Here is a 144,179-nt window from a genome sequence, read left to right as displayed (position 1 = left end):
GGAAATTGGGCTATGAATGTTGGTACCATAACTTTCACCCCTCTTCCCTTTACTGGGCAAGTTGTGGCCTATAAGACTACAATGTCAGGAACTGGGTCCAACTTGAATGGCTTCTTAATCCATTCTTTGGTCAACTGGATGATATGCCTCACCTTGTGATTAATATCTGCATTTTCTTCTCTATCAATATTTGCATTCATAACTAGTCAATCATATATCTTATCTTGATTATACATGGGATCTAAGACATCTACAATGTCTTGTTGAACAACCTTCAATTGGACCTTTATTTTCAATGCACATCCTTCCAAATAAAGAGTCATCCTACAATAATCCCTCATCTAAATATTATAATCATCTACTGCATTCATCCAATGATCCTCTATGGCATCCTCATGTTTAAATTGTTTTGTCAAAACATGGATCAAGGGAGTTATAATCCTCCAAGGGATTCTAATCCCATCCAGACTCAAAAGTCATGATATCCTGCTTCCACTTGACACCAAACAGACCTATGGTGATGGGCCATACCTAGGTCTTCTTTTGTTGTTTCCTTACTCTGACATATGAAGATGAGAGTTGTCATGCAATCTCTAGTAAAATAAGTATATCACATGGATACCTTAGGAGATTCTCAGGATTTATAGTTGTACTTGCTACCCTTAGGTAGGTGAATGTTTTGAATTGGATGTAATAGGTGCCTATTTCTACAATTCTTGGTGCTACCTCTACTAACATCCTTTTTGCATAATCACCTTTAATGAATTGGATGATTGCAAAAATGAAAGCATCATTCACTATCATGCATTCTTTACTTTGATTTGATAACTTCTTCTTTATTAGCTGGGGGTATACCGCATAAGGCCATGCTTTAGCATCTTGCATGCTTCCCCTCTTGAATAATCTTGGGTAGTCCATAGCCCTTGCTGGTAACAGATATACCAAATATGAAGTCAAATAGAATCTAGGGTCAATTTTAACCACCACCAGCTATTCATCTAGATTTTCACTAAGAATTATGGCTTAATCAATTGGCGTTTTAGCCATTTTGATTGTCTTGAGGAAATGTACCATCCAAATGTTCAAGTGTCCTGCTATTGCTAGACCCATAATCCTACTCAAAAGCACAATGGAATATCTGATATTATCCTTCATATACCCTCTAGTCATGTCAAATTTTCCATCTTTTCTTCCCACATGTGTCCTATCAATCAAATATGATGATTTAATAATCTCTGCAGCTTCTTGTTCATTATCCCTATACTACCTTTCTACTTGATGATAAGTCAAGCTGGTGTATTGATCTTCCCTTGGAAGACAGAATACTTTCTCAATGTTATTTAGCTTTAGATCTAGGATGATCTCCCCTATTATGCTCTTCAACACTCTCTCCTCCAAAACATAATTCTTCGCTAAGGCCATAACCAGCTTTGAATATTGCACTGATAAAGGGTGTGAAGCCATGTTTACCAATCTTGATCTACTAAGTGCATAAATCATTGGGGATCTCTCATTTGGTAAGTTGCAGAGTACTAGGAATGCTATAAGAATTTTCCTAAGGGAAAAATTTACCCAGGAACTAAGAACTCAAACACAAGCACAACTGTAGACCAAAAATGGAGAGAGTATGATCAGAATAACAATGTATTCAATAACTTGGTTCTAAGAGTACACTAGGAGTGCCTGAATATAAAAGCCTTAGTAGAGCTTCTAGAATGCATAGAAGTTAGCACCATGAAGTTTCATACAAAAAAGCACATGTCCACCAGATATAGATTATCCTCCATTAAGCACAGAAGTAAGTGTGGTGATGTGAGGATAAGTCTACAAGGGTGGGACACACAAAATAGTGTTGTAGACACCCTATGCTCAAATAGAGTTGCGTACTCCTCTGTTGTCTACATGAAAACTCAAAAGGTGTGCAAACTCCTAAGTGTCTCATAAATAAAAAATAATAATGCATTAACCTAATTAAACTTAAGTAAGTGTAAATGTAAAGTACGTATTTACACCAACAACCCCCCTTAAGTGCAAGTTAGGGAAAAGCCCTTAAGCTTACGAACTAGGATGAAGATGCATAATGGGTCCCGGCTACTAGGCCATGTAAGGTACCCATGTACATAATGAAATGCAATCTCCCATAAAGCGGGGAAAGAGGGAAAACCTCATGGGAAAAACCCTCCCCCAAAAAGAGAGATAAGTAAGGATGCATCGATGGATGGAGTAATCAAGACCCCCCCATTACGACATACATCCAATATATACATAAGAGAATAAGAGAAGGAAGAGAGACAGAATAGGCTCCCCCCCCAAAATAAGAATGCCAACAAGTGAAAGCTGCTCCGATGAAGACGTTGGTCCAAGAATGCAGAATAGTGTTCCTCCCCTTAGGAAGAAACAATGCCCAAGGTACAATCCTGAAGATGTATGCTGGCCCTGAAACTTGCTCAAGTATCCTTGTACTGATGTTGAAGTTCAACCCTTCCAACTGTGCTGAAAAGAATGAATGCAGATCTATCAAAGATGTCTATTGAACCTGTTCCATAGAACCATTTGTCTCCTCTACTGACAAAGAGACATCCACTAATTGATGTTCATAAGGATCCACAATCACACCAACTTGTAAAGATTGATCATGTAGAGAATGGACATGAGGGTCAGAGTGAGCCCTCACAACAACTGTAGAAGAATCATCATCAATGAGAAGATGTATGTCCTCAAGTCTATCTCCCAAGTCAACTGAAGTTGGAGCTAGAAGACGAGATGTACCATGCTATGTTGGACCTTTCATTGTGGCAATATAAGCACGTGGACTGGACCGATGTGACCTCTCACTACAATTGTCGATAGAACCCCACGTGTCTGAAGCTATTGAATTACTATCGCTAGTGTCACTATCAATTTCCACTGTGTATGAAGTGTGGAGAGGAGTAGAGGATAAGCTCGAAGAACTTTCCTCAAAGTGAACATCCTTCTCCACAAAAATCTCATGAGTCTCAGGATCCATAAGTCTATAAGCCTTTGCATTGTCTTCATAACCAATAAAGGTACAAGGCCTAGGTGTCGGTGCCTTACAACTCCTGGAAGATAGGTTTGCCCATGCTAGACAACTGAAGACTCTAAGGTGACTCACAATGGGTTTTTTGCCATACCATGCCTCAAAAGGAGTCTTGCCATCTAAGGCTGGATGAGGAGATCTGTTAAGTATGTGAGTAGCACTACTAATGGCTTCAACTTCTAATGTAGGATCAAGAGACTTGGCCTTAATCATGCAACTTTCCATGGTCTTGAGAGTCCTAATCCTCATAGCTACAACATCTGTCTTGTGCGGACTGAATGCTGGTGAGTTTCGAAGATCAATCCCCTTAATTTTGCAAAAGTTCTTAAGTCTCCTGTCAACATATCTATTCTCATTGTCCACCCTTAATACTTTGATGGTTTTCCTTGACTTGTTTTCAACATGAGTCTTGAAGTCTTGAAGCTTATGAACTACTTCATTCTTCTTATGAAGGAAGAAGACCCAAGTGAATCTTGAAAAGTCATCAACAAATATGAGTATGTAGCGGCCTTGGTTGACTGAAGTCACTGCAAATGGACCTACTAATACCATGTGAACTAGCTAAAGAACAACTAGAGCTCAAGAAGACTTCCCTTTATCATACTTCTCCTTGAGATTCATAACCACTGAACAAGATGAACATTCTCCCTTAGAAAATTTGATATTAGGTAGACCTTTGACCATGCATTTTGAGCAAAGTTGCTGAAGAGAGCGGAAGTCAAGGTGACCAAACCGCTCATGCCATAAGTTGTTTGAATTAGAGTGAGTTAACAAGGTTTGAGAAGGACTCTTAGACACAAAATGGGAGAAGGAATAAAGTCTCCTATCATCATTGACTTTTCCAACTGCTACCAATGAATCATCTTTGAGACTTCGCACCATCACTGAATCGGGAAGGAACTCAACCTTATGACCATCTCCAAGGTGAGTGATTTGGTAAACTGATAGGAGATTGGAGCTTAGATTTGGAACATAGAGAACATCTTTGAATTCCCCATCTTCCATTTCTACATGTCCTTTCCCTTCAAATTCTATCTTAGCATCATCTCCCACGAAGATGTGTGGTACCTTTGATTGCTTTAATGAAGAAAAATCTTGCTTTGAAGAACCCATGTGGTACGAGGCACCTGAGTCAAGTATCTATTCCGAAGAAGAACTTGTGTTAGCCATAAATGCTTGACCTTTACCCTTTGAAGAGTTAGGAGTAGAATCCTTGGAAGTACCTAGCACTTGAATCTTGTTCTTCTTGAGTAGATTTTCTAACTCATCGATTCTTTTTGTCTTGCAATGATGCTCATCATGATTTGGATTTTTACAGTATGCATAAAGGAGTTTGTCCTTCTTATCATTAGTTCCTTTCTTGTTCGAAGAAGAACCACCTTGTTGAGAGGAGTCATGTTGAGTCTCAGATTATGTTTTCTGCTTCCACTGCTTTTTCTTGTTGGTGCTTTTTCCCCCTTGACTAGATTTCTGATCATTACGAGCTACTAAGACTTTGCTCTTAGATGACCTGAGAAGGCAAAAATCCACCAAGTGAGATTGTTCAACAATCAAAATGTCTGCAAATCCATCAAAGGAGGGCTTCTGGTAAGCAGATCCCATGGTTAACTTGTATTATAGAAACTCGAAACAAAGTTGGCGTACTTAGAAGGTAGCTTCTTCAGGATGTGATGAATCAACCTGTCATCCTTCATGGGATTTCCACAATCTTTTAGAAGTGCCCTATACTCATTGACTTTAATGATATAATCCTGAACTGTGTCATAATTCTTAGGATCCAAGAGAAGTAGATCATCCTCAATCTGAAATCCCTTTTCTTCATCCACTTTACCATACAATTGTTCAAGTTTATCCCAAGCTTCCTTAGATTCTAAACAATTTTTAATGTGGAAGAGAAGATCACTATGTACAGAACTTCTTATAATACCTAAAGCTTGTTGATCTAGATTTTTCCAATCAATGAGTTCTTTAGCATCAGTAGGTTTGGTAATTGTACCATCAACATACAAACTATATCCTTTTTCCATTAATCTAATCCATGCAATATCTTTCCATGTAGAATAGTTGCGTGAAGTTAGAGGAGGACATTTAAAACCCATGATGCAAAAATGAAAGAACACAATAGAGAGACGCAAAAAACATAGTACACACCCCCCCTTTTCACTCAATCAAAAGACCCCCCCAAAAAAGATGTTGTTGGCACTTTATAAGTAGTAATTTTATAGTGAGCCACTTGTCAAAATGAACAAAGTGGTCTTGCTGATTTTGCTTTTACAACTGCCTTATGAGGCTAAAACCTGTCACTTAAGCATTGTAGCTTAGTTTTACAACAATTTTTAAAAAGGACCAAAGCTGTACAATGCCAAAGAAAACCTAATTATGAAAGTGATAAATTTGTCCACACAACCCTAGAATCTGACTTCAGATCTCGAAAGTAGACAAAAAAAATGCATTTTTTAAAATAATGAAACTTGAAAAAGTGACTAGATGTGCCCGTACGAAGCTTCTGAAGTTGCAAAATGTAGGATTATGCAGGTACAATCACCAAAAAATGTAATTTTTGCAAAATTTGTGCATCAAAACTAGAAAACAACGCCACTACTGAAAAATTCAAGAAATTCTACTTGATTTAAGAAAAATTTGCACCTGAATCAGGGTTCGAATGTCTGAGATATCGGCTCTCAAAGTCAGGCTGCCAAACTGAAAAGCAATCTGGAGAGGGGTCCAGAGGAGAAACTGTGAAGTTAAATTTGACGGTCAAATAGTCATCAACGCAATGATAAATTGCCCTGGAATGACGTCCAAACGACCGTCAATTTTAACCCACTGAAATGATGATGTTAGCAAAGAATAAACATCATGGGCTGACGTGGCAGTTGAGTCATTTGTTGATTGAGATTTTTGTACTGTACATAACGTACGAAAAATATGACGTGTCAAAGGTTGGCTATCCATGAGTGAAGTGGCTATACCAGGCAAACGTGTCGCTAACGTGGCAAATGCATGGGGCAAAGGATGAGCTGGTAGATGTGGATTGGACCGCGTGGCAGCTGTGTCTCATTCGCTGGGCAGGAAAGACCTTGTCGAAAAGTCTGTAACGGGCAGTCGAAAGTCATTCGTCGGTGCCGAAAAAGCTCCACGCTACCGGAGGTTCAAACAACAGTCATCGAAAAGTTTTCAAATTGTTGACGATCGGATTTTACTGCAGGTGCTAAAAGTGTCAAGTCGATGTCGAGAATCACTGTGCAACACCGAGAAATCTGAGACTATGTGTGGCCAGAAAGACGACTCGTTGCCAGTGTTTGAACAATAAAAATCCCACATCCATGCTGCGGTGGTTTTATAAAGGGTTTAAAAACAAAACCATCCACAGTGATAATAAAAAGAACCTCCGCCGGATGTGTGGTGTCAGCGAGGTCACCGAATTTAACCGTTGACAAAGTGGTGCGATAGCTGGATTTAAATAAAGGTCACCACAATATTGTGCCAACCTGCAGGGTCGGGATCTGATTGCGCGGTGCCTGCAAAAAAAATTTCTCTGCGAGGTGTCCTGTAGCGAAATTTTTCAAAAATAATTTGACAAAAAATTGCAGAGAAATTAAGACCATACCAATGACACAAATCGTGGTCCTTCGGGATCTGGTTTGCAAAAAAAATTTGCCTCACGGTCGACTATAGCCTGAGATAGGCGTGTTTATAGCTGATTTTCACCGGTTCAGCATTTCAGACGCAATGGCGAGGTCAGATCTAGTGTTGGACGCTTCCAATTTCTGCAGCACTCCGGATTCAGGCTGAGGTGATGAAGCAAGCAAAAGGTCTCGAATGAATTGTGATGAGAAAGTCTCCTAGCTTTGATACCATGTAAGAATTTGCCTAAGGGCAAAATTCACCCAGGAACTAAGAACTCAAACACAAGCACAACTATAGACCAAAAATGGAGAGAGTATGATCAGAATAACAATGTATTCAATAACTTGGTTCTAAGAGTACACTAGGAGTGCCTGAATAGAAAGGCCTCAGTAGAGCTTCTAGAATGCATAGAAGTTAGCACCATGAAGTGTCATACAACCAAGCACATATCCACCAGATATGGATTATCCTCCATTAAGCACAGAAGTAAGTGCGGTGATGTGAGGATAAGTCTACAAGGTTGGGACACACAAAATAGTGTTGTAGACACCCTATGCTCAAATAGAGTTGCGTACTCCTCTGTTGTCTACATGACAACTCAAAAGGTGTGCAAACTCCTAAGTGTCTCATAAATAAATAATAATAATGCAATATAATTAAATAATGCATTAACCTAAGTAAACTTAAGTAAGTGTAAATAGTAAAGTACGTATTTTACTGCAGGCACCGAAAGTGTCAAGTCGATGCCGAGAATCACTGTGCAACGGCGAGAAGTCTAAGACTACGTGTGGCCGAAAAGATGACTCACTATCGATGTTTGAACAATAAAAATCCCACATCCACATTGCGGTGGTTTTATAAAGGGTTTAAAAACAAAACCATCTACAGTGATAATAAAAAGGAGCTCCGTCGGATGTGTGGTGTCAGTGGGGTCACCGAATTTAACCGTTGACAAAGCGGTGTGATAGCCAAATTTAAATAAAGGTCGCCACAATATTGTGCCAACCTGCAAGGTCGAGATCTGACTGCCCGGTGCCTACAAAAAAAAATTTCTCTGTGAGGTGTCCTGTAGCAAAAAATTTCAAAAATAATTTGACAAAAAATTGCAGAGAAATTAAGACCATACCAATGACACAAATCGCGGTCCTTCGGGATCCGATTTGCAAAAAAAAATTTGCCTCACAGTCGACTATAGCCTGAGATAAGCATGTTTATAGCCAATTTTCACCGGTTCAGCATTCCGGACGCAATGGCGAGGTCAAATCTGGTGTTGGACACTCCCAATTTTTGCAGCACTCTGAATTCAGGCTAAGGTGATGAAGCAAGCAAGAGGTCTTGAACGACTTGTGATGAGAAAGTCTCCAAGCTCTGATACCATGTAAGAATTTGCCTAAGGGCAAAGTTCACCCAGGAACTAAGAACTCAAACACAAGCATAACTGTAGACCAAAAATGGAGAAAGTATGATCAGAATAACAATGTATTCAATAACTTGGTTCTAAGAGTACACTGGGAGTGCCTAAATATAAAGGACTTGGTAGAGCTTCTATAATGCATAGAAGTTAGCACCATGAAGTGTCATAAAACCAAGCACATGTCCACCAGATATGGATTATCCTCTATTAAGCACGGAAGTAAGTGCGGTGATGTGAGGATAAGTCTACAAGGGTGGGACACACAAAATAGTGTTGTAGACACCATGTGCTCAAATAGAGTTGTGTACTCCTGTGTTGTCTACATGACAACTCAAAAGGTGTGCAAACTTCTAAGTGTCTCATAAATAAATAATAATAATGCAATATAATTAAATAATGCATTAACCTAAGTAAACTTAAGTAAGTGTAAATAGTAAAATACATATTTACACCAACAAATGCATTCCAATCAATATGACCTAACTTAGTGTCCTGAATCTTTGAATGCATACCTTGGAAGAATGATTTCAGTTGAACACCTTGAAATTTAAAGACCACTAGTTTTGGAGCAATCTTCACTGTGAGTGAGGACAAGGAGGAAGCCATTTTATCTACACAAAACCCAAGCACATTAGTCTAGAAGTTAAAATTTAAACCCTAAATACTATAAAAATAAGACCTAGAATGCAAAAACATCACAAAACAACTAAAATCCCATTAATGCCTCTAATAGACAATTTTTAGCACACCTTGTGCACCTTGAGGGTGCATTAGGTGCGCTTTTTCATCAAATAAAACCAAAAAACTAAGGGTGCGCACATGCCCACCTTGTGGGGAGCACATGTGCGCACCCTTTCCTTCTGCAAAGTGTTCCTTAGTATGTTTGATAGGGTGCACACATGTGCACCCTATACTGGCAAGACTTAGATTTTAAAAGAAAATGGTGTGCAATTGTGCACCTTAGGAAGGTGCACAATTGTACACCATTTTTGTTATGTTTCCTTAAGGTTTACTTTTTTTAGCTTTGTGAGTAAAGGTGTGCACCTTACGCACCTTGGATAGGTATGCAAGGTGCTCACCTTTAAACTTAAGTGTTTGGTGTGTGTGTGTGTGTGTGTGTGTGTGTGTGTGTGTGTGTGTGTGTAGGTAGGAAGATGGCGCACCTCTATAGGTGTGGAGGTGTGCTCACCAATAGCTGGAGAAGATAATAACTAAGGAAGACGGAGGGGTCCCAGGCTTTTATAGGCCTGGGATGAAGCACATCCTTTGGGGGTGCGCACCTTTGCATATGTGTAGGTGTGCACTTACAAAGGGAAGTGCTCCTGCACTAGCACATCTTGAAGGTTGCGCTAGGTGCGCTAGTGTGCCCCTTTACCTTTAAAAATGACATTTTTATCTAAAATTCTTAGTTTCTGGCTAGTGGTTCTCCAAACAGAGGTTAAAACAAGACCTAGACTCTAGGTGAAACCCTAAAAAGGACTCAAACCCCAAACTAGGGGTCTGGAAAAAAAACATTTAGCAAAAATTTAGTAGGGGGTCCCCATTTCTACTAAGAAATGGGGTGTTCATTATGAAACCACAACAAAACTTTTTGAATGAAAGAGGCATAAATATTCACTTTAGAGAAAGAGCTTAAGTACTTTCTTTGATGAATAGTCCCTTTCTATTAATAAACTAATATACTTGTTACATATTCACAAAAAAAGGGGTGAGGGGATAGAAGATCTCCCCATGAGAGTTCACATGGCAAAAGCTGGAAACAACAACCATTCACTAAAAAAATATATAAGCAAATCCCTCAAGCCCCAAGAGTAGTGTCAACCAAAGGGGAATCATTATGATCATTATGTAATGTCCCCTTTCTAGCATTCATAGCATGATGTTGTCGTTAGCCTATTCCCCATAGTCCCGTAGGCTAACTAGGACATTAAAGGGGCTTAGAGGCCATTTGGCCTAGACAGTTTCAGTTGCAGGTCTTTCTGAGGGGTTCTGAGGCAACTTTGGGTATACTTACTATTTATAGTAAGTCATCTTGGACATGACCGGACATTCAGTCACAGTGGTATGTCGATGGTAATTGTTTAAAATCAACAGGAAAAATTATTTATCATTGATAAGATTTTTTATGCATTGATAAAGCCATTTTATAAAGTTAAATTTAAATATTTAACTTTATTAATGCATAGACTATAGTTTGTGGGAAATATTTAAATTAAAAGAGTTCCCTTTATTTTTATAACACATTGGAGACATAAGGTACATAAAGGGAGTTATGTTTTATCCCACATTGAGAAAATGAAGGATTGAGCTCTTGTGAGAACACTATAAAAGAAATGGAAGAGCTTTTTTTTTTTGTATGCTTGGATGAAGATTAATGTTATGTTGCTGGATATCTGATTATCGGGCTTGGAGGACGGAATCCCTCTTTGCTAGCATTCTCTTCATTGTTGGAAGACACAGTCAGGAGGATCAAGGGTGTTTTCACTTCAGGAAACACACTGGGTTTCATTTGGGGTATTCGCATAAAGAAATTTACAAGGGTTTGAGGTGCAGATCTGAAGTTAGTTATTGCTATAGTGCCGCATGAACAGTATTTTGCTACAGTCGGCATGAACAGTATTTTGCTATAGTACGACGTGAACAGTGTTGGTATCAAGTTTACTTGTTTTTCTGGCTGATTAGAAGTTTGGAGGGCTGCCGACTACATCTGCAAAATACTATGGCAACTAATTCCAGGTTTCTTCTATCAAATTTTGATACTTTGCATAATAATTGTTGAATACAAGTCTGAATAGTTGTTGCAGCCTTTAAGGCAGCTGTAAGTGCACATCTACATTTAAAAATCACCCTTTATTCAGCAGATTGAAAGAGTTTCCAGATTTTTCATATACTATTGAATGTGTGCCAAGTGTTTGTGAAAATGTTATGATGTGTATTATGCATTTTAATGTCACTTCATAGTTGTTCGTAAATCTACTCATTGGAAAGCAATTTATTGAGGAAATCAGCTTTATGAGTTTGCATACAAAGTGTTTGACAATATTCCTTAAGTTAAATTTCTACAAGTCAAAGTTCAAATCAGGGGAGGATATTACACATTATAACCCCATGAATCCCTAGGATTGGTAGGTAGACTAGGAACAGTCCAGCCATCAACAACATCTTCATCAACACCTTTCTCTTTGTCTTTCTCCTCTACATGTGGAAGAGAAATATCCAAATCTAGGTGAGGGAAAGACCACTCAGAGCTAGCAGAGCCAAGAGAAGCAACAAGAGGGGGATCCATAGGAGCCAGGGACCAACCAAAACCATGATGAGGTGGAGAAGCTAAGTGGCGGTGCCAACTAGCATCACCACCACTAGGAGAGTGGTGATGGGGAGCTTGTGAGTGCGACATATGCGAACAACAAGCAGAAGAGCTACAACCTCGATGGCAACCTCAAGGCAGAGTGTAGTTAGCCAAAGAGTCAAGAGGAACTCTAGTGACTATGCAAAGCATGTTACCCCAAGGATTGAGTAGTTCCTAGAGGTGGGCCACTTCTAGTGCCACCTTGTTGGCTTGGACTTGGATCTGTAACATGACATTATTACAAATGTATGCTTTAGTGTACATAGCAACATTGATATCAAGAAAGCTATGAGTGAAAAGAACAACACTCCTATCTTTCCATAGGGTAAATAAGATCTCCATCCTGAAAGTATGCCAAATCTGGGTAAATTGATAAGGAATCCTCAGGGAATCACCCATAACAATCATAAACTAAGAAAAGGGTTCTAACTTAAAAGGCTTAAAAAAATCATGTATCTAGTGCCAATAATTCTGAGTATGCCTACAGAACTAGAAAATATGCAAAACAAACTCAGGATGGCCACAAAAATGACAAAAAGGATCAGGAACACCAAGATATTTGAGCTGCGGCCCAAGGGGAAGCCCTTGAAATAGCAGGCACTGGGCAAAATGGGAAATTTTAGGCTCAATGATAGCATCCCAAATAGTATCAAATTGAACCCTCTAATGATAAGGAGAAGACTAAAGATGTCATCACTAGTTGAGAGTATCAACCATAGGGAGATGGGGAGAAATCCATCGATACCCTAAGCTAGGCTTATAACTAGTGAAGGGCGTAGCAAGATAACACTTCCAGTCCTTCCACTAAGGTTGCACAAACTAGATTCCCAACTTGTGAAGCAAGTGACTACGAATGGCAAAGAGCAACAAATCAAAAGTTTGTTGATCTAGATAAGCAAGATGGAATTGGACTTGCATATCCTCCTAAGATCTGAGACTCATAGAGACCCTAGAAAAGAGGTCCTTAGGATTCTCGGTGCCACATTTGAAAAAATGTAGAGCACTGGTTCCTTGAGTCTTAGCTAGAGGAATACCCTATATGACAAACAACAGAGACCACCAAAGGTTCTACTAATTCAAAGAAAGCCCGTCACTAAACCCATCACCATCCCAGTGAAGCCATGGCTTCATATCTTCCCAATCTTTCCAAATGCACTTAATAACAAAAGAGCGTTAGATATGAACAGGTTCTCACATAATGAGAAGGGTTTGAAGATGAATCCCCTTCTACATAGACTTGTTGACAGGAAATCTAGAAGAGCTAGAGTGTTGAACCAACACTTTCCAAGCTTCATCACCAGTGAGAGCATGAATAATCCACTTAACACAAAGAGAAAGCCCTTAGTTATGAGTGGACAAAAGGCCAAGACCTCTAGACTCTTTAGGGAGACAACAAAAATCCCAGGCAACCCTATGAAAGTTGTGATGATCAAAGTGAGAAGCCTAAAGAAAGTCATGAAGCAAGAATTCCAACTTGAGGTAGGAGGCTTTGGAGGGAGCCCAACAAGATGAGTAGTACACATGTGTTGCAGTCAACACCTTTGAGAAAATCTAGAATTTCCCCACAAGAGAGAGGGGTTTGGTAAGCTAGTAGTCAAGCTTTTCTCAAATTTCATGAGCCTAACATTCCACAAATCCACCGAAGAAGCTTGAAAGGCAAAGGGGATGCCCAAAAAAGGATAAGATCTCCCTATGAGTGACCCATTTCCACTCAAATTGAGCAAGCCAAGGTAGAGGTAAAAGAAAGGATTGTCTGTAACAGAGGGTCTTGTGTCATTAAATAGCCAAACTAAAAGCATGATAAAAGGTATCCAAGCATTGCAAGACATTAGTGATATTCTCCTCGTCTTCCAGAAGAGTGAGAAAAGAGTTATCAACAAAGTGATCATTGACAAGTTGGGAAGAAGATTCAGGTAAGGAAATGTCATGCATCAAACCAAAAGAAATAAAGTGGGCAAGTAGGTAACCAAAACCTTCAACAATGAGCACATACAAAGTCAAAGCTAGAGAGAAACCTTGGAGGATAGATTGAAAAATCCCAAAAGGTTTAGATTGAGAGTTGTTGATGGTAATACAAGCATTAGCATTGCCAAAAATCATCTACATAGACTAGAGAAACTTAGGGTCAAAGCCCAAAGCTTGGAGCATACCCAAAATGAAGGGTTGTTCAATTCAATCATAAGCTTTGGCAAAATCAATTTTTAAAAATAGAGTCTACTAGTTAGACTTTCAAGCCCACTTCATGCTTCCTCAAGCATCAATGATGTTGTCAAGAATATATCTAGATTTGATAAAACCAGTTTGCTCAGGTCGCACAATTAAAGGAAGAAGATGTCAAATCTTGAGAGCTAAGGCCTTAGCAATGATCTTGTATGTCACATTAAGCAAGGTGATGGGTCGCCAATTGCAAATGTCCTTAGGTTTACCAGCTTTAAGTATGATTTTAATGTTTCCTTTGTTAATAATGACTCTAAGACTCTAAGCACAATATGCTTCAAGATTTTAAAAATTGCTAATTCTATTATGTGCTTGTAGAATTCACAGGGGAACCCGTCACACCCAAGGGACTTGTTATCTACCATAGAAAAGACAAGCTATTTGAGGTCCTTGATGGTGAGAAGCTACTCATAGAAAACTCGTTGCTCAACCACTAGGTGGTTTAGAGTAACAGAAATACAATTTCTGAGAGCCTCCTCCCAGGCAACTTAATTTCCCTATGAAGAAAAAACATTTTCATAATGGTGCACAAAAGCTTGTAGGATGTCAGGGAGATTGGAAAGAATAGTATTGACCTATTTAATCTTTTTAATCTCAATGTTGGTATGATAGGCCCTAAGAGCTTGGAAGAATTCTTTAGAAGCTTTGTTGCCAATCTGGAACTAGTGGAGACGATCCTTGATTTGGGCACCCCTAGCAACATAGTTATCAGCAATCTATTTCTCATGGTGAAGCTTGGCAAGATGGACTTGCAAATTTGAATCAAACGGGATAAAGGAAAGAGCTTCATAAGATCTCTTTCTAAATATAGTTAATTGTCGTCCATAGATGCAAAGAAATCTAGTGGTTCTGGTAATAGCATGTCATGTCCCCTAATTATATAGGTGAATTATTTTAAATAAATAAATATATTAAACTATTAGTGTAAATAACAATATATAAACATATTATAATTTCATGATGGATAAAAATAATTATAAAAATATAAAGATAATAATAAAATAATAAACTATTAACAATGTTAAAATTTTCATTGCATAATATATAATAAATATGAGAATTAAATATCATTATATAAAGTAATGTATTATGCAATATTATTAGTATAAATAATAATATATTAATAAGAAATATAATTTATATTATTAATATAATTTATTATGTTTTAGATTACGGTAAAAACAGGTTTTGAAGGGACCCTGAAACTCTTTTACATCCTCAAAAAAGGAAAAAACATGCTAACCAAGAGGAAAGAGTCCATAAACCTACTAAAAATTAGCATCAAAATCAGGTTTTACAGGGACCTGAAACCACTATTAAAGTCCAGCTAATAAACCCAGGTTTTACAAGGACCTGGAACCGATAGTATATATGAAAAACTAAAATCCAGAAACCAGGACCAAACACAGGTACCAGAAGAACCAGCCAACAAACAGGACCTGCACAGGAACCCGACCAGAAAAGAAGATATAATATAATATATAATTATTATAATCAAATTATTAATATAATACAATATTTATTTATGAAAAGATATGACTTTTAAAATATAGAGTATATATATAGAATAAAATAACGTTGAGAGGGATCATTCAGGTTTTGGGAAAAAGATGGATTGATGGAAAAGGATATGAATTAGGTAATCAAAAATTAAAGGAATTAGGTTTGACATTATAGAGTTGAGTAATATCTAAGAATTGGGTTTAGAAGAACTTAAAGGATGAATAGGGAATCAAATTAGTGAATGATAGACAAGTGCAGAAGAAAATATAGAAAATACATGCGGAATCGAGATTAATAATCTAATGTCCTAACCAAGATATGACTTTTAAAATATGGAGTATATATATAGAATAAAATAACGTTGAGAGGGATCATTCAGATTTTGGGAAAAAGATGGATTGATGGAAAAAGATATGAATTAGGTAATCGAAAATTAAAGGAATTAGGTTTGACATTATAGAGTTGAGTAATATCTAAGAATTGGGTTTAGAAGAACTTAAAGGATGAATAAGGAATCAAATTAGTGAATGATAGAGAAGTGCAGAAGAAAATATAGAAAATACATGCGGAATCAAGATTAATAATCTAATGTCCTAATCAAATCAGTGAATGATAGAGAAGTGCAGAAGAAAATATAGAAAATACATGCAGAATTAGGATTAATAATCTAATGTCCTAACCCAATTCATCCTTTAAGTTCTTATAAACCCAATTCTTAGATATTAATCAACTTTGTAATGTCAAACCTAATTCCTTTAATTTTATATTACCTAATTCATATCATTTTCCATCAATCCATCTTTTTCCCAAAATCTAAATGATCCCTCTCAACATTATTTTGTTCTATATATATACTCTATATTTAAAAAGTCATATCTTTTCATAAATAAATATTGTATTATATTAATAATTTGATTATATTAATTATATATTATATTACTAACATAATAAAGTATATTAATAATATAATTTATATTTCTTATTAATATATTATTATTTATACTAATAATATTCTATAATACATTACTTTATATAATAATATTTTATTCTCATATTTATTATATATTATGCAATGAAAATTTTAACATTGTTAATAGTTTATTATTTTATTGTATTTATTTATTATTTATATTATTTTATTATTAACTTTATATTTTTATAATTATTTTTATTCATCATGAAATTATAATATGTTTATATATTGTCATTTACTCTAATAATTTAATATATTTATTTATTTAAAATAATTCACCTATATAATTAGGGGACATGGTAGTGCACCCTTCCTCAAATTGCTTGTCCTCAAGCAATGAATGTTTACACTAAACCTTTCTTGTGAAGTCAATGTACAAGTTATACACTAGGATGAAAGAATACATAAAGTATGCATCTAGTTAATGTCGTAATGCATGAAGTAAATATATGAGTACTTGCAGACACGAAGCATACACGAAGAAGACACATTAATGCATGAAGACACACAATACACATGTTATGAAATTACTTGATTGTGAACCTGCAACCACAAAGTTATTAATACACATTCATATACATGTACCAAGGAATACAAGTTAGTGCATATAAGTATACTTTTAGAGAAGCTATTAGTTTTAATTAGGAAAAATAGCTCCATTATAATGTTCCTACTTGTAAGGGCTTATAATATTGTCTTGTTTTTCCAAGGAATCAATTATTGCATTATTTAATCAAAATAATTCTTCATATATATGTCTATATTCATATCCTATTGATTAGATTGTATGTATAGGCTAGGTCACCCGAGGATTGGACAAGCAAATCACATTAAAGGTTTGACAAGACCTTGGTCCTCACCTGTCAAATGGATACCTTCCATCCCTCACCATGCCTAGATGCTATACCATACCACAGTCCTTGAAACATCATGGTGGGGTCCCATAGCTCAATAAACCTAAACCCAAGAGTTGGTATATACCCCTCTTGCCTTAGGACTCAACCCTACCCTCTTACCCACCTAGTCTCTTACTGTTTAATATAATCTTGGGATTATTTTAGAATCATTACTTCTTAATGATTTCCTTACTAGAGTACTTGGGTATTGTAGTGGGGTCCCATAGCTCAATAAGCCTAAACCCAAGAGTGGAATACATCCCTCTCTTGCCTTAGGGATCAACCCTACCCTCTTACCTACCTAATCCTTTAGTCAATAACATATATTTCCAATTTATCTTGAATCAATGTATTTAAGGTAATCACGAATTAATATTAAATAGAAGGATAGATATTTAGTCTTAATATTTTACTTAATTATTTAATTATCTCACAATAATATTTACTCCATATTTCTCTTATTTTATTTAATAATTCATAGATATAACTATCCATCCTTCAATATTAATTATTCACCAAAATTAAAAAATAATGAAATTAAACTTACCTTTCTTATGTTGACACAAAGGCGGTGGCTTTATTCTCCTTATTTCTCTTCATTATTCTCTTCGATGGATGCCATAGCAAAAGTGTATGAACTATCAGCTAAACAACTTCGTAGAAGAAATTATAACTTCTATCAACATTTTGGTGGTCCACTATTTGAGTGGATAATATGAGGCTTTCATGGATTTCTTTCATTTGAGGCTTGCTTCTTCATTTTCCCCTCTATTCATTGATAATATGACATTTTTTGCTTCATCCTTTATATCTTTTATCTCACTATCTGTGTGATGTATGAAGCTATTTTTTACTATTTGTATGAAGCAACCAATGAAAAGGCTTTGGTTTGAAACCTACTTTCTTAAATGATTTTATCTTCTTTTCTAATATATTTTCTATAGTATTCCTTCCTTGTTGACATTAATCATTTTCCTCCCATTTGAATTGATTACTCCACCACATGTCTTCTACTTGATATTCTTGTAGGTATTGATTACAAGAAAACTTATCACGTTTGTAGTGTCATTGCTTGAGCATTATCAATTTGTCTTTATTTCTAATTTTCTTATATTTGTCATCTTTCATTATAATCTTGAGCAGCATGAAACCTCCTTGTAAATTTTAATAAAAAATGATTGATTTCTTATGCGGTTCTAATGAATCCTCAAATGAGAACTCTCCTTATTTCCTATTTAATCTGACAAAACCCTCTTATGTGTAATTGATGCACGATACACTTCAAATGGTTGTTTGACCATCTTGATTCATGAGGGGTGGTGTGGTCAATAGTAAATAGCCAACTTGGCTTGTGATTTGTGTGGATTTATTAGTTACTTATTCCTTTTCTTACTATCATTTGATGCGGTATGTCATTTATTAGGTGCAGTTCCCCATTACGCATGTCACTTGGTTAATAATGTTTCATGGGTTTGGCAAGAGACCCTATAGCCGATCGGTGATGCTACTCCCAGTTAGTCCACACAACTTAGCTTTATTTCTTGTTCCTTTAAACTTCTATTTATCACTCACTAACTGTTACGGTCAAAGTTTCTCCATTGAAAGATTTTCCTTTAATAGCATTGAGTCCTTATGACTTGTATCATTCTTATATGTGATTCTTGTGCAATATTTATACCCAGCTATAACTATCATTACCCTTCTGCTATTTCATATGTTAATATCTTCCAACGACTTTCTTATCTTTCACTATCTTTAGATTGCATAGAATAATATTTTATTAATATGCAAGATTCTTATATTTTCCTTTATATTGCACTTTTTCTTTATAGAATGTGATCTTTATATGGATATATGCTTTATCTCTATATAGATTGCAATTACTTTGCCAATTTTAGTTTCAATATTTTATTTTCTAGTTACTCTATCTATTAAGGTGAATAACCAATTGATAGCGTAGGATGTTGGCTCAATGATTGAGTGTATTAAATGTTCAATCTCGTCTCTAATTACATCTTGATAACTATCTTTTTGCCTTATATGAATTACATGTGTTGAGAATTAACAAACAACCTCTCTCATTCCCTATTTATTTCTGATCATAGTTATTCTCCTCTGTTACGCACTGCCTATGTCCTTCCCTCTATCTCTGAATTTCATATTCTCTTTCTTTGACTATATAACCTTAAATGGTGACATCAATTTTTTATCCATCTATATCAGTGTTGGATCATAGATGATCCCCTATGTTTATCTGCAATGACAATGTACTCAACTGTCTAACTTTTTAATCAAGTCTTACCATCCATTTCTGATTGACTTTTGTTGCTGATTTATATATCATTTTGTCTGGTCATGCTAAGATTATTGTTTTTTCTTGTCTCAAATTCTTCCTACATCATGGCAGGATCATGCTCCAATACCACTGTAATGTCCCTGGTTAGGACATTAGATTATTAATCCTGATTCTACATGTATTTTCTATATTTTCTTCCGCACTTCTCGATCATTCACTAATTTGATTCCCGATTCATCCTTTAAGTTCTTCTAAACCCAATTCTTAGATATTACTCAACTTTGTAATGTCAAACCTAATTCCTTTAATTTTCCATTACCTAATTCATATCCTTTTCCATCAATCCATCTTTTTCCCAAAATCTAAATGATCCCTCTCAACGTTATTTTATTCTATATATATATATATATATATATATACTTTACCTTTTCATAAATAAATATTGTATTATATTAACAATTTGATTATATTAATTATATATATTGTATTACTAACATAATAAATTATATTAATAATATAAATTATATTTCTTATTAATATATTATTATTTATACTAATAATATTGCATAATACATTACTTTATATAATAATATTTAATTCCCATATTTATTATATATTATGCAATGGAAATTTTAACATTGTTAATAGTTTATTTATTTATTTATTATTTATATTATTTTATTATTAACTTTATATTTTTATAATTATTTTTATTCATCATGAAATTATAATATGTTTATATATTGTCATTTACTCTAATAATTTAATTAATTAATTTATTTAAAATAATTCACCTATATAATTAGGGGACATGACATAGCATCATTCCACCATTGAATCCAACTTGATTGAGAGTGGGGTCTTGGCGCCAAGTTCCAAACACGTAGAATGTGAGAAATAGTAGAAGCATGTGTCAATATTGACGTGTTAAGGAAAAATTGTGTTCTAACATATCACTAGACAAAAGTTTGCCAAGAAATGGTAAAATAAATGGGATAGTGGTCTGACAACGTCACATTCAACAAGGGAATGACAGGTAGTTCTCAATCTTTAGAAAAGGGAAAAAAAGATTGTGCAATAATCATGGCACAATCAAGACGTTTTAATATATGGTCTGAGCTAGCTTTAAAGTTAAACCATGTGTGCCAGACCCCACTCTATCGGCAATGATTAGCATTGGGATAAAAAAGGCCCAATTTATTGTACATAAAGTACCACGCTTCCCTTTCCCTAGCTGTCCAACGAAAAGGCAAAATACCTACTTTGTCAGAAGCTAGCTCAACCATATTAAAATCATTGCATATAACCCAGGTAGCCAAGGGCACCAAAGTTCAAATAATTTGATAGCATCATTGGGAGCACAAACATTAATTATTCCAAGGCAATGATTATTGATATAAAGAAAAATCCAAATAATTATATGCATGGGGTCATAACCATGCGAAATAATAACACGATTAAGATGAGGTGAAAGGAGAGTAACTACACCACCTCTACCAACTTTGTGTTGAGAAGAAAATATAATATCATCTAGCCAAATGACGTGATAGGTAGAAGAAAGCATGAAACTAGATATTTTTACCTCTTGCATACAAAGGACATCTAGATTACCAAGTCTATGATGGGTATCCTGGACATAGTACTTTCTGGAGAGGTCTGTAAGACCTCATACATTCCATGATAAAGCATTCATGAAAACTCTTCCATATTTGTCTCTCTTCAAGTGAGGAGTAGCTATTTTGCAAGAAGGTTGTAACCAGGTTAAAACTAGAGGGAAACTGTGAGAATAATGTAAAGTTTGTGTCTCAATGGAGGACGCAATGAGTGGAGTTTGAACCACAACAAGAGTGGTAGCCATCGCAACCAACTTGATCCCCTAAGGAGGGTTTGAAACCTATGAAATAATAGGAACTAATTCATGTGAAACTATCATTGACCTTGTAATAACTAGGTTGTGTGCTCCATTTTGCATGGGGGGGTGGAGGTTGAAGCTACATTTCATTATTGGGAGCTAAGGAAGCCTTTCCCTTGCACCCAATAGTGGTCCATTCCTCTTTTTGTTTTCCTTCCACTAGCATGAGCATCCTTAGGTAGGGTTTTAACCCTAGGCACTACCAAAGGGAAATCTATGATCTTGTGTTTCACCAACTGACACCTATAACAAGTGTTTGATAGGTTCAAATAAAGCACCTTCTGAGAGAAGGTGTGGGAACCAACCTGAATCTCCACAAAATCCTTGAGATCCTTGGAGAGATCAACCTCAATGCAAACATATTTCTAAGGGAAAGCATTACAAAACTTATCATGTTCCTTAGTAACAACTTGACTAAGAATGTTGGAAATGGACTCAATAAATGACCAACAAGGTAGGGTAGACTAGGAAACTCAACTGAAATAGGAACCCTAAGCTTTTTGTCATCAGAGATTGTAAAGCCTTGAGACCACCTTTGAAACATGAGCAAGGAGGAATGAACCAACCAAGGGTCATTGCCAAAGATCGCATAAGCCTAGGACAAGTTAGCAAAGCGAAATAAAAAAATTGTTGGTAAGGTTTTGCACAACTTCAAGGTGGATTTCGTTAGGAGTCCAACTCTTGGTAACCCATTCTTTGAGCATGGCTTTAGGAGGAGTCCTACCCATAAACTACCCTATCAATGTATGATGTTCTAACCATTCCCATGCAACATCAAATTCTTACACAAGAAGGATAATATTAGGATTACCTCGTGGAAGACCTTCAGGATGAACTTATGAGGATGTTTGTTCAATGGAGGTGCCATGGCTATCCAAAGCAACAACATGAGCACCAGTATCAACTACTAGGTTGCAATTGGTCAGGGCTATTATAAACTAGCCCTAAAAACTCTCACACTAAATGCAATTTGACAGATGGTAAACTCAGAAGGAAAGCTCAAACAGAAAGCCATATGTAGGAGACATGTGAGCACTTTAATGAATGAGATGCCTTAGATATGAAAATAAAGCCTCCAATTCTTCTTATATATGATTTTTTGGGTAGGAAAATAATACAAGCCGACTGGATAATGGTACAACACTAATTAAACCCCTGAGACCTTTCAGGTCTTAAGTCCCGAAACCTTTAGGGACTAGGTCAACCTAGTCCAAAAAAGGTTAGCCTAAGTCAATTTGTTCCTAGAGGTCAGATCCAAGAAGCCACATGGATAAGGGACAAATACCAGAAGGAATAAGGTGGAAAGAGGTAGAAGAGAAGGGAAAAGAAGATCATGCACATGCATATCTATGGTCCAAAGAGGGCATTATGAAGATGGAGCTAAAAGGTCTTAAAAGACAAGTAAATCCATTTTAAGATGGTGCAGTCTTTAAATTGACTCAACTTATGATTTATGGATGGTTAAGTTCTATGACATTTGGATAGGAACATAGCAATGCCAGTGGTGACTTATTGAGGTAATTTTAGTTGTAGAGATTTCTTAATCCACTTTCCTTCAAATATATATAAATTTTGTACATTTTGTGATGTGTGAGGAACTAAATAGGCATTATTAGATAGGAGTTTGGTTAATATATGAAGTTTTCAAATGAATGATTGATAAGATGTTAAGCTATTAATCTCTTGTCTACACTAATTCAAGATAATATCTATTAAAATTTATAATTTTGTAGCTCTAAAACTACTAGTAGCATGAGATGTCCCACACTATTTGACCATTGTCAATCTCATTTTCTACATCCCCATCATCATATAAAAGTAATGTTTCCACTCTAGTAGAGAGAGAAATATAGAGGGGAAGAGGGAGAGAAATGGAGATAAATGGAGAGATGGTGAGGTAGAGGGAGAGAGGAAGATAGATAGATACAAAAATAGAAAGCTAAACTGAGAGAGAGAGAGAGAGAGATGTGGAAAAAATAACAAATACCAAATACTTAAATGACCTTTTGTACTTTTTTGGTGTACTCATTGCACATTAAGGTGTGATTGCTAATTAATCATATTGTTTGGGAGTCCTGAGATGCAGGGGCTTAATTTTGGTATAACCTTCCCTTCTCTCTATGAAGGAATAAATTATTCTTGGCTCTTTCCTTCCAATTAGCAACCCTTCGATTCGTCCAAGTAAAGAACTCTCCTATATTTTCATAATCAATGCATTACATGGCATTCTTTCACATTTATGGAAGGTTGTATTACTCCTCTTCCTATTCACTCGACTAAGAAACTCATTTCATTATTTGTGGTTGATCCCACACGTGATGACCTGTCCTTTTCAGGTTGACTTAGAATGACTACTAGTGTATCTCCAAGATTAAGTTAAGGTAGTTTCATTCATTTATTATTTTTACCTTTGGTCTGTATAATTAATACAACTTTTATTTCTATAATCCATATTTCAAGGACACTTGTAAATGAATAATTTTGATAGTATGAAAATGTATATATTATTCATCTTAGCTATTCCAAATATAATGAATGAATCATGTAGTAATCTTCCCCTAACTATTGATAGCTTTTATGATATGTTGATGTAAGAAAGAGTATTGGCCTTTGGTGTGGTGGTAAAATAGATTGCAAGTCTTATTTCTGTGATAGTGATGAAATATGTTTCTACCTATATGAGATTGAAAAAACATGCAATATCGCTTCCAGTAATATAGTGACAATTATTTCAGATTTGGCCTTAAATGTTTGTAAGGTATGGGTTGTTCCTAATTAGTAATGATCCAATTATGGATAAGCATAAAATGATTTGGTACTAGTGTCCTTGTTAGTTTGACATCTAATGAAGATATTTGTTTTAAATTTTATATTGATATATAGACTGGTAGAGAGAGGTGAATATGATTGAAAAATTCCTCTTTTTATTGATATATGAGTTATCCTTCCTTTTCTCTATTATATTTATTTTAGAAGTCTAAGCTAGTTTATCCTTTTCTATTCATCCATTTTCTTATGTGTCTTAATCCCTCCTATGTAGATATGAGTTCATTTTGTTTTGTATTTATATTGTAATGTTGGTTTGTTCTCCCCTGCTAGAAATTTGTGGTATTGCATGTGGTTGTGCAATGCTTGTTATTAATTTTAGCCACATAGGCAATTACACGGTTGAGAAGATTCAATTGAGAACGGAAAAGTTTTCAAGTTCAATCTTATTTGTGTGTTTGTTCTCCATTCAACAAAATTTTCTATGCTTTGATATTTTATCATTATCTATTTGGTTGTTATATATACAATCATTATTTTTCAATAAAAGGTACATTTTTTGTTATAAATTAATCTTCATTCATCTAGGTAGTGTCTTAAGTGTTGATCTCCTTCAAAAGAATTAGCTTGTATTCCTAAAAATATCATGAATCACTCTCTTCTCTTTGCATTTATTGTCATCCATTTTTACAACCTAGAACTATTCCTGCATGCATGGAATTAATTTTTTCCTTAGATTGCTCATGATTGTTGATTCTCCATCTAATTCCTCATGATTGTTGATTGATGATTGATGATTGATGATTCTCCTTAGATTGCTCATGGTTTCTCTTCTTCTCTTGTAAGTTTGTATGAATTTATACTCACAAGATGACAAGATTATGCTATGATACCATTTACAATATCCCCAAAGTCAATCTTTTGAATTTTGCATAATGATTAAAATATCCAAGACTATTAAAAATCTCTTCCTTTTTTCTCCCTCCTTTTATATATCTATTAATCCAATGGTCATACCCTTTGGAACTATTTTATTAATTATGTTATAACTATAATATATTTTTATTTTTCTTATTTAATATTCTATTATTTCATTAATTAAGTATTACTGCTTAGTATAAAGTTATTTATAATATTATTTGGTAACATGTTTATTGGTGTATTATTAAATTATTCTTTCTTTATATGATATTATTATTTATGAGTAATATGTTAGTAATATATTTTTATTAATACATGAACAAACACTTATAGCTATAATTTACTTGAAATATAATTATATTATTTATTTCTTTATATTATTTTAAGAATTTCTTACTATTAAATCTTAATACATTGAAGAAATTACAGACTATGGTATTATCGACAAACTACTCATGAGAACACACTAGATTCACATAGGAAGGCCTCAAACACATCAACCCATCCATCACTTTGGATGCAATAAAATTCCAGCCATGATGCTGAAAAGAATAGGAGAGATAGGGTCTCCTTGATGAAGGCCTCTGGAAGGTTTGAAAAATATGGAAGAAGAGCATTAAAAGAAGACAAAGGGAATTTTTTGTTTGCCTAGAGAATGGGTTGAGTTGACTTTATTGATAGGTCGCCCAAGATATAGGAGTTGATGCAGTGCAAGGCCTAGAGAATCCCCAAAGGAGATGTCCAAGCCCCTAGAAATAACCAAATAATGGAAACACAACACAAGATATAGACCTAATACCAAACTCAACTTCTTTATTCATAAAACAACTGATTGTGTGCAATGTGTTAGGTTCATGCAATGTGTTGGGTTATAAGGCCTTCCCAATTACAACCAAATACATCACATGCAATAGTTCTGCAAGACCTTGCAAGATCCAACCCAATCCCAACTATCCTAGATTTGTAACCACAACAATCTGGTAGAAAACCCAAGAGAGATCTGAACTTGTGGTTGCAAGCCAACAAGTTATCTCCTTGTTTCCCATGACCACACCTAGCTACTAGCTCTGATAAACTTTGTTCCTCTCATCTACTCCTCTTGAACTAATTTCCCACTAACTACTAAAATACAACCCAACCCATCCTATTATACTTGCATGACCACAAGTTAGTTTGTTACAAATAAAAACATCTACACCCCAAATAAACATAGCATGCCTTAGTTGACTTACAACAATTATTAAATGCACATAGGATAAAGAACCAAGACCCCAAATAGATCCTCACACATCCCATGATCGATCCACGCCACAATCACATGCTACACATATTAAATGCACCAAGTTGGTTGATCAAATCCTTCAAGAATATAATTCAGTGAGCCACACTACCAATTGTCAACAAAAACTACCAAGCATGCCAAGCATCACTTAGTACACCTAACAAGAACATCCATTGAGATCCCACAATAATCACCAAGCATGGGTTTCACTAAGAAGAAAATATCAATTGAGCACCATAAGCATCACTGAGCACCTTCAGTCATCGAGCTCCTTGGGAAAAACTATAGCCACTAATTCCCCAGCAGTGACTGAGCATCACCTCTTTTTAACCAAGTTCTACAACTCTAAGGTCAAAACCACTCCAACATACAAGATTGCCAACTACCCCAGGATTCTTGTGCATCATACATCCCATGTATCAAAACATGTTCTTGGTAGCTAGAAGGACATATTTCATGATTCAACACATAAGCCTTGAATTGGTTCTTCACATATATGTCTTCCAAGTATTCAACTTGTACACTCTTTCCTTTGTTCCACCTCTACAAATATTTTCCTCCAACATACAACTTATTATTTGCCTCTTTACATCATTCCCTAGTGTTCTACAAGTCTTTTTTCCACACTGATCTTTAACCCCTTGAAAATCCTTCAATTCAACTCACCTACCAAAACTCAAGTTCCTCCTACAAAGTTTTACATTTTGTAAAGGAATCAATGAACTTCATGCCACCCTTCTCAATAGTAAATACATTTGTAACAAAATCACACACTGTCTTGCAATTATACTATCAAGGTCTACCAAGTAATATGTGACAACTACTCATGTCCACAATAACACACAACACCTGATCAACATGCTTCCCAATATGAAAATTAACAAGACATTGCTTCCTCACTTTCAAAGCATGTTCATCTTGCAACCAACCAATCCTATAAGGAGAAGGATGCCTCGCTCTCTTCAAACCAAGTTTTTAAACAATCTCCTTAACAACTAAGTTATCTTTAGTACCACTATCTACAATTACACTCCAACATTTACCTCTAGACTTACATCAAGTCCTCAAAAATTTTCTCCTTTGACAAGGTTTCAACACCTTCTTACCAAGAAACACTTGCTGAATCAACAAGTTCTCCTCCTCCCACTTGCGCTCATTCACCAAATAGTTCTTTGATCGCTAACCTTCTAGGAATATTCAAAAAATCTATGTCCTTCTTCACAATGAAAAAAAGTACCTTTGAATGCTCCTCTACCTATCCTTCTCCTCTGCTCAATAGGTTTTGGTTCATCTTTAGTAGTCTGTTTATTCTTCACTGAGTTTTCCTACTTCTCCTTCCCTTAGGGACTACCTTGATGTCTTCTCTGATCAACTTATCTTCTACCTTTAGAGCACACTAATAAACATCTTCAACCAAATAAATTTTTGGGATGCTAATCTATCTTGAATATTGAATATTGAACCATTAATGTACCTAGCCACATTTTCTTTATAAAGTTCTCTATGTCTAAACCAAATAGTCAACTTATAAAACTCCTCGGTATAATCTTTGATAGACATGTCCTTTTGTTTCAAATTCTACAACCTCTTAAACAACTCAAGTTCATAATTAACATGAATGAACTTAGCCTTAAATTTTGTCATCATCAATCTATAGCAAGTGATTTTCATCTCACCTTCCTTTTCCTTATCTCTTTCCAATTCTTTCCACCATAAAGAAGCATGTCCTCTCAACTTAGTCTATGCCAACCTTACTCTAAGTGGATCACCAATATCGTCTAACTCAAAGTAGTCCTCCAATTCACCAATCTAATCAATCAAGTCTTCAAGATTCATAGTACTTGATAAATTAGAAACGTTGATGGATCATGTAGTATGATCCGAAACGTTGATGTAAAAAAAATAAATTATACACAATCAAATCCAAAAATTTGAGAGCACATTAGCATGGATTGTGGAAATCTAATAGATCTCAAATTAGAAACATCCATCTTATGCTTAAGCTTCTACCAAGCTTCATATTTATCCAACCAACTAGTTCTATCTTCTATAGTTCTCTCCATTCGATTCATACTATCTTCTCCATTAGATCCAACAACCTCAAAGTCTTTAACAGATTCATCATAACCATCTTCAGTACCCACGTTCCTTTGGTACACTATCAATAGCTCACATGATCTCAATGACCATACCATTCTTCATCAACTCCATATTAGATCTAAAATTTGATTGAACCTTTTTGGAAATCTTAGTCTTCACAGTATCACAAAGAACTGTAATTGCCCTAGGATCTAATCTTCTTAAAGGCATCTTCCAAGATTTTTGTAAACCCTTTATAACAAATCATCACTAGATCAACCTTCACTTTGATACCACTTGATGTAGTGCAAGGTCTAGAGAATCCCCAAAGGAGATGTCCAAGCCCCCAACAATAACCACGTAGTGAAATCATGACACAAGATACAATATCTGATACCATGCTCAACTTTTGTATTTATAAAACAACTAATTACATGCAACATAACAACTTGTAAGGCCTTCCCAGTTACGTTCAAATATAATGCAAGCAATAGTTTTGCAAGACCTCATAATATCCAACCCAATCCCAACTATCCATGATTTGTAAGCACAACAATCTGATAGAAAACCCAAGAAATATTTGAACTTGTGCTTACAAGCCAACAAAAAATCTCCTTGTTTACCAAGCCCACAATTAGCTACTATATTCTACTAAACTTCATTCCTCTCATCTACTCCTCTTGAACAAATTTCCCACTAGATCCTGAAATAGTACCCAAACCCTCCTTTTATACTTGCAAGACCACAAGTCAACCTGCTACAAAAAGAAACATCTAGAACCCAAATTAATATAACATGCCTTAGTTAGATTACAACAATTATTAAATACACATAGGATAAAGAACCAAGACCCCAAATAGGTCCTCATACATCCCACAATCGATCCACATCACAATCACATGCTACACACATTAAACGTACCAAGTTGGCTGATCGAATCCCTCAAGAACATCATTCGATGAGCTACACGAAAGAGCGTCAGTAAAAACTACTGAGCACACCTAGCAAGGACATCCATCAAGTTCCCACAAGCATCACCAAGCATGGGTTCCACCGAGTAGAATACAAACTGAGCACTACAAGCATCACCAAGCACCTTCAATCACTAAGCTCCTTGGGCAAAACTAAAGTCAAGGATTCCCCAATAGTGACCGAGCATCACCTCTTTTCAATTAAGTCCTCAAATTCCAAGGTCAAAACCACTCCAACATACAAGATTGCCAACTACCTTGGGATTCTCTTACATCAAGAGGAAATTTTATTGCAGCTACATTTTGTTTGACACTATTAATATAAATATATACTAGCACTCTAGGTTATCTTTAGGTCATTATGATTTTTAACCTTCAAAAAACATAATATTGTTATTTAAACTTTTATTTCATTTGGCCTTTCATGTATTTTTATTTTAGTGGTTATCATTGTTGATCAGTTTCATAACCACTTATCTGAATTATTAAATAACGTGTCATAAAAAAATAGATAGTGATTGGAGTTTGAAAATTGATCTAAAAGTCAATAGAATAATTAATACATTTTATATTACATTAGATTGTAGGAATAAATATTGTACTCTACTTACTAAGAAATCATAGATGAACTACTTAAGTTTTTATAATATTGACATTCTTGGTCTGGCATAATTGAAATAAGTATATTGAACTCCCTAATTGCTTCCTTTATGCTCACTAAGATTTTAACCACATCCTTTATATCTAGTATCGGTTTGGGATCTTCATGAATAGAAATAATTTCCACTCTAAGAACTCTCTCCATTTTTATCATATACATGTTTTTCATTATAAATATTTTTGATGCAATCCTTAGTAAGTTCCATCAAATTGTTCTCTGCTTCTATATGTTATCTGCCCACTCTAAAAGTGTCAATCCATTCTCAGATATTTTTGAGCTTGTTGACTTTACACCACTTATTATCTCCAACAACACAATTCTAAAACTTTAGACACCTTCTTTTGGAGAATATCTCATTTGATATATATTTTCTATAAAAAAAAAAAAAAGAATTGAATTACAATCACAAATCTCTTCAAATTTGATTTAAAAAAAATAAAAATTATAAATTAAAAGTTTTTAATTTATTAATATAGCATTAGCTTATTGAAATTCAAATACACATTTAGAACTCTCAAATAGTAAGCAAAATTGTCTTCATTGTATTTACACTCAACCAAAATTCTCTTCAAATTTATTCTTCAATAAAAAAATCATGGAGGAAGACAACTTAAATATATTTTAATTAATTCTTAATGCAAACACTCTTCAAAGAGAACCATTTCCTAAAGACATATACGTTAAATCTTGTTTGATTATATATTTACCCACAACTGAGTCCTTTTTAGATCTGGATAGAAGCACACTATTCCATTAAAAGCGAGTCAATTCAAGATAGCCTACTTTTTTATAACAAAAATTAATTAAAGCATAAATTATACATGTTCTAAAAATGGTATTAAAATACACAGAGATGTATATCCAATAGTAAAGCAAGAACCTAAAGAGCTTGGTGTAAGTTAAATATTGTTCATAATCTTGGCCATGCTAAAATCAACAATGTGGGGTTCCAAGTATTCATCAACAAGCATATTTTTAGGTTTCGTATCACAATGCACAATTGGATTCTTGCATTCATGATAAAGATAAGGGGTACCTCCAATGACTGTATTTAATCTTTGTTGGTTTTGCAAGAGAATATGAACGCTAAAATTAGGCATAAATTTGGAAACTATTATCATTTCTTTACCACTAAAGAAATAGCCAAATATTGTCATAAGATTTATGTGATGAAGTTAACCCAAAATTTCTAGTTATGCTAAATAATGTTTTAGGTGATGTTCTCTATCCTCACAAAATTCCATTCTTTGTAGGGTTATTGTTTTCTCGTTGCTGATGATTTATGTGTAAATACAAGAATACCCTTAAGGCCTAAAATTACGTAAATAGGGGAATGCCCCTATATCATATTTTTTGTAATTTGATAAGTGAACAAAGTCCTCGGGCAAGACTGAAGGTTTTCTTGTCTTCATTCTTTCCTACTAGTGCCCATTTTGAGTGGAGGAACATACAAATATTTTTAAATTAATAAAATGATTTTGGCTTATGCCTTTTACTAATAAAATAAGAAATATGCAACACACACACATTTAAAAATATGATAGAAATATAAAAATATATAATAAATTTGATAGAGATTGGCAATAGCCTACAACACAATGGTATATTGTGAGCCTCCTATGTCGGAGGTCTTGGGTTTGAGTCTACTCAAGCTTAATAAATAATAATAATAGTAATAATAATTAATTACAATGCATAATAACAATAATGAATTTAATCTTGGCTTCAACCTCTTCCCAATTTATAAAAAAAATTTGATAAAGATGTTAAAATATATAATTATTTGACTTGTATAAACATTACTAAGTATAAACTTAAAGTTCATCATTGTTTGAGAACCATCTCAAAATTTGACGAAATCCAACTACCATAGTGTGGAACATAATATATGGTATAAGCGTTACAAACATGAATTGAAAGTTCATCATTTTCTAAAAACCATTTTAAAATCTGATGAAATCCAACCACCACAATACGAACCATAATAAACCATAACATACTAGATACATCCATCTAGATGAGAAACATATATAAAAAACTATTGGTACAAAACTTGGCACCCAAATCCACACAACCATTATACAAAGAAGAGCCTTTACTTTGACCTATGAACAAACACTCTTCGTGACAATGAATAGTACAAAAAACAACTTGACAACTTTTTTAGAAACCTTGGTGAGGTAGATCATGTTAGAGGGGTGATGAACCACCCTTTTCACAAACACCACCATGATTAGACGATTCACCATTTAAATGCCTCCCACCGTGGAGCCCATCATGTGATGATAGAAGGGTAACCCACATCACCCCTAGGCTTTTCACCTCAAACAACCCTATTACCAAAAAACTCACCACAAGCATAGTCCCAACCTTTGTGTTTAACACAAGCACCCTTGTGACCTTTGCCATAAGTACTTTCGCCATGGCTACAACTATGAGATACACTAGGGTCTCCATGACCCCAATCCCATACATTTTATCTCCTAAACATTCTTTGTATATTTGTATCCTCCCAAGCCCCTGTTAGCTTCAATTTGAATAAGGAATGGTCCATCTAATTTCTAGGATCCCCAATTGCCAGGTTAAGTTCCCCATCACGAACAAGATCTATCATATTTGCCTTTGTCTTCCTCTTTGTACCCTTAATCTATAGAATGTCACCCTCTCTTTGTCCATACTTCTTTAAAATATCCAATGTACATCGAGGTGTGATTACTAGTTTCAATATAAAATTAAGTATGAATAACTTATGTTAATCAAAATATTTACTTGATATGACAATCAAATCCCTCTTTATATAATATGATTTATCTTCTTTATGATAATGAATAATCTCCCAACAAGATTTTATATCTATATGCTTCCAGATTATTCAATTTAAAATTAATATAATCTAAAACAAAGAATTGTGTAACTAGGAAAAAAATGCCTAGCTTAAGAATATAATCACTTAGAGGAAATTGAAATGAGTTGCTTTAGCTTATGGAACAAAAATGTCCAATTGATCATTTTAAAGAAACCCAAAAAGTGATAACTATAAGCCTACTAACAAATATACGTGTACCAATAGCTACCTTCTTGCAACTCAAGTAATGGATATATAACTACTAGGACATTTATGCATAAGTATTGACAAATTTCGAGGTGGTTACAGTGCATGATTATTGAGACATCTTTAAGTAGGCATTAGGTGACACTTTGAAATGACCATTTTTTGATCCTTACACAAATAATAGATTCGACAATATGCGTAGTTACTAACATTTGTCTCGATATGAACCCGAGTATACATCTTCTAGAAGTAGTCAAGTTATGTATGAAAACAACTAAAAACATTGTTGAAATCTAATCAATCATTTAAGATACGTAAGTATGTGAAATTAGTTATAATTGTTAGTGCTACACTTCACTCAATCATAATAGGAGAAAAAACCTAGTTACTAATATGGGGTTTGATAACTATTATGGTTTTTCTCATAAATACCCCAAGTTAATACTTTTAAAAGAGCCCAAAAAATGAAAACACATGTACTGTTAGCTGATCACACATGTACTAATAAGCGATCACTTTTTTAACTTTTTTGGTTGGTGCTTGGCCAATTTGTGCACCACTATTGGGACATTTCATAAAGACTACTAAGACATTTAGCCACAAGTAATGATATTTTTGATTGAGTGACTATTCGTCCATGGACATAGTAGGTATTAGGTGAATGTTTTGAAATGACACTTTTGGACCACTTTAAGCTTCATGATCCCTACAAAGAGATCAACGAATACCCAAAGACTAAAGCCCTAACTTTAAGCACTTCACTTAGCTATGAAGGTCAACCAAAAAACAACAACAAAATCCGACTTACTTTTTAAGAGTTCTAGGTATATGAAGTTAGCTGGAATGACTAGAGGAAACGACCCAGTAGCCACTTAAGCTAACTTCACACACCTACAGTTCCTAATCCATATGACAAAATTTGACATTTTTTTCGGTGAACCTTCGTACATGAGTAAAGAGCTTAAAGCTAATCTTTCAGCTTTCCCACATTTATAGAGCTCTCTATAGAACTTGTAGAGTGCAAGGTGGTCTAAAAGTGCTATTTTAAAACATTCACCCAGAACCTGTTATATTCACCCCCCAATAGTCGCTGACTAAATAACTAGTACTTTTTGTACAAATGAACCAATTAGAAACCAAGAAAGCAAAAAAATGATCAATTATTAGGGTCGTTTTGGTTGTTGGAATACTTAGGAATAAGAATTGAAAACTAGAATTTGTTTTGTATTCCCTGTTCGGTATGCCAAATAAAAAATGGGAATAGGAACACATATTCTCATTTTGCCTCCAAAATGAGCATATGTCCATTCCTCAAAAAAACCTGTTATTGGAATAACTATTCCTATTCTCATTTTGTTTTTGACTATTTAATCAAAATTCAAGTTCACTTAAGACCGCGAAACGTAATAGGAAGACAATTCAAACATATTTTCTTCTCTTCTGGTCGTTTACTGTGTGTGTCTTTGTTGAATCTTGGGTGGAAGTGTTGATTCCTTCCCACTTTCTTTTTCCAACAATACATCCCCAACATTTAATCCACTTACAATTTCGAACACAACTACTCCAAAGTTGTTTCAGTGCATCGTATTGGAATTTCAGATCTTGTAGGTTTTGCTCGGATGAAATGCTTATGCTAGTCTCCCTTTCATCCACGTTGGATCTTGCTAATCTGAATCCACTAATTCAGGGCTCATAACTTTCACCCACATAAATAACTTAAGTTGCAATGGATGATACAAGGAATGCATTTATGATGAAGTCATGACAACCCTCATGAATTTTCTATACAAATCCTAATTTTAGTGGGCCATCCAACTCATTATAGTCTCTTTGGAGTCAGTGGAAGCAACTGAGCAGAGTCCCTCCAACCATGTATTTGTAGACGAGCAACCTCTCTTGGTTGTTGGCAATGTAGTAATCGAAAAGCGAGACTAGATTGCGATGCCTAAGATGGCCCAACGTCTGCATCTCCCATTTGAACTCCTTTCCACTTTGCTCGCATGTCCTCAATCTCGTTACTGCCAATTTTAATTCCAATTTCAATTTGGTGTACCAAATAGATAGAGAATAACAAATTACAATTCTCATTCTCATTCCCATTTCCATTTTCAATTCTAAATTTCCAATTCCTATACTACAGCCAGCGCGAGGCTTTTCATGAGTAGCAATTGGAAGTATAGGTAACATAGTTCATAGCGGTAATACAAACACTCGTTACCCCTACTTGATGTTTTCCCTAGCGAATTTAAATCTCTTCAATTTAATAAGAAATATATCCCCTCCCTTGACTTGGGTGTAAAATTATATATGAGTTCTTTTGTAAATCAAAGATACTTGGTAGGACAACCTGTTCCCTTTCTCCGTACTAAGATTTGTCTACTTGTAAGAGTATAAATTTCCCATCAAAGTTTTATATGTATCCGTTAGCGCTTAAAATCATCACTCGATTTAAATTAAAAATAAATATAATCCAAAAGAAAGCATCAAATGTAACTGGATAGAAAGGAGTATTCTTAGGAATATATAATTCCGAAGAGGAAACTGATGTGACTTTTTGAGCGAGTGGAATCAAAAAACAAATAATAATAATAATAAAAAAGTAATAATGAATAAAACTCAGACAGGAGTTACTGTCAAACACAATACCCCACACGCCTTTAATTCTCAAAATATCAGGTTTCTGACCTGGTTTACTCTTAACAGAGCTCCGTTAGACGAAGTCTGGTCTACTGTCTATATTGGCGCTCTGACAACGCTGACAATAATAGAAGAAATTCCCGTTCTTTCGTTTTGAATTGAAAGTGTTTTACGCAGTGAAACCCCAGCGAGATCACATAGGATTTGCAAATAATGAAGAATCTGTACGTGGATGCAGTGCTGCCGGTGGATTTGAATAAGAATACATCGTGGTTTCAGTACCCCGGGGTGTGGACGACTTATATTCTCATCCTCTTCTTCTCATGGCTTATCGTTCTCTCGTTCTTCTCCTGCACCGCCGGAATGGCCTGGACATTCGTGCACCTCGCTCATTCTGCGGTAACCCGGATCAATTCTTTATATTTCTTTGCTTTGAGCAAAACCGCTCTTATAATTTAACCCTGAACTGGAAATTCACATCTATTAATGGGTTTGGACTTTTAGGCGGACCTTAGTTGCACGGAAATTGTTTTGTTTTCAATTTAGGTATTTATAAATTTTGGTTCACTGTTTTGAATACCCTGAGTTTTTCCTCTGTCTGTTTTTAATATAAAATTCTAGTATGTTCTTCGTGCTGGGAATCCTTTGGCTTCGCCGAGGATGTTTTCCACGATATTCATTCAGGCTTTGACCGGCGGGATATGTAGGATTCATAATTGGACATTGTAGGTAATGAAGTAGGCATCTAGCATGTCTTGGTCGTGGTATTTTATCCATGAAACATTTCATATTTGTTTAACTTGGAAAGACCTGATGAATTACCACTTGAGCTCATTCTATTTGACAAATAGGCCTAGTTAGTATCAGGGTTAAGTTTTTGTTTCTATCATGTTCAGTCTATACTGTACTGCAATGTTATTAGGTTTTATTTATTTATTTTAATGGAGGATTTTATACCATCTACAAGATCATTGTAGCTATAAGTTCATTTTAGCTATCTGATACGGGATCAGTAACCTTAGGCTGAAATGAATTTGGGTGAAAGCCAAGGACGAAGTGATAGGTCTTGCACTCAAGAAGACTTGATTCCTGATTGGCTGATTTGTAATCATTCAACTTCACCAGCATGGTCAGCTAAACTTCTGTAAAAGAGACCACTATCTGCATGCCTGTCAATCGATCTAAATTTCTGAAGAAGGGTTTTGAAGTTAAACCAAAATATTGGATGTTAAGGAGGATAATCTATCAGTTAGACCAAAACATTGGACCTTAAGAACAATAACCTATCAGTAGATCAGAACTCCCGAAGAGGGATCTAGAGGTTAGACCCTAGATTTTGGCAATTAAAGATTATAATAACAAAACACAGTTGGCTCATATTACAAAACTTGAAAATCACATAAGATAAATGGAAAGAATGTCAAGAAGGGGTCTGCTAGGTTAAATTGGTTATTGACTAGGTCACGATCCTATTCCAAGACATTTTTCTTCTAGCTTTGAGATTATAAGTTTGAGTTTGTATAGTAGTTGAGTCCTTATTGGCGTCTGCTTTGGCTATGACCTGAAAATAAAGTGTTTCCCCTACCTTTATAATTTCAAGTTTGATTGGTGGCCCAGACTTAGGGCGGCTAGATAATGTACCTAGAACAGTTTGAGTTATAGAATATTTAATAACATACATTTTTTTTTCATTAGAGTAAATGACCACTCATGGAGTTCTCGTGACAAATAATATTTAAAAAAATACATGGGTAAAATGCACAATCATTTTTTCAGAAAGAATCTCTAGCACTTAAGCACAAACTAGTGTAGAAAATAGATGCATAGAAGCAGCTGTCTTTCCTAATACTAGATTTGAGCTGAGGGACAGAGTCAGATTCTTTAATTACGATAAGACCCAAACTGAGTTTGCACAGAATCTTTTTGGGGTTTCTTGCATAATGAACACTTATAATGAAATGAACTGATAGTTTTTGTTGACGTCCATGTGAGATCCTTTAGGATCAATTGGATCATAAGATTGAAACTTTCATAAGAAGGTACAGATAATTTTTTGGATAGAAAAAACCATTATATACATTAATATATACAATTTTTTTCTTGAATTGACAAGCACTATTTTGATCTTAAGATAGTGAAACTGTTGCTTAATGCCTACCAAGGGAATGATTCTTGGATCATTCTTAAGAGAGAAAACCCTTTTTACTATTATACCACGTGAACATACTTAAGTGATATGTGTGGTTGATCCATAATGTGTGCAGGTTGACTACTTTTAACTTCAGTTTACATAATGAAAGAGTGGAAAAAATCATGTATCTTATAGGCCTATCTGATGTGTCGTAATTCAGCTTAGCAATTCAGAATCCAGATAACATTCATTGACAAAGGAAAGGATAAACAATTATGCTGAAAATAGTCTCATTACTTAAGTTTTGCTTTACTGCAAAGACACTGTTTTGGAATAAATTCGGTTTGGAAAGGAAAATGCTTAGAAGGCAAGAGAAGGTAAAGAGAATGTCCTTGATTTGAAGTTTGATAAATTTGAAGCTGAAGAAGAAGCTGTCCAGACTTGGCACCTAGAAATTAGAGTCTTACAGAGTTCAGGAGGCGAGGATGCGTCTGTGTTTGTTGTAGAGACTGAACATTTGAGGTCATATCCTTGTAAATGTCCCTAAAATTTCTTCAGAGAAGATACGCCTCAGCTTTCTGAAATCAACAGTAGATGTAGAACAGAAATCTGTGGTGCACGCAGAGCAGGAATCCAAACAGAGTAGAAAGAGGAACTGCAACTTGGACATGTTGCTGGACAAGAGAAAGGTTGGATCTGCTTGGGAGTCTGCTTCTCTCAGACTCCCATGTAACCCTATGTGTAGCTAGAGAGAAGAAAATAATGTGTGATAGTAACCTAATGTATTCTGTGCTAGGAATAATAATGCTAGGAATAATAAATCTATATTTGTAGAAAACAATGAAAATCTTGGAAGATATCTATTGTGTGCAGAGATATGTGTTTGGATTGGAAAAAGGGTATCAGAGGCAGCATAAAATTGAAATGCCAAGGCTACAAGTAAAGTTGCTGTATTAAATGTAAGGAGAAGCTATCATTTTGGCACCAATAGAAGAAGCTTCAAAAACATATAAAGAAGCTGAAGAGAATAAGAAATTATGTGGGGAGATTATAGAACATAAATAGGAAAGAAGGACTCTACAATAATTATGGTGAAGAAATATCCAATACTCAGAAGTCTAGGATGCTGTTTTAATATGGTGAAGAAGATGCTGCTTCAAGCTTCAAGAAAAGATGTCTGGGAGTGAAGTGGCAGCAGTATAGAATCTGTTAGAAAAATATGGCAGAAGAGCTAGAGCTGCAAGAGAGAACAAATGCAAAAAGACTGGATGAAAATTGATTACCATCAATGGGTAGAAGGGGAGAATTAACAGAAAAATATCTAATACGGTTAGGACTGGTGCATATGGAAGCCATTTGGAAAAGTAGAAAAGCTAGGGAAGTCAGCTGTTGTAATTGTACATGTTTTTTGAGTTTCAAAAAGGCAACCGCAAACAGCACCTAAGTTGAGGTGCTCCCACAAAATTACAAGTAATTGGTGAAGAACAGAAAAAGGGATTGCTTGGCATTTGTACTATGAGGAAAAAGTTTGAGTGAGGTTAAGATAACAGCTAAGCATGGTGTTTTGTGGTTATGACCGAGTGCAATATAGGGTGAAAATTGTAAGTACGGGATTTCTGACTCTACACCTAAAATTGTATCCCCAAGAGCTTGTACATATACGATGTACATGCTTAAAGCCTTTGATGTTGTACCGTAAGGAAAGGGAAGCAATTTAATTTTTGGAATTACCTTTTTTCCCCTAATGCACATTCAGAAGAAAGATGAATCAATAGGCTCAAGTTGGACTTAAAGCGCAAAATGAGTCAATGATCCTTTACAATAATGAATTGGGGGATGTTGGATTTCAGGGGAAATGATATGATGATGCAAGATAGGAGGAAAATTGTAAGTATGGGATTTCTGATGCTACACCTAAAATTGTATTCCCAAGAGCTTGTACATAGATGATGTACATGCTTAAAGCCTTTGATGTTGTACCGTAAGGAAAGCGAAGCAATGTAATGTTTGGAATTACCTTTTTTCCCCCTAATGCACATTCAGAAGAAAGATGAATCAATAGGCTCACGTTGGACATAAGTGCATAATGAGTCGATGATCCTTCACAATAATAAATTGGGGGAAGTTGGATTTGACGGGAAATGATATGATGAAGCAAGATAGGAGGTTAAAATAAGCAAATATAACCAGTGTCAAGAGATACAAACTAACATATAATTTGCACTAAGTTAAAATGGAAACCAAAAGATTGTACTAACCTGCGATCTAAATTTTAAGCTGATTTTGAGGGTATAGGATGCCTAGAGCGTTTTGTTCTCAGGAAGAGATAGTGATAGCTTTGCTACCTCTTCTCGCACACACTAAAATGGGGGAAATGTGGAAAGGAATTTGCATTGGTCAAACCCTTGTCTGGGAATCAACCTTTGAGATCTATTGAAATTGCACAAAGGAAAGTATGTAATTATCAAGGTAATTGTTAGATGTACCTTGTAAATGCATATACATATCTTCATAAATAGATATTGCACATAATTATGAAGATGTTTTATGTTGCTTGAGTTGTAGTTGTTGAACCTTGGAATGTAGGAATTCCTCAATGATACCTTTGCAAATGCATGGATCTATGAATGCCACTCTTAGATCTTTCATGTTGTTATGCTTGATGAACACTTGCTATGAAGGAAGAATGTGCATGGATGGACAAAGGATCTTCTTGCTTGATTGAAATTTCCTCTACAATAGAGAAAATTTATTTCAAAATGCCTTGGATGCTTGAAGAAATGTTTGATTTTGGATGCTTGTCTTTAAATCTCGAATTCATTTGATTGATTTATGGATGCATGATGTCAAAATGAGGAAATATGAGCTACTTATATACCTTTCACACATTTAAGGATTCATAATTAACCCAGGACAGACATGGGACCTAGTTTCTCACCAAAATACCACAACATGGTTGCAATTGGAATTTGAGCCCAATTGTGGGGAACGCAATGCCATGGGCATTATCTATTTAGGAGAAAATGGTAGGATTAAAATGAGGTACCAGGGAGATAGGGTAGATGTTGAAATAAGTGGAGATAGTTAGTTGGATCCAACATAACAAACATGAAATCTCAAAATTGCCAAAATGAGGACTAATAGAGCATCTAATCATAGGTGCTAACTTTTTAGGACAATACATTTTAGCCCCCACTTTAGCGGGAGTACGAGACAACCTCATGCTCATGATAAAGTAGAGCAATGCATTGGAATTTTTTTAGAGAGAGAGAGAGAGAGAGAGAGAGAGAGAGAGAGGTATTGCCTCGCAATGGATCATACAAAGAGAATGCATTGTTGCTAAAAAAGGAATTGATAGTCTATCAAGCTATGAGGTGCTAGACAACACATTAAAACAAAGAGGATCAATCCTCAAGGAAAGCTTGTCTCTCTATTAAGGGATCTAAAAAGGCACTCAACTTAAGGACCAAATGAAAGCGGTCAATTTAAGGATGAATGTAAGGAAATCATTATCTCCTTAGTGTTTTGCATAAAGATTACATTAAATCATTGTGTGTGCAAATTATGAAACAAGGAGCAAGTGTATGCCCCTTGTAAAGCAATTAGAAATGTCTTAATGGGAGCATACATCCAACAACAAGAGATGTTTCCACTCTAGGATGCCCCCAAACAGGGACAAACCAAGGGAAATAGAACACATGGAAAAGATAACACAAAAGGGTTGAGGTTAGGATGATCATATTAGTACGAAGTAATTGGTAAAATAAAGCGATGTTATTAGTAGAGACTGAGAGGTCTATATATGCAAAAGAATAAAGCGATGTTTTCTTAGGAAACGATCATAAAGAATAGAAATATTCTATTCTAGCTAAAAGACAGCTAAAAAAGCTAACATATAACTACAACTAACTAAATATTAGAAACATTCTAATATTCACAATAGATTACAAATAGTTTATCATTAACTAATAATAGACGTTAATCTATTATTGTAACAGCCTCCCTTAATGGTTAATCTATCCACAACACCAAGCTGTCCTCTAAATTTAACAAACTTATTAGGACCAAGAGGCTTGGTGAGAATGTCTACAGTTTGATCTGTGTTAGGAACATACTGCAAATCTATTGTCTTATCTTCAATCAATTGTCATATGTAGTGACAGTGAACATCCACATGCTTCGTTCGTTAATGGGAGACTGGATTTTCTGCTAACTTGATAACACCTTCGTTATCAACAAATGGAGTAGGTGGTCTTGCTAGTGACATTTGCGTATCCCCAAGCATTCGACGAAGCCAAACAATTTCACATCCTGCCTTAACAGTCCCTCTGTATTCAGCCTGTAGAGGAGAGAGAAATTGCCTGCTGCTTCTCACTAGTCCATGTGACTGCACCTGATCCTAAATTGAACACATCCATAAGTTGACTTTTTATTGTTAACAGAGCCTGCCCAATTTGAATCTGTGAACCCATTGAGTCTAGGATTAGAACTTTGAGAGTAAAAGAGTCCATACTTTGAAGTGCCCTTTCACATAGCGAAGTACACACTTTGCTGCCATCCAATGATCAGCCTTAGGAGCTGTCATAAAACGTGAGATGTGGCTGATTGCGAAGCTGATGTTAGGTTTAGTAGTAGAGAGGTAGATGAGGTTGCCTACTAGTTCCTTGTATGTAGTATCATCAATGGGAGGAGAATCGGACTTGGCTGACAACTTGAGACCTTTCTCCATGGGTGTAGATGAAGGCTTGCAATCTTGCATACGAAATTTGTCTAACAGAGCCCTGACATATTTGGACTGAGAGATGAATATACCAGAAGATTGTTGCTAAACCTGAACACCTAGGCAATAATGCATGAGCCCAAGGTCAGTCATATCAAAAAACTGGCATAAATTTTGTTTGATTTCGTGAATCAAAGATGTCGAACTACCAGTGATGATCAAATCATCCACATAAATAACAAGAAGGATGATGCCTTGTTAGTAGTCTTGATGTACAAATTTAAGTATGAAGAACTCCTTTTGAAGCCTTGATCATTGAGCTAGTTATCAATTTTTATGTATCATGCCCGAGGGATCTGCTTCAAGCCATAGAGAGCTTTTATTATTCTGAGAACCTGATGGTCTTTATGGCAACCTTGAAACTAGGAGGTTGCGTCATGTAGACCTCTTCATGGAGATCACCATTCAGGAAAGCACTCTTGACGTCTATCTGATCCACCTTCTAGCCAAATTGTGCTGCCATGGCTAGGACTAATTTGATTGTGCTCATCTTTGCAGTAGGAGCAAAGGTCTCCTCATAATCAATGGCCTGACGCTGAGAAAAGCCCTTCGCAACTAAACGAGCTTTGTACTTATCCAAAGTACTATTAGATTTGTATTTGATTTTCTAAACCCATTTGTAGCCAATGGGTTTCTTCCTTGGTGGAAGATCAGAAAGGACCTAGGTGTTATTCTTCAGCAAGCTCTGGTGTTTAGATCTCATGGCCTGTTCCCATTTTGGAATTCCTTTAGCCTCAAAATATGTTTGAGGTTCAAACACACTATGAATGTTGGCTCTGAGAGAAAAGTTAACAAACTCTATAGGTTTACTCTTTTTCTGAGCAATTCTCCCATCAATGAGCTCATCATCACGAAGATCAGCAAGTGTTTTAGGTCACCACTCAGGCCGTAGAGGAGAATGACCAACAGTAATATCAGGAGATGCTTGGTGATCAGGTTCCTCATCAGAAGAATTTGGATCAAATTCAGATGAAGCATCTACAAATTGAGGTGATCCTGCAGGAGAAGTTGGAGGTGTTCGTACAAGGATGAATGGTATAACTGGAGTTGTAGGAGCTACTAGAGCCCTCCGATCAGGTGGACCTAATGGAAGCCTAACTCCCAAATCATGAGCCTTCATAGGCTGGTCTGCTGGATCAGGAACAGGAGAAACAGGCATGAATGGTCCTCACTGCTCATCAAAGACTACATTGTGATTGTACAGGAGACGAGATGTCTCAGTGTCGATTAAGCGGTAGGCTTTGTGAAGATTATTGTATCCAGCAAGCATGAGTTTCTGACTCTTAGCATCCAACTTGGTGCACGATGCATTAGGGATCCGAACAAAAGCAAGGGAGCCAAAAACCTTCAAGTGACTGATTCTAGACTTGCGACCTGACTAGGCCTCTTCTGACTTTTTACCTTTGACCGCCACTATGGGTGACCAGTTCAAAAGATAAACTACAACGTTGACTACTTCTGTCCAAAACTTCTTTCGGAACATGTTTGTGTTCAAGCATGGGTCGAGCCATCTCAATGATTATTCTATTCCAACGTTCAACTACACTATTTTGTTGTGGTGTGTGGGGTGTGGTTAACTGGCGTTTGATGCCATGAGTATCCAAGAAGCTAGAGAAATCATTAGAACAAAATTCCCCTTAGATTTCCTAGACTCTTTTTTAACTAAAGGTTTAAACTTTTGAAATATAGGAAATGTGTCTAATTTCTTTTTAAGGAAATACACACATTTTTCTACTGAAATCATTAACAAACAACAAAAAATACTTGGAGCCAAGAACAAAAGGAGTGGCCATAGGACCACAGATATCGACATGAACAAGTTGAAGTACCTGAGAAGCTTGCCATGAATTGCCACTGGTGAAAGGTGTGCGATGTTGCTTCCTAGCTTGGCATGCATGACAAAGTCCAAGCTGCCGAATTTGAATCTTTGGCAATTCAAGGACAAGCTCTTCCTAAGCAAGTTGTGAGAGATAATGCACATATAAGTGCCCATATTGCTGATGCCAAAGTGTGCTAACAAAAAACCGCCGAGCAGCCATAGCTAAGTCTTAAGAATCACTAGAATCAGCAAGTCGGAAAAGACCATATCCTAAAGACCCACTGCAGCAATAGACTAAGTCGCCCTATCAGTGATAGTACGCTGATGTTAACCTGAAGGTGACATCCAACTGTGGAGAATGTTGTAGCAACTGACTGAGAGTAGATTTAGTTCCATCCCTGGAACGTAGTACACATCGAGGAAAATGAGATTCCTCCCAGCAGACTATATCTGTATGTTTCCTTTGCCGACAACAATGTACTCTTCTTCGCCGCTAAAAACAATAGAATCTGTGTAAGGTTGGTAGTCAGTGAACTAGTCTCTATAGTGGGTGAAGTGACGAGAGGCACCTGAATCAATGTACTAGGTAGACAACTTCACATGATCTGCAGGTCTTTTAGCCATGAAAGTGTAAAAGGTTCTTTGCCACCAAAAACAACAAAATCTGTGTAAGGTTGGTAGTTAGTGAACTAGTCTCTACGGTGGGTGAAGTGACGAGAGGCCCTTGAATCAATGTTCTAGGTAGACGACTTACATGATCTGCAAGTCTTTTAGCCATGAAAGTGTAAAAGGCAGATTCCGTCTGCTCAATGTGCTCTGCACTGTTCGCTTTGGGTTACGGACCTAATTGCTTAGATTGTGTAGCTAAGCGTTTCCAACATTGAAACTTCATGTGCCCAAACTTGTGGCAATAGTTGCATTGAATGTTCTTCTTGCGACAGCCGTTTGAAGTTGGAGCAGAAGACTTCTACTGAGACGACTATTGAAACTTGCCTTTATCTTTCGGAAAGGATTTAGCGGCAAAGGCTTGCTCTATGAGTGTGGAGGTGGAGCTGTTATCGAACTGTTGTTTCCACCGATCTTGCTAAAGCAGAAGTGCGCAGAGATCAGTGAACTTCATATCAACACCAGAAGACGTGATGTTGAGAGTCTCGATAAAATGCTCGTAGGACTTTGGTAAACTCACAAGAGTGATAACCACAATGTCCTCTTCCTCCATCTTGCGGCCGATGGCAAGCTACTGATCACAGAATTCCTAAATCCTATTCAAGTGAGCCAGGAGTGAGGTTTGCTCATCCATGATAATAGAAAAAAGAGTGTTCTTCAAGAAGAAAGCTATGCTTTTGTCAGAAGTCTCATGAAGACTTTTGAGATGTGCCCATATCTCGGCAATTGTCTTGCTAGAAAGAATCTGAGAGAGTTGATCATCAGCTATGGGTAATTTGAGAACATCACCGCCTCTTGATTATTCAGATCCCATTTATCTTGATTAGTACTAGGGGTAGTCGGATGCTATGTAACACCAAGAACAATTTGATTGGTATTTTGATATTCAAAAATTGCTATGATCTGCTACTTTCAAATGTCATAATTTCAACCATTGAATATTGAGTTGTTCTCGAGCAGAATGTTTGTCAAAAATGCCATGGTGAAAAGTTGTGAAGGCATGTTCTTTGAGGCAACAAAATGGAAGACCCAAAAAATTTGAGGATGACCTAAAAGAGAGCTCAAAAAATCCAAAAAGAATACGATGCGATTTTTGGATCTGCTGGCTCGAAAATCGAGGCACTAAAATTGAAGTACCTAGAAAAATGGACAACCCAGAGGAGCTCTCGAAAAACCCACCAAGAATTTGTATTTTTTTGAATGGTAGTTGTAGAAAAAACCTAGCTTGAACTTAGGGATTTTGAAGAATTTCTAAAAAAAAGAAGACCATAGACAGGCTTTAGAGAAAAAAATTTCAAATTTTTTTTTGAAAAATCTTAGCAATTAATTTCAAAAGAAATTATAATTTTTTCAAAAAATTTGAAATATTGGCTCTGATACCATATTAGGAAGTAATTGGTAAAATATTGGCTTGTTATTAACAGAAACCGAGAAGTCTATATATACAATAGAATAAAGTGACGTTTCCTTAGGACATGATCATAAATAATAGAAATATTCTATTCTAGCTAAAAGAAAGCTAAAAAAGCTAACAAATAACTATAACTAACTAAATATTAGAAACATTCTAATATTTACAATAGATTACAAATAGATTACCATTAACTAATAATAGACATTTATCTATTATCATAATACATATGATAACTCATGTATATCAAGAATTATATTGAAATGGAATATTATCGTTCCCCAAAGGTAGCAAGACTACGAGCATAATGGAAGAGCATATGAGAGATACAAAGAAAAGTCTTTTTGGGCCAGTATTACAAATACCAAAAAGAATGGTAGCTACTGCTTTGCGTCATCCGCAATTAGAAATACAAAGGCACATTTATGAACAATTGCACATGCATGACATAGATGAATACAACAAATAGAATAAATAAGAGACAAATAGAGGAATACCACAACATGTTGATTCCTTTATTAGCTTGTGCCAATGAAGCAACAAGGGTTGTTTAAAGAAATCTAAACAAAACATATAACAAGCAACACATCACGGGGTAAACATAACATGACAGGTAAACACATAAAAGAATCCACTGTCCAAGAGGAGCTAATCAAGCATATCGCTTGCCTCCCCATGGCAGTTTGTATTGTTTAGGGAAGGTGGGCAATACACAAAAGGAACAATGTTGAACACAGTAGACGAAGCTATCACAAATTCCAAACAAGGACTATTGTCTAAGGATGATTCACTTTGTCACTGAGAGTGAGAGATAATTGTTTTGCAAAGCTAGGAGGTAAATCATGATTAACATTAATACGCTTATATATATATTTGAAATCATCATTATGAACATTATTTACACTAGAAAAATTAAAATCATCATCATCAAGAGTATCTTCTACATCCAAATTAATCCCACAATAATCTCTAATACAAAAACAATCATCTTGTTTGTTCAGTTTCATCTTCAAGTTTAACTCCTCCATTGGGCTATGCATAGATTGGTCAAAGGGGATCAAAGCATTAGGTGTCTTAAGGGAGGAAAGGTATTGGGAAGCACACTCATGGGCTCTAGCATGATGTCTACTACGATGCTAACAAGCACAATGGTTACATTTGGTTTTTTTCCAAACTTGGGGTGGTTTAGTATTGATCAATATCATATCCTTTTCTTCTTTAGGAGGAAGAATGAAAGGCACCATACTAGGTTGAGAGATAACACGTGCATAGCTTTTATAAGATATAGGTGGTGGAATTGAAGCTTAAAGAGGAAGTATGAAAGGTGTAGGAAGGAGTCCAAGCTTAGGACAAGGAGATCAAACAACCTTAGGATTGGTAAGTTTACAAATCTTTTGGGCTTTGAATTCTCGATAGGATATGAAGTTGCCTTTGCGAGGTTGAATTGTCTAAGCCATAGATGGCCAAAAGAAATCAAGGTCAAAGTTTCCTCGAGTAGCTAAAGGCTAATAGAGATTTTGGCTAATTGTCATGATTTCTCCATCATGGGGAAATTTCAAGCACTTATAGATAAGAGAGATCATAAATTTCATGGAAGTGAGCTGTGAAAAGCCAAGTCTAATTTGAAACTAATTAGAAGTTAGGGTTATAACAGAGGTGACATCTTAGGTTTTGTTACCAACTTCTACGAGAAAAGTAATGGAACCGTGGGTAGGATAAGTGAAACCATTGAAAGTTTTGATTATCACATCGGATTTGTCATAAAAATCTTGTTGTAGGTGTTGTGTATAAAGATGTTCTTTAGTTATAACATTCACTGTGCAAGTAGTCCATGAGAGGGAAGACTATTAGTTTTTGCTACAATGTAAAAAGGACTATTAGGTTTCCTCACAGTCTCCTTAGGATCAAATGTAATGCAAAGATCAAATTTAGGTACATTTTGTACCATAGTTTACAATATTAAGAGTCAACAACATGGGTGGGAGAAGGTAAATAATGGACAAACTTATTGGTAGTGGTAGAATGGGAGGGTAAAGGGTTGGTATTTTATTTGCAAATTTTGGTTGGCAGGGCCAACGGATTGGTTTCCTTGATCAATACTGCTTATGACAAATATAACATTAGAATTGATAAGGTCTTGAATAGTGGATTTCAAATGAAAACACTTCTCATTGTTATGATCAAGTTGATGATGGTATTGTCAAAAAGCTTTAGGATCAAAGTTTTGATGAGTTGGTTTTGAAGGATCAATTGGTTTGATAGGAGGAATTGTTTAGACATTAGCATTATTCAACTTAAACATCTCATTATGTAAAGATTCAGAAAGAGATGTAACACTTGTACTTCAACGTTGTCTAATGAATTGTCGATCTTAATGAACTCCTTAGGTTTTTGAAACTTTTGTAAAGGCTGAGATGGGACATCACTCTTACCAATCGAAGCCATTGTAGTTGATCTCTCAAATTGACTCACTTGGAGCTAATAATTTTGATCATTGCACATAATTGAATATAGAAAGAGAATTCAAAAAGCAATATCTTGTCTCTAATGTCTCTTTATAAATTAGCAATGAAAATACATTGCATATCAATATTAGGCACATGATAGAAATCTGAGCATGCAAATGCTTAAATCTTCCGATGAAATCAATCACTTTTCTTTAACACCTTGTTTACAATTATATCAAATTAGTCGAAGAAATCTTAGGACCAATATTTTTTTTTGAAAATGTTGAATAAAAATATTAGCAAGTTTTGGATAAGAATCAATAAGATACGGAGGTATAGAACAATACCATTAGAAGGCTTTATCTATGATCATGAGAAAAATCACTACATAGTGTTTGGAAGGTCTTCACATGAGTCAAGGGATCTCCTTTACCATTGTATGTCTCAAAGTGGGATATCTCCATGTATTGAAGGATAGTGATACAAATAATGTCCAAGGACAAAAGACCATCCCACCCTGCACGACTTGCCTCCCTCCCCCCAATATTCTAAATGGGCTTGCCCTACTATTCTATGGATGGCAAACCTTGGCAAGCCCTACTATTCTATGGATGGCGAACCTGGGCTAGCCCTACTATTATATGGATGATGAATCTATAGTTAGTTAGGTTTTCCAACTGGTATCAATGAGGGAGCAACAGATAGATTAGGAGAGCCCATATAATTTCCCCTAGTGTCACAAGTGGGAATTTTGAATTTGGATTGAGTCAGAGAAGCGATTTGTTGGTGCAAGGATGAAATGGTTTTAGCAAGACTATTAATAGTGGATTAGGTAGAAAGGTTGGTATGGGATGTATGTGAAAGGTTTGGATGTTTATGGGGAAGGTGTTAGAAAGTAAAGTCCACCAACACAACTGGTGGGGGTGAATCAATTGTGTGCCAAATATAACTTAAATTAATCCTATCAAATCCAATTCCAATAACCAATATATGCAACAACCACAAGATGATACATGCATAGTATACGAGATTTGTTAACTAGGGAAACCCTTGATTAGAGGGAAAACTCCGATGGGAATGATGCCCACAAGATGAGTAAATGTCCTTGTAATAGGATATGACCCTGTTAGGAGCCAGTTACATACAATCAGTACATGTGAGTCCCTGTTAGGAGACTTTAGAAGATTCCAACCTTGTTAGGAGCTGTTCCAACCTTGTTAGGAGGTGAGAAGAAGGCAACTAAACTCACTATCTTAATTGCTTCAGAACTATCACAAAACATATCTCTAGGATAACATATCCCAGTGTGAATTGACCAATACAACAACCTCTTTGCCAATACAGCTCCTTTGAAGTTCTCAACACAATCTTATCACCATCTATTGCTTTGCTCTTATCAAATTCGCATCTGCAACATCAATACAATCACAATTACACAATTATGACCATAACTACCATATGACACTTACAACCAAGGAAACAACCTTTCATTTATACCATGTCCTAATAACTAATTGAGTTGGCCTTATGGCTTCCCCAATTTACAATGAATAGTATAAGACCTCATTAAGATATTACAATACATTTTCACATTTCAAATGATTACAACCAAAAAGTCGGCTGACAATGAATATATCACCCATTAATCTTGAGCGGCCTTCACAAAGTAATCTCTAAATTTGCTACCTTGAACATATCATCATGAACATGTCTTCAGTCACTATTCAATCTCGCTCAACTAAATTCCATCTCGCTTAACATATATAATTGTTTTACCAATAAACTATTTGTTGCGTATTGCCTTGTGACCAATCTTCACATATCAAATTGTAACTCATGCAATCCTTAAAAATAACTTTCAGTCAACATAGATGTAGCATCTAGACACATCCTTGAATATGAATGTAATCCCACATAACTTAACTCTTTATACGCTATCCTCGCTGATAAATCCGCCTCTATAATATACTGCAACTCCGACTGTTATAAAGTAGAATACATATATGTTGACATCAATGACAAACCAAGTCATGAATGCAACACATAAGCAATCAATCCAAGTGCCAACTATTCAACCATCTCCCCAACATGCTAACAGTTTCCCCTTTTGGCATTGATGGCAACATATGATAAAAAACCATCAACCCAAAACATCACTCTGAAATACTTCCCCATCGACATGAATTAATCTTCTAAATACTCCTCCCATAGATATATTGCTCTTCGGAAACTTTTCCCCCATTCCATATGAGTTTTTCATGTATATTTCTCCCCCATTGACATTAATGACAAAGGTGTCACTATGCCAATCTAAAGAATCTGAAGTGCTCTCATTATTTAAGCATCTCCAAAACAATTTGAAAAAATGCCAAGTGCCAACAGAAATTGCTGTACAAGTCATTGCTCAAGAGTTCTCCAATAAATCTACCCAAAGTGACTACTCCCCCAAAGGAGCATCACCAAGCATCTAGTTCAGGTGTATGAAAATGCTTTGATTATACTGGACATGCAATCTTTCATCAATAACTTTGAAGTAGGTTGGGGAATCGCTCCGAGCATGCCTCTAAGATACTCAAAAGTATCCTTAGCCAATGTAACATTGTTGTTGTAAGAAGACATGGATGAAGGGCAGGAAACACATGAAACTGTTTGATGCAGGAGCATCCAGAGGTATAAGGGCAATCCTGTGTCACCCAAAAAAAATGTACTTAGACTTAGTTTCTGTTTCATGTGTTTTCATTTTTGGATACCCATTTGGGTCAAATAAAGGTTCCAACTCTCACAGTTCCACTATCAGTGTGCTAGAAAATCTCGAAAAAATAGGAGCATGTAATTGGGCCATCATTTTGGTAAACTAGAAGGTGTGAATTGGCCAGATGAATGTAATTGTGATTTAGAGCATTCCAGAAAAAGAATCAGGTCAAAAGGCCCCACGGTTTGAAAGTTATTGTAGTTTTTCGAGTTTTGGAGACCTCCTAAGAATGCTTCAAAGTCAGGTTAGGGGCATTAAATGACCTCGAAAAGGGCCGAAAAATGGGGGACGAGCGAAGCTGGTCCATAGGGCTATAGAGTGCTTCGAGAGCTTTCTGGAAATGTAAATGGTTCGTCAATTGGAGCTACGGTTCAAAAGTTATGCCTCCCGAAAGTTCGGTTACCGTTTCTGGATTCTTCTAGATTTGGGCCAACTTCTAACGCAGCTTCTGGAACCTTCTATTTGGTCGGTGGATGCCTACTAGCACTTTCTAGAATGTACCTCTAGTCCTTAACCCTCCGGGGTCTATTTAAGGAGATTTTTGGCATTGTAAAAGGCAATTCGGAGTGGAGTTTGAGAGGAGGTACTGACAGGAGAAATTATCTCCAGATTTATGCTATTGTAAGCTCTTAGGGCATGTTTTGAAGTTTATTTTCTCTGTACTGTTTGTACTAGCTTATTTTCTCAGTGAATACAATTTCCCTTTTCTGTTGTGTCCATTTTGTTCTTGGGTTGTGTCCCCATCACTGTTGAAGGAGGAACCATAGGATTAGGAATGCTTCAAAGGCTAACACGTGTAAGATTAATGTTCCAAATAGATGAAGTCATGAGAGGAGGAGGATAGGTAGAAACACTAGGTAATGAAGTAGGAATGGGAATAAAAGTTTTAACACTAGTGGAAGTGGAGTTAAACCAATATATTGGGTGCAACCCTTAGGAGGTTTAACATTATTATCAACCCTTAGGAAGTTTAACATTACTATCAATAAGATGAGAAATAGTTTGCGAGATATTAACACCATGGTCATCATTGTGAATCAACTTCCTCAAATCCTTTACCAAGGAGATAGCTTCACTAGTAGAGTTTTCTTGACTTAATTATTGCTCAATTTTTCTAAGTCATGGGAAAACCTTTGCACTTGCATAGGAAGGAATCTTAAGGTCTCATCTTTATTCGGAGAAGAGTGAGAAGAAGGATTTGCGACGATGTTAGGAATGCCATTAGTAAGCATGTGTACCTCATTGAGATTCCTTGGAAATAGAGAGGTCTCAGGATCAAATGAATCCATAAGTCAATGACTTGTAAATTGCTATAGCCAGGACTCAATGTGTTAAGAATATAACCTAGATAAACCTACAAGTCTGATGGTACAGACCGTACTTGCTCTTCTATACATATACTCCTAATGAATGGCATTCAATTTAATATATATTGTCTCTAAAGGTGCCGACGATTTTTAGACAAATACCTTATTTTGTTCTTGGTTAACTTAGTTAGTCATAACTAATTTATTTACTAAAGATCGCCGGCTTAGGGATAACAATTTGTTTGTTAATGCCAAGGGTTATGTCCCTTGAGGGACATACCCTCTAGATAGGATATATGTACGGGTTGTGAATGCATTTTGGAAGACACACATACACAACAGTCTGATCTTCCAAGCATTCTACTTCCTTCAAATTACATGTTAGAGATATTATTAATCATCCAAGATCGAATATAGAGGACTGGACCTGCAGTAAACATTAGTAATATCTGCCTCAATCAAATCTGAATATACATTTGTAGAAGATCCATGAACTTAATATGGTATCAGAGCCAGGTTGAAAATTGCAAATGAGGATTTTCACGATACCTTCTTATAGAGCCGGCTGCGTACAAATGACACAGGGATAAATATTGGAAGATTGTCAATGAGTGCGTAAGGAAGATAATACAATGACAGGATATATGAATACCTTGTCACAAATTAGCGTCTTGCAGGAGGACATTCTCAGGGTTGTTTAATGATCAATTCTTATATAATATAAGATACAAGACACACTATGATTAAGTCACAATGATAACATCTTTCATTGGTAAAGTCAAGATCCCATCAAATGTTGAAAGCGGCGGGTGGAAATCCATAGTTACGGCTGCGAAACATATGATCCATTCTATATCATTATAAGCATGATTGCAGAAGAGTTCAGATATCTATAAAATATTGACATCAGTTTGCAGAGAGCTTATCTCAGTGTAAGATTTGCCAAAACGTCAAGGATTTATGTCTTGGGTAGAAACATTGATATCTGCGGAAGGTGAATTTCCTGAAACAAGAGCTGGAGTTCAAACGACATCAACTCGAATCAGATTTTGGAGGAAGAAATTTGTGAAAAGATCTGAAATTGAGTGCAGAGAACTTGACTAGAAAATGCCCACAAGCGCAGGCTGTCAGAGGATGACACAATATGAAATCCAAATTTGGAAATCCCATCATTCGGTATCAGCAAAAGCTCTGTCAAATCGAAGGAAGTTTTTTTGTTGGGTTGGTGCTCCCAAGGGCCAATGTTATCCACCATTTACAGTTCTTAAGAAACCAATTTTTTTTTTGGGGGGGAAGATGATGATTTGAGACTTGACAGGTTTAAATCCCTGTTAAAAATAAAATAAAATGAAATTTTGGATCCCGCAGAAAATTGCCTTTTCTATTCCATTATTTAAAAGTGGAGTTTTGCCTCAATAAGATGTATTTAAGCTTCTCAAACAAATTGATCATCACAGCTATAGTGTTGGAGGCCAAAAGCAATAGAAATGATTATGGAGATCATAGGGGTAGAAGTTGCTAGTGAATAACAACTCTCATACTGCATTTTACATTATTTATTTGGAGTAGATTTTGATCACAAGGTTACAAATTAATGGTCGTAGGCCAAGAGTTCAGTGAGAACAAATGAATATGAGTAGTTGGGCTCTTTTGCGATGTTTCAAACAAAATTATATATATAGTTTAACATTCTACTTGTCACCTCAGCTTCAGGTTATGATGACACCAAAACAGATGTGCGGTCAAGCAAACTTTTGTTGGCAAGGGATCCTCCAGTATTCTCTGAAATAGATGCTCTTAATCAATATGAAGATATTATGCAGAATGACTTTATCATTCAGTAGGGGATACAAATGTATTGAGAAAGTGCCTTGGTTTTCGCATTACACATTGAAAGAAAGCAAGTTGAAGGAAAAGATCATTCAGTGAATGGCCATTCTTGACGCACTTGAGAATTTTCTTTGAATAAGTTCCATATTTGGAGATGACTAGACAACTAGGCAGCTATATTTGAGAAATCATTAGTCAAGCCAAATATTGCTTGTGGTTGATAAGGAACAATTTTTGGTTTCCCTATCCTGATCCAATTTGGATTCAAATTAACCTCGAAGTTGAATTCATTTGGATGGAAGGATTCCTTTGGCTTATGAAATATTAGAGACTCTTGAAGCAGCTAACGTGAAACCCTGTGACCCATATGTTTTGATTGTTACATTTGTAAATTCACAAACAATCTCAGAATAGCAGCAGTTTGCAAGTTTTGAGTGTCAACAAGTAGTAGGGGTCACAAATAAGGGGTACCTTTGATATTCTTGGAAGTCTCAGTACTCTGACTAGCAACACTTTACATTTTAATGAAAACATAATGAACTGAGATGGGTTTGCACTTGAAATTACTTCAAGATCAATACGAGTAAAGGATTTTAGAATATCCTATGGAATGGAGCTTGTGATCTAGTCTGACTTCTATGTTGCTGAATGCTTATATATGTTGACTGCGGACGGACCAAGAAGTACAAAGAGATAAGTATTCTTTATGGTTGAATAATGCTCTTCAATCATTCATGTTGTTATTAATTCATGCTATATTATTTGGATAATGAATCATGAATGATTCAAGCATTGATATTTCTCTTGGACTGTTATTGATCTTTGTGAAAAGCTGTCAGGATGGCACCAAGGTTAGAGTACTAGATGTATCTAAATATTCTTCTACCAAGGAGCAATTACTTTTCATAAGAGGAATGCAATGGGAAGATGAGAGATATGTAGACTGCTTCATTGATACATTTAGTCGTATCTCCCACCCTCTGTGGGCAATGCTAGGTAGATCCATCCTTTGCGAGTATGCAAGATGGTACCATAGAAAGTCCATAATGTTCAATATCACCCTCTGAGAATGCCATAGTGATTATGTGAATATTTTGAATATTTTGAATCCTCCCTAGCTAAGAGGGAGTATTGAAATTAGCTAAATTGGATTCTAGCATATTTAATTCTATGGTATTGGCCATAAATGAAGATTGTGATCTCTAGATGGGAGATACATTTGGTAAGGCTTTGTCAGGTCGAGAATATTAAAGGAGGATACATTAGGCTGCTGGAAACTATAGTCAAGCACAAAATTCATTGTAATATTTGGTGACTATCTACCTTTCTGGAAGGCCATTACTCAAAGAGTATTTGGTGAATATCGTTGATATTCTAGGAGGCCAATACTCATGATATCATATGCGATATCAAAACTTTTTACTCAAGGCATTTCTGATCTTTCCTCAAGTCCAAGAGGGAGTGTTAATGATTGCGGACTTAGAAAAGATGCATTCTATATAACCTTATGACTATTTAGATTATTAGTATTGGTTCTCTTAGAAAGGAGGGAATAAAGTGACATCATGCTGTGACACTAAAATCATTAGCATGTTATGTCTTCTTGACAAAGAGGAGAAGCTAAATGATCTGCAATGACGAATCTTGACTCAGAGGGAGTAGACCATGCTTTATTTATTCTTGAGTAATAAAGAATTTGTAGCAAAAATCATAAGTATCATCTTATAAGAAGGTTATATGTCAGAGAGAGTACTTAGAAGATCGAGTTGACTCCCCAAGCTCTGGTTATACAAACTCAGACTGAGTGTACCATGTCTACTCATAAAGTACAAAAGCTTTCATCAAGGTTATGATGGAAAGATAAGTATCTATTGTACTTGAGCTCGTCTTTTACTTTATGTCTATAATATCTTCCATTTGTATTTCTTATAAGAAGAGTATATGCCTTGATTTTGTTTTCTGAAGAATGTTCTTGTAGGAAAGAAGTTTGGATTCAGAGGGAGTCCAACATCTCATCAAGGCAACCTTGAATAAGGAGCTCAGAAGATTTGATATCTAGTAGGAGTCTTGAAAATCTAAAGTGAGCAACCATCTGATGGGCCTACCTTTATAAACATCATGGTGTGGAAGCATTTTTCAGCAAACAATCTTGTAGCATTAGTTTGCAGTAATAGAAAAGAATCTTCCAACACAAATTTGATGTGATAGCAAATGATCTTATGGTGTTTTTAAATCAGTAGAGGACTACTGGAAAATCTTGAATAGATTCAAGATCGTGTTGTGAAAGAGACATTTCAATGTCTATGAATCACAACTTGGATAAAGAGAGAATTTAATTATTCTCTAGATTTCATCCTTAAGTACTGGAAATTAGAAAGCAAATATTCTTATCAAACCTCTCTGAGAGTGATCATCTTTGGAAAGATCCAGGTATGATTGAATTATTTTGTATTCTTATGATAATTTTATTTTTGTCAGGCTATTGACTGTTATGGGCTCCACCATGTGTAATCATTATTTAAAGAGGTGACAATCTCTGAAATAATGAATACTTGTGTAAAAGGTATTATGAGAGATGACGATCTCTTAGATAATGTACTAAACAATAGATTTTACTATAAGATTTAGATGAGTTTTAGATTGTATTGTGACATTGACATTGCTATGTTCATGGGTCACAAATTGGATAAAGGAAGAATCTTAGAATTCTCCAGGTTTATCTTGTATTCTGGTAGATCTTAAACTCAGGATCTCATTGTGATATAGAAATACCAGTTTGTATGATTCACAACATGTGTCTTATCACTAGTAGCAGTGATTTGTCATATCATAGATTTAGTAATATGACTTTGTATCATGTGTTCTATGATATCACATACTAAGAAGAGACAGAGAGATACAGAGTATTAATTCTTGCTTAAACATATTTATTGATGTTGCTAGATATGATCTCTCTGTAGGATTATCAAGTTAAGAATATAACCTAGATAAACCTACAGGTTTGATAGTACAGACCGTACTTGCTCTATACATATACTCCTAATGAATGGCATTCAATTTAATATATATTCTCTAAAGGTGTTGACGATTTTTAGACAAATACCTTATTTTGTTCTTGGTTAACTTAGTTAGTCGTAACTAATTTATTTACTAAAGATCGCCGGCTTAGGGATAACAATTTGTTTGTTAATGCCAAGGGTTATGTCCCTTGAGGGACATACCCTCTAGATAGGATGTATGTACGGGTTGTGAATGCAGTTTGGAAGACACATACACAGCGGTCTGATCTTCCAAGCATTCTACTTCCTCCAAATTACATGGTAGAGATATTATTAATCATCCAAGATCGAATATAGAGGATTGCACCTGCAGTAAACATTAGTAATATTTGCCTCAATCAAATCTGAATATACATTTGTAGAAGATTTATGAACTTAACACAATGTTATACCAAAAAAAATTAAATTTCTAACAAATGCAAATATTAACTTCTATAGGAAATATGCAAACATTAATCAAGTTTATGCAACATAAATGAATTTATACCACATAATTGCACATGAAAATGAATGAAAAGTACAACTAACTATCTAATAAAAAGTAAGGACCCAATGGACATGAAGGGAATCTAACACCAAAATCAAAATTCAAGTCATTCGTCGGGGTTCACCATAAATGTAGGGTAAAGAAAGCGAAGCAATTTAATGTAAGGAATTACCCTCCTTTCTTTAATGCACATGTGGAAGGAAGATGACTTAATAGGCTTAAGTCAGAAAGGCACTTAATGAGTCAATGATCCTTCACAATATTTATTCTAGAGAAGTTGGATTTGAGGGGAAATGATATAATGATGCAAGATACGAGGCTCAATAAGGAAAGATAACCAATTTCAGGGGATATAGACAAACAAAAATCAAACAGAGAAGTGCAATGATTTGAAACATATCTTTCATAGTTGATCGAACATATCTTGCACTTTCTGGATTAAGTCCCAACAGTTCTGCTACCTCTTCCTACACATAGAAAAAAGAGGGAGAAGGTTGTGGAAATAAGTTTGCCTTGGTCAAGCCCCTATCTAGGAATCAACCATAAAAATGCAATGAAATCGCCTAAAGGAAAGTATGTAAATGTAAAGGTAAATGTTGGATCTACTTTGTAAGTGCATATACCTTCCTAAGCAAATATTGAGATTGCACATATTTATGAAAATGCTTGTGTGTTTTTTGAATTGTAGTTGTTGAACCTTGGGATGTAGGAAGTAATCAAGGATGCCTTAACAAATATATGGATCTATAAATGCCATTTCTAGATCTTCAATGTTGTTATGCTTGACGAACACTTGCTATGAACAAAGAATGCACGTGGATGGAGAAATGATGATCTTGTATGATTGAGAACTCCTCTACTTGGCTATCATGGGAGAGAAGCTTGCTACAATTCAAAAGATTGCCTTCAAAATGCCTTGGATGCTTGAGGAAATGCTTGATCTTGGATGCTTGCCTTCAAATCTTGAATTCACTTGATTGCTTTATGGATGCATGATGTCAAAATGAGGTGAGATAGGCCACTTATAAGCCTCTCACACATTTGCAGATTTGAAGTTAACGCAGGTGACCACATGACCTAACTTTCCAACAAAACACTACAATGGGGCCCTAATTTGAATTTGAACTTAATTGTGGGGGAACACAACTCTCTAGGTGTTGTTGCACTGAGGAGAAAATGTCAGGATTGAAATGGGGTGACAGGGAGATTTGGTAGTTGCCAGAATAAGTGGAGATAGGTAGCTAGATCAAGCATAATAAATGTGAAATCTCGAAATCCTCAGAATGGGGCCTAACAGAGCATCTGATTATAAGTGCTAACCTTTTGGGATGGTACAGATGTTTGGGAGGCAAGCTCACCAGGCTTTGTAAATATTTCATTATATTGGATTTAATTGTGCATTTCCATCTTACATTTTTCCTATATGATGTCTTAACTACATTGTACATACTACATGGCATGCATGTATGTGACCAAAAGTACATTATTCTAGGTTAACAAATCCCAATATACATGTTCTAGCTTAAATAATATGTTTAATTGATTAGCATCAAGATTACTTGGGAGACGGGGAGACTTGGAGGTCTCCGATATTTGTACTGGTACGGTTATTTTTCAAACAGAGGACAAGGGTACTTTTGGAGATGTCAATTTTTTTAATATAATTTTAAAATTCCTAAGAAATAACATAGATTCACATCATAGTGCTTTGAAAACAAAGAATAATGAACATTGAAAAGTTACAAATATTAACACTCAACATCAGAATTTTGCACAGTTCATAAAACACATTTCATATGTCATAGTCATATCTGATTTCTGGAAATCACATGATCATCATCGCATCAGATGAATAATGGCTGAGATTATCATTAGATTCATTACATATTGGAATTTGAATTTCAAAAATATATAGTTTGATGCTAAATTGCTTGTTGAGATATGATAGTGTTGGTCAGATACTAATAATGGCAACTGTGCATGCATCTTGCCATTAATGTCTCAAGCGATTATCCCTCTAATTATCTGAAACTATCATATCAAACTGAGTATGCAAATCTTTCCATTCCGATTATATTTCTCTTGGAGATCATGCAATACCTTCTTGCAAAATATCGATCATGTATTGGATCGGGTTTATGATCCATCATCCTATGTAAATCAGAGGGCACAATAAGATTTGTTTATTAAGTAAACATGCCTGATTAGGAATGGGTCTTTTGGAGTGTTAATTATGTGACTTCATGCCTCTTCACCAAGAGACACATAATGAACAGTCAAGTCCATTCATTATGTGACTCTTAGTATGAAATTTGGATATTCATATGGTTCGAATCCAAGAGACAGATCATTGAAATCAACAAATGTTCTGCCTCTTGGAGATTGAATACCACTAGTTCTGATTCAGACCTGTGAATTCAGATTCAGTATATTTCGATACTGATTTAGCAGATTTAGCCTTTTAACATGGTATTAGAGCAGGTTCCCTACCTGCCTGTGAGGCTTTAAGAATGATAATAATAAAAAGGTAGAATCTACAGCAGCACATGATGCGATCATGAAACACAGGGAAAACAGTGAAGACAAGTTGTGTACCATAGAAAACAAATGCTGATAATTTGTGTTCGCTGGCCATGTATAAGTTGTCATTTTGGAAATTAAGACAAAATGGAGGTTATTGTTTGAAATTGCAGTGAATCTCCAACGGATTGCATACACACTGGAGTAAATTATTGGCATATATCTTGACATATGCCTTTTACAGACTTATGTTTGACTATAACAATATTCAAATTTGACATTAAATTTGTATATTCTCTATATCATGAGAAACAATGACCTTATAGCATTCTGCACTCAAGTGATAATTAATACTTTGGGACAATTTATATTTTCTCAGACCCAGACGATAGATTAAAATAGCATTGATCCGTTAAAGAAAATAAAAATACAACATTGAATTTGTTATGTGAAAATTTCAATATCAAGGAGATGTTATGGAGTTTCTAGGGCATATGGAGATGACACAATCACAATTCCAAGAATTGTGCATTAACTGTTTGGCCCAAAACGTTATAGGAAAAGTGGCACCATCTTGGACGAAAGTGGATTTTCTTTGCGCCTGGGAAATTGATGTCCTTCACCACTTCTACCAATTGGTTAGGGCGCAGAAACTGAAAATTGGACTGCTACTTTCTTATTTAAGTGAACTTCAAATCAAGATGATTTGACTACATAGGTAAAGAGTCGTGCATCCCTTGGACTGCACCAAGTAAGGTGGAATTAATTCTGGGCACATAGAAAGACATTCAATATAATCAAACTCAAATACTCATACAGTCTAAGTTTCTACTCTTTGATTTGAAGAAAGTCCAAATCTGAATCAGTATGTATGGAGTATACCGGTTCGCCATGGAATTCTGATATAATAATATTTGCTCAAGACTTTAAATATTGGAGAAGCACCTATACAGATTGGAGGTATACATTTTGAATAACAACCAAGTGTTATAAGAATTGAGAGGACATGTGTTTTTTGGACAAAAGCTGAGAGTTATCATGTGTATGGGCATCATTTTGGGAAGTTGACTACTCTACAAGCGTTTTTTAGATTGGTGTAAATTTCAACCTATGTGATGTTCACATTTTGGATCTGCGCATGGCTTTTGTCTATTTAAAGTTGTTTGGTTCGGCTCTGCTGAGGAGTGTACGTGGATGTAGATCAAAGACAAGCCAGTTTCTGAAAAAGTGATATACAATATTTCAGATATGGCTAGGTGTTTACTATTGCATAAAAGTTCTTTTCATATAGAATGGTATGATGACTTTCAATAATTACTTGGTTGTGTAATTTTAAGAAGATACCTGGACAGTGAAAAATATACCTAGCTGCAGATTTGGACAACTATTTTTTATAATATGAAAAGGTGAATATTTCTTCAGCTGTACCTTCTGGAAGTTATTTGAGTCAAGCATATGAAGGATGTGATGTTGAAGTTGAAGGATTTGAGAGATGAGAGTTTGGTCTGCTGCTATCTTATACTGCTGCTATCTTATACTGCTGCATAAATCAGAGGCTGTATAATTTTGATGGTGATTGAAGTGCTAGGTATGCTATTCTGATGTACGGCCAGTAAGGACTCAGAAGAGTAGGTGATAACTCATTTAATGAGCCAGTGTAAGCACTGTGTATTAGGAGAAGACAAGAGGTTTTGATTGTATCACAGATTTAATTCTGGAAAATAAAAGAGTTTAGATTTGATAAACATGACATGAACATTTCACAAGAGAATGCATTAATTGTGTTCATCTCACTTTTGCATAGTTGTGTTCTTGAGAAAATTAAGGGTGACCATTCAGTTTCCTTCTCTACTTGGACTGAAGATAAACTTTGTTTGTTGTGTCTAGAACCAACCACCCACAAATAGGAATTGGAGGTTGAGTTTCATGAATAGAATCTTCAATGTCAACAAGTAATGTATTGGCAGAAGATGCTCAGAATTGGGCATTAAATGGAATTTGCTCATGATAAGAGGGTCTTTATCTTAAAACAGTTGTATAATAGTGAGACCTATCCTCAAGACTTTGAAGCAAGGAAACACTCTCTACAAAGGGTAGAAATACTGAGGGGTACTTAGAACAAGGAGTACTTGGAATGCTTGAACAAAGAGCTTGCTAGGAATACATTCGACCCAGAATTGGTTTCAATGCAGAAACTGACATTCTCACTAGTGATCCATTAGGATGTTAATGAGCATCTTGAGATGAGCATTATTTTTTACCACCTCTTAAATACTAATTTTATTTGCATTTCATAGTCAATTGCATAATCTCTTAACTATATCCCTATATGTAAGAGTTATTTGCTTGATCATGCTCTTGTTCTTTTCTTTGATCCCCAGCAATGATTTTTTGTAAAGAAGAAAAAGAACATAAAGAAGTTTTCCATATTTTATGTGATGCAAAATCGTTCGATGATACAAGAGTGGGAATTTTACATTGAGGGGGGAATAATAAACAATTTTCCATTCCCATTTGAGGGGAGATATTAGAGAGACACCATCAAAGATGTGCAAGGATGCTCTTCTAGGAAAAGAAGATTGGTACATTAGGCATGCTACCAAATATTGTGCCAAACTCGATCTCATGCCATGCCATGCTAGATAATGTGTTTTTTGAAGAAAGATAACTTCTATGATTGAGATCGTATAAGAAGTATCTTTCTGTAATGGATGAAGCATCTAGAGGATTTGTTTAAATTTACCATCGAGGATTATATTGGTTCAGAGGGGGTTTGATAATCTACAGAGGAAATCTTAGACATGGAGGTCAGAAGGTTTATAGCTCATTCAAAAAAATAAAAAGTCTAAAGCAATTTTGGACGAGAAGGTCAAGAGGTTGATGCATTTACTTTGAGCTTCAGAAGGAAGCCAAATTAGCATGGATGCCAGATTTAGCCAAATGTAAGGATAAATCCACAGTTTATTACATTCACTCATGTTACTATGGAATCAAACAAGTACATGTGTGTATGCAAAGTTGCTCCTGTTAAAATAATAAATCATGTAACAAATGATGAGTCCCTTGTAACAAGATATTTTCCATGATTGTAGTATATGAATAAGACATACCTCCATGACAGAGGGAGCAACCTAAGGATCTAAATATGTTGACATCCAAAGATATTGATTTAGAGGGAGTAGACCATGTTGAGATAGTTCCTCTAACTTTCAGTTGAGGTGCAGTACCATTGAAGAACAAATGGTCAACATTCTCGCCAAGCCTCTTACTAGTGAGAAGTTCTGTGTACTTCTGGGACAAGCTTGTTACATTGGAGAATGGAGCCTTAGCTAAAAAGGAACTTCAGCATCAATGATCTATTTGTATCCTTGCATATTCTTTCCTTTGAGAGAAAAGTTTGAGGTGAAAACCATTGTTTTCACCCTATGGATCAAGCCATAATGGATCCACCCTATGATTTGGTTCATGGTGGATGTCACATGTGTGACACCATGACAACACCATGTGAGAGTGTTCGTAGTGACTTAATGTAAAATCTTTTATTGTCATATGTGTGACTATGACTTTATGGGCCCCCTATGTACATTATTGAAAAGTGACTATCTTTCAGATAATATGCACTTGTATCTAACATTGTAAGGTAATGACTTTACAATGTTCACTATCATGATGAATATCGTGCTAACTTGATATTCATAGAAATGCCATGATAGTTAATATCTTTTGGACTTTTTGATAGATATCATGCTGACTTGATATCGGTTGTGTATCGATATGTTCTTTATGAGATAATCATGGTGGATATTATGTGATGTAATAGCCGTGGACATGCTATGATATGTTATGGTAGATATAATGTAACGTGATGTCAATGCACATACCATAGCTAGGATATGAGAATGTCACATGACTTGATATTCTTTATGCTCCTTGATACCATGAGTAAGGTGATATCTAAATTCATATATACTTAGTTATCTTCCCTAGCTAAGAGGGAGTGTTGAGATATGATAGCGTTGGTCAGATACTAATTATGGCAATTGTGCATGAATCTTGCCATTAATATCACAGGTGATTATCCTTTTAATTGTTCGAAACTATCATATCAAATTGAATATGCAACTATATACATTCAGATTATATTTCTCTTGGAGATCGTGGATTACCTTCTTGCAAAATATCAATCATATATTGGATCGAGTTTATGATTCATCATCCTATGTAAATCAGAGGTCACAATAAGATTTGTTTATTAAGTAAACATGCTCGATTAAGAACTGGTCTTTTGGAGTGTTAATTGTGTGACTTCATGCCTCTTCACCAAGAGACACATAATGAACAGTCAACTCCATTCATTATGTGACTCTTAGTATGAATACTTATATGAATCAAATCCAAGTGACAAATCATCAAAATCAATAAATGTTCTACCTCTTGGAGATTGGATAACACTAGTTTTGATTCAGACCTGTGAATTCAGACTCAGTATTTTTAAATACTGATTTAGCATTTTAACATCGCTGATATGCGAACAAAAAATTGAACTGTAAACAAAAATCAGAATCTATCTAGTATCGAGTATGATGATAATATTATGTTTTAAATTTATTTTAATTAAGGCAGAGGCGCACAGAGATTCCATTTTTTTAGGTTTGGAGATGCTGAGACTTTCAGAGACTCTGTCATGAAGTTTCTCACCCTTTTCAAGGAAAATGGTAACCACAAAAGTTTTAGAGATGCCTCTCCATTTCAACTCACGTCTCGGAGGGGGGGAGACGTGGCTCCCAGTAACACTGATCAGCATTTATTTGTGATGTGCATCAGTTGTACAGGTACAAACATCTTACAACACATACTAACAATTGTCTTCAAGATTTCTAGTAACAAATTAACTTATGTTATAGGGGACACATCCCCTATTATTGGCCTGCTAGGAAAAATACCAAAACACATTCCTTGCCATCCCCATCTCCATCCATAAAATGCCGCAGAACATTGAAAAACCACCACAAGTCAATGTTTTTCTTAAGACAGCAATAGAAGCAAATCCAAGTGGGCTTGGACATTAACTAATGGTTCTAAGCTGACACTAAGTTGATTCTATATTTCATGTATGCATCAAAGTGTTGGAGTTGCATTCTTATTTTGTGTCTCAGACAATCTATGTTCCCCCAAGTTTTTGGTACGGGGATGGCGGGGGACGGTGGGACAGGTTTCCGGGATGGCAAGTTTTTTTGGCGATTTTGGGGACGGAGGGGGGACGGCAAACGGGGATGGCTATCTATATATATATATATATATAGGAAAATTTTAAAAAATATATTGAAATTTGCAAATATACATGCCATTCATATGAAACTAAGCACAAAGCATGTCATTTAAACATTATAGAACCATAACATACAACATTTGAATGCCATCTAGGAAATAATATCCAATTTTAGTACCCAATTGTCAAAATGCATATCAATATCAGTGAACAATGAACAATGAACATTAACAATTGTCAATATCTTAATGTCATAATGATAAGCATGATAAATTTGAAAATCAAAATCAAAATATGCCCAAAGCTATAGGCCCAAAGGGTATAGGGCTGCCATAAATTATCAATGTATCATAATCATGTTCATGTTCAACATAAAAAGAAAAACATAGAAAAATGAAGCAGACTGCTGCTTTTATTCTGCCTCTATGCCATGGCATCTAAATCAGAGTCCTCCTCACTATCATCCTCCACAGGAAGCGTAGTCTCATCTAATGGAACCCCAACCAATCCTGGTGCTGTGTCATCCTCATCTATCTGGGCCACATCCTCAGGCTCAACATCCCATCACAAAGTTGGTGTTTGCCTATACTCTGGAGTCTGATGATCGACAAGTTGAAGAGCATGATGCATTGTCACTAGCTTCTCTGCTCTTTTAGAGGTAAGTCTATTCCTCTTGATAGAGTGGATATATGAATATGTGGACCAATTCCTCTCTGTAGCTAAGGAACTAGCAACCTGTGAAAGGAGGCGACTGGCAAGTATTTTTAACTCAGGTGTATCTCTCCCATGCTAGGTCCACCATCCAATAGGATCTTTCTGTGCCAAAACAACTCTATCCAACCTTGTTTGTGGCTTACCCAAGTTTGGGCCACGAAGGTTGGTGAAGTCAAGGAACTGTGCACGAAGAGTAGAGGCATCTTCAGCTGAATACATCTTATCAATTGCTCTTGTGAAGCCATCCAAAACCTCAGGATCATCACATGGGAGGCCCCTTCCACCCAACTGTGCATACCATTTGGGATTTAGAGCAAAGGCTGCCATATGAAGCGGGATATTCATCATGTTCCACCTTTGCGTCACAATAGGCCTAATATGCTCCTCATAAAAGCCCAATGTAGGATCCTTTGCTGCAACATTTCTCTTCATCTTACCCAACATGCTGTCAATAGTCTCATAGATCTCTCCCAAACTAGGCATATCTAATGACATCAACAATGGGTGCTATGACAGAGCAAATATATCTGCAAGATCAAGATGCCAACAAAAATAATGATCAGAATTAGAATTTTAAGAATTTTAAGACTATTAGTAGGAAAACTAGCAAGCAAAAAACTAATAGTAAATTTAGAAATCAGCAACTTACTTCATTGTGGACCACCAACTCTCATCAAGGATCCTTTGCCTCACTGCTTTTCCTTTAGAGGACTTAGAATGAGGCCATCGTCCCCACTCTGGATTCACCACCATCAATTGAAGGGCCTCATACACCTCAATCATCCTCTCCATCAAGATGAAATATGTGCAATACCTATAGCAACAATTATAGATTAAAAATTTAAACTAAAAGTATCACATGTAAGTAAGCTTATAAATAATTTTTTAAAATAACTTAAAGTTAAAACAAACTAAAAGTAAACTTTAATTATAATCGACATACCTTGTCTCGACTGGTTTGAGGAACTCCTGCTTAGAGAAGGACCTGAATAGAGCAAGTGAAGTGTGGTGGTTGCAAATAAACATTTGCACTTCTCTAGCTTCTAGCATCGCCTGTTTCACCCATTCAATTTGCCCTATGTCCTTCAATGCATTGTTCAAGGAATGAACACAACAAGGGGTCCAAAATATGTGCCTATAAGCACCCTCTATCATCAAATCAGCTGATTTGTACATAGGTGCAAAATCTGTGATAACTTGTACAACACTAGTTGACCCAGCCTCCTCTATGTCATCTCGCAAAATGGTGAACTGGAATTCTGCATCCTTCTTCTTTCTTGAGCAATCTATGGCTCTCAAAAAATGAGAGCTAGTAGGGGATGTGACAATGATATTGATGAGTGGCCGATGTCTAACATCAGTCCACCCATCCATCACAATAGAGCAGCCCGTCCTAACCCAAGTGCGTTTCATATCCTCAAATAACAAAACAACCTTTGAGTACTCTTCATCTAGGATAGTGGTTCATAGCTTATGCTCACCAGGGGGTACAAATGAGGAATTCATGCTCAAAATATCTTTCACCATTTGTTTATAATAAGTGGAACGGGCTGCATTATACGGGATACCATTAGCAACAAAGAATCTACCAATGGATGCCTCACACTTTTCCTTTGCCTATGCATTATACATACTTTCCACCGAGCCCTTCTCACCACTACTCATCTTTCTCTTCCCTCTAGACCCAGTTGGGCTGCCACTAGTACCAATGGCAGATGAATGATTGTGAGGGAATAGATGGTGATGTCACTGTAAGATTTTGCTCCTCCATTTCAGCCTCTAAGTGCAAGCTTTGGCATTCTAATTTTTGTTCATCAGTCAAGTTAGGACAAGCTTTGATTCCCTGGCATGAAACACCTAAAAAATGTGACTTTACTCTTGTATAGCTGCCTCTAAAATCATCAAGACAAACATGGCAATCCCACACCCTAGTCCCTCCCGAAATCTTTTTATCTTTTGGCCGACGTGTGACATATTGGAGAAGAGGTTTTTTCTTATTGAAAGGACCCTTTGCAAAATTCTTCATAATGGCGGAAGGGTATTTAAACAAATCAGCTTTAGGATCGGGTTTTTGCCTAGTGTCACTACTAGCGACATCAACTCCTACATTTTCTTCTTGACTACTACTACTCGTACTCCCACTGCTGCTCATTGTGTTTAAATATGCAATAGATATATGTGCTGAAACAATGAAAAAATAAAAAAAATCAGACTTCGCAAGCTGCAAATTTATTTAAAAAATGATAGATGGAAGCATAAAGAGTTTTATACTTACTTGGTGGGCAAAATAGAAGATCAAACCCTTTGGTCAAGCTCTTGGAAGCAAAAATATTACCTCCTCTACTTGCAAAATGAAAACTCCAGCTGGCTGCAACATAAAATGAAAACCAAACATATGTTAAAACAACTTAAATGTGTAGAGTATAAACATTTTAGGGCTTTTGGAGGAGTGGGGTCCACTAGCCGACCAAGATGGAGGCTTTTAAACATTTTTTAATTAAAAAAAAAAGTTTTATGCACACAAAAAAGGTGGATGTTTGGTGGACGGCTAGACATGCCCTTTCCGTACTGGGTATGGCTGGCCGTCCCCTTTTTTCCCCCCCGCGTCCTCGAGTTTCCGAAACGTCCCTAGCAAAAAATGTTTTTTTGGGAACGGTTGGGGGACGTCCCATACTTGTCCCCCCGCCCTCATCCCTGAGACGTTGAGTTTTAGGCCAGGTATGCGTCCTCGAGGAACATAGCAAACAATACATTTTTTGATTTCACCATAAATGTCGTTAGTAAAGTTGTATAAAACCTATAATATATTTATATATTTTGAAAATTTCATATATATATATATATATATTTACATTTTAAAAAAAAATTTGTATATTGCCATCCGTACTGTCCCCGTGTCCCTGTCCTCCAAATGCCTTGGAACATAGGCATTTTAAATTTTTTATATATTGCCATCTTTGCTGCTACCATGCCCTTGTCCTCAAAATGGCTTGGAACATAGGAATTAATTAATTTCTTGCAATAAGCTATGAAAACAATCATATTTAAATGCGTTAACATGGACCACACACTACTTAAATAGAGTACCAAATAGAGGTGTCTTATGTTGCAAGATAGATTAGGGTTACTCAAAATAGATATAAATTGGACTTTGAGGTACTCCACAAACTACAGTGAATCATTCTAGAATTGATGATTTCTAGCAATTTTATTTACATTTACTATGATTGTGAAATAGGGCTTATTTTAGGCTTTTAGATGTGTTCTAAATATGACATAAAAAATAGATTGCTAGATGACATGTCCCTGTTGTAAGCTATCTCTATTGTTGGCTAGATATTTTACAACAGATAGTTTGTGAAAATCCAGTTGCAAAATAGGTAGATCAGCCACAACATATGAAACAAAGTCTCTCCTACCTTAAAGGGAAGGCTCCCCATTCTCATTGTTCCTTGGATCAACTCAAGGTAAGGAAGAAGTTGAGGGATTTATGAAGGGTGTAACCAATATTCTTTCCTTTTAGCTTTTAGGAAAGAATCCACTTACCCACGGAACAGTAATGGGCAAGATGAAATCTCTAACTACACTTCTATACACTAACTCAAAGGCTGATTAAAAGTGTACCGGTTTGGCTGTAGGTCCTATTTTAATCTATTCTATAAGAATAATCTCTACCATTGGAGCGCAAAGAGTTCCAGAAATAGGGAATTCTAACTATTTTTGTGAATTGAGACAACAATACAGGCTACAATCAAAGCTTCTAGTCTATATATTACCACAACCGCTTTCAATCAAAGCTTTGGCTATGATTGCTTCTTAACTCGGTATGATCTATGATTAAACACACAATAATAACATGAATCAAAGACAATAGGCACAAATTACAGTCAAAGCTTCTAATTTGCATTATCACAATTGCTTCCAGTCAAAGCTTCAAATTTTATTGCTTCCTTTATTCAATTTTCTTCCACATTGGTACTACACAATCAAAGTTATGCTTGCACAAGTTTGGTAGAGCTTTCTTGCATACAAGAAAAGATGATTTTTACAATGAGAGAGACACTCCTTTTATAGGAAAGAAAGTGAGAAAAAGGAGGAAAAAGTGGGAGCAACTCAACCAACTTACACTTGGTAATACTGGGAAAGAAGAATTATTGGACTACATGCTTTTGAGTTAAATGTGATTGGATTACATGCAATCCATCTTCTGCATCTACAAAGCTGGGAAACACTTGAAGTAAGTGTTGAAACTGTCGACTTTGAATGAATCAATCCTCTAGATTATCAACAAAAGCCTTGTACTTCATAATGATCGTGGGATCGGGGATTCCTGTACTCTGCATCATTGCATTCTCTTTGATGGATTTCTAGTTGTCATTTGAAAACTTGATGTGATCAAGCTTTTTCTTGTTTGAGTTGTCTTGCATTCTCCTTTGTAGATTGGCAGATTTTGGAATCTCTAACACTTTGAAAACCTTCTCGATGGTGTTCGGATGTAAACTCGAAACATCCTTTCATCAACACCTTTAACGTCTTTTTTTGAAGCAAAGTGCTTGGTGCATTCCCACACAAACTCGGGTTCTTGGATAACCATTGGGAAAATGGAGACCAAATGAATTATTGCTTCTTTTGATTTGAAGCATGCCATCTTTACTGGATGTCTTCATTCTTTGTAGAAATTCTGGCATATCTTGACTTGTTGTAACATGAAAGCTTCAATGGGATTAAATCTATGAAAGCTTTGAGATTTTGGGTGTGGATGATGGGTCATTGAATGAACAAGGTGTTCACAGTATTAATTAGATACTCATGGAACACACATGATGGCTGGAAATGAATCAGAAAGGATATCTCTTTGGATGGAAAGGGCGAAAGTTGGACTTGGAAGGATGGATTGCATGTGGCAATGATGGGTTTTTGTTAGGATGACCAAGAGTGCAAGCTAGGTGCATAGAGATGCGTGCAAATGACGACTTTGGTATTAAAAGGGTGACCTCTTATCAAAATCGAGTCCTCTAGAGGTAAGTACATGTGGTCATTACATGTAGTAATTACTTGAGGTACACATGTAATTGGGTTCGGAGGATGTAATTGCATGTGTAGGAAAATGGACATAATATGCATTGACATGGAAAGATGAAAGGTGAAAGGATGTGGATGCACTTGTATTCTTAGGTAGGATTCTTAAACTTTCTCCAAAAATAAATCAAAACAAGCAACAAAACATATACAAAAACTTGAAAACAAAACAAAAACAAACCTCTTGCTTTGACTCAAACTTTGATAAACTTCAAGAAATCCCTTTACATGCAATTTCATTTTTGAAATTAGGAGAATTGTGATGTGAATATCAGGATTTAACTGTGTGATTTTGAGTCAAACTCGATGACCCATGTTTCATGAGTAGTGATTCAACATGAATCCATCTCTCATGAGAATAAATGGAACACTTAGCACTCATTGGATCTAGGTGATGCTCACAGGGGTGAAGCACCGGGACTTCCCGGGAGGTCACCCATCCCAGTACTACTCCAGCCTGAGCGCGCTTAACTACGGAGTTTCCTCCACAGTTAAACCCAAAGCTTGCAACCCCCATTTGCAAGCTTTGGGTTTAACTGTGGAGGAAACTCCGAAGTTAAGCGCGCTCAGGCTGGAGTAGTACTGGGATGGGTGACCTCCCGGGAAGTCCCGGTGCTTCACCCCTGTGAGCATCACCTAGATCCAATGAGTGCTAAGTGTTCCATTTATTCTCATGAGAGATGGATTCATGTTGAATCACTACTCATGAAACATGGGTCATCGAGTTTGACTCAAAATCACACAGTTAAACCCTGATATTCACATCACAATTTGACTAGCTGTGGAAATCATCTCCTACTTATCAATTAGGAGAATTTTCAAGCATTTGCAATGAGAAGATAGCAACTTATTTAAAGACAAAATTGCAAACAATATGACCTGCCTTTGAACAAATGGACAAAGATGAGTCAAATGTGGAAGAAAGAGAAGTTGAAATGAAAGTCTCCTCTCCAAAATCAAACTCTCCAAGTGTAACTGCATACAATGACTCAATAGCTTTTGACCATTTCAACATTGCAAATGCAAATCCATATGCACAAACACTTGATCGTTTTTGTATGTAATGGTGCAAATACAAGTCACAAAACCTTCAAAATGCAAAATCTTTTTGCATGGAATGTGTTCATGAGGCGTTCTTAATAAAAAACATGCCTTCTTGGTGCAAAGACATGGGTTGTTTTTGCAAAATAGGGCAAAAACGTGATTCTCCAATGTCAAATTGAATTCCCAACTGCAAAATCGTGTCCTTTCTATTGGTTTGTTTGAGCTGGAAATTGCATTTTTATGACCTCCAACTGCAATAATGTGAGCTGGAAATGAAGATTTCTGGGTCATGTTTTGACAAAAAAGTGGCTCGAAAATGCATATATATTGGTCGTTTTTGATTTGTGAATGCAAAAATGTCTTCCCCAAATGCAAAAACATGGGTCCAAATGCAAAAACATGGTTGAAAATCCAGATTTCTAGGCGTTTTTAGCAAAAACGTGGCAAAAAAATGGTGTTTTTGAAGTGTTTTTGACTTAGGAATGCAAAAACAGGCTTCTCAAATGTATTTGCATGAGTTGGAATGGTTAAATCAGATCCTATAGATGCTTTTCCATTTAAATAATGCATTCATTAGTCGCTGGAAGTGCAAATCACACTCTAGAGGAGACATTGCATATTGGTATTTTGTTTAAAATACATGTAATGGTGCAGATCACACTCTAGATTGGTCATTGTGTATAATGCTTTGGCTGGAAATGCCTTTTCCATGTAAGTTGGACTCTAGGAATGCCTTTACATGTTTTAAAAATTCACTTTTTATTTGCCTAGGTCCATAAACTGCATTCCTAGTGCAAATCGGACTCTCCAGATGCTATTACATGTAAAAGGAAGTTTTCATGTAAAGTGGACTTTAGGAAGTCCATTACATCCATTTCTAAGGCAAAATCAGAATATAGGAATGCATTTGCATGTAAACATGTAAAAGACATGTAAATTGAGTTTTAGCAACTTTAATAACCAATTCAGCACATGCCTAATTGATTTTTGAGTTAATATCACTTAATTGGGTTAAAAATAATACTTACACTATATAGTTTACATATCATGTGCAAAAATTATTCAAATAGTAATATTTAACTTAGATGTTTTAAAATGAAACATATAGTAATACTCAAAAATAAATTAAACTATATAGTTAATAAATTCACTTAAGTGAAAAATTTAAAAGCAACTCAACATGAAAATATAAAATAAAGTGCACTATAGTCACTTAAGTGATAAAGTAGCTAAAAAACATAACATAAAGTCAATTGATGTTATATTTTTCAAAAAGTGAATGTCAACATTAAATTATAACATGCTATTTTAAATATGCAATTGCATCTGTAGAGTCCATCTTTTGGGCATTTAAATGATCATATCTTTTGACTGCCAAGTCCGATTAATCCCTAAGAAATACCAAATCAAAGGGAAAACTGAAAGCAAGAGATTGGATTAAACCAAAAGACTAAACACAACTAAACACACACTTGAAAACACAAAAAAAGACGTTGAAGGCTTCAAAAATCAAGCATAACCTTAATAAAATGAAAAATGAAAAGGACTTGACGAAAGCCTTCAGTAAAAAGTTCATTATACAAATTGGGGTTGATTGATTGATCAATATTAGCCAATTAAATAATGAACTATCTCAAAGAAACGCGAAACTAAGTTGAAAATGTTTCGTACTGTTACATACGTTTTGTGGTGACAAAATCCAGTTTACATTTACTATGAATGTGAAATGGGATATATTTGAGTTTAGGCTTTTTATATGTGTTCTATATATGACATCAAAAACAGACTGCCAGATGGCATGTCCCTGTTGTGAGCTGTCTATTTTGTTCTTTTGAATGGTAAGATGTAAGATCAGTCCTCAAAATCATATTGTTGGATGGATAGTCACAAGTTTTAGTAATTTTAATCCTGACAAGGTTTACTAATTATATTCTTTTCTGAAGTTTGATTCTTTGAACTTTGAGAGCATGGAAGTCACATTGTGCTATCTAACTTAAAACATATATTTTTAGCTGCTTCATAATAAACTTCTGAAGAAGCATTATAATCTGGCAAAAGTGTTGAGGTCAATGTCTAGATTCTAAATATTCTGAATTCAAGAATGAACAGTGGCGTTACATTTTTTTCTTGTTTAAATTTCATATTACTGATGAAAATGCAAACATTTTTAAGTAGCTTAAAATACAGAAAATTGCCAAAAGAAATGTAACAAGTTAATTTTAGCATGAAGATTTGAAAAAAATGAAAGATTGAATGAGTAATCCATTCTCAGGAGTTGCAACTGCGAAATTGGTTGCTGACTTGTAAAATGTAAAAAATAATCCTTATGGTGGTTCTGTGTATGGTTGCAAATGAAATCATTTGGGAAAAACTGTTTATTATCCTCTTTAAAGTCAAGTACCATTAACTTTTCAACATGCAGTTATCTCAAATAATTGAATAGTATTTCAGACTATTGTTGGCGAGCTTTGCCTCAATCAATTTATTTAGACTATTCTGATCAATGTGGATGATAATTGACAGTTTCCCATCTTTTTAGACAATTTTGAATGATTTGTTTGTGTCACATGATTTAACTCATGTGGTTGGGAGACAAACCAGACATGGATATAGGAACAATTAAATACTTCACTATATCTATGATGATCAATTTTAAAATGCTATAATTGATCTCATCCACTTATCTAGCATAAAAATTATTTATAGAATTTAAAAATAATTATAAAGGATGAAACTTAATAATATTTCCAACTCTAAAGCTTGAAGCAAATAAAATAAAATAAATACTTCTTACTGGTTATGCAAAAATTTGAAATACAATGAGGACACTCATTGCTGATGCTCCATCTACAGTAGTTCGATTCGATAATCGCATACAAAAATATTTCTTCAATGATCCAGAATTCACAGGCTTAGTCCAAAAATCCATTTCTTTACCAATACAAGAATAATATATCAAAGTGCATAATAGCTTGAGTATGTAAGGCTTTTTGGAAATTTGTATATGTATATCTCATTTTTCCCTTCTTTTTTACATCTCATAATTATAAAGGACGAAGAGGTACATATTCGACCATTGCACCTCCTCAAGAATAAAACTAATTGGTTTTTCTTTACAAAATATCACTAAATGCTAAATTGATGCATGCTTAAGTAGCCAACGTGGAGATCCTCTTCGAGTATATATCGATCATCCACCTAAGGGTGATGAAACATATAAAAATAAATGTAGTTTGCACGCATGCTTGGTTACCAGATCATGTCTATGCTTCTATCTTCCTGAGTGCGGGGATCAAAACAAAGTGCTAACCATCGTTTCCTCAGACGAGTGCATAAAGCTCAGCCAGAGACAAGCAATTTACATTCACTCTTCCTGAATCCAACGTGCCAACATTTGTGGATCTGCCCTTAACTTCAATGGCATCTGAAAGGTAAAAAGTGTCGAATTCTTGTGGAAAAACCATCTTCAGTCAACTGAGCCTTCTGCAAGTTAGTGGGATGATAGCATCCGCACCTTTCTGAACTCTGACAGCACCTAACACTTTGTCTTCACTAAAGAGAATTTAAGAGCTCTTCGACATTCCAAGTTACAGGTGGATCATGATGCGTATATTTTATATGCTTCAATAACACGTTATGCATTTGTTCATGGTGCTACGGATAGGATTCACGCTTCAATGCCTGCAAGAAAAGAAAGAAAAGTTAGACGCCAATGAACAAAGTGAAATTGTTTGAACTCTTTGTGGGATCTCTATATGCACATACGAAATGGTTCAGGTGTCTCCTGAATTTGGTTTGGACAGAACATGACCTTAGCCATAATAATCACCTTCAGATATTAATTACGTTTTATCCTTCACATTCATGAACACAACTTTAGTCAATTAACACCTGTGAGGTCCCTTTGTGGGAATTCCTCTGAGCCTTTCTTGCTTGCCAAAATTTGACGGTGTTGCTCTTTAATATTATCTTGTTTGACATTGGGACACACACACAGCACAATGTGAATCCATGTCACTTCTCAATGGCTACTCTCACATTGTTTGTATCTGAAGCGCTTCCCCGCATGAAGATATTGTGCGTATATCACTGCTGGAGGCTCCCCCTGTAAATTTGATCTTTCCGCCACTTAATACATCATTCGTGTATAATTGTGATTGAATATTAATAATTATTTCTATTTATATCTTCGAAACGTTCTCAGGAAATGAATCTACAGCAATCGGAAGGACAAAAATAAAACTCCATGCCTGAATGTTTTGTGTGTTTTGTACTTGCACAGGCTCACTCCAGTTGCTTCTTAATACAGTCCTCTGAATTCTTCCTTACACAGCATATTTTCCTATTCACTCTTCAATCATCATGGGGCCTTAGAATAATGTGTGATAAAATGTCTCTGGTCATCATCAATAGATGACAGTCTTCAATATTTCAGTACTGTCCACAGTATATTTCCTACTGACCTCTGCTTCTAAGTCTGTGACAAAATACTGATGTATAATCTGCTGTATGCATAACTTTCTGTTTGTTTGGTCAAACTGGATATTGCCCAACGATCTCTAATTGTTGCTGTGAATTAGCTGTATGCATAAATTTTATTAGTTCATACCTCTGTAAACTTACTACCACAGATATTAGGAAAATTAGAATTTTCATTTTGCTTCTGCTGGTTAAAGTCATTGAAAACTTCAATCATGGTTGCATCAATATTGGTGTGCTTGGTAAAATTATTATCACAAATATCATGTAGATCAAAACCTGCCTTTCTCCTCCTGATTGCAATGTTTAGAACTGTTGCATGCTGGTATATCGATCTGAACAGTTGTTTTATTTTTAAACTATGTCAGGAACAAATTCTGGAGATATCTCTATTGGATATTTTCTATGTTATTGTTTTTGTTTGTGTATGAAGTATCTCATTTCAATTCTTTATGGAAATATCCAATTTTGAGCATGTCTTCTTGACATCAACAACAATGATCTATCATGATTATCTCTCCATCTTGCATCTTCAACTTTATCATAAATGAGGGTTCTATATTTTGCAAATATTTGGGTTCCATCAGGTTCACTAGGCAGTGGCATTTCACCTCCAGTGGTACTCAGAGACAGTCCAAGATTCCTGTTCATCCCGGACTGTATCCTTCAGTGTTGGACTACTTGCCGAAGAAGGACCTTGTGTCTTTTCCTTGATGTTCTCTTGTGCTTTCTTGTTTGCTCTTTTCCAGGCACCGTTTGGTGTTCCTGTTGTGGGCTGCTTTCTTGTTTGTAAGCTTCCAGTCCCTTAGACGCTTTTGGTAGTCTTTTGTTGGACATTAATAAATTTCTCTTATCTTATCTATCTTATCTAGTGAAAGAGAGGAAATACTTTTCACGTGTATAGAAGAAAACAGTTTTGAAAAGGAAGATTTTGGAAATAAATCCGATAATGGAGTAGATCTCGAAGAGCTTTTGTTTGCCTATGATGAGACAGAAAAGGCTTAAGAAGAGAAATTCTAAACTGCAGGTGCAGCTTCAAGGTGACAAGGAATCATTAGACAAAATATCACAAGCTTTTGGCAAAGCTAAAAATAAGATTATGTATCTGAATATTTTTATTGACGGAGCTAAGAAAATTAAGAGTGAGATATGGCTTGAAGATAAAAGAAGAGAACTGCAAAAATTAGAGGCTGAAATTGTTTCATTGAGGAAACAATTAGATAAAGTTGTACAACCAAAAATACATTTAAAGAGTGAAAAGAGTTTTTAAATTTTGGGTGAAATCATTAATGCACAAAAGCCTACTTTTGATAAGGGTGGTTAAGTTTTGTAGGAGGCCAAAATTCCAGAGCACCTAGAATGTTCAAGAAATTGAATGAAGAGATAGAAACAATCTAGGCCTAAAGCCTTAAAAATTGTGGAAATAAAGAAAATGACAGAAGTCAAGTACACATTCTAGAGTAAGAAATGAAAGCTTCAGATAACCTCTACCATCTAGGCAAGCACAGATAATTAGGTCTGATAATACCTTTTATGGTTATTGTTTTTCTTGTAGTAAGTTTGCAAGAAATAATTTCAGGCATAGAGATGAGAATTATGGAGCATATCCCAGAAAGGATCATGCATGGAATATGCACCGAAGTTGAGGCTTTTTATTAGGAATTGTTCTCCACATTAATGAATTTCAATATCATGTGCTACAAAAGTGCAATAGTTTTGTTCATGTTGCAAAGTTTTTACAAGTAGGATATGTTTTAAGGAGATACTGCAAAAGTTTGTTGAAGTATTTTTTTAGAACCCTATTGATAGAGTGAGAAGGAAGAGAAAAAGGTTTGGACAAAGAAGATAGTAGAAGTAAAAAAAACCCTAAGTTTGTTCAGCCTTGCATGCACAAAATGAAAGTGATTCATGATATATTGATAGTGGCTTCTAGAGACATATTAGTTCGAAGAAAACAAATGGTGATACACTAAGATTAGGTGATAATGCTTCAACCATAATTTTAGGAAAAGACACTTTTTCTTGATGATGGAAGAACAAAAATAGAAAATGTATCATTTGTTGAAGGTCTGAAACACAATCTTCAAGTGTGAGTCAGATGCGTGACCAAGAACACACTCTTACTTTCAATTCTTAAGGGTATGACATAAGCAAAGAAGGAAGATCTATTCCTGAGACTAATAGAGCAAGCAATAATCTTTACATTCTCAACAACATCAAAAGTGAAAAATGCTGCATGTCACAAAAAGATTTGAGCTGGTTGTAGTATTTAAGAGGTTGGGCACTTATCTTTTGCTTATCTTGTCAAAATCAGCTAGACAAGGTGAAAGATATTTTATTCTTTTAATTGATGATTTTTTTTGATAGGTAGTGGGCCGAAGCCTAGATTATTTATTATCATGTGTGGAGATTAATTATTATTATGTGTTAAGCTCGAGCAGACTCAAACCCAAGACCTCTTAGATAAGAGGCTCCCAATTTACCGTTGTGTTGTAGGCTCTTGCTTGCTTTTAATTGATGATTTTACAAGAATGACTTGGGTTGCTGTTTTAAAGGAAAAGTTATCAGGATTTATAGCTTTAGTGGAGAATGAGACAAATAAGATTAAATGTCTTTATTGCTTTAAGTTAATTCCAAGATTTATGCAAAACGCATGGAAGAAAAAGACAATTTTCAGTTTGAAGTACACCACAACAAAATGGTGTTATGGAAAGGAAAAATAGGATGGTTCAAGGGATGGGTTGGAGAATGCTGAATGAGTCTAAAGTCCATTCTTTCTACAATAATAACGTCCAAGAGTCTAATGTTCATGATTCCTTATGAGTTATGGATAAGTAGCTTGGCAATTGTTAACTACTTGGAGTGTTTGGTGCCCGTGTTATATTAGAAAAGCTGAAGACAATTTGGGAAAATTTGACATGAGCAAAATAAGGATTTTTCCTCGGATATTCTTCCAAGAGTAAAGCATACATTTTCTATAGTAAATTGTTGCTCAAAATTGCAAACTGTGGTGCAATTGTCAAAGACACCTTCAAAGACATCGTTAAAAGCTTCCACAAAGACACGACCTAAATTTATATAATGAAATCATCCAAAAGATCTAATAAAAAGAGATGATAGGCCAACAACAAGATTGATAGATTATTTAGAAAATGCATATACATGTTTTCTATCCAAAAGGGAACCAAAGATTGTGTAAGAAGCAAGTAAAGAGAGAGATTGGATAGAAGCAAAGGATGAAAAGTTTGAGCAAATTGAGAAGAATAGAACTTGGAAACTTGTTAAGACCCAAAGGTACGAGTGTCAATTGAACTAAACGAGTCTTCAAGAACAAATTAAGTAGTTGGCTAAATTGTAAGAAATAAGGTGAGACTTATATGCAAGGGATATACAAGTTGAGGGTGTCGACTTTGAAGAAACATTTGCACTGGTTGCTCAGTTAGAAGTAATGACAATGTTTGTAGCTTTTGCAAGCTTCAAGAATTTCAAAGTCTCTCAAATGGATGCAAAACCAGTCTCTCCCAATTGAAATTTGGAGGAAGAATTCTACTGGGAACATCTTGATGTATTTATTATTTTAGAAAATTAGGACTATGTGGATTGGAGCAATCACATGGAGCTTGATATTCTAGATTAGACAAATACTTGCAGTAGAAAGGCTACAAAAGAGGCTTTGTTGAATGCAACTTCTATGTTAGACATGAAGGTGAGAACATCTTAGTCATTGTTGTTTGTGTGGATGATATCATCTCTGGAGGCAACATTGAAAATGTGTGCAAAGAATTTGCTACTATCACGCGTTCTGCCTCATCCCCTATGACATTTGGTTGTTTGAAGTGGTAATTGTGTATGGTTTAGTAACTTAATAAGGAGACACGATTGGGAGAGTAGATACATGTTCACCCTGTATGTAGGTCAACCCAATTCCTGCCCCCCAGTGGGTGTTATACCATACCTTGGGCTTAGTTGAGGCGAATGTTCTAAGCACCCTTTTAGACATTCCTTTCTAACCCTTCATTGGTTGGTTGTTTGGAAGTGAAACCTAAAATGTAAGATAGTGTACTAGCACGATTAGGTCAGTAGATATGGGTGCTTCCTCTAAATAGACCGTCTCAATGTTGGATGGAGAGAGACTCCTGCCACTTGGGGCCAAGGGGTGTTATACCACACCCATGAGTCTAGTTGCGGTGAATGTTCTGGGTGCCTTATGATGCACTCCTCTTTGATCCCTACTATGGTTGATTATTGGAAATGAAGCTATAGATATAAGCATGTGATATTGATTGCTTATTTACTTTAGAAAGTTAAATAAATAGTGTGATTTAATTTTAGAATATTATTTGTGTAACAAATTATGACGTGGAATAGATACTTAGGGCAAAGTCCAGCATAACCCAAGTATCCTGATCCTGCCAGCCTGCAGGTTATAGAAATATTACAAGCAATCTGGTACATATAGCCTGGTCCTCATTACTTTTCAACTGCCATTCTCACATTGGTTTTTTGTAGCTCAACCCTAGTGATGGCCCTTGTGAGCTTTTAACGATCATGAAGATTTACATTTCTTTGACTTCGAGGAGCAACTTAAGAATCATTTTGCCAACCATGTTTACAGAGACTTTACTGAGTCCTGTAGACTTTCTTCAGATCAACCATGGATGAAGGCTTGACTGTGTAATATCCCCTAATTACCTTTTCAATATCCAATCCCTTGAATAGTTTCCAGGTTGAGCTTCACAACCAGTTTTTATCCTACTAATTGTTATACAGCCAGAAATATGAATACAATAGTTATAGACAATGAAATTAATAAAATTATTTGATTATTCAAGTTTGAAGAGATGGCCTAAATTAAATATTTTTTTCCTAGAGAAAGTCTGACTCAATATGGTCATATAAAATTGCAGGAATCAATCTCCTCCTAGTCGTAATAATACAGTCCAATTGTATAGTGCTGTTATTGCAGGCGTCAATATACATACAGATTACAATATTGATCATGTATGAACAACATAACATTACCAGAGTCATCCATCATGAATTTTGGTTTGATTTAATATGCAAAGTGCTCCTAAGTAACAGTGATAACCCACTGAACTTCATGAATTTATGCCCAGCAACAATCCACTATACTGAAGATTTATTGACTGTTATTTTAAGATATTGGTGCTTATACTAGCAACCTCTTATGCCAACAATGGTACTGTAAGAGCTGCTCTGGACAATTTAATTACGATGCTAAGGCTGTCTGAACTTAGGGCCCATTGGGTTGCTGGAATAGGAATAGGAAATTAGAATATGTTTTCTATTTTCCATTTGGTGCACCAATTGGAATAGGAATAGGAATACATATCCCATTTTGCCCCTAAAATGAGCTTATGTCCATTCCAGAAAATAGCTATTATTGGAATAACCATTCCTATGCCTGCAACCAAACGGGCCCTTAGACAATTATAGTGCTATAGAAACAGTCAAAGTATCAAGATATTTTTTTATGCAAGGTACATCCTTAAAATAATTCACGTGCAATCTGTTAGTCTCCCAACCTGTACTTCAGTGACCTCTAAAGATTTATCAAGTCATATTCTCAAAGACACTGAAAGCTTGGCCCACAGATAGGAGACAGGTTTTATAATTGCTCCTCTGCACATAGACTTTGCAACACAACACAAACAAAATCCTTTGATAGAATTATAGAATGGTGTCTAGCAAATGTGAAACTTCATACGCATTAACAATGATATGTAATTTAATTCCCAAGGCTGGTTATTTCATTGTAATTTGTTAAAACTAGGTGCGAAGAAAGCAAATAATTATAATTAAATTATGGTTGGTTTAAGATCTGTCTTATTGAAACCAATTTTGAGATGGAGGAATGCACAGAGGTAGAACAGTGTCTATTCAGTATTATAGGGTTACGCTGCCATACATCATTATGTGACATCTAAACACATTCTGATGGTCATTTGAACAGTATTACTTTATAATAATGTGACCTGCAAAAGGCCTGCAATGTGATTCTATTTAATGATCTATTGGTAATCAAATCCATCATCAAGCTAATAACATAGGAAATACTTCAAAGCTTTATAGCAAAGAACATTTAAGCTCACTGATGTGTTATGCTTCTAATCCTCATCTTAATATGTAGAAAGCCTTTTGGAAGAAATATTATGACATTGTACAACATTTGGCCTACAAAATCAGTTTTGATTCTATTACAAGATGATCTTGTTCCTTCTCTCACAATGATGAGAGAGAAGTTGTCTAAAGATTGCCAACTTTGCAAATTTTCAGTGCCTTGGTTAAGCTGTTCAAATTCTTGGTTAAGCTGTTCAAATTGATGAATTGAGATAATATCAGAGCACCGCAGCGGAAGTAAATTGTGCGATAAAATTTAACAAAGAGTAAGGTAGAGGTTGCTAGACCAAGCCATTTCCGATTGAGGATCATCTTGATCACTTGTTGTGACCTATTCACATATCAACCATCAAACATGGGACCGCTGTCTTTTTTGTTGCACTTGGCCTTTTTGTTATGTTTTCCCACTGTAGCTTTGGTCTCTTTTTGTTCCCTGTGTTTCAAGTTGCAAATTTCGTTGTCTCCAAATAAAGAGGGTCCTTGTCATTTGAAGTTTTAATTTTGAATTGTTTCCCAATTTAGGAATTTATGTAAGGGTTAAGTTTTGGTAAGTTAGAAGAGAGCACTTTGGGGTAAAATTTGAAAATTGCTAATTCTAAAATCATTCCTCTATGTTCTAATGAGAAGGCATAGAGGTGCGGTGAGATGATGACAAATAGAGAGTAGTTTCTTAGACGCAATCAAAGCATTGATCCAATTGAAAATTGCTGAAAAAATTAATGAGAAAGTATAAACAAATTGCAAAGACAGGCTAAAATTCAACAACCACAATTTGAAGATGAAAGTATTTTGCACCGCACCTGATTTGTGTCCACGATCATTGTGCATGGGGTTTTGCCACAGGGTTGCATCCAAGGGAGAAGAGCCATAGAACCTAAAGCTGACAAATGGAAAAAAATAAAATTGGAAATGGCAAAAGCCCTTCATCAAACAACGATTACATTGCTGAGGAATTTGCAAAAGGATGGTCCCTCTAAATTCAGACAACAATGGAATTAAGATTTAAAAAAAAAACTCACACAAATATGCACAGGTTCTACTCCCCAAAATGCCTAAAAGCTTGCATGATGAAGGAAAACCACTAGCATGTATGAGCACAGTCCCTACATACACGAAACACTACTCATAATAAGTCCATTGGAGGCCTCTAGATGCACTAGAGCACAGTTCTCCCTGAGGCAATGAAAAGTAAAATAAAGGAAAATTTTAGTAAGGAGCTCCAAAACATGCTAAGGGTGTTGAATGCAAAGGAGCGTAGAGAATATTTTGAGACACAAGAGAGATGTCGCCCGTGAGCAACAATCTGCCCTCTTCATCATGTGCACAGATGTTAAAAAAATGCAATAAGTTCCTGCTGAAGTTTATGAAGCTCGAGTTACACACTGCAACAAGACAGTGCTCGTGAAGGTCAGAAGCAACAACACAAAACTTGAGATACATATCCTTCGTGGGTGGGATTGCATTCCCCCAAAATAATAGAACTTTGCTGAAGATGCCCCAAAATGGACTCATCGTATATGGGAGAAAATGAAGAATTTCTTTTCAAGCAAGTCAAACATAGGGCAAAATTTTGCTGATCAAGCCGTCTCCACATTCTAGGTTTGTTTACAAGTGTAACATGTCCAAGAATATCAATCTACATTCTGAAATTTCCACAAACATCAATGTTTTCCATATGCCTTAATCATGCTATGTGATGATGGGATATGGTAAAGATGGAGTTTATTGGGGAGACCCAAAAACCCTTGGGTGTGGGTTCTTCACATGCAATTTTGAAGGGCCATTGAATGTTTCAAAGCGCAAATCCAGTGGTATCAAGAAGTGGTGGCAATGAGAATATCCATGGTAGAAGCCACATAACGTGCTTAGGGCAAAATACATAAAATTAAGCTAAGATTTCCAAGCTTATACATGCCTAGCACATTATAACCAAACCAAGGACAGAGTAAATAAAGGATCTGCAAATGAGAAATGATGAGTTGCAAGAAAAATAATCTGCAAAGAACAACTAAATATGTTCTAAAACCTTTCAATGCAAGCCATGGAATGTTTGCTGTAAAAGAGTATGCCTTGGAAAGAAAAATGTTCTCCAACACAAATGCACGATGGCAAAGGATTGTTAAAAGATTCATTAGTGACAAGGCTCCAACTGTGCTTCAACACGCCTTCATGGTGGTGGAGGATAGTGTTTAAGAGAAAAAATCCGTCTATAGCTTTGATTTGGGCTTGAGTACATAATCACGATGGTGGAGGAACATAATGAAAAAAAATTCCCGACATTAGGTGAATCACATCTAGGGAGTATTCTTGTGAATGGAGAAACATTTTAAATGAGCTAATCCACAATGGACTCCAACTTCAACTCTGCACAATTTCAATATAGTCAAGGAATTTCGAGGAAGGGAAATTCCATGAAGACCCCAAAATGCTCTTTATTGCATATTCTGCCCAGTCAAGGAATATTTGGAAACAAAAAATTTACAAGATGTTCAAAATCGCACCCAAGTGCATATTGCATTGAATGAAGGAAAACATGGGGTAGAAAATGCATGGAAAAGGGTGAAATGCGCTTGAGCAAAAAATATTTTCAACTTTCGAAACTTAAGGGAAAAAAATAAATTTTCTTCACTGTGGTCTTGATGTGCTCATAAGCACTAAAGAATCTTATACGAGAGGTTTTAAATTCCTCTTCTAAGTTTGGACTCAATGGGGAGAAGTTTATAAAATGTTGGATTTATTGTGGAAAACTTTTATCATGTAGTGTATAATATTAATAAAAACGTTGAAAATAATATGACTGATGAAATGTATGAACAGTAGAAAGAAAATCGAATTTTGATAAAATATTTTAAAGTTCATTAAATAAGGTTCAAATCAACATGAGGTCAACTGCAAAATTCAAGTCAAAAAAATGAGGATTAGAAATAAATTGATTTTTGGGATCAAATTGAAATAAATAAATATTAAATTTTATATTTTATTAATAAACTTTTGAAGTTTGAGAAAAAAACAATCAAGTGAAAATAAATCAATTTTTGGGAATTAAATATTGAATTTAATTTGATATTCAATCAATAAACTTTGTAAAAAAAAGGCAGCAAAATTGATTGAAAAATGTAATTTGTGAGTTATTTCCAATATTTATGGTGAAAAATCATGGAAAAGTAAAAAAATACAATGCACATGGATGAAACTTCCTCATGAAGTTAAAGCCCCTAAAATGGCATTTTTAAAAAGCGCAAAGGAAAATCATGACAAGTGGCAAAAAATCTTCTCTAAAATCGAAACTTGCAATAAAAGCTGCCCAAAATTAGCTCAACTATTAAAGTAGTTTTGCCTAGCTAAATATCTATATAAGAGAACCCCTCGTATTTCATTTTCACATTTGAGAATCGAGAGACAAGTTGCGAGAAAGATTTAGAGAATTTTTGTGAATTTAAAATAAATTTTGAGGTAATGTGAAAATTGTTGAAGTGAGAGGGAAGAATCTTGGAGAGAGAGTTGTTTCTAGGAAACAAATGGTCTTGTCGAGTTGGAAAAAGTCATAGCAAATCTTTCTCCACCAATAATTTCAGAATCATTTAGAATACCTACATTTTGGAAAATGGTTTGAAGTTGAAAGAGCAAGCATTTAAAGTTTTCATTGCTAGAATTGACCATTATGAAATGCGATAAACAAGAAATTGCTATGGAAGAAGAGATCTCATAATTCCAAATTGCCTAAGCAGCTACTTTGGCTTGACCACCTGAGAGAATATTTGGGATGCTAAGCAAAATATTTGGAATTCTATAATCGTACGAGTTCGAGACATGGTTGTGGTATTTCATTGAATAGGCGGTTGAAGGATCAACATGGATTGGGTTGGAATAATTAGTGATAACCTAAGTGAACAATTGGTAAATCTAGAGCAATAAGGGAAATTTTATATGAGCTCCTATGTCATCTACATGTTGGCTTGTATGAGAAGATATGGTGTATTAAGGTGCATAGAACAATTGGAAGTGGTGCTCAATGCTTAAAGGTGGGTGCATGAATGCTACTTTTAGTTGCTTTAGTATGCCAAGGATGATTATTTCAAAGTCAATGATGCTTTTGTAATGTGCATTGTTAGGACTTTGCAAAAATGATTCCACATGAGATTATGAGTTGGGGCAATGCGATTGATTGAGTAGCATGGGGTATAGTTCATTCGGTTCCTTACTCCTACATTAGATTGTGTCATGAGCCAAGATTAATGTATTTTTATTTTATCAAACATGTAATGTATTTGTTTAATTATTTCAAATTTGATATCTTCAATATATTTCTAATAGCACTAACATTCAATTTATAATCACCAAGCCAAATGTATAACTATATTACTACAAACATATTACTCATTTCAAAATACGTTAATATCATAACTATACATTAACTTTTAAAATACATTACTCTTACCATTGTAAATATCTTCAATTTAATAAAATAAATGAACCTAAACCTAATTGTATTATGCAATATTATTTCAATCCAAAAACCCTAATCTATTAACTATAAATATTTCCAATTAATATATTGGCACTTTGTATATATGGATACAAATATCAATACCATAAGTTGTAAATTCTTTTCAAATAAATATAATATAATCATATAGACTATAATAAGGAACATAAAAACAATAATTAAACATATAATTTGGGGCACTCATGTCCATTCCAAATGGTATATATATTAGGGTTAGGTCAAGTTTGAAAGGATAGACGTGAGAATACAGCATAAACAATTAAGAAGTTAACAAAAAGAAGAACAAAAAAAAAGAGTGCAGAAGAGAATAATTTAAAAAGGGTATATCATGGGTGCGAGAAGGGAATAGGAAGAAAAGTGCATTTAGAAACAAAAACAACGTCAAAGGTATCCTCCACGTCCACGTTACGAATAACCACTGCGGCCAAAGATTGACAGCCTCTACGCCCAAACTGTAACAGTCTCTACATTGAAGGGTAGAGTCAGGTACGTATAGTCGGGTACCCACGCAAAGGATTGACATCAAGTTTAGTTTGCCGACTAATACAATTAGGTAAGAATAAATACCACCAATCCAATACTGAAGAATATAGATATATCAATATAGATATAGTTAAGTGACTAATGAAATTTAAATAGAAAGCGATTCATATTAAGTTCTTACATCAAGGAAGCATTGAGTTATATTGGGAATTTCATTAATGATATATATATATATATATATATATATATATATATATATATATATATATATATATATATATATATATATATATATATATATATATATATATATACAAGTATAAATATGAATGTATGACATATAAATAAATATTGTATTAAAAGAACACTGATATATTATATTAAGATGTGAGTTATAATAATTATCGAATCAAAGGATATATGTATACAGATACTAGTATAGATGTGATGATATAGGATTCAAAGTAAACGTTAACACATAAGAAATATTGCAATCAAAGGATACAGATACTTATATATGTTCTAGAAATTTAAATAACATCAGGATGCATTTCGACATCATAGTGTAGAAGGCTTTGTCTTCACCTGAGTTATGAAATTCTGAGATAGGGAGTTGGTGGGGGAAAGGCGGAGTAATTTCGAGCACTTGTCGGATACGCTTGGAGCTTGTTTCACGCGCCCTCTGCACTGTCATTCTACTGTCTCAAAATGATCATAACCGGGATAAGCTGACCGAGGAATCATCCATGAGAACCATTAAATTAATGTTAATGCTCAACTCCTCACATAATTTAATAGCAGAAAGGTTCATCGGTTGTTTTAAATTTGATGATTTCCTAATTTATGCCTCAAATGGAATAACAGGTAAAAAATTTGAAAAAAGGGGTCATCACAGATTGCAGGGATCATCTTCACAGCCGTGTAAGCTCCTGTGATTTCCAATTGATAAGATGATCATACCTGAGGTCACTTGATAATTAATAGCTTATGACAAAATTTAGAAGAAGAGGAAATTGGGATGTTAATTCCCAATTTCAATTCGAGAAGACAAAGTAGAGATGTGTCCTTATTTGAATGTGGTTGAGAGTTCACTAGAGGAACTACATTTATTACCATCTGCCATCTTTTCAGGCAAGGATAGATTATGATCCTTGCAAGGAAATTAGAATAGTGGGAGGTGTGAAATATGAGCACTAGATGCAACTCGAGGATTTTGGGGCCAATGCACTAGATGAAAATTAAATTAGAAAGAGGGCGTATTCTAGGCTAATCCTCAATATGATCAGAGCGCCCAAGATCTTTTAGGTGCCTGATGAAATGGAAGAAGATTTGATTGATACAAAAGCGATATAACCCAAGAAAGAAAAAGACCATCCATCCATATTACTGGTAAAAGAAAGAAATTTTAGACATTAATGCATTATCAACCCTTGTTTTGGAATTTACAAAATTGTGGGGTTCATGGACAATTTGATAGGTTTATGGTACCGAAGGATAGCATGACGTACAAGTTTATAGTCCATCTTCTCAAATGTCATGCACACAACTCGAGACTTGTTGCCGGATTGGGAGAACAATTTGAGCAAATCTGAACAAGTGATGATAGTCTTGGAATTCAAACTGGAAAGTGCCAAGTGTCAGTGTGGACAAGTTGGAGAGTGTATTGGGAAGAGAGATGACTAAGCTAAGAGAAATAATTATCCACAATTAATTTGGTTGACTCAGATTAATTGAGAATAATTATTAATATAAACAATTCCTTAAAGGGGCGGCAATTAATTTATAATAGACACTTCATTTAGAAAGAGGGTGTTCTTATGAAGAAGCGTGACTCCCCATAATGGAAGATATAAAAGAAGACAACAATTTAATTGAGACGGGGCAAATTACAATGAAATACTGTTAATTCAGAATAAGAAATCAGAGCATTCCAGAGAGGATCCTTAGGTGGTGGAGGATTAGTTTTGATATTGGAGTTCTACATTTAGAAAACATTAGACCTGTGAATTGGCAAGGATTGTGGTAGACGTTGTGATGTTAATGTCTAATATATATTCTCATATATATTTTAAAATAGTTAGCAAGGAGAATTACTAAGCTATCTAGATTCTTCAATTATTGTTTTTGTTAAAAACTTAATTTATTCTACCGCTAGCAATCATATATGGATTAGCAAGGAGACACAATTAGGAGAGCAAATATGGGTTACCCCTCTAAAAAGGCCACCCCAATGTTGGATGGAGAGAGATTCAATGGTTGTTATAACATACCTTTGGGCTTGTTGTGGCAATTTTTAAAAAAAATTGTATCATGTGTTCCTCTTTAACCTCTAAGATTGTTGTTTTTGGAAGTGAAACTAAATCATCAAAGCAATTATGTGTGGGTGAGTAAGGTGATACAATTGGGAGTGGATACGAGTTCTCCCTCTGAGCGGGTCACCCTAATGTTGGATGGAGAGAGATTCCCATGAATTGGTGCCAAGGGGTATACCATATCTTGGAGCTTAGTTGTGGCCAATGTTTTAGGCATCTTATTGTGTGTTCCTCTTCAACCCAGATGATGGCTGGTTTGTGGAAGTGAAACCAAAGAATATAAGCAATCATGTATGGTTTAGTAAGGGGACATGCTCTGGAGATTAGATACTCTAAAGTCGGCTACCCCAATGTTGGATGGAGAGAGATTCATGCCATTGGGTCTAAGGGGTGTTATAATATAACCTTGGGCTAAGTTGTGGTGAATGTTCTGGGTGCCTTGTCGCGTGCTTCTCTCCAATCCTTACTATGGTTGGTTATTTGAAAAGAAGCTATAGATTTAAGTATGTGATACTAATTTACTTTAGAAAGTTAAATAGGTATTATATAATTTAATATAGAATATTTTTTAAAAGTAACTTATGTTGCTAAATTGTTACACTGGCGAAAATGTGGAATTGCTCTTATTGAAATGTGTGGTTTTCAATTTTGTCTCCCCTAGCAATACATATGATGGACCTGCCCCTACTACCATCACTGTTTCCTCATAATAATGAGATTGAGCCACATGGAATGAAATTCCATTGGCAAAGAAATCATCTATATGCTTTTGCTTCACATTAAATAATTCAACTATTGGGTTATGTGCATCACTTTTCAACTTGCATTTCTGATGCAGAGAGCAAAGCAAAAGTGTGCTTTATGGGCCTTCCACAAAATCTCAAAGTTCTAGAACCAACTCTACTCCAACACTCCTTAACCCTTACTATGTTCACAGACCTAATAGGCCTAATTAGGCTTGGATTATAAAGGAAAGTACCAAGGAATGGATGCATAGAATCAATCCAAAATTTCAAATATATTACACTGAATACTTAGGTAGGGATTGACATTTATAATCTTTTCCATCCATTCAAATGAATGTTGCAACTTTTAAGACAATTTCTCAACAAGGGAAGAATTTAAAACCCTTATTCGGTCATTTATAACTTTCACAAATGAAATAAATAAAGCAATTCCTTTTGTGACATTCAAGAAAAGTGAATTACCTTAATTTTTTCAAATTTGTAGCCAAATCCAAGCAAGGAAATAAAAGTTATTGCAGTTTCCTCAAAAGCGTTCATAATATGACAGAATCTGACCAGTCTTCACCAAAGCAGCCATAACTTCTTCCAAATGGAATGAAAATCATCCAAACCAAAACCAAATCAAAGCTAACTCATGTATCTTTCTGAAAATATAATTTTCAGGTCTTTACCATTCAAAATGAGTTCTTATCAACCAAAACTTCGGAGAAATTGCAGGAAAAAATAAACAGAAAACTGAAATATACAACATCAAGATAAGTTTACTTCCATTCCAAATCCTTCCTCCAACTTCTCCAACTTACAATTTCGTATTTTGGAGATCAAATATATATAATTTGGAATCACATTAAACTCTTCAACCAACCTAAAACTACCCATTAACATCTTTAAACCAACTTTTAAAAAGTTGTCACCAAGTTGTATACGTTGTCATTACAATTTTGGCAACTTATGAACAACTTTTACAATTATTATCCAAATGACTTCAAACATTACCTAAACCCTTGAATATTGATTAAAATGGCTTTAAGACTTAAATTGTATCAGTTCCACTCTTTTACATTTGAGTGCTTTTACCACTCTTGACATTTTTCAGGACCTTGTAAGTCACTATGCTTTTAATGGCTTTTATAGCCTTACAAAATAATTTGAATGAACTCAAAATGATATTTAGGTCTAAATATAATATTCAAACTATATTAAATACAATGTAAAATATAAATTTATCCATAAGAAATCCAATGAATAGGTGCCCCTGCACCAATTTCCATCAAGTTTCTTCCGTATGGGCCTTTGTAGAAGAACTTGGCATATATGCAACTTGTTTTCGTAAAGTAGAAGTAGAATATTATTGCTGGCTTTGATAGTGATGACTCTGCAGCCTATTAAACAAAGAAGTAGATTCAGGTTTATTGCATTATCTTCATTGACAACCCATAACTTGTGCATCTGAGCTCTATATTTGAAGTTTTCCGGTCTTCTTAAAATTTCACGTGTCCACATTCCTTCCTTGGAATTGAAGAAGGTGGGTGCTAACTCTAGTAATGCTGGCATAAAATTAAAGTACAAAAAAGTGGCACTTTCACAACCTTGTGCCCCTACATGTCTTGAAAACTTCATGAGTAATTTTGTTGTAAATTGTTTCAAAGGGCTTACAATTGAAAGGATGGGTAGTAAAATTTTTTAATATTGAGGAGGGACAATTTATACTTGTGGTTCATTCGCCATGGAGCTAGTGGATTGGGCCTCTCCACCTCAACATCAGGTGCATAATTGAATTCAATAATTTTTCTTTGACCATCAACCTCATCCTTCATCATGCCATTTATAATTTAAACTATGCATGCAATACAATGCAGAGGATTAAGACAGATTTTCTTTTTGTTCTTCTAACTTCAGTTTGCATGAATTGCAAAAGTAAAGGATGTTCAAATAAAAATCATTGTTTTTAATCTTTGTTAATCATGAATTTCACTAATGTTCTTCTTACTTTAGGTTGTACAAAGCACAAAAGAAGAGGATGGACACAAGTTTTAGCTTGATTCGACCAAGTTGAAACTAACTTTCAATGTTGAGTCTTGATGACAATATGAACTATGATTAATGAACAATGAATCATTGCATATGCTCTTGTAACCATGACTATGAAATTAGTTATAAAATTAATTAGAATATGACGCTAACAAGATAAAATAAAATAGTCATAGAACTAGTGTTACTAGCCTCGGACTTGGTCTTGGCAGCCAGACTTAGCAAATTAAAAAAACCATGAAATTCAACGATTTTAAAGAATTTTAAGTGTTTTTCATGCATCAGTTAGCCAATTAATATCTAATAGACAATAATTGAAATAAATAGAAGCTACTTTGCACACATATACAACATCATGTATGTATAAATGCAAAATTTTGAAAGAAGTTACTTAAATTGAATAACATAATAGAAATTTGAAATATAGTGTAATTGTCAAATGTCTACAATATCCATGGCATATGCAATCCATGGAATCAAAAGTTCAAAACATATATCAAAAGAAAGACTCATAGTAGCCTATGTCTTCTTATGGGTACACCTAAGATAGGTTATGGAAGACTCTAGAGCCATCCTCTCTCCTTGTGTCTGAGGTTGAACCTCAGTGGCATGCTCATCATGGTCATCCTCCTCATACTCATACTCATACTCATACTCATCCTCATAATCCTCATCATCAGAGTCAGATCCATCACTCTCGGCCTCGGGGCCCTGCATTGGGTCTCCTCGTGCTATAGCCTCCTCCATTGCCATCGCCATTGCCTCTGCTGCTCGATCCACTTGATCAACCTACTCCAAGTCTTCATCAATCAAAAGTTCAAAACTAGTATCAAAAGAAAGGCTCATAGTAGCCTATGTCTTCGACTATGTCTTCTTATGAGTAGACCTAAGATAGGTCATGGAACTCTAGAGCCATCCTCTCTCCTTCTGTTTGAGGTTGAACCTTAGTGACATGCTCATCATGATCATCCTCCTCATCGTCATACTCGTCCTCATAATCCTTATCATCAGAGTTAGATCCATCACTCTTATCCTTAGGGTCCTGCACTGGGTCTCCTTGTGCTATAGCCTCCTCCACTGCCATCGCCATTGCATTTGCCGCTCGATCCACCTGATCAACCCACTCCAAGTCTACATCATTGAAGTCAGGACCATCAACCTTTGTGTTCCACCCCGCTTGTATATCAACCTTCTCTAATACAATGAGAGATGTGTCGATGCCCAAAAAATTTGTTTGCACTGGAAGTAAAGGTTGAAGTGAACAAAAACAAGATTATTGAACATTTTTGCTGCCAACCTGTTGCGCCTCTTCGAGTGTATATGCTCGAACATACTCTAATTTTGTTTGCATCCTTAAGCACTAGATGGTGACTTAAGATACTCCAATTGCATTACCTCTTCAAATTTTCTCTAGAAATGGAAATATAACCCAAGTTTGAAGGAGACTCCTCCAAATGCTTCTTTCAACTCCTCTCAATGCTTATATGCAAGCAACAAAGTGGCACAAACAATCAACAATTGATAGATGAGATCCAACTGATTTGCTAATCTATCACCCAAAACCCAATACTCTTCCCTTAACTCTTATTTCTCTATTCTTTGTGTTTGCAAGTGATAGAATGACCTTTTAAGGTCTTACACACACTTACCATAACAAAACATAAAAAGAAAAACATAAAAAATCTGTTTTTTCTTTTTCTTTTCAGAACGTTGCCCACTGGCCGAGTTAAGCTGACAAGACTTGGTGAGTCATCCGAGTCAGTTGACTCGGCGAGTCAGTCAAGACTCGACCGAGTCAGAGTCCTGAGGCAATTTGCTTCAATTTGATGGGCTTGCCTCGGGTCTTGTTGAGTCCTGTAACACTACATAGAACTTTACATAATTCTTGAAAATCCAATAATCCTTCTAACTTGGTGTATAATATTTCTTCTTGCTCCTTCTTAGCCCTCTTGCACTTGCAATAGTTGAATCTAGTATTCCAATGCTTGTTAGGGGTGGAAGGATGTTGGGACATGTTTCGGGGATGAGGAGACAATAAAGCCTAAATTTGGGGACGATTGAGGTTGGGGGGGGGGCAGTGCTGTATATCCTATACATATAGTAGTTGAAATGCTAGTTACAAAAAGATGTATAAAAATTACATTTCAAATGGAACTTTGGCAAACTAGTAAAATTATAAATACTTAATACTTGCTCAATGAACATTGATTACTAAATAAAATATCAAGTTGACAAATGAAATTGTCGAATCGACAAATTAGCTATTTCTATAATATCAAAAATATCATAAAGATGATTACAATGAGAACCATGAGATCAAAACAAGCACAAAATGTCAAAATAGTGGTGGGAACAGAATGACACTTTATCAAAGAGTGTGTTGCATGTGAAGATATTCACAATGAGTACAAGGATAGCCTAAAGGTGAGCAACATGAAGGAACTTTTGAAGAGGCAAGATTACACAAGACAGCTAGCTTCCTAATCTGGATCCACAACAAAAGGAACAATTGAGAGAAATTATAGTTGGTTGCTTAACTGTCCTTTTGGTCCCTTAGACCGGCGGTCTTGTGAACGTCATTAAAACCTTTCAATTTAATTCAATTGTAGTGAAGGAAGGCCTCTGAGACAAACTCTTCACCGAGACTACTAGATTGCTCACTGTCAAGATTGGCAAAACAAAGACCAACCAGACTTACATTCGAAGTTGCAACATCTTGATCCTCATCAATATGTGATGGCTCATCTGTCTCTAAATCCCATCATGCTGTTAGATTCCTTGTACACAAGTCTTGTGGTCAATGAAATGCAAGGCACTATGTAATCACTAGCTTCTCTGCTCTCCCAGAGTTAACTATGTTCCTCTTAAGAGAGTGGATGAAGCTATAAATAGACCAGTTCCACTTTGTGTTTTGAATAACTAAAAACATGAGATAGCAAACAAATGACTATTGTGGTAGTCTTTGATTTCTATCCATGACAATTCCCCAACAAGGTTTGGTTATTATGTGCCATAGTTCCTATATCCATTTTTGCCACACTTGAATGACCTTGAGATTGGCAAATTTTGTTGCACTTAGTGCCAATCGTGCCTATAGTACTAGGATCACTCATCTTATCAAATGCACTCGGAAGACCACTACCTTCAACTCATCATCTTGGATCGTTGTAATTCTACCAAGTGTAGGCATGTACCACCTTAGATTCAATGGTATGCAAGGGAGTGTTGAACCTAGCTGATCTGTGCTAAATGGTTGGTTGAATGTGCTCATTGTAGAATGCTTACTCCTCTCACATAGCAACCCTCATTTGGCCAAGCATAGAATTGATGTACGCATATAACTATTCAAGGCTAGGTACATTCCTATCCCCATATCTAATGACTTGGAAAATGGAAGCAATGATAGAGACTGCATTTTGCGCGACTCGAGACCATGTTCACCAATGATCTAAATTGCGGCTACACCCCTGACACTGCACCTCGAACTCATTGTAAGTGGACTAATATTAATACAAACATGTTTGTGATATAGTTCTGATCATGATATAGGTCTATTACAGTAAGATAGCATCTTGATGCAACCTCCAATATGCACCATATCTTGTAGAAATGACCCAAATCAAACCAAAACCAACCCAACACTGATGTATTAGCCCAAAACAACATAAAGCTGCAGGTTCTAGGTTTGTAATGTACTTTCTAGATTTTCCCAATACCTTGCAATCAGTCTGCAATATATTCTGAGCATGTAGCATGATTGTAACAACATTCTTAATTTCATGATTGTTAGTGAAGTGTTGCCCAAAACTAATAGAAAATTCATTTTTCCCAATATTAATCAACGGTTCCCAAATAGCAGGAGTAAACTATGAAATAGTACAAGTATGTGAGGGGAAACCTAAAATAGGGGCCTACCTTAAAATTAAAAAGAAAGTTTTATAAAAGAACAATGCATTTTTTATGTGCTGAAACTGCCTATCTCGTCTGCCTCGGGATAGTCAAGGGACATCGAAGTTCTTCCCAACTATTGCTAGTATGTAGGGACGTCCCCAAACCATTTTGAAGCCATCCTCAGATTTTGGAAACGTTTGTAGTTATTTTTTGATAATCCCTTGGCCATCCCCAAGTCCCCGGATTGTTTCCGATTTAGGGATAGGGGGTTTTAGAATCAAGGACATGTCCATGGGTAACGTAGAAGCAAATCTTTTCAGTCATGTTTTCTTTAATAAGTTCAAAATTTTTTCATCAAAAGAGGAGGAAACAAGTCACGCAATTATAGATAGTGGCATGTAACAAGTGACAAGCATAGAAATAAGAAGGGGACTACCTTCTTAAGGGATGAGTTAAAACACAAATTTCCAACATCATTTCTAACCAATATGATGATCTCAACAAGTTGAAAGGAACATTATTGGCATAGAGGCATGTACAATTTTTTGTTGAGCAATATCTCTTGTCTCCATTACAAATGCCTTGCTTAAAGGACCTCATGTGCAGGTCATAATTTATACTTAATCTTTTGTAAAAGGGTATAGGTGAGAAGGGATATTTGGAGACTGCCATTGTATTAATGCGTAAAGTCATTCTTTTCTTTTCCCAAGCATAAGCACTTTGTTTTGCTCCTAGTGCCATTTTATCAGCTTCTTTTTGTTCTTTTACAAATCCTGCTATTTGTGTGGGCCTTTACACATTCCCATCCCTTTAGCAACAGGTCCCATAAAGTGAAGTCTCACTTGATAATATGAGCTATTTTTTGGTAAATCGTAGTAATTACACCTCCAAATATATCCCCCACCTCCTGCAACTTGCAAAAGCCTTGTGGTATGTCTCCATAAAGGTTATCCTATATCAATTTTTAATTTATTGTTCCCTTTTGCATGCACTGAACTTTGGCATTTGGCCATTCTTGCTATCTAATTTCTTGCTATTATAAGAAATGACATAAATTTAAACTAGAGAAAAACTAAGAAATACAAGCATAGAAGTGCAAAATAAAGATACAAAAATATTATAACAAAGAGTAAACTTGTTTTTCTTGTTTAAAAACAAAGTAGAAATAAAAAAAAATTTGAAACTTTCATTACAAACTTGGAAAAATTCATCAAAATCTAAAAAACATCATTAAAAAACTCAAGAATAGAGTCAAATGCTTACTTACCTTGCATGCTTAGATCTCTTTTGTGTAAGCTTTCTGACACCCCACAAACAATCCCCTTCGAAAATGATCACCTGCCTTTTGAAATGCCAAAATAGAGACTAAATGAGAAGAGAGCATAATGACCAACAAAATGATATGTTTTTACTATGAATGGCCTCATAAAGGGTCGTTTTAGGGTTTGTAGAAGAAAACATAAAAAAAAACACTAAAGTATATTTTTCAAGTCAAAAAGTGGTTTTATTGGGCGAATGCACTTTGGATGCGTGCTCTAGATGTTATCCAAGTGCTCATCCATACCAGTAGATGTGCAATCGGATTGCACCTGGCTGTGGATCCACATCCAAGGGCATTTGCACCAGATGTAGGGTTATGGGATGCGAATCTAGTAAGGTAGATTTTGGATGTTTGAGAAACCATGTCTAACTATGAGATTTTTGGTCATCTTCATTCTTTTCAATTCTACAAAACCCTTGGGAGGACATTACAAGAAAGTATAGTATAGGATTGCCCCCAAGAAGGTGCTTTTCCTTGAAGACATTGATCATGGAGGTTTTCTTACTAATGATGATCCTCTAGAAGCTTAGTCACAAGGATTGATTGAAATGGTCAAGATCCTTGATGCTAATTCCTTTATTGCTACAAGAACAACTCTTTACAAGGAGACTAAGGGGTGTTGGAAATGCTAATTTGTGCCTTTACAAAGGAAACCACTCATTATGGTATTAATTTTGTAGATAATCACCTTGGGGGCAATTAATAAAGACAAAAGCTAAATTGGGATGTGGGGGCAGCTGCATACAAAATCTTATTCTTACCCACTAATATCAAGGGGAAAAAAATTGGATTTCGCATTATTCACTTTTTAACTTGAAAATTATTCATAATCTCCCAATGTATTGCTTTTAACTTTTAATGAACTAATGGAGCAAAGAAATACTTTGTGACATCCACAAACTGCCAATCTACAAATGCTGTCCAAATGGAGGAAGATTTCAGCCCTTTTAAAGTCCTAAATTTGAGAAAGCCAATGTATCTACCCAAAGCTTTTGCCATAATGATAGAGATATGGGAATAGGGGATCCCTATTATAGAGACCCCTAGTTGTAGAGAAGAACCATTAACAAGAACCAAGGAGTAAACTAAGAAATAATAACCTTTAATCCAATCCCTCCATTCATGGCTAAAGTTAAATATCTTTGAAATTGTATTCGGGAAAATTAGAGTGACTCTATCATAAGCTATAGCTATATCTAGTTGGATGAGCATACCCTTTTCGTACTAATGGCTTTAAGACAGTAAAGAGTTGACGAGCCATGACCATGCCATTTGTAATCCAACTTCCTTAAGAAAAACAACATTGTAATCCACCTCTCTCTCTCTCGCTATTGCCTTTCTAATGTTGAACCATCTTGTCTCTTCTCTAATGATGAAACCTCCTTCACAATATTGACGAAGGGTTGTTTCTTCTTGGCAATGGTATCCTCCTCTCTTACCCTCTCCAACCTGTCCTACTTCCTTGCCATCCGCTTCGAAAGACAATGGTTTCCACATAATACTATTTTTGTTGGAAGATAAACCCTTATAAAAAATTGGTGGATAGGGAACATGAAATATCTTTCAAACTATCCTGATTTCTAAGAATATGTTTTGTCTTATTCAATACATGGAATATTGACCTCCATATGCTATCATTTTGAAACACCTTTTGTAAACATGCCCTCCATGAAGAAAAAACTATTTGTTTTCTCCTTTTCAGCAAAATGAATCTTATGTGAATCTCTTTTAGTGTCTATGCAAGTTTACGATGGGTGATCGTGCCAAATCAATCTTCTTTCGACAAAAATGGTGTTTGGAAGATTTACCTTTCCATGAACCATCCCTTCATTCACCCCATCAACTTCCTTTTTTGGCAAATTGAGAAGTTCGTGAACCAAGTTTTTTGACAAACTTGTAAACTTTCGAACCTTTACTTCACAAGTCTATTTGGTGTTTCAACAAAAAAATATAATATTATAAACTTTTTAGCAGATTTGAAAAAATGTCAAAATAAAGTGTTTCAACTCTTTCCCAATGACTTTAAGCTTCTTCACTTAAGTTTTGAGCTGAGCAAATTCTCTTGAGACAAAAGAAAACTAACAGAGTTAAAATGATTTATTTTGACATTTTTCAGATCTGCTGAAATGTTATAGTGTTTGTACTTTTTGCTGAAATCAATCTTCTTTCGACAAAAATGGTGTTCAGAAAATTTACCTTTCTATGAACCATCCCATCTTGCACCCCACCAACTTCTTTTTTCGGCAAATTCTTCTTTTGGGAAATTGAGAAGTTCATGAACCAAGTTTTTTGATAAACTTGCAAACTTTCAAACCTTTCCTTCACAAGTCTATTTGGTGTTTCAGCAAACAATACAAACATTATAAACTTTTCAGCAGATCTGAAAAAATGTCGGAATAAATTGTTTAAACTCTTTCCCAATGTCTTTAAGCTTCTTCACTTAGACAAGTTTGAGTTGAGCAAATTCTCTTGAGACAAAAGAAAACTAACAGATACACGGCAAAACTGAAAGAACCTAAAATATATGGTTGACGTCGATTGCTCATGCACCCAGACGCTCCTGCATTAGGATGTGAGAGTGTTCCCTTGTAGTTTCTATTTTGGGTGACATCCCAGGAATATCCGCCAAATTGAGAAGATGTTTCAAGGAACACCCTCAAAATTGAGTAGATGCCACTTGGCTTGAAAACCCCAAGGACGCGTCACTAGGGTACATTAATGATGACCATGTCTGTAATATTTCATGGTACCCCTAGTTTTGCAAACAGTTGCTCCTTATGATGCATCACTAGGGTACGTTAATGAAGACCATGTCTGTAATATTTCATGTTATTCTAGTTTTGTAAACAATTGCTCCTTATATATCATATATAGAATGTCTATTTTAATCTTGGTAATAATATGCACTCTCTATACGTTGTTCAAAACTTTGAAGCATCTACCCTTACTGTTAGTTCCAGAGATAAAGGATGTTGTGGTCATTATTTGTAATGAAATTTTAAACTTGGTCCAACAATATATTCAATTTGCTATGAATGACGATTTTCCTTCTAGTGTTTTGTATCTGTTTTTTATTAATATGTTTGAGCACATGCCTCTTGATCCTGAATTTATAATGCAATTTTTTTTTGGAATATTAATTGCTTGAATTTTGACTAGCTTTTCTCATGACTTTTAGGTGACCTATCACTTTTTCCATTGGAAGAAGGGCACTCCTTTTTCAGAAGATCAGGGAATATACAACAAGTTAACATGGTGGGAACAGATGGATAATGGCAAGCAGCTGACTCGTAACAGGAAATTTCTTACAGCAGTTCCTCTAGTTCTGTGAGTATACTCTATGTTATTATAGTTAGATCGATTTTGGGATTCCTTTTTCACATTAGGAGATGATTATATTGCATAACTGGCAGCAGTAAATGATAACTGCAAGGAAACTGATATAATAAAACAATTATTTGAATGTAGCTAGATGTGGTCCTGTCATCCCTGTAACCATCTGATTTTCCTTGAAAGCTGTTGCCAATTTATCATGGAGTAGCATTAGATTTTTTATGCAAAAGCAACATGTATATTCCACTTTGTTTCTTTGCTTCATTTTCATAGTTGAAATTGACTGTACTACAAGATTTCTATTTATTAAATAGCTCAGTAGAAATAATATTGTTATTTAAATCTGTGCAATGGAGAGACAATTGTTGAAAACCTGATCCATTTGGCTTAATTAATATGTTTGAGCATAGAGTCTCACAGTTTGTGTATGGCAGAATATGTTTGAGTATGCTCCTTACTTATAAGAAGAAAGTTGCAGTGGGTGTGTAGAAGAAGCTTAAGTTGTGTAATTTATATAGATGCAATTTTTCAACTCTTGTTATCTTATCATTATGTATACACTATCTTATTGATAAGGTCATATGTTCTAGTGTCAAGCTGTAAAGCAGATATTATACAATATCATTTAGAAGGCCCCAGTATGTGAAGAAATGGTTCAATAGTAGTTAGGGTCTCTCTCTATTTCACTCTCATTTCTAGGAAATGGTTTCTGACAGAAATCCTGATATTCATTAATCATTTTGCACATACAATAGTATAGGAGAGCAGAATATCTAACCCTGGAAATACAGTGTGTCCAACACGCGTGAAAGTGCTCTTTGCCATCATTATTCATTTCTAGATCTTTTTTCTTTGACTTTTATTTCTCACAGGTTCATAACATAGTTTTTTGAAAGTGGTTATGCTATCAATGCTGCAGTGTTTCCCTCTCATGCATTCTATTTTGCTAAAAAGAAACCCTAGCTCATTCACTTGCTCTCTACTCTCTATTAACGCAATGGCTTCTTGTTATGTCTTGTTTTCCTAGTGTAACATAGGCCTTGGGGGAAAAGGGCTTCAATTTGGAGATGGTGACGGGAGCAGGTGGGAGCGACTGTATATGCTATACATGTAGTACTTGAAATGCTAGTTATGGAAAAATGTATAACAATATAAGAAGTAAAATAGCAAAATTGTAAATGCCAAATAGTAAATACTTGAACATTGAACCATTGAACAATAAATATTGTAGTTTTGAACAATGAACTACTAATTGCTAATTACTATCAGAAATTAAAATACTAAACAATATTGTCGAATCAGCAAATGGGAGATTTCTATTATATCAAAAATATTATAAAGATAACAATGAGTAGCATTATATCAAAACAAGTATAAAATGTCAGAATGCAGTGCAGTGAACTTTGGGAAGTGGGCATAAACTATAAAAAAACATCAACTTGGTTCAACATAGTTTCCCCAGCAATCGTCTAGGGGCAGTACCTTGGGCATGCTTAGGGTGGGGTTGAGGGCAGTGCCGCTGCCGCCGAGCACACTTTCCCTTGTGCGTGGCCTTTGGATTATCATTTTTGATGCATTTTTCTCCCGAATAGTGATGTAGTGCAAGGTTTGGTGTACCACTCTTGGAGGTGACCCGCAAGTAACCACACAATGGAAATATAACAATAACATAGATATTCAGATCCAGAACAACATATATTCTAATAATGCAGTCATAAAATTTACATCAACATGCTCGATTGTAAGGCTTTCTAGGTTACGACCATTACAAAGAGGAATGCAAATCATCAAATGCGAAGATCCACCTCCTAGCTAGCATCCCTCAAGGTGCTCCTAGCTACTCCATGCTAAACTGATCAACAATCAGATATTTCTAGACAAGACAAGACTCTCTTCTTATACCAAATCAAGCCACAAGTTGGCCTGACTGATTAAATTAAATAATCATCACTCAAGGCACAAGTCGGTAAGATTAAATAATCTCCAAAGTCATTCAGGAAATAAATAACACGTTACCAGCAACCACCAAAAGAGCGGTAACTCCAATACGATCCATCCAGTCACTATGGGCTCTTAGGACAAGGTCCACAGATATGCTTCGAACATAATCCTAATCGCGCAGAACATAGGGTCCACAAAATCCAAGCTCGATGGTCCTGCATCAGACTCCTGGGGTAAATAGAAAAGTGTGTCCCACACTTTGATGCCCAAAGAAATGTCTGCATTCAACTTCATCTTCAGCAAAGGCTTCCACTTGCTCTCAAACAAAGGAACAAATCTGCACATCAACCATCTCTGCTTCATCCACTCAAACATCAAAATCTTCTGTAACATAGTTAACTTATCAGCATGCTCACTCACAGGAACAAAGTGAACATCATAATGCTTCACAAACAATTTCTTCAACTGATCACAATCAGCAATAATAACATCCTCAAACATGAAATCCATGTCAGCAACATCATGTAACTCCAAAACCAAATCAGCAACATGCAAGCCCAAATCAACAACAGTAGCAACATGAATGTCTTCAGCCATGTCAACCACCAGACAGTCTACATCAATAACATGTAGATCCTCAACCACATCCGCAATAAGTGAATCCACATCAGCAACATGTAAATCCAACTCCACATCATTAGCAACATCCACATTAACAACATGTTGATCCATGTTCATATCAGCAGCAATAGAATCCCCAGCCATATAAGCAGTAACATGTGAGTCCAAAATCAGATCCACATTAGCAGCCATATGTAAATCCAAATCAACAATGTCAATAGTAACTTGTACATCCTCAGTCATCTCAACAACAACATATAAATTTAGATCAGCAACCATATGCAAATCCATATCCATATGTAAATCCTCATTACAACAAATGCAGATCTCATAATCAACAATCTCATTATCCACAATAAGATGCTCTGCAATTTCCATGTCAGATCCATGCATATTCTCATAAAAACCAAAAGATACCTCAGTTTCGTCTTCTCTGAACAATCCTTCTAACCAGCAAGACAACTTGTTGTTTGATCGGTAGATGCCAATTCAAACATGACTCTACCATCTCTTCAATCCTTTGATTGAATTTGGCCCAAAACTTATCCAACTTATCCATCAGATTCCTCTCAAAGTGCAATTGCCTTACATCAACTATCTGATTGCAAGACTCTAGCTGCCTCACACTTGGGCGATCTACTTTCCATCTTCACAACTTGCCTCAATTTGATGATCTGTTCACTCAAAGAAAGCTCCATCTTCTCACACCAAGGTTTCGCATTCAAAATGATTCATCTGTGAGTCCTCCGTGATTGCAAGCCATAACCACGATCTGCCACCTCACAACAAAGAGATCTAGGGTTCTACAGACAATCAATCCACCACACAGCTAGTACTAGATCAAATTACCATTTGATGCAGTGCAAGGCTGGGTGTACCCCTCTTGGAGGTGACCAAGATCCCAGCAAGTAACCACACCACAGAAATATAACAATAACATAAATATTCAGATCGAAAACAACATATATTCTCATAACATAATCATAAGATTTATATCCAACATGCCCGAGTGTAACCGGGTTACAACCATTACAAAGAAGAATGCAACTCAATCCTCATATGTGAAGATCAACATCCTAGCTATTATCCCTCAAGATGCTCCTAGCTACTCTATGCTAAACTAATCAACTAACTGATACCTATAGACAAGAAAAGAATCTCTACGTATGCCAAATCAAACCACAAGTCGGCTTGATAAATTATATTAAATAAACACTCAAGCCACAAGTTAGCTTGACAGACTAAATTAAATAAACACTTAGGACAAACCCCAAGTTTACAACAATAACTAACTCATAAGACAAAATAAGTTTACATGTCCTTAGACATAGGTCCACATGCCATTCAATGATCCATATCTAAGATTGCACAAGCTAACTCCCATGGATGAAAGCTTGTGGAAATAATCTTCAAAGTTCACCCAAGAAATAAGAAACACATTACCAACAACCACCAAAAGAGTGGTAACTCCAATATGATCCATCTATTTACTATGGGCACATAGGACAAGGTCCATAGATATGCCTCAAACATAAGCCCAATCGTGCCGAACATTGGGTCCACAAAATCCAAGCTTGATGCTCTTGAATTAGAATCTTGGGGTGAATAGAAAAGTGTGTCCCACACTTTGATGCCCAAAGAAATGTTTGCACTCAACTTCATCTTCACCAAAAGCTTCCACTTGCTCTCAAACAAAGGAACAAATCTGCACATCAACCATATCTGCGTCATCCATTCAAACATCGAAATCTTTTGTACCATAGCTAACTTATCAGCATGCTCACTCATAGGAACAAAGTGAACATCGTAATGCTTCACAAACAATTTCTGAAACTGATCACAATCAGCAATAATAACATCCTCAAACATGAAATCCGTATCAGCAACATCATGTAACTCCAAAACCAAATCAGCAACATGTAAGCCCAAATCAACAACAATAGCAACATGTAAATCTTCAGCCATGTCGACCACCAAAAGTCTACATCGATAACATGTAGATCCTCAACGACATCCGCAATAAGTGAATCCACATCAGTAACATTTGAATCCAACTCTACATCAATAGCAACATCCACATTAACATGTTGATCCATGTTCATATCAGCAGCAATATAATATCATAACATATAAGCAGCAACATGTGAGTCCAAAATCATATTCACATTAGTAGCCATATGTGAATCCAAATCAACAATGTCAATAGTAACTTGTACATCCTCAATCATCTGAAGTGTTGACTTTGTAAGGATCGTTTCTGCAAATGTATTTACACTACCATTGTTATTGGTGTTTTTCAAATGCAGATCCCAATCTATTTTAAGTATAAGAGTAGGAGACATGTCTCATGAAGAGACATGTCTCTATGACTAATCATTATTAAATAATATATATTAACAATATAAATCACTATATATATATATATATATATATATATATATATATATATAGGATTATATTATATATGATATATTATATCAACATTGTATCTTATGATTAAATCAATTTGATTGTAGCTATAATCTTAACACTCCCTCTTAACTAGAGAGGATTTTTTATGGAACACATTATGCTCTCAAGTATATGGAGGTATATCGTCTCAGTATGATATTCCTTGAATGATATATATAAGGGTATCAACATAAATCCATCAACACACATATATTAACATATATTACATGTGGAATTTGCTTCACTTCACTATGAGGCTAAACATCTCAACACTCCCTCTTTAGCAAGGAGAGAATTTCAGCAATTATAATACAAGATTTGAATACCACTTTAAGTGTGGTCTGTGATAGATTTAAGTTATGGTGTGCAGCAAGATTCGGCCTGACGAACCTTAACAAATTGAATTTCATGGTATCCGGCAAAATCTGGCCTGAAGGTATATCATCTCAGTATGATAATCTTGGAATGACATATATAATGATATCAACATAAATCCATCAACACACACACATATATATTAACATATATTGCATATGGAATTTGCTTCATTTCACTATGAGGCTAAATTTCTCAACACTCCCTCTTTAGCAAGGAGACAATTTCAGCAATTATAATACAAGATTTGAATACCACTTTAGGTGTGGTCTATGATAGATTTAAGTTATGGTGTTTGGCAAGATCTGGTGCGAAGAACCATAACAAATTGATTTTCATGGCATCCGGTAAAACCTGACCTGAAGAACCATGATGAATTGATTATCAAGGTGTTTGGCAAAATCCGGCCTGAAGAACCATGATAAATTGGTTATCAAGGTGTTTGGCAAAATCCGGCCTGAAGAACCATGATAACACTTGCTCCAACACATTTTGGTGTTAGGAGATTTTTCAAGTATTGATAAGATCGTCACCTTACAATGGTACCTTCTAGTTGATATGTTCGTTATCATGACTTCTAGCTCTCTGGGACATCTTAATGAAGTTTGTCATGATAACAGGTCTTACCATTTATAAAATCATTACCTTACAATGGTTACCTTTTGTTTATATATGTATGAAAGATTGTCACCTTTCATTGCATATCATATGTGAAATACTAACCACCATGAACCCAGTTAGAGGGTGGTGCAAAGGCTTTCACCTTAATTTTCTCTCACAAAGAAGATTGTATTACGAAGGAGTTTCACTTAGAACTTCTCCTCATAGAGAAGATATCATTCACGAAGGATTGTGCCTCGAAGATTCTTCCTCTGAATAATGGTCTTGGGAAGTCAGGTCCTCTAGTTACTCCATTAGAAGCTCTTTTCACCTAAGGATGCCTTTTGAACTCCCTCTAAATCTAACATCAATCCTCCGACTTTCTGGTGATAAGTCAATACTTCCTCATGATGTATTCAAGAGTAGGCCCATCAAAATCATGCAGTCACACACATGCATTTCTAGACTTCCTTTGAGCATTAATCTTCTAAGCTTCGGTGTTGCCTTTGAAGAAGTGTCATACACCCTCGTAATGTAGAAGGGTACTCATAATCTCAATCATCAAAGATATTTGCTTCAAGAGCCTCTCCTTATCTAGCCTGATCACAACTTATTTAAGCTACTGTCATATGCTGTCTGATGTGTCATTCTTTACCTGCAATGTCGGCTTCAAATACAAAGGAAAATATCAAGGCAAATAACTCTTATAGTGTGTGTAGAATTACAAATAAGAGGGACTATGATAAGCAAGTAAAATATAATACTCAAGGATAATAAATACTTATCTGCACATTAATGTTCTTGATGCAAGTTGCTCCAATGACGGTCCATATGGTTGGATAAACATTTGTCAACCAATGGGAATGAAACATTGGTTATTATTCCCCCCCTCAATGTAAAATTCCCACTCATTCCATTAACATTGTTGGGTGATAGTATCTATTTAGTGATACTTAGTTCTCATGAGCGATAATTTCGTTCTAGGCAATTTGTATCTAGAGGAATGAAGTTCTGCTTCCATGAATAATCCTTGTAGTTTTCTTGTAGGATATTTCTCACCTTTCGCTTTGATAGGGTCTGCCTTGGTTTTAAGGAGATCGTATATGTTAAATTTTAGAGATCATTGACAAAGGCAAGTGACATCATTTGGAAGTTATCACTTGCTCATGATGTACACAGGGGGTAGGCCCATTAAAATCACATAGTCATGAGGTATATTCATGAATCACAATCCTCTTGACTGCTACAATGTATTGATCATTGGAGACTCCATCTCAACATGGTTTACTCCCTCCGAATCAATAGGACCGAGATCACTGAAGGTTGACTGAATCGTATTCTCTATCTGCTCCCTCTCTTTTAAGGTTGTCTCAAATGAAATGTCAGGCTCCCTCTGAATCTCAATCTCCCTCTTCTTGCAATAATATTTTCGAAGGAAGAAGATCAAGGCAAACAATACTTATAATTCAAATAGGAATGTTAGTAGTTTAACTCATGTTTGTTACTAATAGTAACATAAATATATTTCTCATGATTCACATTATAATTCTCAATTATATTGATATAGATTGATATTCAATAATCTGCAATTGTGAGAAAATAATTTTTCATATATAAAATTAAAATTCATAATGTTCTAATTATATAACATATTAATCTTTATATAACTTTCAATTAAAAATATAGATCAAATAAATATCCAATTTAAATAGATATTTAAATATATACATATATTGAATATATGTATATTTTAATCTATGCTTTCAGTATATTATTTCTTCATTTTATTATCAAGTATAACCATATCATATTAAACATATGAGTAAATTTTTTATACATTTATCAATAGAACATATCTTATGTTCTTTTATACACCATTTCCAAGGTTATTATATCTCCCCTTAAAGAACTTAAACAATGAAGAGAACTTTTCACATTACACCATACATACTTCCCTTAGCTATACTTACCTTATAACTTGGTTGGCATGTAGATTAGGGTAGAGTATGATATATCAATGATAATCCCTCTGCACTTTTATCTGTTTCTCTCTAATATAAAAAAAGGGTCTCTCCCCTATTGATCTTTGATTGGTCTTCGCATCGAGTACCAAGTATGCAATCCATTGGCTGTCCATGTAGATCTTTTCTTTATATGTGCTGGACTATGCAGGATTCATGATGATGTAAGGAAACCTTTATAATATGTTGTTGTCATTGTGCATGATATGGTGGGGTCGTGCTACCCGTACCCCTTCTTAATTTCATTGGTCTTTCCACGGTGGCAGAAGTTATGACATCAAGTTGCCAAATGGTTTGATTGCCTTTGCCTTCAGGCCCACACTTGTTCATTCCACGTGATCGGGAAAATTGTGAATGTAGTTAAGTATAGTGCAGTTATCTTCCTCAATTAATGGCAAACCCGTGCGCTTGGTGTCTTGGTTCAACTTAGGACATCTTTAATCTCTTCTGCGATAGGCCAACCACATTTCATTCACTATGTTAAGGGTTGTAAGATGACAATCTTTCTCCCCTTTTTTTACTTTCTCCTTGTAATAGCTTCATTCTTAGAGAGACTTCATGCATTATAATCTAATCTTTCCTAAATCATGATATGTCTCCACTATTGCTATTCCCCCATTTGTACTTATGACTATTTGATAGCTGCCTGAACCCTGTTTACCTTTGAAGATGTGGCAACTTATATTTTATTTGCTTATTCAAACTTGTATTTCGATGATTTCTATTTTTCCTCTATAATGTTTGCAGGTTTTCCGAATTGCAAATATCTCTCATCTCTCAATATTGTTGACCTCATAGTCGGAATGAAAAATGTTATGGAGTGCAATTTTCCACTCATTGAGCTTTTTATTGTTGTATCTTCCTTTCTCTTCGTGCTTTGAGAATGCATTGACATACATGCCTATTCCTTGTTGTACCCATTGGAGATCAGAAATGTCAATGTGATAGAAAATAAGAATGATTGTTACATTAGTTTTGAGCATGAAGCATAGCTCAAGTAGACAACATTAGGATTGGACCTAGTTGGGAGAAAATATGGTAATGTGAAGGGAAGATTTTTCCATTGTTTCTTGATTTTTTGCGGGATTGAAATCACTAGGCTCAATTTCTACAATGAGAACTCAAAATTTCATGCTGACAAGTGTGATAAATTTTGGTGGCGAATGTCTTTTACATTTGCTTAATATGTTATGAGGGTTCGGTAATTTCAAGTATGAAACTACTTAGGGAGTTCATAGACAGGCCTTGAACTGTCACTGAGAATTACCATGTCTCATGGAACCGTTGCTCATCCTTGCTCAAATTTGGATTATTACTATTATTCACCTCCATGGTATCTTCGTCCCATGAGTAGTTTAAAATTTCCTCTCAATTCATCTTCGTTCCATGAGTAGTTCGCTGATTGTTATGTTTGCTACCCGTTGAGGAAGCCTTTGTGTTTTTATTTTTATTTTATTCTTTACATTTTCAGTTGGCTCTGATACCATGTTAATTTTGTAAGGATCATTTTTGCAAATGTATTTACGCTACCATTGTTAGTGGTGTTTTTCAAATGCAGATCCAATCTCTTATAAGAGTAGGAGACATATCTCATGTCTCTATGATTAATCATTATTAAATAATATATATTAATAATATAAATCACAATATATCATATGTATTATATATAATATATTTGTATAGTATAGTATAGTATAGTATAGTATATATATATATAAAATTAATATGATATATATAATATTATATATATGTAGGATAATATTATATATGATATATTATATCAACATTGTATCTTATGATTAAATCAATCCGACTGTAGCTATAATCTTAACATCAACAACAACATATAAATTTAGATCAGGAACCATATGCAAATCCATATCCATATGTAAATCCTCATTGCCACAAATGTAGATCTCATAATCAACAATCTCATTATCCACAATAAGATGCTATGCAATTTCCATGTTAGATCCATCCATCTGCTCATGAAAACCAAAAGATACCTCAGTGTCTTCTTCTTTGAACAATCCTTCTAACCGGCTAGACAACTCTCTGTTTGATCGGTAGATGCCAATTCAAACATGACTCTACCATCTCTTCAATCCATTGATTGAATTTAGCCCAAAACTTATCCAACTTATCCATCAGGTTCCTCTCAAAGTGCAACTGCCTCACATCAACGATCTGATTGCAATACTCTAGCTGCCTCACACTTGGGCAATCTACTTTCCATCTTCACAACTTGCCTCAATTCAGTGATCTGTTCACTCAAAGAAAGCTCCATTTTCTCACACCAAGGTTTCAAAATCAAAATGATCCATTTGCGAGTCCTCCGCAATTGCAAGCCATAACCACAATTTGCCACCTCACAACAAAGAGATCTAGGGCTCTATAGACAATCGATCCACCACACAACTAGCACTATATCGAATTCTGCTCTAGACCCACCAGGTAACCACACCATGGCAATATAACAATAACATAGATATTTAGATCCAAAACAACATATATTCTCATTATATAATCATGAGATTTACATCCAACATGCCCGAGTGTAACCGGGTTACAATCATTACATAGAGGAATGCAACTCAATCCTCCTATGCAAAGATCCACCTTCTAGCTATCATCCCTCAAGATGCTTCTAGCTACTCCTTGCTAAACTAATCAACCAATTGATACCTCTAGACAAGACAAGAATCTCTACTTATACCAAATCAAACCACAAGTCAGCCTGACAAATTACATCAAATAAACACTCAAGCACAAGTTAGCCTGACTGACTAAATTAAATAAACACTTAGGACAAGCCCCAAGTTTGGAACCAAAACTAACTCATAAGACAAAATAAGAGTATATGGCCTTAGACATCGCCCCACATGCCATCCAATGATCCATATCTAAGATCGCACAAGCTAATTCCTACAGATCAAAGTTCATGGAAACAATCGCCAAAATCCACCTAGGAAACAACAAACACGTTACAAGTAGCCACTGTTACAAGATTCAAGAAGAGTTGGCAGATTAACAGATTTTCGGATGATTGATTAACAGAGGAACAAATGTGTTCCTTATAAAGAATTACAAGGACGTTGTTTCTAAAAGAAACAACGTAGACTAAAGACGGAATTAGAAACAAAACTAGAGACAGGATAGGAAACATTCCTATTTGGACTGAAGACAAAAGAGACAGGATAGGCAACATTCCTATCTAGACTGAAAGACGAACTACAGACAAGTAGTTGACTATTATAGAAAGTATAAGATATTATCTTAATACCCTCCCTTAATGGTCAACGTACGGATGTCGGAACATTTTGCGATAACTGAGACCCTCCCTGGATCTACAAAATGCTGAAACCAAGAAGCTTTGCCAGACGAGTGCTATGAGTCAAAATAAGTTGCAATTACAAAACTTCATTTTTGTGGAAAAAACGGTAAAACCCAGAATCTCACACAACCTTGCGTATTATAGACAACTTGAAATGATTTTTGAGGAGAAAATCAACAAACCTAGGAAAAACAGAAACAAATTCAGAAGGCGAAAAATGTAGCTTTGCCTTGATCAAGACCCGGAGAAGTCGGATGCTGCGTAACACCCAGAACAAGTTGATCGGTGTTTCGATATTCGAAGATTGCGATGATGCGCTGCTTCAAGGTTCCATAATTGTGACTATTGAATTTGGAATTATGTTCGAGCAGAATATTTGTTAGAGATGCTATGGCACGTTTTTTAATGAAAATTGTGACAATCTGTGAAGGCACGTTTTTCGAGGCAAAATTACGAAAGACCCAGAAGAATCAGAGAATGACCCAGAAGAGAGCTTGAAAAACCCAGAAGGAATCTACTGTCATTTTTTGGATCCGCTGGCTCAAAAATCGAGGCACAAAAATTGAGGCACCCAGAAAAAATGGACGACAACCTAGTTGAGCTCTCGAAAAACCCACCAAGAATCTGCAAACAAAATATTTTTTCGACCCCAAAAATTAGGGTTTCGAAAAAAAACGGCCCTAGCTGAAAAAAGCTTGAAAAAACTTCAGATTTCTTGATAAAAAATGGCAGATTTTTCTTCAAGGATCGATGTGCATGGACGAATGGGGCTAGAGTGTGCTGAACAAACACAGGCAGACCCAAGTTCGGGAATTTCTCTAGGCCGAAAACCCTAAGCGGGTTTTAGAGAAATTCAACAGAAATAATTTTGAAAAAATTTAAACAAATAATTTCACGAAGAAATTATAAATTTTTTCGAAAAAATTTAAGTAATAGCTTTGATACCATGTTACAAGATTCAAGAAGAGTTGGCAGATTAACGGATTTCCAGATGATTGATTAACAGAGGAACAAATGTGTTCCTTATAAAGAATTACAAGGACGTTGTTTCTAAAAGAAACAACGTAGACTGAAGACGGAATTAGAAACAAAACTAGAGACAGGATAGGAAACATTCCTATCTGGACTGAAGACAAAAGAGACAGGATAGGAAACATTCCTATCTAGACTGAAAGACGGACTACAAACAAGTAGTTGACTATTATAGAAAGTATAAGATATTATCTTAATAGCCACCAAAAGAGTGCTAACTCCAATACAATCCATCCAATCATTATGTGCACATAGGACAATGTCCACAGATATGCCTTAAATATAACCCTAATCACGCAGAACATAGGGTCTACAAAATCCAAGTTCGATGCTCTTGCATCAAATAGAAATTTACAAACATGATTTTTTATATCAATCTCACTTTTTAATCTGTCCACTTTTGAGGAATGCCTAGGTGTCTAGTCGCTACATCTTGGTGGCAAACATGTGGGAAAATGGAGGTGGTGGGGGGATGCCCTGCTCCTGTCCCTAGGACATCTTTGTATTGTAAATGTGGGGTTTGGGGGGCGGGGGAGGTTGCAACCCCATGTTTCTCTAGCTTTTGTGCTTCTGAGCATGTCTTTCTTTCCAACTTTGCATATTGTTTCTCCCTATTAGATTTCAGACTTTTCCATGTCACAAGTTCATAAGTGTGTTTTTTTAACAGTGGTTATGCTATCGAAGCTGCAGACTTTCCATCACATGCATTTTATTGAGCAAAAAGAAACCCTAGATTATTTACTTGCTGTCTACTGCCCTAATAATACAATGGCTTCCTGTTATGTCCCGTTACATTTAAGTATGTAGATATCAGGTTTGTACTTTGTCTCATGTCTTTCCTGATCCTTGGTTGCGATCTGCTTTTCCCCTTATGAGTCTTTCTTCCAACTTTGCTGGTCCTTCTCCCTATTATATTTCAGGCTTCTCCATCCTGTCATGTCTTCCATCTTCCTTCTGCTCTTTCCTTAGTATTTATTGGACTTTTGGACTTCTCTTCAACAACACGCTCATTGCTTTACACTTGATGCTCCAACTTGTATCATGAGTTGCATGGTATTTCAAACCCCAAAATCTTGATATTTCTGCCTTTGATGCTCCAACTTGCATCATGAGTCGTGTGGTATTTCAAACCCCAAAGTCTTGATATTTCTGCCTTTGATTCTGTTCTCTTTCTTAGTTCCTAGCATTTGCAGCAGTACCATCTAATGGTTTGTTTTGGCACCATAACATTAAAAGGTGTGTCTTTTTTGCTCATAATCATTGTTTGACTTGGAAGATGTCGATTCACATTATGGCTGACATATTTTGAAAGGATTCATGATTGATTACTTTACACCATTTTCTGTTTGGAATCTGACTGAGCACTTGATTCAAGTGTGGAGATAAAATAGCGAAACCCTTTGATTTTGAAAGTATAGAACCCCTTTAGCTGGAGAACTTGAATACTGATGTATGACACAGAACTCCCATTGCAGAATCATTTGATCCCAGAAAGAATCCCTCACTACCAACTTGCTGAAATCAAAATCAACATTTGAAATGAGTATTTTGTCTCTTTTGCCGTAAGGAATACTTTAGGTTTTTTGTCTGTGGTCATTCCTCTTTTGGTCTTCTATATGCCATTATATTCGGTACCTATCTGATTACAGATTGTATACATCCTAAATATGGCTATGCATGTCCAAATAAGTGTTGGATATGGCAGAGCTGTATAGTGGAGATCAGTGTTACAAAACTCCCTGGGATCAGGGTAAACTTTCTGAGTCTCAAGGTGACACTGGCCAAATGAGGCCGACAGATTTTCTTGCAAGTATTTGTTAGGTTTTCTGTACTCATCACTCCCATGTGTCCGACTCAATGAGCTAATTACACTAAGGAAAAGCCAATATTTATACAAAAAGGTGACCAGATTTGGATTTTACTGAAGTAACCAAACATTGGATTGATTACAGTATTTATTCTTCGATGAATATCCATCTCATTCTCATTTGTCTAGGTTCTAATTATTTTTCTATGGCCTTGATGCCTAGGTTTTGAAGTGTTTGGAGCTATGTTATTTAACCTGTCCATTCTGACCTTAGATCTGGGTATGATCTGCAGTCTCTGGTTCACTGCAGTTTCTGGTCCTGGTGAGGGGTGGAAATGTGGCTTTGGATTCATCATGGATGTACCTTAGGCAGGTTCGGCAATGCCAATATGGAACCTGTGCTTTTTATGTTGACTGTAATTTGCTTTTTTTCTTCTTCTTCACTTAAATTTTATTTTTTTCTAGCTGGTTGGTAGACATGGAATGTTTTTGTCAATTTTCGTGAGTACTTGTTGAGTTCTCAGCTAGTTTGAGCCCTTGACTTGCACTGTGCATGGAAAATGTGCATAAAACTCTCCAATAACAGCTTTGCTCGGGCTTTATAAGCTTTGTTTTATTGCTTATAAAAAAATTATGAAAATGGTGTGCACCTTGAAGGTCTGTGTAGTTTTGAAGGTTCATTTGGACTGTACCTCAACTCCATTGGGGGCTCTTTCTGTTGATCCTGTTGGGGTCAGACCCCTACCAAGTGCTGCACCAATAGTGGCTTTGTGAAGAGGCTCCGATCTGAGCAAGCAAGAGTGAGCTTTAAAACAAAGACATCAATTCTTGAAGTAAAAAATTACAATTATCTTTTGAACTATGTTGTATGCTTACTGTGTTCAAATATTTAGGTCACAAAGTACGTTTTATTAAAGTTATTAACTTAGTTACCGGTTCGAGTTCGATTCGAAATGCGGGTTTGAAGAACCGGTTTGCTGGTATGGCAAATTTTTTGAAAGGGTTTTGGGTCGTTCATACAAAAACATGTAAAAATTATAAAAAAATAATATATATACATATTTATGAAGCCTAGAAGCATGGAGAATCAAAAAATCATATGATTTAATCATTTAAACAACAAAAACACCATAGGCATAAAGTTTAAACATGTAATCATAGCATAATGAATCAAGATCATACCATCATATATTTCAATTTTCAAGTTCAACATCAAAGATTCAAATTTAAAACATTAAAATTAAATCATGACCCATGAATCATAACAAGAAGTTCAAGTATCATTGTTTCAAGTTCAAGTTTCGATTAATTATAATGTATAAAATTATAATATTCATCTTCATCATCATCTTCTTCTTCTTCTCCTTCTCATCCTCATAGTCCTTCCGCATTAGTTGACTCAACAATAGAGCTAAGGCCAATGGGATCAGCACCAACAAGAATAGTATGGGCATCAAAATCTTCAAAGTCTTCAATTGTAAGCTGAGAAGTAGAAACATCCAAGTCCACCAACCCTGCATCTACATCCCACCTCTTTGTCTCCCCTTATTTGTATTCTTCAGTCTTGTGCGAGAGGAGACACAAGTTGTAATGCACAAATACCAAGTTCTCTGCTCTTTTTGATTGCAACCTATTGAGCTCCACTGAATGGATGAAAGAATGTGCTCTAATTTCTCTCTAAAGCGGACAAACTAACAATCTATGAAGACATGATATGTAAACAATTAAAATGATTTTTTAAAATTATGTATCTTGAATCTTAGAATTTCTAGCAATTTTTGAGGACAGATGAAACTCATAACAATTTTTTTAAGACAAAGGAAACTAATAACAAATTTTTAATAATTAAGCTTACTTGTGATTGCAAGGGGCTGCAATGTTTGGAATCTTTGGTCATGGAGGTACCACCAACTATGAGCATCCTTCCTAAACAGATGACGAAGAACATCATTACTTAATTTATTTGCATCCACAAACTGTATGAACTCATCTGTAATCAGATCTCGCATTTCATCATCAAGAAAAAGTCTTTACAGGGTGGTAGCCTTCTCAGTAGATCAGTATATTGGGTGCTATAGTATTTGGTTGTCAATGCATAGGCAAACAAATGTAGAGGAGTGGTCATTTTGTTCCATCTTTCTACAACAATTGTTGGCAATTTTTTGAAGGTCTCTTTAGGATCTTGTTCCTTTTCATTTACGATTTGCTTGATCTTCTGAAGCATTGAGTCTATGCCATCATAGATCTCTCCAAGGCAAGGCCTATCTATGTGTGCGTATGTAAGCATGATCATAATGGGTGCGGTGAGCTTAATGAGATATTCCACATGTTCGCACCATTTTTCATCCAATATCGTCTTCCTTATTTTGGTTGCCCTCTCAGTGTTGCTTTGCCTTCATATAGCCCAAATGTTGCTGATTACCATATTGGTAAGTGCCTCTTTCATTTGCATAAGTGTCTCAAGACGATTGCATTTGATGCAAAATGTCTCTCAGCAACCTGTAACAAAATAGAGCAAAAACAATACAATTATTAGATACATACTTGATAAAAGAATACACATTACATAATCAAAAAATCAGAAATTTTAAGATACTATTTAAATTTTTTTTAACTAACTTTAGTTCAAGTTTACTCGCCTTCAGCAATTCCAAATGTGAGAACATCCTGAATATCTCTTGGGTCATGTGGTGGTTTGTGATGAACATCTGGGTGTCCTCAGCTTTTGCATGCACCTCCTTGATCCGCTCAATACTCTTCCCAATCTTTTGTAGCATAAGATTGAATGAATTAACTACACAAGGTGTCCAAGAAATATGTTGGTATCTCTCTTCAACCAACAAACCAGCAGCTTTACAATTCTTTGTGTTGGCCGTTATGACTTGGACAATATTTTATGCACTCACTTGTTCAATGGCCTCAATTAGGATACGAGCAATAAATGACCCATCTTTAACATGCCCCTTACAATCCACTGCTTTCAAAACCATTGCCCCTTTAGGGGACACCACCAAACATTGATCAATTGATGATTTCTAGCATCTTTCCACCCATATAAAACAATTGCTACCCCTGTCTCAATCTATGAATCCTTGATAAGCTTCAATTGCTCATCAATCAACGTGAACTCGTCATCCAACAAGGTGGTACGTACTCTCTCAAAATTGGCACCTAAATAGTAAATACCCTACAGGTGCTGCATTAGCACTTTTCAACATTTACTTGAAATATGGAGAGCAAACAAGATTAAAAGACAGCTCATTTGCATACAAGCATCTTGTTGCATCAATGTTTGCAATTTCCCTACTCCGATTTTGAAATGCAGTTTCAAGTGGTCCCCTTCTTTTGTGTTGAATGGGTGCTTCATTTTGAGAATTAGGGGCAACTGAGGTAGTATAGAAGGGGTGATTTTCTATCACAACATTTGGGGTGGATTTCATTCCTTTTGCTCTTTTCTTATTTTTATTGCCATCAATGACATTTTGTCTAAGTTCATCTCTCTCTTCAGCTTGCTTATGCTCTTCAATATGTTTTAATACTAATGAATTTGGAACAGATGCATTTTTCTTTCCAAGACATTTCTTCACTCCTCTACCAGGGTATCCGCACAAGTGGCCCACCACATGATAATATGAATTGTTTCTTTCTACATCACAACACCAACATTTCCAACAAAAACTGCCACCTCCTGGAAGAGGATGTATAATATCAACATACTTCCACAAAGGAGATTCATGTGGGATATTGGCATTGTCTACTGAGGAAGATGTAGATCCCTCTGAAGCTCCTTTTCCCATGATAAGAAATTGAATGCATATTGAAATATTGTTATTGGGAATAAAATTTTAGCCTTTAGGGAATATAATAGCTAGATCTTATTGGCATGAAAGATATTTGAAAAAGAAATACTTAAACAAAACATTGAAACAAAAGCAAAATAGAACAAAAACTTACCTCTTCCTGCGATTGTAAGCTTGCAAAGATGTAGCAATGAGACACAAACACTTCAATATAGCTAACAATCCAATCTTCCAACTCCACCTTGCACAAACTTATTTTTTGCTCTATCACCTATTTGCTCACAAAATCACCTGTTTGCACACCACAAATGATTTTAGAAGCCAAAATAACCTATTTACATTCACTTTTTAGGGCTGCAGAACTTAAAACAATATCAAATTTGTTATAAGAAATGCCTTGAAAGCCGTTTATTGCTAGAAATTCACCTAGGTTTGCATCAAATTCGATTTGGGCAGCTGAAATTTGCCCGGGTTTGAATTCCTGGATTGTGGGTTCGAACCAGCCCCAAGAAAATCGAACCCTGTTTAAACTTGGGCCGAACCGGACTTGTATTTCGAACTAGTTCAAACCCAGGCAGGGTTATAGGGGCAAAACCACGAACAGAGGTAACTAAGGTTATTAACAATAAGTGCTAAAATAATATTTAAAATCTCAGTCACTGGTGTGAGCTTCCTACCTCTAGAAGTGGAAGCAGATGCATCCAAATGGCGATCTTGAGGTAGAAGCCTTTGGGTGCATCTGGATGCCTAGGGATTGCATTAGAATGACACCCATAGGGATCCAAGTGCTTCCAAAAGTCTTCGCGAGCCTATATGGCAAAAACACCCCAAAAGTCACTTTTTGCCACTATAAATTGAATTAGACATGTGCAAATATGATTTTTTAAATTCTCCTTATTGCTCAAAAACTCTAAAATGACAGTAAAAGAGGCCATGCAACCATTGTTCATGTTATTTTGTTTGTAGCTAATCTCTCTTCTCAATTGGTCTCCATTTTGGCATTTTGAAGACAAAGGTGATTAGTTTCAAGGAGGATCATTCGTAGAGAAAGAGATAGCTTCTACAAAGGAGTTTCAAGGGTCTAAAGTAAGCATTTGATCCTATTATTGAGTCCTTTAATGAACTACTTAAAGTTTGTGAAGTTTTTTTTCGAGTTTTTTTTAAAGGAAATAAAGAACAAGTTTAGCTATCTATTTTAGTAGTTTTGTATCATTGTTTTGTACCTGAATGTTTGATAGTCATAGTTTTTCTAATTTAAATTTATTTAATTTCTTATTATAGCAAGAAATTGGATTGTATTGTGAAAGAATGACCACAGCCAGTAGTCAAAGTTCAGTGGGAGGGCAAGTAGCCGATAATTTCAATATTGTTTAAAGATTTTCTTTATGGAGACATACCACAAGGGTATCATAGGTGGCTCTTATCTTTGGAAGTATAATTATTGTCAAAGTATCAAAAGCAGAGCATTTAATAGCTCATATTCCTGAATCAAACTTCATTTTATGAGCCCTATTGATAAAGGATTTGCAATTTGCAAAGGCACAGATGGGAAAGGGTTCTCTAATGCACAAACAACTTCATTTGTAAAAGAGCAAGAAGTTGCTGGTAATTTGGTTATAAGATAAAAAAAAACTTTCCATCAACCTCCATCCTCAAAGAAAACATTGCAATTACCCATGGAACCAATTGTATCCTCAAAACACCCATTCTTGCAAAAGTACATATATCGGGAGTGGAAGAGGAAGAAGTAGAAATTATTGCCTGCAAAAGAGGTCCATTGGATTGGAGGCAAGAGAGCTTGCTGATCAAGCCATTGCACATTGCCTCTATGCCAGTGGTCTTCCTTTCAATTTTGTGAGATCATCATATTGGAAGGAAATGGTGGCAGCCATAAATAAAGCACTGGTTTATTACATCAGTCCTGACCATTACAAGGTGCGTTCCACTCTATTGCTAATAAAGAAGACTTATGTAGAAAAAGATATTCAATCAATTAGAAATTCATGGAAAATTTCGGGTGTTACTATTGATTTGGATTGATGGAAAGATACAAAAAACCAACCATAATTTAAAGTGATTGTCGTGTCGCCCAAAGGGGCATATGTTTTTGAAGGCAGTTGATTGTGAGGGGGAAGTGAAAGATTCACAATTCATTTTCAAAATTCTCATTGAGGCTATAGAGTTGGTAGATAGTGAGAATGTGGTCATGGTGATTACAAACAGTGCCAATTGGTTGAGGGCAGATATGACCATATTTTTTGGACACCATGCACCATACAAGAGGGGGATGGGATACATATGTTTGTGACGAACCATCACATGTCACAGTTGATGTTTAGACATAGTTTGGAAACTCTCACTCGACAACAACTCACCAAGCCCCAAAAACTTCATTCGGGAAAAAGTCGGCCAGTTTTTCAAATAACTCTGAAACCTTAAAAACAACTCAAATTAAATTAGAAATACATTTTTTTGCAAATTTCAATGAGAATATGCTTGTAATGAGTTAATAAAGAGAACATAATAGAAACAAGCAGAGTTTAGATATATATAAATGCATAGTGTGTACAAATCACATTCTCATGTGGAATGCTAATGATGGGAAGCAAAATAGTAAATAGTTTCTTTCGAACTAGAAGTAAACACTAAATACATTAATACAATCACATCTTCCTCTTCCCAGTGCTACTAACAAAAAAGAGAGGTGGTGTAGGCCTGGAAGAGGTGCCCCGCATTATGAGTGCGCGTGACTGTGAAGTTCATGGCTGTGCCTCCTCACTCGACATCCCTACTGACTCGCTCTTTGTCCTGAAAGTGGATGTATCTCCTATATGTGGCATTGGTAATGCCTCCTTTGAGTTTGAATCCTCATCATCTTCATCCTTAATGTCATCCATTGTGAAATGGAAATCCATTTCAGCACCCCCCCCCGGCCTCCTCCATGGCCTGCCCCTCCAAATTAGTGATATAATCCGCTAAAAAAATGGACTTGTATCCTGCGCTATCCAATCGGAATAAGGATCTATCTCATCCAGATCAAGTGGACTAGGCACTGCTGAACTTTGTGCCCTTTTTATGGGCAACTTAAGATTATAGTGCACATAGACAAGGTTATTGAATGATTTTTTATTTAAACTGTTTATTTTCTTTTTGTGGATGGACTCAAATAAGTTCCAATTGCACTCACAATGGGATGCGCTACAAGGTTGGCACAAAACTCTAAGAGAAAAATTCTTTAAATTGTGGGTATTGCCACCAGAAATTGCCCACCATCCATCTGCAAAACAAAATATAATAAGTTATAAAGCAACGAAAAAAGATAATTAAAAAACACAACTTATCAATTTGCAAAAGTTTTAAAGTTTGACTTTAAACTTTGGCAGTTTGCCTGGGGTTCGAGTGCCTCTTGCTCTCTTTGCTAGCATAGAAGATAACTTGTTGTTCGGTCACAACAAGGTCTCATATCATCCTCTCAATGCATCTAGAGAGTTCCTTCATGATCTCTCCATTAGGATTTGAATAGGAATCAACCTTTAAAAAGAAAGTAAAATGAATTTTGAAGTCTTAGTAAAATCTCAAGGAGAATCAGAGTACCTAAAATGGGGGTTGAGGAAGTAGCCTGCTGCATGAATGGGTTGGTGGAGCATATTGTTCCACCTCCTATCAATTATTTCCCAAATGGGGTCAAATTTGAGTTTGTTTGCATGGTATTAATTTCTAATAGTCTCCTTGGCCTTATCCATGGCCTCATAACGACATGCCATTAGGAAGTGTTGTCCAATACATATGCACACGACTCTAACCAGGGGCATAGACATCTACATATGAATTCTGAAAAATACAAATTAGTTACTAACATGGTAAGTTACAAATTAATAATGAAACTTGAATCAACAAAAAAATTAATGTTTTGATTCTTGAAGTTACCTCCACAATCTTAGTAGCCTTTTCAAAAAACTATCATCAAAGACTATCCGTGTCACAACCTCTCCTTTAGGCTTCTTTGCATAAGGTGAAGCAACCCAATCAAGACACACAAACATTTGTTTCAGAGGCATTATTGTGTCGATAATACTTTTTAATGTCAAGAACACCATTGCAAACCTTGTAATAGTGGGTCTCACCATATCTTTGTCTTTAGTGATCCCTCTCATCAAATTGAGAACCCATGGGTGATTATAGATAAACTTAGTGACTCGCTCGCATCTTCCACAACTGGACTCACCCAATCAAGTTTTCTTGTGTCCTCCAAAATAAGGTCAAGGACATGTGTTGCATAAGGTGACCAAAAAGTGTGGGGTGCCTCTCTTGGAGGATTCTACCTAAAATATTAGTAAAAAATCAACAATTAGTTGCAAACTTTCCATATTTATATCAAATCTAAATTCGATAATACCATAGAATTAGATTCATGATTCATATTGAATATAAAAATTTAAAATTACCTGCTGCCACATATGCTACTGCATTATCTGTGATGATTTGCACCACATTCTTTATTCCCACCTCCATAACAACATTGTCCAACATTAAAGCCAATGTGTGTGGATTTTTCACTTTACTGGACGCATGAACAATCTTCTAAAACACCACATCATCTTTGCAAGCAACCAAGAAATTAATAATGGTTCTACTTCTTCCATTTGTCTACCCATCATATAAAATAGTGCAACCATATTTCTTCCACTCTTTCTTGTGTCATTTCACCAATATTCTTGCCCTATCAACTGCATTGTCAAGCAACCTACAAAATTAAAGTGAAATTAAGTTTTAGTAATAAATAGGAAATACCAGTTAAAATATAAAATATAAAAATGAACTCAAGTGGATTTCAATTATTTACAGTTACTGAATAATAAAATATGAACCTTCCACTCAAATTCTTTTGAAAAGGGGGGCTTGTATCCTTTGCACGATATTGTAATTGAGTTCATCAAATTCAGCCAATAGGGACTATCAATCACATACATCGAGAGATCGTTGAAAAACCAAAAATCAACACATGCAATATCAATTTGCACATGCACTTCCATGTTCCATCCTGTGTCCTCTAATGATGGTTGTGATCCAACTGTGTTCTTGACTTAAACTAACTCCTTAAACCTGATGGTGATGGTGATGAAGAACTAGGTAATGTAGAAGAGGGAGTGGAACCAGCAATAAAGGCAATTTGTTTGTGGATCCATGGGCTACGAAGAGATCTTGCTATGTTCTCAAGTGCTTCTTCTTCTTCTTGAACATCAATAGGAGCTTCTTGAGATTCAGCGATGACTGCTCATAGCTATTTTTTTTCCCTCGCCCTACTCAAATTTTTCTCTTTAGGAGATGCAAGTAGGGCACTAATGAATCGTTTTCTTCTTCAGTTACCTTGCGACAAGGAGTTGATTCATGTTTCTTATGCCTGTAGGGTGGTATTTGAAGTGGTTAATGCCTCCAGAAATAACTTTTTCACATGCAATGCATATAACATTCCCAACATCATTTGGAGCTTCATAGGCGTATTGCCATGCCTTATCTCTTGCATTTCTAGGCCTAGTGCCTATATATCCAGATGGGCATGGTGTTTGTGGCCACTCTTCATGTGAACTTGCCATGCCTTCTTAATGCTTAACCGTTGTTCTACACATAAATTTAAAACACAAATTAAAATTTATTGAAAAATAACTAACAAAATTAGAACATAGAGATATACGCTAGGTAAATTAGTTTCATTAATTTTAGACAAAGTTAAACATTAACTATTCAAACTGCTAGGGTTTGTTTAAAAAAAAAAAATTACATATTCTTAGGAAAAAAAAAAAGATTCAAAAACAATTCTCAAAGTTGACATGCTTTCAAATGATTTGAATTCATTTACATGCAACAAGAAAACAATAGAACATTTTTAAAAGTATAAAAACAATCTCAACAAACCTACCTAGGAAAGAGATTTGTCTTCTAAAACCGGTTGAAATTCTCTTAAAATCCACTCAAATCTGCCTTCAATAGCGTTGCAATCACCTAAAAATATCTTGGAACCCTTCTCTGCACTCCTCAAACCTCCAAACATTGATACACAAACTGTTTTAAAAAAAACAAAATTTTCCTCTTTATCAGTAGTCTGTTAACATGGCCAAGTCATTGCAAAAAACTTGACAATTAATCTGCCGAGAAACCCAAAAATTGCCGAGTCATATCATCAACCGAGTTGCGATTTTTTTGAGCATTTACTTGCTTGTGTGAAAAACTTGGTGATTAGTTGCTAATTGGCGATTAGAGTTGTTGAAGGTAAATTGTAATTAGTAAATTTAATTTGAATAAATTTTATTTCATGTTCAATTTTCACATTGTATATAACATCGCGTAATATTTATTTACATATTCTTATGAGTAACTTACTTTGGCTGAACCCCGATTTGCATCTCATAGTATTTTTATGAAATGGCTTGTCAAGGTGCAAGGAGCATCAAGACAAATGGTTATTTCTATATGTTAGAGTGGGGTTGCCGTTGCACCAAAAGACCGATCTATCAATGCCTGATACAACCACTCAACTTATAGTACATAGGAGGCGGTTAAGCCCTTGTCATGAATTCCGAGGGGAGCTTTGAATAAAATTCCTAACAATCTCCCCCTCAGTGTTACCCAAGGGTCTAAGGATTTGAACCTGTGACCAAGCTCTGATACCACTTGTTAGAGTGGGGTTACCGTTGCACCAAAAGACCAATCTATCAACGCCTGATACAACCACTCAACTTATAATACATAGGAGGCGGTTAAGCCCTTGTCAAAAATACTGAGGGGAGCGCTGAATAGATTTCTAACACTATAGCTAGTGGGGTATGTGGAAGGCTTCAAATTTAGAGAGGGCACAAAAAATCAAGGTGTTCATCTTGGATGACGGTGGGTATGTGTGCAATTTGTATTAGATTTCACGGACCCTATTATGACTAAGCTTCACTTTGCTAATACATATCAGCCTTGCTTGGGGGATGTCTATGATGGCATGGATACAATGGTAGAGGATGTAAAACTTTCTATACAAATACATGAGAATGACCCTACACAATGTGAAACTTTTGCAATTAACTAGAAATAATCATTCATCATTGTTGAGAAAAGATCACTTCCCCATTGCACCTCCTTGCATATGCCTTATCTCTAAGGTACTATAGCGAGAAAGTATTTGGTATGTTAGACAAAGTAGCACCATATGCAAATGAAGAAGTTGCTAGTGGGTGCTACAAAGCTTTTGCAAGAGTCTTCTTAGATGATGACATTCACTAAAAACTTAGAACAAAATTTAGCTTATTTGCTTTGGGAGCAAAACTTGGTCCTATTGTGATTAATGACCATTGTGACATGGGAGCTATCACATGGTGGTACCTCTCCGGTCAATCATTTAAGCATCTACAACCTCTCCAATCAAAATCCTCTCACAAGTAAGTTTTAATTGTTTTAATTTTACCACTTGTATTCTACAATTCTTTAAATTGCTTTTCATTTTTATGTTCTACTTTAATTTTGTAGTTGTGAACATTGTCCAAGTTGCAAGTTCTTCTATTGCTGAATGGGATTGCAACACACCCTCGTTTATCCACTCAGTGAACTGTAACCAGTTGGGCTCTAAGAAAGAGGAAGACTTGGTTTACATTCATACCAACTTGCATCTTTTGTCACGTAAGGAGGACCATTACAAGGAAGGGGCAACCAAGCTTTGGGATGTAGAACCGAAGTGTGCAAACTTGGATGCAACAATTCAAGATCTTACTACAATCACAGATAATGATGCTGATAACATCATGACACATGGTGCATTTGCAACAAGTAGAACCATTCTTTGTTCAAATGATCTTGAACTTGCAGCTGTTGGTGTTGATGACAATGGGGATTTTTTTGCGAATCCATGTGATTCCGATTCAGATTGATGAACATTGAATCGTGAATTGTATTTTGATTTTTTAATTGTGATGATTTTATGATTTGCATTGGAATCGTGAATATAGACGTATATGATATGGTTTATAATCTTATACTCTTCTTGAATTTTTGAATTACAATTTGAATATGTATTAGTGAAGTTTATCAAATGTTTGAATTTTGTATATTTCTTTCATGTCTTTGTGCGCACAGACACACACATATATATATAAAATTTAAAATCTTTATATATACAACATAGTTACACCACCTTGGGAGACGGGGGGACAAGTTTTAGAGATGGGGGGACAGAGGGGCCTTGATTTGGGGACAGCGGTTGGGCACAGGGGGTTGGGGGGTGGCAGAGGGAGCAGAGGTGTATATACTATACATATGGTACTTAAAATGCTAGTTATGAAACGATGTACATCAATTTTACAATATAAGATAAAAAGATGTAAAAAACTTAAACATTGAACATTGCATTGAAGTTTTCAATTGGAACATTATGATTCATGATCAAATGACAAATAAACAATGAACATTGAACATCAACAAATAGTAAATATTAGTCTATATATTGATCTTCAGATCAATAGTATGAGTATTTAGATTCTACTATCTAATAGTAATCAATGATCATATGAGTCATGACATAAAGATGATTACAATAAGTATCATGTGCCATGAATCATGATTATCAAAATAAGTGTATAATGCAAACAAAAACTACAAGTCTCCAAGAGTCCAAATCAAAATGCTGAATCAATGATCAATGATTATTGCCACTGGAACTATCATTCTCTCCAAGATCAAGCGCTGAAAAGGGAACACCAACTAGCCCTGTGTCTAGATCTAAAGCATCCTCCTCATCAATCTACGATGGCTCCTTGGGCTCTACATCCCATCGTGATATTAGGCTCTCCTTGTACAAACTTGTCTTGCGATCATTGATATGCAACACACTGTGTACAACCACTAGCTTCTTTGCTCTCTGAGAGGTAAATCTATTCCTCTTAAGTGAGTGGATGAAGCTATATGTAGATCAATTCCTCTCAGAAGCTGAGGAACTAGAAACCTGAGATGAAAAATAATTGGCCAATTTGAGACTCGAGAATTAGAAGTTGAACAATGAACGATGAACAATGAAAAGTTAAAAGTTGAGGAACTAAGTACCTGAGACAACAATCAAATAGCTAGTGTGGTGGTTGTGGATTTCGCTCCATAAGTTGACCACCACAAAATGGGATCCTCTTATGCCATAGTCTTGATATCTGCCTTTGCCGCTTGATTGTAACCCCTAAGAGTAGCAAATTTGGTCCACTCAATGTGAACCTTAGCTGCTGTCTCAAGGTCATACATCCTATCAATGCACTTGAAGAACCCTTCCTTCACTTGAAAAATTTAAAAAGTACAAATTATTAGCAAATAGAAAAATCAAGATGCTAGTAATGTAAATGATAAGAATCTAAGTCTTAAGGTGTTATATAATATAAATCACCTCATCATCGTGAAGTGGTGTAACTCTACCAGGCCTAGTCATGTACCACCTTGGATTCAATGCATATGCAGCCATGTGTAAGGGTGTGTTAAGTTTGTCCCATCTATGCTGAATAATAGGCCAAATGTGATCATTGTAGAAGGCTAATGTGGGGTCCTCTCGCACAACTGCCCTCATTTGCCTGAGCATAGAATCAATGCACTCATACACCTCTCCAAGTGTAGGTGCATCCCCATCTCCATACCTAATCACCTCGAAGACTGGCCTAATAATATAGACAATTTATTTTGCATCGCTCCAAAATACATCATTCTTAACTATATCCTTCACCCTCATCCCCTGCTCTGACTTGGAACCATTCCACCTATTCCATTCATTCGTCATAACCATTAGTTGTAGGGGCTCTTGCAACTCAAGCATTCTCTCCAAGAGAATGAAATAGGATGCATATTGTGTCTCAACTGGCTTCAGGAACTCCTTCCTGGCAAAGCTCCTAAATAGTGCGAGGTGTGCTGGTTGTAGATATACATCTGCACATCTCTGTCATCACTCACCACTCCCTTTATCCAGCTAATCTTCCCCATGTCCTCTAGAGCATTGTTCATAGCATGCAACACAACAAAGAGTCCACCAAATATGCCGATATGTGGCCTCAATAAGCCTCCCTGTAACTCTGCACACAAGCTGCATTTGTCACTACTTGGACCACATTTTGTGGCCCAATCTCCTCAATGGCTTCTTGAAGAATCTGAAACTGAAAATCAACATCTTTTCAATGCCCTGAACAATTAACCACCCTAAGAAAGAATGGGCCCTTTGTACATGTGACTATGACATTGATGAGTGGACGTTGTCTAATGTTTGTCCACCCATCCATGGTAATGCTACACCCCGATTCCTCCCAAACAACCCTCATGGTCTCCATGGACTCACTAATCTTGGCATACTCATCATCCAAGATTTTAGTCCTCAATTTGTGCTCACCTGGTGGCACATATGATGGTAACCCCACCTTCACTACATTGTGAAAAGCCTCCTTAAAATAAGGAGACTGAACAATATGAAGTGGAATGCCATTGGCAAATAACATTGTCCCAATGCATGCATCTAACTTCTCTCTCGTTTGGGCTGCAAACAATTTTGCTATAGGGTTGTTGTCACTAGACCGTGCCTTGCATTTCCCCTTGCTTGTCTAGGCTGCTGCTACACCTATAGAGGTATAAGTAGAGGAAGGTGCGGAGGTTGCACTTAGCAATGTAGTAGATGAAGCTATATGCAGTGGTCTAGAAGAAGACATGCGTTGATGTTGTTGCCCTTGTATTTGTTGCTCATGCACCTCCTGTATAGTTTGAATCTGCTGCCTACCAACGAAGGTAGTAGGCATTGGAAGGCCCAAGTCCTCTGGAACTCCCCAAAGCTTGTTGAATTCAATTCTAAACTTCAAGTTTTTGGATTCTGTCAAAAACTTACATGGTAAGTCACCTTTACCTATCCAAAAGAAGAAGTTTGCATTCACTTGAGTAGTGCTACCATACCATACATTACCACAAATATTGCATCTCCACTTTCTTGTGTCCCCTGTTCTTGATCTGCTTGTTATTCTAGTGGCAAATTGTTTTAAAGGAGATTTTGATCAAACTCACCCCTAGCCCACTCTGCCAAAGATGGGGAGGGGCAATAAATAGATGGAGTACCAGATAGTACAAAATCAATACCCATGGAAGTGGAACTAGTTTGGGCCCCTTGCTGATTTGGCCCAGCCCCAATGTCACTCTCATGCTCACCCCTCTCAACGATGTCATCATCATCCTCAGTCCCAACCTCAGGCTCAGGGTCATATTCTGATTCACTGCCACCATCTGAATGAATTCCATCTCATTATCACTGAGTATCAATGTGGGAGCTCATTTTGACACTGCATTTCACAAAATGAATTTTTTTTAATAATAAAGTTAACAATTTGAATTTACAAACTTTTAGCCTATGCCCGTTTTAAAATTTTCTAAATTTTAAAGCTAAATAGTAAATAACAAAAATTTGCAAAATGAAACATCAAGAATCTTAATCTATAATTTAATATTTATAAATGATTCAATGAATGAATGATAATCATAACTATAACAAAATGAAACAACACACATTTAGAACTAAAAACATTGAGCAATAATTTATAAACATGCATTTGAAAATCAGAAAAACAAGTTAAAAACCCTACCTTTTGCTTGAAAACTCCTTCAACAAGATGGTAAACCCTCCTCTTCTTCTTCTTGCTCCTAGGCTTTCCTTTTTCACTTGCAAACACTTTCTTCACTCTTGTACAAACCCTTATCTCAGCTCTTCACTCTTCTTCTTCTTGGTGTTTCAAACAATGAGAAATGCAAATGTGAATAAAAATGAAGAATATAAACATTAAAACTTTATAAAAATGCCCTAAACTTTTTAAATTTTAAAGTGCCTCTTTTGCTTGCCGTGGGTGACATCCTAGCATCCCCCCACAATGAAGGAGACTCCTTCGCGTCCTCCCACCACCCCCACAAGGTGGTGGTGGCGCTCTAAGTGGCATTGCCTGAAACGTCGAGACATCATCCTCCCGTCCCGGGGAGATCCCCGTCTCCGAGATGGCTCAGTTTTGCGGGTTGGGGGGGGGGGGGGACACGTCCCTGTGTTACACTGATATACAGTGTACACACATCCAAACACATCCACATCTGCCCCCAAAATGTTTTGCACATACATGCATCTGTTCCTTGCATCCGCACACAGAGATTGGTAACAAAGTCTAAAACTAATAACTTCATTATATTTTTTGTTAAGATATTATATCTAAGCTTCATTAATAATTTCTGTATTTTGAAAACTTGAAAGTATTAAAAAAGATGTATATTTTTTCAAATGTTTTTGTTTTTTAGATTACAAATATATAAACGTATGATGTTTACACATCTTTTATGTGCATGAACTGAAAAGAAATCCAATCTCAAAATTCTTTTTTATTGGCCTGATCATGAGTAATGCTACCGTTACTATAACAGTATCAAGGACCTATCTATGTCTGTGAGATGAGCAGTCTGCCCTGTGCTGCACTGGGCGATAAAAAGCTTCTCTCTACAACAGTCTATGATTCCATGTTGTGACTTTTACCTTTGATGCCATCAATTTTGTAATCCACCAGTTTTGTACATCAAAAGCACCTAGGATATTTATATTTTTAAAACTTTTGTTTCCATGAGCACATATCTGTTTTTTCACTCGGTTGATATATACTTGTGTATGTCATCAAACTAGCTTGTAATTGATTAGGTTACAACATTTTTATATATTAAAAACTGATTTGAAGAAATATCTTTCTCATCTTTGTTTTCAATTTGTCGGTCTGCTATGTTTTAGGTTGATTCCAAAATCAGCTTAGGTTGTTTGTGCAGAGTCGAAGTCTGGTTGCTGTGGTGTGGATGTATCCAGATTATGAGCTTCTAATGCTGCAATGCACTTCAATTTTGACTTTAATCCTTAACATCAGATAGAGGGCACATAAAGTGCTTTTCAGAATCACCTCATCTCAGCAAGAATCCCATGCTCAATCTACTTGAATCCAAATAAATGAATGGAGAGTATTTCATGTATTTGTGTTGAGGTGTGTTTCACAGGGATGCATCTAGCTCGCAAACTCTTGTCCCTGTATCCAATGGTGCTTTGGGAATAATAAAAGAGAGCAAAGGTGTCCCTGGCCATCCCCAGAAATCTTCAAACTCTGGAAATGTTGTGGAAACAGGAAATCTGGGGATGTTTGAGATGTTCCTCAACCATACAAACTAGGTTAAAAAATTGTTGGTTTAAAAGAAGTTTAAAAAATAACTAGTTTTCTACTAAGTTGCTGGGACGGGAATGGGAATGGGAATGGGTACGGGTACAGGTACGCGTGTAAGGCAGAATTGCTTGTAGGGGTTGGATATGCTTTTCATATGTTCATACAATTCTGTGTTTGTGTGTAGGTAACTTAGAAACAGAATTAAGTTTACAATGTCATATAACTATACATATGCTAAATAAAACCATTACAAATTTCAAAATTTGGAACACTATCCTTCTAATTTAAATTCAGGTTTCTGTATCTACAAGATCAAAAGCCAGGATCTCATGGTAGATAAGTGTTGCTAATCAACAGTCTAGGTCTTGAAAATATCTAAAACATCAAACTAGAATCACTAAACATTTCAGCATTTAAAAACACAAATCCCAGATGTATACCCAGAAGAAATTTGTTTCAGAATCATATTCTGGTATGTTTCGTACCTGGAAATGCCCAGAAAACTCTCACAATTCAGCAACTTAGGTTATCTGAGTTGCTTGGTAAATAATGATTTCTTCTCCCCTCCAATCAAACTTCCGGATGTCCTTGATGACAATCAAAACTTTTACAATGTTTTAATAAAACAAACAGTTGGATAAAAACAAGTTATCAAAACTATTCTTCTGTAGTGCCTGGTTAATCACGATTTCATCTCCCTTTCTATCACTTTACCTGGTTAAACAAGTATTATAGCTTCTGGTATTAAAGCTGCATCAATTTACCCCCGTCCATAGGGCAACTCATTGTCAGAATTATGTCATCTTCAAAATGCTCTTCTTGCTGTACCACCATCCCTGTAACACAATGGAACATAGGTTGAGTTTGAATTTATTTTAGGTTTGACTTTGGTTTGTATGGTTGTTTAGGATTAAGATACAGTAAGCTTTAGCTTTTTTGTGTTTTTCCCTGTTTTCTGTACCACCATATGTTATTGTATCATTTGTGCATCCCTTGACGGCTTTTATGTTGGCCTAGATATGGATATGCAAGACTCCAAATAAGTTTTAGATCTGACATGGCTTTATTCATCCACTTAATTGGTCGTGACTGCCTTTTTGGATATGTATACTAGTGTATCTATATTTGCAGTACACTGGATACACGAGATGTACATATTGTACGACTATAAAGGCATATCCAGTAACTTGGAACGGGCCATATCTGCAATCTCTTGTTATAACAGTTTGGCATAGAGATTGAAACTGCAGTGAAGAGATTGATTTCAGTCTCAGACAAAGGATCAGGTAGATGGAGCCTAAAAGATCCAAGATGATGTAGATGAAGCGGATCAGCCTTTTAATTGGATCACTTATTAGGCCTCAGGTGTCACTAGTGGTGTTAGATGGTTTAAGCCTTGTAGTATAACGATGAAGGCCTATCAGTATTAACATCAAGGGGACAGGTCAAGTAGTAGTATATATTTGAGACATTGGTTCAGAGTATTGAATATTTAAATTTTTGTTGTAGATTTTTGTGTGTTGTATCTTTTCATTTTTCTTTATAAGCAGCATAAGGATTCTGTTGTGTTTTTTATTTTTTTGGAGGTGTTATATGGTCTGACTTATCATTAGGCTTGTTACACCAGAAATTCATGTTGTTGGTGTAAATGCCAAGAAATGATTCCAGATTTTCCCTCTTGTTTTTACCTTGTCTGGTTCTTGTACAGTTGGATACATTTTAAGGTGCTGCCATAAAAGGATATGTAGGTGCTGCTAAAGACGGATATTTTCTTCTTTTGTTTTAATTCATGCTTTACTAAAATATAAATGAATATATGCTTTACATAAATCTCTAGGCATTTTTTTTAAGGATGGAAAATGGTGCATGTCTTAAATATTATTTTGCATACAAAACAATATGTCAAGTTTCCCCTATTTTGAAATGCTTCATGATTAAGATTGAAGTTTGTGGTGAAATACAGGCTAGCAGTGATTCTAACAGTTTCTAATTTCTTTGTGCTAGATACTTAATTGCATCTCACACAACTGATTACAAAAATCCTTGGCTTTTCTTGAACACGGTGGCTGTGTTTGTCCTGGTTATAGCAAAGTTCCCAAATATGCACAAAGTTCGCATTCTAGGGATCAATTCTGACTACCCCATCTGATTGGTACTTATATTCAATCTATTTTTTCTTTATTTTAAACTACATTTTAGCTTTCAACTCAAGAATAGGTTTGTCAAACTTCTGGTGGATAAGGTTGTATTTACTATTTATTCTTTTGTTTCAGCACGCCTGCAAGAGACATCATGTCAGGACCAACAAGTTTTATAGTATTAAGCTTTCAGAGGTTGTGCCTGTATAGTTATCATTAGTCATAGTTCTAGGACGTGAATTTACTTCTGTACCATAAAATTTAGACATTGAGGGAATTTTTTCCACATAATGCGTAAGCTTTTTTTACATGTAAATTAAATCTGGCAAGGGGTTGCCTGTGTCAGGATTTTAAGATGGAGGCAGTAATTTCATTTTACTGTAGAATTCTCCACTGTGATTCTGAAAATAGGTAACTCTTAGCAAAATCTGTTGTTGGCTCATGTAAATATGTGATTAGTTAATGGCTATCACATGTTACAGTTCATTATTTTGAAACCTTGAATGTGGACAAATGCCAGACGGAGACTTTAATAAAGTTTTGATAGTAAGTCAAATTCTGTATTCTAGACATGGATAAGAAACAAGAATACATTAGAAGAATTAGATTGACAAAATTGATGTTTTTTTGTCAATGGACAGATCTTACTTCAGTTGATTTTTGGAGATTAATTTCCAGCCAATCTTTAATCTCGTTTCATTCTTAATTAGATCATGCTAGATACTCATGTCTGGGTCACTTCTGATAGGTATTGGAATTTCAAAATAATGGCACTTTGCTCTTGATTGTTTTTGTTTGTATGCTTTTCTGTTCCAAGAAATGAGAAGTGTTTACTATTTTACATAACTTGTGAATCTTTCTGATGGTCAAATCATACTATGTAGTGGTGATAGTCGAAAGCACAGCCAATGAGTAAAATGGTTATGTTCTGAAGCCCAAAGATTTCGGGAACTCACAAGCTGTAGCTGTATCAGTTTAGTTACTGAATAAATAACATGTCATCATCACAGAACCTCAGACAGTGAGTTAGTTGGCTTTCTTATTTTGAAGGTATTTGAATTTATGTCAATGGCTGTTGCGAGTATGATTTCTGTTGTATGATGCTGACATTTTCTGTAGGTGGTGTAGGTGTGTTATTTGCATAACAATATAACTTCTCTTCTGCAGCTTCTACTGAACTTGGCCTTTTACAAGTGATTTCTGTCCAAATACATTTCTATCCAATCAGAGGCATGTGAAACTTGACTTATAAAGGGCAGGTGTGAACTACACTACCACGGACAGTAATAAATGGTTTCTCATGTGGGTAGGTATAAAAATTTATAAACATGTCAATTGTGAAGGCTAAACAAATAAAACATCATGCTGGAAACCAATTTTATTGTTTGCATTTACCTTCTCTCTGAGATTCATCTTCTTGGTATTGGAGGGCTTATTAAATGCCAAATGGCTAAAATAATTAATTTAAAACTATATCTGTGGTTCGGGAAGGTAAGAAAAATATCGAGGATGAGAACAAAGAGGATTCAAAGTGCATTGCATGGGCTTTACCTTGTTTTTTGTTGATCCTTTGGTTGAGCTGACACAAAGTGCACCTAATACCCCACTTGATGTGCTCTTTTGGACTATGGGCTAATGGTGGAATGTGGTTCCTTAGTAGACCAGCAGCATGATAACAGGGTTGAATGATGAGAGATCAAATGGATAGCATGATGATATGAAAATATAATATGTTCAAGCCGGATGAAAGGCCTATGACTGATAGATTTTCCAGGGGGGAAACAGAAGGCTATAATGAGTTATTGGCAAAGGGCTAGAATTTGGGAAAGATGGAGCAATGGATTGAAGTTGTCGTCATATGGAAAGTATCATATGAAGTGTAAGAGCTAGACATGTTGATATTTGTGTTAGCCAGATGGCATGTGTGGAAGATGCGCTAACATGTGAACAATTGATTGATGAGGAAAAAATCAAAGGTGTAATATGGAGGCTTAGAATGACTCCAATGTATCATGCTTGCACATTTGTAGGCAAGGTGTGGATAAGGCCAACAAGCTCATACCTAGGAGCATAGGAGGGTTGAGGTGGAAGTCAAAAGTATGCTTTGAAGCATACATGCACACACATGAACAAGGGAGTGGGATAAGGTGGTACTCTCACAAGTGAAAGCATGGGAGGAGATGGGACACAACAGATGATGGCAAGTTTAGATTTTGATCCATGTAAATGGATTTAATGAATATGATTAAATGGACAGGAATAAACAATGACGATGGATTTAAATGTTGCAGGGAGTCGTAGTATGAATTAATTAGTTATGATCAACTAATCGCTTCCAGATTGATTGATTAATTAATTTGGATGAATAAGGGACTAAGGCTAATTTATTATATTGGTTTTATTAGTTAAGCTTTAGGGAAGAAGTGGATATTATTGAAAAAGGACAATTAACTAAATAATGATTTATATAGTCAATTGGTAGTAAATTTTGGATGTTTATAGTTTAGTTTGTCTAAGTTTATATTTTTAAGGTCTTAGTGATATTGGTGTGGTTTTTGTTAAAACTATAATGTTGATCACATTCTGATCTGACTCTGCAGATTGCACTGATCTTAGCATTCTTGAAACACCTTATGAAATGCTCAAGATTTATATTGCTCTTTCTAGGCATGATTGACATCCCTTCTTTAAAATGATTGTGTTAACCTGAACTAGTTTTAGTTAAGTCTATTTACATCTTCATTACCTTGATTGGGCAGTGATCACAATGAAGCATTATGGGCCGATCTAGATAGGGTCATTTTCCTTAAAGGGACATGCCCTTTTGGTATGGTATATAGGTAAGGTGTGATTGTAGTTAAAGGACACACAAAAAAAATAAATTCTACTCCTTTAAGCAAGTCTGCCCTATTCGATCACTTCCAAAAATAAAAGATTTCAGAATAATAATTTCATTATTGACATCTCTTATAAAGTCTGAATAAAGATAATCTTCAGTAAGCATGGGAGAAGGTATTAGTTCAGTTTGATCTCACAGAATTTTTAGAAACTTTATAGTTTTCAATTTTTTCACTTTATTGCAAGTAAAGAAAATAACTCTGGCATGGATATACTGCTGATCCCACAAGTCTTATCGAGTTAATGATTGTATAATTGTGTTGTCATTGAGTGGTAAAAAAGTCACGGGAAGGGGATTTTCAAGGTAACATTGTCACTGGTAGAAGATTAAACTAGTATGCATACACATGCATATGTTAACTAAGTCTAAGCCATCATTGACAAGGAGGCATGAAGGATACTTAATCACCGATCAAATTGCAAGGTGAGTCACCATGGTTGAGACAAGGCAAGAGATCAATAAGATTGGATGTGACAATATCAAAGAATGAAATGACATAAACAAGCAAGGACATAGGCTACATGTATGCTCACAAAAGGATTGGTAGGGCTACTAGTCTAGACCCTAGGAGTAGGGGTCAGGTTTTCTATGAACAAATTAGACATGGAATTCAAAATTGAGTGGGATTCTTGTCATGGTTAATTGTGCCCTAACATTGTAGAGTTCTTAAAGGTGCCTAGACTTCATTTTGTAAAAGAGCTAGAGAATGTAGAGAGACTATTGATAATATAGTCGTTGAGATAGATCGAGTACAAGTACTATAATAGCAGAGAGTTGTTCAAAGTTTAAGCTCTTCAAGAAAGTAGTTGCAGGAACTACTAATACAATGATAGGCTATTCCGAACAACCTAGGGTAAAGGTGAGACTGGAGTGCTCATGAGGCAAGAAAAATAAATAGGAAGATAAAAGCATTTTTGAGGATACAGACAAGGCAAGACAATGCTATTTTTAGATCATACGTTAGATAGCTTTCTCACCATTGCATCTAGTTGTAGCTCTTAACAGGGCAAGCTTCATTAGTAAGCTTTTGCAAATCCTCTAACAAGGTCTCTCTTGGAAAGAGATTTGTAAATTATCCAATCATTAGCTTTATAGGCTGTTGTAATTTTGAAAAGTTATATGCATTCCTAATAGGATGTGTTTGTAGAAGAAATAGTTGCAACTCTTGATCAAGCAATCCTTTACATGCATTTTAAGGGCTAGTAGGTATATTATTCCTATTGTGGTTTTCATCCTCTCATCAAGTGTTTCCATGTATAAGTATGTGTCAATTGATGAATGCATTTGTGTGAATTTACATGCTTTTATCTTACTGCATTTATTGTTGTTCTAGTAGTGAAGTGGTGGTTGTTTAGTTTGGTTAGAACAAATGTAAAGAAAATTGGTTTGATTGTTGGTACTAATGACTTCCTCGCTCAGTACCAGTTGGGACCAACATATACTTCCTCTTGATCGCTTGAATTTCTCTTTGGCATTGTGTATAGAAATTTCCTTTGTTAAATTTAGTATTAACAAAGTATTGCTAGCATAGATTTCCTTACTAAATTTTATTATAATCCTAGGGATGACAATTACAACTAGCAGAGTTTTTCTTACTAAATTCTATTATAAATCCAAGGATGACAATATGTGATAACCTTTGCCGCTTGAACATCTTTCATGCTTTATACAAACTTATGGATGATTGTAATGGAGGTTTTAAGAACTCAAGTGCATTGATTTCTTTATTTTTTAGCTAGCACATTTAAAAAATAATTTAATTTTTTTGTAAAATATATAATACAATTAGTTAGGTTGTTTTCGTAGCTAGAAATGAGGGAAGGTGATATTTGGTTTTGAAAATAACCTCCACCAACAAGGGGGTGACCTTTATACAAACAAGGTCTGAAAGTAGAAGCATAGGCCATCGACAATACAAAGATAGCACAAAAAGGTTCTGACTAGAAAGAGAGAAAGAAAAACCACAAAGGCTAGGAGTCCTTAAACTAGAGTCACACCCCAAGAGAAGATGGGTAAGAGTGAGAAGAAAAGTTCTTCCTAAGCCATTGCACAAATGCCCAAGTGATGTTATCATTAGGCTCACCAACAAAGGATACCCAAACTGGGCATCCAAAAACACTAGGGCCAAAGTGTTGAAGAGAGATAGCATTGTCATCAAATTCTTGTTATAGAACATGTTTAGGAGTGGTAGAATTGGGAAGAGCCACATGGCCAACCAGTGTTGCACTGGAAATGATAACACACTATTATGAGGATCCAAGGTAAGTGATTTATCTACCATGAAAATCCACTTGCTAATAATATAAGATTGGATGTGGCATGATAAACAAATAACACAACCAAATGAAATAGTGGATCCTTGTGAGGAGAAAGATGGATAGGGTTCCCTTACTCCCCAAGTGTAGGAATAGAGGGTAAAATAGGACCTATTATGTTACTCCCAAAGCAAACAATGTATAGGCTTCCAAAAGATAGGCTAGCAAAGTTACATGGTGTGGAGCAACATAATAGGGATCTAGATGTTATTTAAAGAAATGAGGATTAACATAGATCTCATCATAAGGAGATATGTGAATAATCTTATTATTAATGAGTTGTCGAATCTTGTAATGTAAAGCTTGGCAATTATTAGTAGGGTGACCGCGCTAATGATTATACATGCAAAATGAAAGATTCATAAGTTGTTGACTATGCTTCTTTCTACGTTTAGGTCTAGTAATCACCTTAGCATGAAGAAGCTTAGGTAAAGTGAGTTCTTGATTAGTAGAAGATGATTTGGACGAAAAATCATTGTGTTGCACATATCCTACAATATGATCGGAAATGACAATTAAAGAATGCTTACGGCCCCCATCGCCTAAGGACATATGGTTTTCATCACTAGGTTTGATAGATTCATTATGAGTGGAAGCGACAAAAAGTTAGTAGAAGAGAGTTTGCCGAGGTTTCATAAATGAAAGGTCATTAACTCTATACTCACCAATATAAGTTGGATTAAAATCTAATGTACCCCAATCATCATCAGATAGAGCGGAAGAAGGGTCTTCTTTAGTTTCAAGTTTCTTCACTTCTTGTGTAGGAGGAGAAACTCGATCATATTTCGTGTTTAAATAAGGATTAGGTGCATCATCAACATGAAGGGTATATATAAGGTTATTATAAACAAAGCTAACCTTGCAATGAAGAGTTGAACAAACAACATCCATAGAATGCACAACTCAGGTCTTTTGAAGAGATGGTTATAAGTGAGGGGTCCAGGTATAACATATATAGGAGTATCCAATATCAACGAGCCCACTTTAATGGGTAGTGTTATAATACCCAAAGTTCTCTTAGCAAGGTTATGAAATCCCCAAACACGAATATAATCAGGCCAAAAAAATGTGAAATCAACATTCATAGCTTCTAACATATTGATACTATAGATATTCAAACTAGATCCATTGTCAATCAAAGTTTAGCGTATGGTAGTTTTATTAATAAACACAACTACCATAAGAGTGTCCGAATGATCTTGAATCTCTTTAGGAGGCAAATCATCATTAGTAAAGACAATTGAGGTGAGATAGGGGTAGCATGCATGCATTGTAAAAGACATTGATGTTACCTTGATTAGGAGGCATAATTGAGAGATTGAATAAAGCTTTTTTCAAGGCTTCATGGTATGTAGGAGATATTTGAAGAAGTTGCCAAAGAGAAATCTTGGCGGGGGTATTACGTAATTGTGTTACCAAAGCATAATCCAACCCAAGATTTTGAGAAAGATGAGGTGGCGAAGGAAAAACAAGTTGAGAAGGTGGAAAAGTAGTAAGTTGAGGATGATAATCCAAAGGATCACTAGATTTTCCCTTAATAGTCATCTGAGGACAACCTTTTACAGTCATGAGAGGCTTATTAAAAGGTTGATGGATATTGACCATGTTAACTTGATGAAGCTCTTGATTGTTCATAAAGTTATTGCTATAAGACAGAGGATAAGAATTGTGATCTTTCATTATTGCTTCATCTCTACTAGGAGAAAACATGTTGCTAAAAGAAAAGTCACATTGAAAAGAAAAGACATGAACCATGTGGTCTTTTTCATGAGGAAGATAAGATAAGATAATTTTATTAATGTCCAACAAAAGATCACAATGTGGGTCTATGAGACTGGAAGCTTACACCAAGATAAAAGCAGACAAGTAGAGCACTAAACAGTGTCCATAAAAGAACAAGCACAACAAAAGAAGAAGAAAGCAAGAGATATCACGTAAAAGATTAGGTATCCGTCCTCACAGGGAAAAAGTCCAACGACGACTGATCTATGCGGCTACCAGAGGCCTTGTGATGAAGTTAAGTGCTGTGAGAGGAGTGTTGTTGGCAAAAAGGTCCCCTGTGGGGTCTCACAGATTTGGAATGGCTCGTGTTAGGGAAACTGTATGATCGCTTCACACCCCAAGTCGGAGTTAAGGGCAAGAAGAAGGTCATAACAAGCTATGCTTGGGTCTCACTCATGGGAAATGATAGCTATAAAGTATGGTCACAAAGCTATAAGGACTCACAAAGATAGAGCACAATGTGCTGATTGGTGTACCTGAAAAAATTCGAGAGGGATCTGTAATCTCTAAACAGATAGTAAAATCTCTCTCTAATCTCGAAGTATATGGGGCATCTGAAAAGAAAACAAATCTTAGATTCTATCTCTGCTAAGGTACAAAGTGTACACACCTGATCCTCTCTAGCAATATGGTGATCAACCTGGATTCAGAGTCTGTGTGAGCCCACCTTGAAGGAGCCAAGGGAGATACGAAGGGAGTGTGTCTAGTATCTGTGTAAGTACTCAGGGTGTACAATAATCCCATCTCAAATATCTAAGAAGTGCTTGGCGTAGAAAGCCATCCTCGATTGTAGTCCCCCTGGAGGATCCACCCAGGTCTGTATGATATACTGCCTATAAATGTCAAGTTTGACATGCTTGTTCAATTCCTATCGAGAGGGAGTAGATGAGTAGGAGCATCCAATGAGAATTGGTAGGGAGGAAGACGGTCAATGTCAATCCCAATTGAACTCAACCGGATAGTAGCTTGAGCATACCAATCACGGGCTCTAGTAATAGGATTAGAGTCTGCAATAGCAATTGAGGAGCAGTAGGCTAAGGGTATCTATGTTGGCCTTCCTTCGAGTCAGCAAAGCCATGAAGACGGTGGAGAAACCAGATCAAGTAAAAAATGGCTCCAAGCCTGAATGGGTGAGCACCAAACAACCAAAATACTACTGTGGAGGGTAGATCTATGACATCTAATAATCTGACAAAGGAACATAGTTTGGGTACATTGGATCATGGCCCAATCCGAGTCTAAAAGGGAAGGACCCCAATCCACCGAACCATAGAGCACTGTGGGTCTTACTAAGGAATCCATGAGGGATAGCTTAGATGATGTGTCTTGAAAGTGGTGTCTAAAGCAGTCTCTCGAGCATGGCAAGGGAACCCAACCCTTTACTAATTTGAGGCCGAATGGCTGATCTCAAGCTGAAACGAGATCCATAAAACTTAACCCCAAGGTATGTGTAAGATGATGTAATCTCAACTTCCCAACCTTGGAAGTGAAAATGAAGATGTGAGGTATTCAGACCATTGAAGATCGTAACATGAGTCTTCTCAAGGTTCACGACCAGCTGTCTCATGTCACAAAAAGATGCAAGTCTATCCAAAAACCTCTGAAGACCCTTAGGATAAGAAGCAAGAAGAACCACATCATCAACAAAGAGAAGGATGGAGATCAATACTTGGTGTACATGA

At 35.7% G+C, this 144,179-nt stretch overlaps 1 protein-coding gene across 1 annotated transcript; it reads left to right on the top strand.

Moving 5' to 3' along the window:
- Positions 1-35,667: 35,667 nt before the first annotated feature.
- LOC149543676 (uncharacterized) lies at positions 35,668-136,117 on the top strand. Its single transcript, XM_089798431.1, has 4 exons — positions 35,668-36,016; positions 102,022-102,170; positions 135,368-135,515; positions 135,637-136,117. Exons 1-3 carry the CDS (start codon positions 35,831-35,833, stop codon positions 135,510-135,512), a joined length of 480 nt encoding a protein of 159 aa, XP_089654557.1. The 5' UTR covers positions 35,668-35,830; the 3' UTR covers positions 135,513-135,515; positions 135,637-136,117.
- The last annotated feature ends 8,062 nt before the right edge of the window (positions 136,118-144,179 follow it).

The sequence above is a fragment of the Cupressus sempervirens genome, chromosome 8, assembly GCF_028749045.1.
Source record: "Cupressus sempervirens isolate cs-2001-9-10 chromosome 8, ASM2874904v1, whole genome shotgun sequence".
NCBI lineage: Eukaryota > Viridiplantae > Streptophyta > Pinopsida > Cupressales > Cupressaceae > Cupressus > Cupressus sempervirens.
The sequence above is the reverse complement of the archived record's forward strand: the minus strand, read 5'-3'. Positions and strand labels throughout refer to the sequence as shown.

Excerpts from the sequence above, each read along its gene's own strand:
- LOC149543676 (XM_089798431.1), top strand. The coding sequence starts at position 35,831 with ATGAAGAATCTGTACGTGGATGCAGTGCTGCCGGTGGATTTGAATAAG. Across the intron at positions 36,017-102,021 it reads TGCACCTCGCTCATTCTGCG|GTGACCTATCACTTTTTCCA; the intron begins GTAACCCGGATC and ends CATGACTTTTAG. Across the intron at positions 102,171-135,367 it reads ACAGCAGTTCCTCTAGTTCT|ATACTTAATTGCATCTCACA; the intron begins GTGAGTATACTC and ends TCTTTGTGCTAG.